Source organism: Bidens hawaiensis, unplaced genomic scaffold, assembly GCF_021521415.1.
Source record: "Bidens hawaiensis isolate Kalapana, Puna unplaced genomic scaffold, B.hawaiensis_p1.1 tig00005663_1, whole genome shotgun sequence".
NCBI lineage: Eukaryota > Viridiplantae > Streptophyta > Magnoliopsida > Asterales > Asteraceae > Bidens > Bidens hawaiensis.
This window is the reverse complement of record NW_027491369.1, coordinates 1,217,052-1,361,230: the sequence shown is the minus strand read 5'-3', so window position 1 is coordinate 1,361,230 and position 144,179 is coordinate 1,217,052. Positions and strand designations below refer to the sequence as shown.

At 37.3% G+C, this 144,179-nt stretch overlaps 8 protein-coding genes, 1 long non-coding RNA gene, 1 other non-coding gene and 2 pseudogenes across 13 annotated transcripts; 4 read left to right on the top strand and 8 right to left on the bottom strand.

Moving 5' to 3' along the window:
• Positions 1–27,621: 27,621 nt before the first annotated feature.
• On the bottom strand, positions 27,622–33,053 carry LOC143630466 (uncharacterized). 3 transcript variants are annotated; one of them, XM_077099472.1, is made up of 8 exons: positions 32,855–33,053; positions 30,773–31,464; positions 29,223–30,326; positions 28,933–29,133; positions 28,684–28,857; positions 28,406–28,600; positions 28,183–28,296; positions 27,622–28,064 (listed from the first exon to the last, which is right to left on the bottom strand). In XM_077099472.1, exons 2-8 carry the CDS (start codon positions 31,394–31,396, stop codon positions 27,738–27,740), a joined length of 2,739 nt encoding a protein of 912 aa, XP_076955587.1. In that variant the 5' UTR covers positions 31,397–31,464; positions 32,855–33,053; the 3' UTR covers positions 27,622–27,737. The 3 variants fall into 3 exon arrangements, with proteins under 3 accessions (XP_076955587.1, XP_076955585.1, XP_076955586.1); XM_077099470.1 differs by having other exon boundaries at positions 27,622–28,070; positions 32,855–33,052; XM_077099471.1 differs by lacking the exon at positions 32,855–33,053 and having other exon boundaries at positions 27,622–28,070; positions 30,773–31,619.
• Positions 33,054–49,679: 16,626 nt separating this feature from the next.
• LOC143630411 (uncharacterized) lies at positions 49,680–52,147 on the top strand. Its single transcript, XM_077099434.1, has 4 exons — positions 49,680–50,136; positions 50,949–51,380; positions 51,488–51,761; positions 51,880–52,147. The coding sequence occupies exons 1-4, from the start codon at positions 49,729–49,731 to the stop codon at positions 52,029–52,031; spliced, it is 1,266 nt and encodes a 421-aa protein (XP_076955549.1). The 5' UTR covers positions 49,680–49,728; the 3' UTR covers positions 52,032–52,147.
• A 1,970-nt stretch (positions 52,148–54,117) lies between these two features.
• Positions 54,118–56,527, bottom strand: LOC143630433 (subtilisin-like protease pseudogene; annotated as a pseudogene).
• A 2,504-nt stretch (positions 56,528–59,031) lies between these two features.
• LOC143630431 (subtilisin-like protease pseudogene) lies at positions 59,032–60,906 on the bottom strand (annotated as a pseudogene).
• Positions 60,907–64,894: 3,988 nt separating this feature from the next.
• On the bottom strand, positions 64,895–66,563 carry LOC143630410 (uncharacterized). 2 transcript variants are annotated; one of them, XR_013153158.1, is made up of 5 exons: positions 66,509–66,563; positions 66,310–66,453; positions 65,924–65,971; positions 65,191–65,315; positions 64,895–65,043 (listed from the first exon to the last, which is right to left on the bottom strand). It is a non-coding gene; the product is annotated as an uncharacterized LOC143630410 (long non-coding RNA). The 2 variants fall into 2 exon arrangements; XR_013153159.1 differs by lacking the exon at positions 65,924–65,971.
• A 355-nt stretch (positions 66,564–66,918) lies between these two features.
• Positions 66,919–68,667, bottom strand: LOC143630409 (pentatricopeptide repeat-containing protein At1g33350). Its single transcript, XM_077099432.1, has one exon. The coding sequence runs from the start codon at positions 68,656–68,658 to the stop codon at positions 67,030–67,032; it is 1,629 nt and encodes a 542-aa protein (XP_076955547.1). The 5' UTR covers positions 68,659–68,667; the 3' UTR covers positions 66,919–67,029.
• Positions 68,668–70,585: 1,918 nt separating this feature from the next.
• Positions 70,586–70,704, bottom strand: LOC143630470 (U5 spliceosomal RNA). Its single transcript, XR_013153171.1, has one exon. It is a non-coding gene; the product is annotated as a U5 spliceosomal RNA (small nuclear RNA).
• A 769-nt stretch (positions 70,705–71,473) lies between these two features.
• On the bottom strand, positions 71,474–73,794 carry LOC143630430 (lysine histidine transporter 2-like). Its single transcript, XM_077099445.1, has 8 exons — positions 73,613–73,794; positions 72,829–73,212; positions 72,355–72,748; positions 72,160–72,265; positions 71,934–71,996; positions 71,748–71,816; positions 71,628–71,683; positions 71,474–71,548 (listed from the first exon to the last, which is right to left on the bottom strand). Exons 1-8 carry the CDS (start codon positions 73,792–73,794, stop codon positions 71,474–71,476), a joined length of 1,329 nt encoding a protein of 442 aa, XP_076955560.1.
• Positions 73,795–76,239: 2,445 nt separating this feature from the next.
• On the bottom strand, positions 76,240–76,870 carry LOC143630408 (glyceraldehyde-3-phosphate dehydrogenase, cytosolic-like). The gene is made up of 3 exons (XM_077099431.1): positions 76,764–76,870; positions 76,514–76,687; positions 76,240–76,424 (listed from the first exon to the last, which is right to left on the bottom strand). The coding sequence occupies exons 1-3, from the start codon at positions 76,859–76,861 to the stop codon at positions 76,376–76,378; spliced, it is 321 nt and encodes a 106-aa protein (XP_076955546.1). The 5' UTR covers positions 76,862–76,870; the 3' UTR covers positions 76,240–76,375.
• A 15,097-nt stretch (positions 76,871–91,967) lies between these two features.
• Positions 91,968–93,873, top strand: LOC143630407 (mitotic spindle checkpoint protein MAD2-like). The gene is made up of 7 exons (XM_077099430.1): positions 91,968–92,054; positions 92,150–92,165; positions 92,637–92,767; positions 92,860–92,980; positions 93,064–93,167; positions 93,254–93,375; positions 93,725–93,873. The coding sequence occupies exons 1-7, from the start codon at positions 91,982–91,984 to the stop codon at positions 93,782–93,784; spliced, it is 627 nt and encodes a 208-aa protein (XP_076955545.1). The 5' UTR covers positions 91,968–91,981; the 3' UTR covers positions 93,785–93,873.
• An 18,314-nt stretch (positions 93,874–112,187) lies between these two features.
• On the top strand, positions 112,188–114,112 carry LOC143630405 (uncharacterized). Its single transcript, XM_077099429.1, has 2 exons — positions 112,188–112,244; positions 113,012–114,112. The coding sequence occupies exon 2, from the start codon at positions 113,021–113,023 to the stop codon at positions 113,957–113,959; it is 939 nt and encodes a 312-aa protein (XP_076955544.1). The 5' UTR covers positions 112,188–112,244; positions 113,012–113,020; the 3' UTR covers positions 113,960–114,112.
• Positions 114,113–127,941: 13,829 nt separating this feature from the next.
• LOC143630404 (putative carboxylesterase 16) lies at positions 127,942–131,070 on the top strand. The gene is made up of 2 exons (XM_077099428.1): positions 127,942–128,620; positions 130,083–131,070. Exons 1-2 carry the CDS (start codon positions 127,956–127,958, stop codon positions 130,612–130,614), a joined length of 1,197 nt encoding a protein of 398 aa, XP_076955543.1. The 5' UTR covers positions 127,942–127,955; the 3' UTR covers positions 130,615–131,070.
• Positions 131,071–144,179: the final 13,109 nt, after the last annotated feature.

Genomic DNA, 144,179 nt, shown 5'->3' with positions numbered 1-144,179 from the left:
ATCATCGCCACCTCATTGCCATGTCAACCATTACCTTTCTTAATCATGACAAGTCATCCATTAACCTATATTTAAACCATAACATTCCTTAATTTTTTACCCTATTCAACTTTTTCTCTCGTTCACCTATTAATATATTCCGGCGAATATCAGTCAAGCTTTGTATCAATTTTCCGGTAAGTTTGTATTTTATAATAAAGTTCCTACCGTTTATCTATTTATTTCCGGCAACCTTATTATTTTTTCCGGTTATTGTTTCTTCTGACCTTTTTATGTTTATTCTCATTGTTACCTAATTTTATTAAATTCCGTTTATGTTGTAAATCATAAACGGGCCTGAAGGTGATATGTGAACGTTTTACGTTTTTCCGGTAAGTATTTCCGGTTAGATTTTTCGTTAAGTTTTTCCGGTTATGTATTATACCTATAACAATGGTTGATTTACATTATTTCAGGCTATTTACCCTTTTAATTTGCTGATTTTAGTTTGTTAATCAAAATCATATATTCTATTGTTTCGTTTTTTAGGTTAGTATTTCCGGTAAGTTTTTTGGTAACTTTTTCCCTATATGAATATTAATATTCTTTTTTATTATTTCAGCTAACATTTTTCGGTTACATTTTCCGGTGAGTGTCACGGCTTATACAGTTGATAACGATTCAACTATAAGCGAATCAGGTTGTTACAACGGCTTGTAACAAACTATGACACCGAATGCCACGTGGCAAAGGTTGTTATGACACAAATTCAAAGGTAGACACATGTTACACGAATCTATTTAACACGAATCAGATTAAGTAGCGAACTGATGAAATGAATCAATGATAACCTTTAGCGAATTGATGAAATATGTTAACGAATCAAGTTCAAATTAACGAATCAAACTTGAATATTCATATCTTCAAATCTTCAAAGAAGATTTCCAGAAATCTGGAAATGAAGAACATGAACCCAGAAATTTTCCGGTTATACAATCTTTTTTCCTGTAACATCTTTGAATTTCGTTTTTCCGTTAACACTATTTAAATTTTCCGGTTATTAGTTAATTAGAATTAAAATAATCAATAATATCAATATTAATATTCTTTTATATTATTTCAGGTAATTGCCGACTCATATAATTTAATTTCACGGAATGATTACGAGTTTATAGTATGTATAGATTTTAATTTCAATGTTGATGTATATGTATATTTTATTTTGTTAATTTGTTAATATTCATGTATATTCATCTTCTTGTGTTTATAAAAAATAAAATACGATTGTATATCGGAGATCCAAGATAAGTTTATCTATATTTTTTTCCGTCGTGTTTTAATGTAACATTAGGAATTATCTCATTAATACCATTTATTTTGTTTGACTTTCCTTAATGTTTTAAATAACTTCATTAACATAAATATTGTAATTTAATTATCCCATTAAAACATTTTATATTCTTTGATTTTCCTTAATTTATAAACAAACATATTTTAAAGTTAATTTGAATTATTTGAATTATCTCATTAATAACATTTATTTTGTTTGACTTATTTGAATTATTTGAATTATCTCATTAATAACATTTATTTTGTTTGACTTTCCTTAATTTTATAGTCAACGTTAATATAAATGAATTATTTTTATAATAACAATAATATAATTTAAATGTTATATTCTTAGTTCAAATAAGGAAATATGTAAATTATTACACGAATTAAGGTAATTCGTTGAATATTAAATAATGTAATTTTTATCATAAATTTACATAACAATAATATATCAACGTGAATATCTTAATTTAGTATTCAAAAAATTAAAATTAAACAAGATTGTAGAGTGTTAATTTGGTATTTGAAAATTTTCCTATTTTCAAATTAAACTTAATTTGAACTTTTTTTTACCATCAATTAAATAAGTTAATTTTGTATATTTTTGGTACAAGTTAATTTGAAAATAAGTATCCATATGTTACATAATAGGAAACTATATGATTTGTATTTATATTATAATTTTACAATATATTATAATTTACGGATTTATTTATCATTTTCAAATTTGAATTATTGACCAATTATATTAAGTTTACTAAAATATTAACTTTATAAAAATAGTTTTGCCATTTTGGTATATGATTTAATGATTTTTTAAATAATTAATGATTTTACTCTAATTTTGGTAACAATGTGTACAAGATTATAATTTTAATAATTAATAACTAATAATTTAATAATAATTAATTATTTGATTCTAATTTTGGTATATGTTTATATATTATAATTTCACACACGGGTTGATTTTAACTTTGACCATATTTTTAAAAACCTGATTTTAATAAATTAACCATTTGACTCAGTTTCACTCAAATTCTGTTAAATTTGGACATAATTTTAACTTTAAATATTTATTCTCATTTCTATTTATATTATTTTTTACATAAATAAATTAAATATTTTATACAATATAATCGATACATTTCATGTATTTCTCATCACTTTATACCATTACAACCTCCATTGTTTTTCTCCATCCAAGTTAATCTAAATTTTAACTTATATTTTTTTTAATACAATCTACTCCCGTTTACATCTAGCATAATTACAGTTTTCTTAGTTTAGTAACCTTGACCAGTCAATTTTAAGTTACAATTTTGTTAATATTTACAAACCAAAATTCAAAATTATCTTATAACCTATTTCAATTTTAAATTCAATATTATAATCTTTACAAAACAAAAACATATCGGAAATAAAATCTTATGAATCATTTTATATGTTATTATTATAATATGTATGTTTATTTAAACTTTTATAATTGTTTATAACATATAAATCCATTTTGTTTATAACATATAAAATGTATTAGAGTTGTACTTTTAATTTCAAATGATGCAATTATCATTTAATTAATATTCATGATGTAATACCTTATAATTCATCTAAAATAATCCGTTCTTATTAATATAATATTTACAAATCATTTAAAGTTAAAACATATATGTATATTTTATGTTTTTTATAATTCCCACTCATATGTTACGCAGGTCACTCGCTAGGTTATTTAATTCAAAATTCAAAAGTGGGTTTATTTTCAAGATGGTAATTTAGTAACTATATATATATATATATAATCCAATTTAACCTTTGTTAGAAATAATTTGAATTTGTAGTAGCCAAACAAGTCCAAGAGTCTCACAGTACAAAGTTGATTATTCATTTCAAATTTCATATTGTTTGAAGGAGATGAAGGTTGTGGGTTATAGTTTACTTTTAATTGGTAGTTTTGTACCATATTGTTCTTTTGCATTATTAGATTATAAATATGCTTTGGTATATTGTTAGTTCAAATACTAGCTGGATTATTATGGACTTGGAACTATGAACCGGGTTTGGAAAAATTAAGAATATTTTTTACAGGTTCTTATGTTATTGGTTATATATATTCAACAGTGTGTAACACGGACTCTAATCTAGATATCAAAAATAAGGATTAAATCAATAATAATTGTCTTAAATATATTAAACTTTCATTTGTTCATTTTTGTTTTACCAAAACTATTGTTATATTAAATACAATTACTTAAAAAGTATCATTTATTTATAAGTACAACATTTTCATTTCATTAAATTAATATGATGTTATATATATATATATTATGTTACATCGTGTACACGGGTACTATCTTAAATCAATATTGAAATCCAATTATCTGTTTTTTTTATGATATTTGGATCACCTGAAGATTGCTAATGTTAGAAAAGAAATGCCACATTTGGATTTGGAAAGTGAAGTTAGTGAGAAAGTAAAATGGTTGTTAGAGTTTGAGAACTATGAATCAAATTTTGATGATCTTCCAAACTTTTTGGAATTTGAAGATGAAATTTAAGGTAACACTAATTCAATAAGTTAGTTATGTAGTTGATTACTCTAAATTTTTTTACTTCCATTGTTTACTTTGTGTTTTCTGTTTAAGTTATTAGTTTAGTTCATAACTAGAAACTTCCAAAAATGTACAATAAACTTCCATAATCGTTTATTTTGATTTTGATGACCAGCTTGTTGCGTTTTTTTTTTAAAGCATATGAATATCTAAGATTATGATTATAAAGTTATGTTAAATTCTATGATTTTTTAAATGTTTTCTTATGAAATTTTATGATTGTCTATATTATATGGTAATTATTACATTCACACATTTTGTTATTAGTTTTACATAATCTTTTAGATATTAATGTTAACATAAACCCATTATGACATACATTAACATTTTAGTTTAATACTTAATCAGGTTGCATGGATTGTTTTGTTTTTCAGGTTCTATAGCAAAATGTTTTTGTTTTTGGACGAAAATTTTTTAAGTTTATGATGGGATAATACGGTTTGATATTTTCATGACTCTGCTAATATAGACAAGTTGTGTAACTATTAACTTTTTATGTAGACAATGCTATTCTCTATATCTCCAATATAGAGATATATGATATCTTTTTTGTTGTAAATTTTATAATATCTTATGGTTGTTTATATACACTTTCTTACATATCAAATTTCAACCCGTGTGTAACACGGGTACTATCCTAGTATAGAATATTACATTTGGTCTAGATCTAGTAAGACTAGTGGTAGAAATAACGATGAGTATAAACCAAACGATCTTTGAACTAGAGGTTCTAAGGTGTTAGGTAAAACATTTGTATTCAAAGGATAAGCATTGGAGTCATGTGGTTGTCAAAAAATGTAATTTAAAAAGAGTTAAAGAATGTGTGAGTTACCTTTATAAATAATTATAATAATAATAATAATAATAATAATTGGATTAAAATAATCACACCTTTAATGTGTTGGCCAATAATAATCTCACCTGAGTTATTTCCCTCTGGCAGTCCCATATTTTCCATGTTTTTTGTTTTATGATCCCCCGTTAAAAATAATTAACGGGGTTAATTTTTGGCCGATGTGGCTTGATGAGTTGGTATTTGAAAATCTTACATGGCTTTTTTTTTTCTTTTTAGGCATTTAAAAATCCTACTTACTTCACATTAACCTTGTCGGACCTCCACCGACGAAAACCCAATGAAGTCACCGGAGGTTTTCCGTCACCATTTTCAGCTCGGTTTTGTCGTCACGAGTCTTTGTAATTATCGTCTGTAATTTATTATTATTTTAATGTTATAAGGGTATTTATGTAAATGTGAACCCATTCGATATGTAAGGCTCATTAGTTAAGGATGTTTAATGAATGAGCCCATTCGCTATTATGTATAGTTCATTCGTTAATGATGTTTAACGAATGAACCTTAATCGTTATATGTAATTGTCCATTCGTTAAGGATGTTTAACGGATGGACCTCAGTCGTTATGTAATTGATCCATTCATCATGGAATGTTGACGAATTAGGTATAGAGAATGAGTCATTCGCTATACCATAAGTTAACTTATGTAAATGATGACGAATGGAGGCCATTCGTTACGGGATGTGTAATGAATGGCATCCCATCGTCTATATATGGAATGTTTGCCTTGTTTAATATAAGTACTCATTAAAGTATACCGATACTCTATCCAATTGCTCTCTCAATCACTTTACTTATATTATTGATTAATTACCTAACCTAAATTATATCATATAACTAGATCTATAATCTAATCAATATACTATGAATCTGTATTGATTGGATCCGGTGTTTCAACAAGTTATATCAGAGCACCAGGGTTAGATTGCTTGTGGTATAAGGTAATTCGGTATGAATTGATAGAGAATCCAGTTATTAACTGTTAATTTTGGGATTTAAGTTTAATTTTATTGAATTTATTTGAATTAACATGTTGATATGTTAACTGAAGTTTGTTTTGGGTTAAATTGTGATCGGATTGGATTGTGTAAGGATTTTGAGGATTGAATTGAGTTATCAAGTATGTTTGAGATGGTTGTGGATTGAATTTGAACTGTGTACGGAACAGGGGATTTTGTTCTCTGGTATATTGGATTTTGGTGATTGGTGGATCGATTTGAGGTTTACGGAATAGGCTAAGGGTATTCGAGAGATGATTACGAGTATTTTGAGCCTTTGATTGGTTGATTTGGTGCAATATTGACGTAGTAATCCATTGGTATAATTTGTTGTTTTGCAAATTTGGATCTGGAAAGTTTCCAGAAATATGGAAATAAACTGTAAAATTCGTCATTTTCGGTTTAACTTATATTTATATTTGTATCAAAAACCCGACCCGTTTTGATCTTTCTGATCCGTCTTTATTAATGAATATTGAGTTTAACTTATATTTGTTTGTTTACACCTTGTTTGACCAACTTAAACCATCCACATGCATGAAACTTCTTAAAAGAAACACCATGGCCAACCCTTCACTCTTTCCCTATATAAACAAGGCCAATGCATCCCATTTGGGTTTGCTCATTCACCTCAAACTCTCCCCAATCTATATCTAAGTATTATCTTCAAACTTTCTCTCAATCCAAGTGTTCATCTTCAACCTCTTGTTATTTTGACTACTTAAGGTCAAACTAAAGCAAATATTTGTTTCTAACTAAGTCATATTACTTAAAGCTTGATGTTGCAACATATATATAATATACACCCCTTGTTTCCTTCGGATTTCATTTCTCCGGTCACGGTCGGTTGAAGTATCGTGCTACAAGGAAAGGCTACATGGAGGACTATTATAGTCCTTGATATATACTTTAACTTATGTTTTAATTTATGCAAGTTTACTATTGTTGTTTAGTTTCTAATTACTATTAGTTTCCAAATCATTTTTAATAGTTCAATGGTATTGGGTATGTGGCCACAATTCTCGGTTTCATCCCGAGTCAAGAGCCGAACCAAAACCGAACTTTTGTTTAAATATTTTATTGTTAACATATTGTATGAAAGACTTGGGTATTATTATTTTTAAGCTTATTTTAATGAGTTCTATGGTATCGGGTATGTGGCAACCATCCTCGGTTTATTTCCGAGTCAGGGACCGAACCGAAACCGAACTCTTGTTTAAAAACTTTATTTTAACATGTTGTATGTAAACTTGAGTATTATCATTTCTAAGTTATTTTAATAAAGTTCCATGGTATTGGGTATGTGGTAACCATCCTCGGTTTTATTCTGAGTCAAGGACCGAACCAAGACCGAACTAAACCGTGTTCACTCGCTTAAGACACACTACTGTGTTTTAGCCATCGAATCTCATATTTTCTCCAAAACAATTTTATAAACTTATTTTATATTGTTTTCTCAACACTTGGTATGTTGGATCTAACTTGATCTTATAACAAGTTTGGACCGGCAAAACCAAACATCCGCTTAACGGACGCCGAGGTTCTTCTTAATAGATCTACACACTTGGTTAAGCTTCTTTTTATTTCATTGAATTATCTCATAACATTTTGGAATATTGGCCTCGAGCTTGATCAATTATCAAGAATCGAACCGACGAATCCGAACACTCGTAAAGTCTCGTTTTTGTATCAATTTAACTTTACCATATTGCAATTAGACCCAAATAATTACTTAACAAAGGTTAAGTAAAAACTAATGAATAGAATACCGAGACCCAATTTCGAGTAAACTTGCTTGTCAAAAACCATTACTTTAATTCTTATGCATTTACATTTTAACCTTCAAACTTTAATTATATATTTTACTTGTCAAGTTAGTTTACTTTAAAGCTTTTAAAACCATCCACTAACTCAAGACCCGTTTTCATCTAGGTCTTGCCCGTTGAACTTACCCTTCCCCCGTTTTATCGCAAACTATCCTTCAAGTTACTTATTTAACGTGAGTACACTTCATCCCCCGTTTTCACTTTTATACTTTGGGGGCAACATGCATACTTACCCAAAACAAGAACGATTTATAATACTCTATCTTCAAACCACAATCTCTAGGGTGTATGATACTTAGAATACTTGCTCTATTGTGTGTTATATGTTTCATATGCTTTACGTTCACGAGTGTTTATTTTTATGTTGTTGTGGTACGCAATAAGTTTGATCATATGCACCCCTAACTACTTAGCCTTGTGAAAGTAGCGTAGGGCATCATGATCCGAGTATGTCGGTTGTTACCGATTAGAAAGGATCCTCATTTACATATGATTTATATACCACGATTGATGCTTTTATTTATAGTCTCATATACGTTTGTGGATTTCACTCACATTATATATACTCAAAACTATGAAATTGCTCACCAACATACGTGTTGACAAATATTATTTTATGCATTGTTGCAGGTTTAATTATTACTTGACTTGGAGTTTGAAGACGTCATTCTATTTGATACCGCTAGGTTATTAGAAGAATGAACAATATTTATTTCTTGTATTTTGTGTTTATTTGTATGAACGAGATGTGCTACTTTTGTGATTGAATGAAATTAATGAGTTGATTAAATATTGTCACTTTAATAGTGTCTTGTGTTTATGGGCAATCCGTTGCACCCCGGCATGTTCCGTCGCCTTTGGTCAGGGTGTGACATAAAAGATTTGCAGATGCACTATCATTCGTTATGTTAATCTTGTACATTCCTTACACGTGATCTTCATTCGTTATCAGTTTCTAACTGACTCGTGACATGTGTGAAGTTTGTTACAATAGAATAACAAACTCATTCATCATCCATTCGTTACTTATTTGTGTTGCTCATTCGCCACTATATCTAATTCATTATTGAGAATTTATCATTCTTTCTCACTGATTCGTCACTCATTCGTCAACCATTAGTCCACTCATTCGTCTAGTCCTTCGTTACTGATGTGTGATAAGTGTGTATAATATTAAAAACCAAGTTTTACCGAATTTACCTAAAAAACCACACACAATCGGCAAGTGTACCGGACGCAATGTAGCTAGCAAGTAAGAACGGATATCGAACCTTGGACACTATGGGTAAACTCTTATTATTAAACCTAAAAGATTACTAATCTAGATTTTCTTTTGATTTTTTAGATTTTTTAGATTAATAATTATACTAATAATACTTAACTAATTAATAATTAAGCTAAAAATAAGACTTTATAAAAAAATCGGGTTTTAAACAAATATGAGAAACGACTACCTAGGTAATGGAATCTCACTAGTTAAATTAATAGTTAACGGATTTGACTTGGTTGAAAAACAATATCTTAAAAATATGACATTAAAGACCACTAAAATACGCTAGATCGCCTCCCAGCCACACCAACGACACCCTAGAACTCTAATGACATGTGAAGTTCAATTGTTAAAGGTTTGGATCACCTCCCGGTCTCACCTTGCCTAATAATATTATGGTACCCCAAAACCCAAATCACCTCCCGGTCTCTTCGAATACAATATATAATAATATAAAGAGGGTATATCTAATTAACTTGAACACAACTTGTATCACAATAATCTTAAGGGACCTAGGATAACTCACTCCCGTGCAATTATTACCCAAACCCGCAAAAGATAAAGATAACACAACACTAAATCACCTCGCGGTCTCTCTAGTGAAAGAACAATAAAATCTAATAAACTTTTATAAATTACTCCTACGGTTATTTCGACCATAAACCGCAAACAAGTTTAAAACACAAAGTAGACAACCTAATTATGCGTCTAACAATCACCAAAAACTATTAAACACAAGTGGAATAAATATTAAAGTAATAAACTAGATTTAATCACTCAACAATATTGTGAACAAACCAATTAAAAACTTTACCATAATACCAAATCAACCAAAAATCAATAGTAGTTCGTCAAACCATTAAATCTAACATAGTTCTTAACCAAAACCTAGGTAATTTAAAGTATTTAGTTACTTATAACAAAGTGCGAAATAAAAATAATATATAAGTTATGATTCATTAAAAGAGTAATAAAAAAAATATGTATGCCTTACTTTGTCTGCCAACGAATCACACACCCAAAACAACTCTTGTGTCCCTTTTCAAAAGTAGCTGCAAACCATAAATATATGTCTTCAACTTCAGCCGACCAAAATCAAAAATCACACCCTCTCTGTTAACTTTTTTGTGCGCACAGTACCCACTAAAAATAATAATAATAATAATAATAATAATAATCTTCGCTGCTCTCTTTCTTGACTTTCTCGACCAAACAAAAACCAAAAACCCAAATAATATCTTTCTTGTTCTGGCTTCACGTGCACGTCACCACACAAAAAACCAGAACAAGAAAGAAGGGATGTTCACTAGATTTAGTGATTTTGCTAAATGGGAACCACGTTTTCGAGCACATCTTGGTTCTGTGCATCCTAATTGTTCTCGATGTCTTGATGATTTTTAGACGGTTCCAATGATTGGAAGTGAAACTACGGGTTTTACTCCAAAAGCTTTTCTCAATACTCGCAAGAGTAAAAGAAAGCTTTAGAAATTGAGACTAAATCATACTACTTTGACTATGGCATTACCCGATAATATCTTTCATCAAGTATGGAGTATTAAGATATGCGCATCATTGTTTAAACACATCAAGATGAGAAGTATGGGAAGTACGGAAGAAAGCAAGAAAGTGATATTGAAGTTTCAATTTAGAAACTTTAATTTATTGAAATGTGAAACTGTAGAAGGGATGTTCACTAGATTTAATCATTTAATAGCTGAAATGAACAAATTAAAGATGGAACCAAGTGAATCAGATAAGATTGATACAGTAAAGAATGCTTTACCGAGTTCATATTCAACATTTCTCATGGTGCTTAAAGAAAACAATTACTTCAAGAATGAAAATCTAACATCAATGGAATTCATGAAAAAGATTAAAGATAGAGAGTATGACCTAAAATGTCAAAAGTCATCAAAAGAAAATCAAGACCCGACATTGTATGGTGGTTGCTTGCCTTTGAGTAGTTCTGCTGCTCCAATCACTGCATTTCTTACTCAAACTTCACATGAGGGGTCATCTTCTTATAGTGGTCCTAAATTACGCTTCATGGCTTCTGGGTTAATGATAATTCTGGGGATCAACCACTTCAAATAATTTCACTGCATCACCAAATGTGAATATGAAGGAAGCTTAACAGAATTTTGCTTTTCTTTGTGTGTTTATGACATCTTATGAAAATTTGGTGGGGAGTAAGATTGCTACAAGTGAGTTGACTGATGAAGACTATGATCAAATCGATCCAGATGATTTGGAGGTAATGGATCTGAAATGGAATATGGCCATGATTGTTAGAAAGGTGAAGAATTTTATGCAACGAACCGGCAAAGACTAACCATCTCTGAACAAATGAGTTGGTTTTGATAAATTGAAGGTAAAATGTTATAAATGTCAAGAGTTTGGCCATTTCGCCAAAGAGTGTGATAAGCCAAAGAAGGAATATAAAGGACCTCAAAATCAAGAAAGAAATTCTGGGAAGAAAGGTAATGATTCTTCTGAAAAACCTTCTGGAGGTAGTCCTTCTAAAGCTTCAGGATCACAAGCTCTTCTCACGGTTGAAGGAACGGACTGGACTCAGTGATTGTTGTGTAATGAGAATCAAGTAAGTTTGGCTATGTTCAAGCAGATTGAAAGTTTTCAATATGCTAGTGGGAGCAATTTATCTTCTGACAATGATTCAGAATCTGATTCAGATGATTCTTGCAATATGCAACCAACTTCTTTTGTTTGCATGGTTAAGATTGACGAGGTTAGTTCTTCTTCTGTTAAATTACCTGATAATATGCCTTGTTCTGTATGTGAAATTGTTAATACTAGAATTGATTTGCTTAAAGAGCATAATGATTTATTGATGAAAGAAATTGCTTCAATCAAGGATACATATAGACAATCACTAGAATCACAAATGAGGTTTAGGGAGAACATAGAAGTTTTGTCTATAAGTAACCATGATGTGAAAGTTGAATTGTCAGCAAAAATAACCATTAATGATCAACAATTTCAAGAGATTCCTAAACATAGAACTAAGATAACTGAACTTGAAAATGAGGTTCTTGATTTGAAAAGTAAATTAGGGAAGTTTCGAAATTCTTCATTTTTGTTAAATGAAATCATTGAAGTGTCTGGCAAACAAAAGGTTTCAAAGAAAGGTGTGGGCTTTGTTGAAGTTCCTCCACCATTTCAAAATGATTATTCCCAAAATCCGTTTGCGGGAAAGGAATAAATTGTTATTGAACCAGTCATTAATGATGAAAAACCCAAACTGATTAAAAATGATAACATCAGTGTTAAGACTCCAATTCAAAAACCTCATATTCAAAGTAACAAGGACTTTATTGAGAATGTGCTCATTGAAAATGTAACTGAACCTGAAGTTATACACAAAAATCAGAACATTCCACGTTCAAATCACATTTTGTGTGAACCTCATGAATTTGAGGAGGCTGTGTATGGTTCAAATGCATCTAAAGTGAAAAAGGAAAATTTTGTTAAGGTTAAGGCAAAAAAATCAGAAAAACCAAAGATTTCTGATGAGGATTTGATGCGTTTTATCAGTCATGTTCCTCTTAAGCCAACCACTAGTCGAGTGTTTAAATTGAAAGGCATCAGCAAAGTGTTCACTGGGAAAGACATTCCGCTTAATCTTATCAAGCCTGAATTGATTGAAAACATCTTTCAAAATGAAACTTCAAGATACATGATCTTGAACATGAGCTTGTTAATTCCAAAACATCAAATACAACAGATCCCTTGATAAAAGTCAAACAATTATTAAAATCTGCTAAGAAAGTTCAATTTGTTAAATCAAATGGAACTGACACTTTACAGAGTTTTTCAAATTGTTCAACTTGATTTTTACATGAAAATGAAGTCTGTTACATTTGATTATTTGGACAAAGGTCCCATTCCTGGTGTTTTTCATCAATCTTCTATTGCACAAGTTTCTACCAAACCACAACGTGAGCGCGTTGACATGAGAACATGTTTGCTGTGTGGTGAACAAGGTCATGTTGTCAGAAACTGTGGAGTGAAGAAATCACAGAATCTCCATCCATTTATCAAGGAACAAATCAAACCCGTTCAGGTGATTAAGGAAATTCTGAAACGGCCTGTGTCATGTGATGACGAAACTCACATAATGTTCTCAAATGTGAATCCTCGCAAAGTGATTCATGTTAGTGAGAATTTGAGTAATTTAAGATCCAAATTTGTTCCTGTGGAACCAATTTGCAATAATGTGAACACGGATGTAGTTCAAGTTGCATATTTGAGACGAAAGTCGAAAAGACCTGTGACTTATTCACAAGCAGCTAAACCGCATTTGGATTCACTCAACATTAAAACTTCAATTGAAACTAAAGAGGTGCCCAAGACTGAGGCATGGGCTGCCTTTTTGAACTAATCATTTTTCATCTGTGTGCAGAGTTCATCCAAGACTATATATGGTAAAAACTGGATTATGGATAGTGGATGCTCTCGTCATATTACCGGCAATATCAAACTTTTAACAAATGTCAAGAACATTCAAGGAGGGTGTGTCGTGTTTGCGGGTAATTTGGGTGGAATGATCACAAAAGAAGGTGATATTTCAAATGGTCAGATTACATTTGAGAAGGTTAATTATTGTGATAAAGTGGATCACAATCTTTTGAGCATGTTTCAAATTTGTGATAAGAAGTACACACTCTATTTAATGACAAGGAGTGCATTATACTTAAACCAGGTTTTGTTATTCCTGAAGATATGGTAGTTATGCGGTCTCCTAGATCAAACGATATTTATGTGTTAAATATGAATTCTAAAGTAACCATTTTTGTTGAAACGTGTTTTGTCTCAAAAAGGAACTGACTCGATTCTGTGGCACAGACTTATGGGTCATATATATTCATGTCAGAAAAATGAATTATCTTATGGAAAATGACTTGGCTGATGGGATTTCCTTGAAACACTTCAAACTGACCGATCATTGTGTTGCATGCAAAAAGGGTAAACAGAAGAAGAAGTCTCACCCATCTAAGTTAATTAACTCCATTGATACTCCTTTGGAACGACTTCATATGGATTTGTTTGGTCCTGTGAATCGTGCGAGTAATGATGGAGATTGGTATTGTTTAGTTGTTACCGATGACTATTCAAGATATTCTTGGGTGTTATTTATGAGTTCAAAAGATCAGACACCAGTTCTTATTCAAAACCTAATCACAAAAACCGAATCACTGTATAAACACAAGGTGAGATGAATTCAGAGGGATAATGGTACGGAGTTTAAAAATACTGTGTTGGATTTATTTTGCATTCAGAAAGGAATTCATCGAGAATACAGTGCTCCATATGTACCTCAACAGGATGGTGTTGCTGAAAGAAAGAATTGAACACTGATTGAAGCTGCATGAACAATGTTGGCAGATTCTAAGCTTCTTGTTCAATTCTGGAATGAAGCTGTGAATACTGCTTGCTACACGCTTAATCGTGTTCTGACTGTGAAGAAGTTACAAAAGACAAGTTATGAGCTTCTGAACAAAAGAAATCCTAAGTTAAATTATTTGGAACCATTTGGGTTTCCTTGTACTATGTTGAAGAAAGATGCGGGAAAATTCAAAGCAATCGAAGAAAGATGCGGGAAAATTCGAAAAACCATTTGGGTGCCTCGAGTTGCTGCACACAGGTTCAATGGATCCAGCAACATTTGCGGGACTACGGTTTGAAGTTTCTTACTACTCCAATATTTATTGATAACTCTGCTGCTATTAGTATCACCAAAAATCCTTTGCATCACTCTAAAACAAAACATATTGATATTCGACATCATTACATTCGCGACTTTTTTGAAAAGAAGTTAATTGATATTGAAAAGGTGCACACAGATTTTCAACGAGCTGACCTGTTTACCAAGGCATTTGACAAAACTCGCTTTAATTTCTTGCTTGGTTTAAACGGTTTAAAAACACTTGCTGATATCCTTAAGCTCAGATAATCATTTTTATCTTTGTTGTGTTTATTTTAATTTGCTTATTTTTCTGTTTTGGGTTTTGGGGGAGACAATGAAAAATACAAAAATATTGTGATTTCTGTTGTGACAACTGTATGTACAGAGAAAAACCAAAAACATTAAAAATTTGGAAAAATACAAAAATATTGCGATTTCTTTCTGTATAGAGAAAAATCAAAAACATTCAAATATTTCAAAAATATTAACATTATTTTTGCACTCTTTCGCTTAAAATTATGCCAGTTACTCAAATTTAAAAGACATATACTTGTATATGTTTGGTCCTGATATTTACTTGTAGATGTTCGGGATAGTCATTTACCTGAAAATGGAAAGTACTTGGGGCGCTTGTTGTGTGCTTTTATTCTCTCGCTGAAAATTATGTCGGTTATTTAAGTTTGCGGAACATGTTTACATGTTTGGTCCTGTTATCTACGTGTGGATTTAAAGGATAGCCATTTATCTATAGACTGAAAGTGACTGGGGCGACTGAATTTATATGCTCCTCAAAATGAGTTTTGAAGAAAAAAAATGATAGTACATTGATCATCTGGTCCCATATCCAGAAAGAAATAAGCTTTAAAAGTTGTGTGCTTAATTGTATTGGTGCATTGATAGGTCTTAAACAAGCTGTTAAGGTAAATTATGTGATATAAACTTAAAGAACTGTCAAATTGAAAGAGGTGTTAGTCTCTTCCAAAAATCTCGGTAATGATAGCAGAAATGTAATAGCCTGTCATACCCAAGCCTTATGATTGTCTGATCACCAAAAACAAAAGTTCAAAAATAAAATGCATCTGGTTTATGGACACTGTGAGTCTTTATGCGGCTTAATCATCTGGTATTCATAAGCATGAATATTTCAAAAAGCTTTTAGAGCAAACCCAAAGTCATTAAACTTGATCACTGTGTACATCGTACAAACAAATTACTGACTTGATCAAAAATCCGTCGTTACTCATACATTGTTCCTCCCTTGCGTGCATCTCAATACCAGTAAGAAACGGACCCTAGGGGATACAATGTATGTAAGCCCACAGATGAACTCGTGCATATTCATACACAGTAAAGGAAGCTTGGTGTATCATGTGTTGATGTGTGTAGATAAAAATCTTAATTTTGATCAGCATCATTAATGGTTTAAGTCAAGTTGGGTGATATGGTAAAAGTCAAATTAAGCCTGAACCGAGATTAGTAGCTGATAGTTTCTGATATTCTGTGCCCTAATTGAATATTAAATCATATCACGAAAATACTCGAATGTTTGTTATAAGATTTAAGTGGACAACAATATCAATGACCGACTTAACGCCAGTTATAATAGCGCTGAAGTATAAAACTGCGACGGAAGGGCAATTTTGTCAATATGAGTCTCTGTTTAACTCACAAAAATATGTACTGCTTTCGTAGATTAATTTTCATATTTGCTTTTGTTTATAAACCTTTTATTTCGAAAATATTCAAAAAGACAAAAATATTTTTTTTCTATTTTTGTTTTCAGATTTATTTTCGATTTTCGAGCTAAAGGGTACAATTTTAAAAAATAACAAAAAAAAATTCTCTTTTATTTAATTCATTTAAATTATTTGTTTTTAAGTTATGTGTTTTTAACGTAAAACACGTTTAAGGTGTTGCATCTTACTCCGAATGGTAAGAATTTTAAGTTAAAGTTCATCGGGACACGGGTTTCGATGCATTATTTAATTCTTATAATCTAAAATGAAAAGGGTTTTATTTTTAAATTAAATGGATATTCGCTATTAGAATTCATAACGAATAGTGTTCATTCGCTATCAATTTGGATAACGAATGAGGGTCATTTTTGTATTTATTTGGATAACGAATTAGTTCATTCGTTTCCGCTACACTGATAACGAATAACCCCATTCGTCATCATTATTGTTAACGAATGAAGAACGAATCTGTATTGATTCGCTATTTATTGTTCACAGCGATAACGATGAAACAACGAATAAGGCCATTCGTTAAATTTGAATTAATGAAGGAGCTCATTCGTTGTCTGGGAAAGTGTGCGAGGTTTGTCGTATATAATGAACAGGAGTGGAACGAAAGGTCTCATTTGTTCACATAGATATTGGCATTTCCCTACCAAACCTCTTGCCAATTTTCCTCAAATTTCGAACATCAGTTAATCAAGTTTTGAACATCATTTCAGATTCCTAAAGACCTAAATTCCTTGAACTATCCCTTTCAAAATTCCAACCCTAAATTCAATTCCTTCCCAAAATCATGTTGTGGTTGTGATTCGAAGCAATTGGAGGAGCGGTAGGCCCAGTAATAGCTTTGATAGTGGCAGTTGCTGTGTATTTTGGATGGTGGCAGTTAATGGTGTAGTTGGGTGGTGATGATGTTGGTGGTAGTTGACGGATGAATTCCAGTATATATATTGAAGAAACACTAACCGAACCCCGGGCAAGTTACTGGTAACCTGGGGGTTGGAGAGATGTTTCCCACGAGGGGTTAGACCCTTGGAAGATGGTTCTTCTGATAACCTGCAAAACAGACACCGTGAGCTCGTCACTGAGAAGGGGGGGTTCCTCCTTGTGACCACCCTCCGGCGTGAGAATCAGACTAGATTGCTCTTTAAATATAAAAGTATATTAAGAGATTGCTAGAGCAGATATCAGGTATAATATGATGATAATGTAGTAAGATATGATAAGATGAGATGATCATACCATTTGTGGTATTTATAGCCGAAGGTAGGTTTCCAAGGGGTTTAGCCGGCCCAACACGCTACCAACTGTAACCTATGCACGTGCCCTGCCTGTGAGTGGTGGATAGGTAGCGGCTGACACAGAGCAGGCGTGTCGTGCACTCTTCCTCTTCTGCCAACTACAGGCTAGGCACGTGGTATGGCAGGAGTTGGTGGGTAGGCGGCGGCTATTGGTCACAGTGCTGTGGCGTGCTGTCTGCCATGCTGCTGTCAGTGAGCTGTCGCATCTCTGATCAGATCTTTTGCCCATACCTCGTCAGGTACAGTAAAAGATCCTTCAGTATACGGACTGGCTTATTTGGGCGGGAGTATTCCCCCTCCCGCCTCTGTGCGGGATTGCTCCCGGCTTGGCTCATTCCTTCAGGTGACACTGAACGATTGAGAGCTAAGTGCCTTGTGCGTGTAGCCATGCTGCGCGGGTGGCCTTCCCTCATGGCTTGTATCCGAGGCTGCGGGAACAGGCGGAGTCCTTCACCATGGGAGGCATTTCCTGCGGGACCAGCTTGCATACTGCGCGTAAGGACGTCACTTCTCTGAGCATGGTTGGTCCTGCGGATCCAGTTGGTCTCTGCGCAGACGTCCCTGTTTAAGGTGAGTCTTGCGGGTCCAACTGGGCTCTGCTGGGACCTACCTCTTCAAGTCCCCCCAGTCCAATGTTCTTCTCATGAGTGTTTAATGAAGTGAGGTGAACTTTTGGACTTGAGCAAAGGGTTTTGAAAAGGGTTTTGTAAGGTTTTCCATGGGGATTCTTTCCGCGGAAGTCCTTGTCACTTGCAGAAATGCCCGAGTTTCCTGCTTGGTCTTTGGGTATGATGCGGGTAGGTCTGTAACCTCCTCGCAAGTCAGGAGCATTGAGTCCCAGTTGTATGTATTTTCCATGAGGTTTTGGTAGTTTTGAACATAGTGATCAATTATGTTAAGACCACCAATTCCACCCTGGAGCTTCAAACAACGTAGTCCTCGATGTTCCCGCTATGCGGGGATGCCATTTCCGTTTCCGCAAGCATTGCCCAGAAGATCCTTCTTGGTTTCAATTCCCAGCGGAGCGCTAGGTATGTGAAGGGTTTTGCCTTAACACTGTACCTGCGCTCGTCTTACGGTTACTTTACTGTCAAGGTATTCCTGGCGTCAATTCCCTGCGGGTGCTAGGTATGTGAAGGGTTTTGCCTTAACACTGTACCCGCATCCGTCTTACGGTTACTTGTTTGCCGAGGTACTTGGCTTCAATTCCCTGCGGGTGCTAGGTATGTGAAGGGTTTTGCCTTAATACTGTACCCGCATCCGTCTTATGGTTACTTGTTCGCCAAGGTTTTCTTGGCTTCAATTCCCTGCGGGTGCTAGGTATGTGAAGGGTTTTGCCTTTACACTGTACCCGCAGCCGGCTTACGGTTACTTGTTTGCCAAGGTTTATTTGGCTTCAATTCCCTGCGGGTGCTAGGTATGTGAAGGGTTTTGCCTTTACACTGTACCCGCATCCGTCTTACGGTTACTTGCTTGCCAAGGGGTAAGGGGTATTTTCCCGCTTACTTTTTAATACTTTCGAATTTTGAATTTTGAAATTCGAAGAGTTGGTGAAAAGATAAACCTCTGAAACGTCGTGCGACGGTTTCTTCTGACTGCGTCAGGACGTGCAGGAAGTTATGGTGACGTGACAGAACATGGTCATTCCAGTCGCTTTTTCAGGCGCGTGGGAGCGATTTTTCGGGCGCGTGGCCGCGAAATTACTGGCACACGTCCTTTCAATAGCTGTTGCCAGCTTGCTTTTTGCCACGTGTCATAGTTTCATTGCACATTTGATTTCTCTCTCCTCCGCATTAAATTCACCGCATTAATTGCGATTACTATATAAAGGGGGAGAGGGTTATTTGCAATTCACACTTTCCACTTTCATCTCTTCTTCTCAAGTAATTTCCGGCGAATTTTTCTGTTTAGTAAAGCATTACCCTGAAATCTCTTTTCGTCTTTCTTCCACCATGTCTTCTCATGATGCTGATGACCAGAAGACTGCTGGCGAATGCCAGTGCTCTCTTCCTGTCGATCTGTACCAGTATATCACCAGGAAGTTCATGCTCGAGTCTCTCGAGCCTGAGTTTCCTGAACCCCACCATACTGTGTACGATGCCCCTAGTGGCAAGATCGGGGTTTATGCTGCATTCTTTGTCTACGGGAACCTTAGGTTTCCGTTGACAAAGTTTGTGTACCGTGTCCTGGAGAGGCACGGTGTGCACCTGACAGAGGTGCACCCCATGGCCATTGCCAAGGTCCGGCACTTTGAGTGGGTGTGCCGGATACTGGGCCTTGAGCCCCTCGTTGATCGCCTGATGACCTTCTATACATGGAGGTGCATCCAAGGGTGGTACACTCTTACAACCCGTATCAAGGGTTTAAAGATTTGTACCACCGAGCGGAGTCTTCGCTCCTGGAGAAGAGAGTTCTTCTTCATATCCGCTCGCGCCATCCCCATTGCCATGAAGTTCAAGAATGGCCAGGCGCTTCCGAACCTTCCCGCCCTCAACTACGAGGAGGCGGAATGGTTCTCGAAGATTTCCCGGGTCCAGTCCCCGGTTTTCCGTTTTCCGGAGTCGGCGATGGTGATGCTGGGGATGAGCCGGGTGTGGAAGGCGGCGAATGCGGATAAGGTTCCGATCGTCCTTGAATATGGTTCGAACTCTGTCCCTTATGGTACGTCTTGTTTCATTTTGTTGACTTGGATTTTTACTAACTTTCTTGATTTCAGAGGGGAACGATCTTCAGTCGCTCCTGAACCCGCGGGAGGAAGATGGTCCTGCGCGGATGGGTACTCGTGCTCTGGACGAGAACGAGTTGCCCATCTTAGAGCAGACCGCGGGTCGGTTCGTGGAGGTTTACCCGCCAGGCCAAGAGATCCTGAGCCACCGACGGCCAGGTAAGCCTATCTTCTACCCTGAACCTCTCAATGCTGTGCCTGCTGCTGGAGTTCATGACATTTCTTCTTCTGAGGAATCCGCAGAAGGTCCTCCACTGGTGCGGAAGAAAAAGGCTGCCGTCGGGAAGGGCAAGGAGAAGGTGGCCTCTACGGCCGACCCGGTAGTCCTATCTGACTCGGAGTCAGATAATGCAGAGGTGGCGGGGAAGCCCGGTGGTGAGGAGACCACCGCTCCGGAGGCTGCAGGTGTTACCTCCGGGGAGGCAGCGACGACGACGGTTACCGGTGTCAAGAGGCCGGCTCCATCGGGTTCGCCCCCGCTCGTCCGTGCGTTCAAGCTCAAGAAACCCCGTGAGTACCCCCATAGTTCTTGTCTAAATTTGTTGTTTCAAATAAATTTTTCTAACACTTTTGCTTGTGCAGGTGTGGATGTTGACGCATTCCAGGGTGGAGTTGGAGCAAGTGTTCCCCCGCCAATGATGGTAGGCTTGGTCAGCCTTCCCGAGGCGTCGACCCAGGCGTCTGCTTCCGCTGGTTCCAGCCTTCCTGAGGCTGTTCCAGCTGAGAAGGTGTCTCCGCCGGCCGTGAGTGCAATTTTTACAGCATCTTTCACGGAGCCGGCGGTTACTGTTGCTGAGGAGGCGGTGCCAACAACGGCTGCCACTATACCTGCGCCACCGGCACCGACGGCCGGACCATCAGGTACACGCCGGGCTTTCCGCCGATCTATGCCACCTTCCCGTCTGCCTGACCTGTTGGATGGATTTCCTTTAGGTTCAGGTGATGGGTTTGGCGGCTATCGGCCTGTTATTGACCCTACAGGTACGTAGGGTTCTTTTTTTTTTTTTTTTTTTTTTTTTTTTTTTTTTTTTTTTTCCTTATATATTTTTATCATCTTTTCCTAAATGCCTTTGTTTTTTTTTTTTTTTTTTTGCAGTGTCGGATTCCAATGAAGTGTATGTTCCAAGATGGAACATACGCCGAGGAACAACCCTTCGCACCCCTGTGGAGTGCGTGGACTGGGCTCGCCACGCTGCTCCTCCTGGTGCGTTGGGGGAAGCCATGGCTAGCTACCAAGAGGGTAGGCTAACCAATGAGCTTCGGGTTCTCCAGGCCCGGACGCAGCCCCGCGTCGAGTTGCTTTGTCGTGAAAACGACAAGTTAAAAGCAGCTCGCGCCAAAGATGTATCTGAAGCGCGGGCTCTTCGGGAGGAGAACCGGCAGTTGGCCGCTGCCGCAGCCGAGAAGGAGAAGGCATTCAAGGCCCTCGAGGTTGAAGTCCAGGCGCGACTCGAGGCCCGCTCCAAGGCTGCCCAAGCTGTGAATGAACAGCTTCGGCTGGCCAAGGAGACTGCGCGAAACTCAACTGAGAGGGCTGCCAAAGCTGAAGCTGTTGCTGAGCCACTTCGCGAAGAGAATGAGCAGCTTAAATGCAAATTAAAGGCTCTTCAGCATGCTCATGATGCCTTGGCAATGGAAGACGCCAAGAAGCTGCAAGAGATTCTTGACCAGAGGGGGGTGCTTGACCAAACCGAGCGGAAGCTTAAGGGCGTCGAAGAGGCTGCCGCAAAGGAAGTATTACTTGCCAATCTGAACCAAAGCGAAGCCGAACGCGCCCGTGACGAAGTGCAAGCTACCCTCCAATGGCTACTTCGAGAAGCGTTGCCTCAGGTATCCTCTTTTTTTCTCTCTTTTCTACTTGTAATTAGAAAATGTTCTAACTTGTAATTTTCTTTTGTAGGTTGTGCGTCGGGTCCTTTCAGAGACCTCTTACGACGATGCAATGAGCGCAGCCCTCAACGCTTCTCATGAGGATGGGGAGAAGACTGGTTTCCTGCTTGGTCTAGGGTTTGCTGAGAGAGGCTTTCCGCCCTCCAACTTCCCTTTATTCAATGTTAATACTGAAGCTGCTTATGACCATGCTGTGAACCAGTACGCTGCCTTCCCGCATCCAGTGGTGGAGAAGGTGAATGAAGCTGCTGCTGCTGATGATGGGCTAAACATCCTTAAGGCTTTCCTTGGGCAGCCACGCTCAGACGGTGCTGGTCCAAGCGGAGGTGGCCCTGAAGCCTGATCCTGAAGATCTCTTCCCACCGTTAGGATAGACTTAGCTTTGTATAGATTTCTTTTAGGCGGGTAGTTACCCGGCCACTGTTGTAATACATCATTGAAATATTAACCTTTTTGCGTATAAGACTGTTATTTCCTTCTTTGGGTTCCTTGCTTTATAAACTTATGACTTGCATACTTAGTTTAAATTAGCAATTTTCCAAGTGTTCAGAATAAGAACCTTTGAACGTGGTTGATAGTGGGTTAAAGTTTCGCTTCCTCCTTCGTGATTGTGCGGGTAGAACCGTCACTTGCACTTGGTAGGATGGCTAAACTTTAACTTTTATCTAACCTGCGTGCTGGTTTTTCTTACTTTTTTAGGATAAGTTAACCTTTGAACGTGGTTGATAATAGGTGTGAAGTTTTGCTTCCTCTTTCGTGATTGTGCGGGTAGAACCGTCACTTGCACTTCGTAGGATGGCAAGACTTTACCCTTATCTGACCTGCGTGTAGGTTTCTCATCTTTCGAGGATAAGTTAACCTTTGAACGTGGTTGATAATAGGTGTGAAGTTTTGCTTCCTCTTTCGTGATTGTGCGGGTAGAACCGTCACTTGCACTTAGTAGGATGGCAAGACTTTACCCTTATCTGACCTGCGTGTAGGTTTTTCTCATCTTTTTAAGAATTTTGTTTTGAACCGTTCGACGTGCGGTTGTTGGTGCAGTTCCCTCGAATGATTCATGCGGGATAGACCGGCACTTTCATTTAATGGGATGAACTCCTTCAACTGACCTGCGTGAAGGTTTGCCACGTTATTGGGTTCGTGCGGGTAAGACCGCCTTCCCACGCAACGACTTCATGTGATATGAATGTCGTCCAGTGTTGGATAGTTTTAACCGTTCGACGCGCGGTTGTTGACAGGTTATTATTCAGTTTCCTTAATGATTCATGCGGATAGACCGGCACTTTCATTTTTGGGTGCTGAATTTTTTCCCCTTCAACTGACCTGCGTGAAGGTTTGTTACGTTATTGGGTTCGTGCGGGTAGGACCGCCTTCCCATGCAATGACTTCACGTAATTATGCGGTGAAAACCGGCATAATAGTGTCCAGAAAAGTATAAATGTAAAATCATCATCTTCGATGTTCTAGAGAGAATCATTTCCATTAGAAGTGGCTCTTGGCCTTTTCTTTACAAATTGGAATTGATTTACATGCAAACTGTGTAAATGAGCTCCCTTCCATGTTGTTGGGATGGGAGCGCCATCGAGCCGACACGCACCTGTTTCGGGATCTCGTTCTTTACGCAGCATGTAGTCTATTGAAGCTGATTTTTTATTCGTGTTTACCCCAGCCGTGGTTCCACACGCACCTGCCTGCCTGCTTAGCTTTTATTTCGCCACGAGGTGCGCGAGCGTCCCATCTCTGACGAATGTTTCGACCATGTCTTTTACGTCTATGCATTCTTCAGTGTTGTGGCCTTTTGTTCTGTGATAGTCACAGTACTTGCTCCGATCGGCATCGTGACGATGTCGGATTTCTGGAGGCTTTGGCCATGGGAGCTCTTCATTAGCAAATATGTCAGTGACGCTTTTGGTAAGTGGCGTCCATCTGGGGTTCCGGTGCGGCTTTACATTATCCCTTTCACCCAATCGGTGTTGTAAGCCGGATGAGGTGTCAAAGTTTACCCTTGACTGCCAAATGCCTTGCTTCCGTTTTTTGTTTAATCGGGCGGTGAGGACGTTGTCCTCTCTCGTCCTCTGGGTGTAAAGGTTTGTGTTCTGCGGGAGGTCTCTACCCAGTTGCTTCTCCGTTTCCGCATAGCGTTTGGCTGCTGTCATGATGCCATCCCATGTGGATGGCATTCCATCTTTACCCGTTAGGGTGCGGATAAGCTCTGGGTCTTGCGCGCCCTGGATGAAGGCTGCGCGAACAAGATCCTCGCTGATATTGCCCAAACTTAACTTCTTTGAGTTGAAGCGAGTGATGAAGTTTGGCAGAGATTCATCTTCTTCCCGTGTGCATTTGAGGATTGTCCATTGCTCCTCGGTATACTTTCGCTGCTGGCTGAAGTGTTGGCTAAACTTCTGCTGGAAGTCTGCCCAGTCGTAAATGTGGTTAACCGGTAAACGATCAAACCAAGCCCTAGCAGCCCCCACCAGCGTCATTTGGAACATGTAACACCACGTGGGTTCCGTCCAATTGCTAACGGTTGCCCCCGCTATGAACCTGTTCAAATGATCGTCTGGATCAGATAGGCCGTCATATGTGCCTATGTTAGGCATTTGTTTAGCACTTTTCGGGGCAATTGCTTCAGCAATGTCCCTTGCAAATTTGGACGTTCCTGCATTTGTAACGTTTGGTCTGAACGTTTTAGAGAAGTCTCGTGGACTTCCATCTATGCTTTTTGGTTTGAAGGCTTGTCCAAAATGCCTTTTTGGTTGGGTTTTCGTTTCTTTACGCTTCCCTTTTGCCTTATGACGAGGGTTCGCGTCGGAGTCGGATTCCTCCGAGTCATCCTCCCAGTATTCGAATTCGTCGGCCTGTTGCACGGAACGCAAGCGTTCGTTCAACTCAGCCTGGAATTCCTTTTGTCGTGCCTCCGCCCATGCCTTGACTTCGTCGAGAGTCTGGCGGGGGAGTCTTCGTTTTTCAAACTGGGTATCGGTGGATCCCAGTAGGCGGTCATTTACTGCACTTGCCCCTGCTTTAGTAAGTGGGGTAGTGTTCGTAAAATTTACTTCACTTGCTCCGGCTTCGGTAGCCGGAGTAGTGTTTGTAAAAACTGTGTTGCCGGTATTCCCCCCAATAGCTGGGGTTGTGGTTACCGGAATTTCTCTAACCATCTTTTGTATAAAGTTTTGAAAAAACTGGAGAAAATTGTAGTTCTAGCTTTATGCACGGATGGCGCCAATGAAGAAACACTAACCGAACCCCGGGCAAGTTACTGGTAACCTGGGGGTTGGAGAGATGTTTCCCACGAGGGGTTAGACCCTTGGAAGATGGTTCTTCTGATAACCTGCAAAACAGACACCGTGAGCTCGTCACTGAGAAGGGGGGGGTTCCTCCTTGTGACCACCCTCCGGCGTGAGAATCAGACTAGATTGCTCTTTAAATATAAAAGTATATTAAGAGATTGCTAGAGCAGATATCAGGTATAATATGATGATAATGTAGTAAGATATGATAAGATGAGATGATCATACCATTTGTGGTATTTATAGCCGAAGGTAGGTTTCCAAGGGGTTTAGCCGGCCCAACACGCTACCAACTGTAACCTATGCACGTGCCCTGCCTGTGAGTGGTGGATAGGTAGCGGCTGACACAGAGCAGGCGTGTCGTGCACTCTTCCTCTTCTGCCAACTACAGGCTAGGCACGTGGTATGGCAGGAGTTGGTGGGTAGGCGGCGGCTATTGGTCACAGTGCTGTGGCGTGCTGTCTGCCATGCTGCTGTCAGTGAGCTGTCGCATCTCTGATCAGATCTTTTGCCCATACCTCGTCAGGTACAGTAAAAGATCCTTCAGTATACGGACTGGCTTATTTGGGCGGGAGTATTCCCCCTCCCGCCTCTGTGCGGGATTGCTCCCGGCTTGGCTCATTCCTTCAGGTGACACTGAACGATTGAGAGCTAAGTGCCTTGTGCGTGTAGCCATGCTGCGCGGGTGGCCTTCCCTCATGGCTTGTATCCGAGGCTGCGGGAACAGGCGGAGTCCTTCACCATGGGAGGCATTTCCTGCGGGACCAGCTTGCATACTGCGCGTAAGGACGTCACTTCTCTGAGCATGGTTGGTCCTGCGGATCCAGTTGGTCTCTGCGCAGACGTCCCTGTTTAAGGTGAGTCTTGCGGGTCCAACTGGGCTCTGCTGGGACCTACCTCTTCATATATATATATATATATATATATATATATATATATATAGAGAGAGAGAGAGAGAGAGAGAGAGTATTTTAATTATTAAAATGTTTTTTAATACATAAGTGAAATTGACTAATTTACCCTCTTGTGCGAAGCACATGACCGGATTTAACGAGAAAAATTAACTGAGTTAAGGTTAAATGACAAACATTTTTGAGTTGTGAACGTAAAGGATAAAACCTGTCAATTTTAAAGATAAAGCACAATAAATAAAATCTTATACAAACATAGAGGACAATTTATGTAATTATAAGTCAACATTACTTGTGTGTAAGGTCATATGTACTAGGCGGCAAAAAAGGGCGACAAGGGGCGAAAGGGGGCAAGAACACCGCCCCCGTGGGCAACAAAAGGGGCGACAAGGGCGGGGGCAGGGGGTATTTGTCGCCTGGTTATGTTTTGTTTTTAATATTATTATATTAGTATGTGTGTGTGGGTGATATTTATATATTAGGCTACAACACCATTACACCCATAAAACAAAAACTTTAGGGCTCACGTAAACATAAATTATTAAAGGTATTTAAATAATTGATGATTAGATAAATAATATCTAAATTAAAACCAAACAAGATTTAGAAAATATTTATACATAGAAGTTTCATTTCTCATGCAACGATATTCTTTTTACATTTGATCTTTTAAATTTGGGGTTTTTTATAAATGTTTATTTTTTTTTTCTAATTATTCAAATGAAACCTAAAGGTTCATTCTATAATTTACTTCACATAAAGAGCTAATATAAAAATTTATTATTATAATAATCTATCTCTTACTTTCTGTTAAAAGCTTGAAGCTTTCCAAGTCTTTGTCATTGTAAAAAAATAATAAAAAAAGAGAGACATGGCACATCAACCAATCCAAGCCTTCAACTACAGGCGTCTCTTCTTCAGGCAGTTGACTCCCACACGACAGTGATGTCAGGCGGCTCCAGCTGGCCACGGGCAGGGTAGCTCAGGCGCGTTAGAGATAGTCTTAACAATTCTAAAGTAACAATTTTTATGTATTATATATACCGTTCCTCTTGGCTCTTGCTATGCGCCTATGCATTTGTCTCTTTTGACAGAAAAATCAACCCAACTTATGTTTTAAAGCCCACAATAGAAATCTTTTAAAATTACTAGTTGTAAAAAACATTTGTATATCACATGATATGCAAGAAAATTATCTCACAATTCAAACATATATGGTGCTATAGAACAAAAACAAGATAAAAGTAGGTATCAATAACTACATTCAAAAAAGCAAGAAAACAGGTAAAGCCGAACCGAACTGTGCCTATTCACTATCTTTCCATACTTCTCGAAGGAGCTGATATCTCATAATACTCCTTCCGCCCTTCGGGACTGATTGAAACCCATTTGAACTTGAGGAAACCCGAGAACTATCAGTGAGGATTGAGGTCAAAGGCGAGTCCAGCTCATCAAGTTCATCATCACTAGTGTAGGATTTCTTTAAAACTGATGAACTTCTTGAAAATGATTGGGACCCGCCAACACCGATTATGGCTGCAAGTGAATATGCTGACGGAGGTTTGTATGTTGACGGTGGTGCGATACATGGAAAGGTTATAAGAGACCCTTCAGAAGCTTCCATTTCATTATCCTGCATCTTAAATGTATACAAGTTACTTAGAAGACAATAGTGTTCAAAACAAAGTAGAAAAGCCCGACCCGACCCAGCCCGGCGCACTATTGCCCATTTGGGCTGTAAAGATACCAACCTCCGCATCAAGGGCCTCAATAAGCGAGTTGGGAATCGGGTTTGGGGAAAACTCGTCCGGGACAAAACTGCAAACGACCCTCCTGATCAATGAAGTAGAAAATGTCGGGCAAAACTAAGACGAAACAAAACAAAAATATAAATAAAACTTGGATCAGATAATGAGTATGAAAAGCATGAACAAATATAATATCAATGGAGACTGATTATTTTATTTAGTTTACCTCTTTTCTTGTGGACTTGTCTGCTAGCATTTCAGAAGGAAGCATCATGAGGTCACTCAAAGCATGGAGTAATTTAAAAGCTTTAAAAGATGCATCAAATTCTTTCTTGTTGTCACTAACATCATCAGCATCTTCATGAATGTCGTTATCCTCGATACCAAACAGATCTGTTAGCCATCTAGACCAAGTCCCAATCTGGTAACACGGATATAGAATGCATAGTTAAGTTTATAAATATTTTGCAAATATACTTGAAAAAAATGTTTAATGATTAATACGGTATTTTTCAATTGAGCACCAGCTCCAAAGCCTGATTTTCCAGCTGGAATGGGAAGAACCCTAAGATCACCAATAGGATCTGATAACGGGTCGGTTGGCATATCTTCAACTGATTCACGAAGAACAGCGTTAAACATTGCAACATCTAGTCTATCCACCAGTTGCTCCATAACCTACAACCAAAATAAAATGCAAAATTCAATATTTTGATGAATCTTTTTCATTTAAGCAATAACAAAATAATATACCAATCTTGGAAGCACGGGTAAGCAACCACATTCATGCCCTCCAGCTCGGGTAGGACATAGTCTTTCACAAGCATCTCTGAAAGCTTTTTTCCAAAGTTCAATAGAAAATTTGTTACCTTGTTGATTACCCAATCCGTTTTTACTTCCAGATGATTTCTTTGAATTTATTGCAGCCGTTGATTGCATGTGTGGAGTAAGAGTCTACAGAAAGTCAACCCAGAGTCAACAAAAAGGAGCTATATAAATTATAACATGTAAAACATTAAAGAAGGTGTTTTTAAGAGTTTAACCTGCCACCACACAGACTCGATGATTCTTGAAAACATCCAAGCTTCAACCTTTTCTAATGCAATTAAGAAAGTTTGCGGGTCTCGCCAGTTATCAGGAACTTTCTTTGAACCGTATTTGTGTTTCCCAGTGGATGATTCTCCAACAGTTTGTTTGATAATCGCCCTCAACATAACCGAATTCGATAACCAGAAAGTCAACCTCGGAACATCATTTCCACATGATTTTGAAACCAAAACAAGTCCAGAACTAATAGCTTTAGCTGCATTTACTCTTCTTTCTTGATCATTTTCTTTGCACGCATGTAAATAAAATCTTGAAAGACGTCTAGCTGGTGCATGAACTTTGTTTGTTGAACTCCCATGCTCAGCGACTATTGAATAAAGTCCAGCTTCTAAGGCTGCAGTTTCCCTAAGTTCTTCTTCAAGCATCTTTATTCTAGAACTTTCATCACTTTTACCATTTAAAGACTCACTTTTTGAAGCACCGATTTCAACCGAGTCATTATTGGTTTGAATAATTTTATCTTTATCCACTCTGTTTGGGCTAGTTCCTGAAAACGCACCTGCCTTTGGTAACTGAACAGATTTTAAATGCTTAAGTTTGTTATTGGACACCTGTCCTCCAGGCGGTTTTCTGTTAGACACAAGTGTGTTGCTTCTTAACTTATCTTGTTTTCTAGAAGCTAAAAATTTACCAACAAGATTGTCTTCTGAAATTTGTTTTTTCTCTTCTTGGGTTCTTTCTTCCTTCTCACTTTCAGAGTTTGAAATTTCATCATGAAAAGGTTCCACATTTATTGGAGATTTATTAACAGAATTAGTTACAACAGGTTGTGGTTTGCTTTTTACATCTTCTTGAAGCACATTGATCTTGTTTTGAGGCTCCATGGTACTTATTTGAGGCTTGGGCCCTGTTGACTTAATGTGAGACCCCATGGTAGAGTAAGACGACTGAAGAAAGGGGGCAGGGTTAGTATGGTCTTTTCGAACTGATGTCATGCTTCTTTCAGGAGGTTTTGAAGAATTGGAATGTGAAGGTTCTGTTCTCGGTGGAAGAGCAGGTGGTTGTACATTCTTACCTTGTTTTGTGCCATCCCCGGAATCCTGCATGCAAACTTAATTATTTACGGAATCCTGCAACAATCTAGCTTTGATGAATAATCAAGTAGAGGTGGAGTTTTCGACCCATGTGTAAACGAGTCAGAATAAGTAATGGTTAAAATGGGTAAACTAAAAGAATTGTCTATAATGGGAACCGGTGGCGGTTTAGCGGGCCAAACAGGTGAAAGTCACCCAAAGCATATTCAAAATCAAAAATATCTATATTATCATTGTTAATAGTGTACCCTTTCAGTTATAATAAAACACTAATTATTATTAAAAAATCATGTCAAAAAAGACAAAGTCTACGCAGGCCAGCCAGCCATATATTGGCCTGCACTAAAATTAACCCCTTTTGACAACCCGCCCATTTGACCACCTCTAACATCAAGCATATACAATAAGAAACAGCAACTCATGAACACAAAAAATAAAGTTCGTCATGGTACCTTACGATTTGAATATGACGATTGTGTATAATCATCTTCATCATCGTCTGTAAAAGAAGCTATCCCAAGATCATTATCATTCTCTTCATTTGTCACTTCTGATGCAGATTCTTGACCATATTTATCCAATGAAGATTGCTTTGATAAGCTACTCATGGATGAATTAGTCTCATCTTTATCATTTGACTGTATATTAAGATACAAAACCGGCTGTGCAGCAGATTTAGAACTCTTTTTCCAGCTGATGGGTACACTAAGACTCAACACATTCTCAATGATTCCATATTCACCAAGATTAAGTAAAGCTGACCCTAATAGTTGATCTTTATTTGGCTTATCTTTTCGCGGCTCATACAGATGGAACTCTAAATAATTTTTTTGAAACTTTTCGCGATCCTTTTTATCTCTACGTAAGGTTAATGGAAGTATGAAAGATTTGTTGAATTCGACTGTTGAGTCTATCACATTAGGGGAAAGAAAACCAGATGTCTGTTCACCATTTTCCCATAAAAGTGCTAAAGATTGACTTGTTGGTAACCAAGGCTTAATCTCTTGTACATGAACAAGATAATTTACTTGAACTGAACCGTCTTTCCGGTGTTTGGATCTCAAACCAAGAACCATGGTTTCAAGATGTTCCTATAAATAGTTGAATACTCTTGTCAGGGATATTGTTCCAAATTACAACGCATCTGCAATAACAAGACTTTAATCAATACCGCATGTATCAACAATTCAGAATCATACAAACAAATTTGAACATTAGGTGTACTGTACGTAGGGCTGTAAACAAAGCGAACAGAAAAAGGCCTTGTTCATGTTCATCCGTTAAGCTTCTAGCAAACAAACGAATGGTTCACGACAACTAAGCGAACGGAATTTCTTTTTCGTGTCCGTTCGTTAAGGAAATGAACTTGTACGTGAACAGTTCAGGAACACAAAGAAACAAACACAAATTAACGAAAACAATGTTTTATTTGATTTGGCTAACCGAAAATGGTCAGTCTCAACGGTTCGGTCCAGCTGCCAAGTTTGTTTTGTTTTTGTTAACACTCATATTCATATGATAATCTTATATATAAATTAATCACATAATATTCATATATATTTTTTTGTTTTATAGTTAATAATTTTGCTTAAATATTGGAAAAGTCATTAAGAACCTTTAATGAACAAACATTAATGGACGTACATGAACACAATTGATAGAACAGGGCCTCTGTTCGTGTTTGTTCGTTTAGTTAATAGAACGAAACTTCTTGTTCATGTGCTTTCATTTATCGAACAAACGAACTTCCAGCAGAATAGGTCATGATCAGTTCGCCGTACGTCTGTTCATTTACAGCCCTAGTGTACATGTACATTTCATTTAGGCAAATTTACAAACACTTGGTACACATTTTTCTAAGCACATGGATCTTTATACGATACTCACAAATTCATCAAATTGGAAGAACATAAAGCCCAATATAGAGAAAAAGGAGAATTTTTTCGTTTAATCATTAGGTAAATTTAACTTCTGAACATTTTAGCAAAATCCACATGAAATCTGCATACAATCTTGCTTAAATTAAGCAATGCAAAGCCGAACAGATGAACTTGATTTGAGGTCGAAAGGAGTCAAAGATTGAGATACACATGCAGCATAATCAAAACACAACACAAGACACATCAAATCCACACTCATAATTGTGATCGATCCATCTAAATCACCAACTGAAAGATAAACTGGTCAAACAACAAGAAGACATTAATAACTGCATGTATCAGAATCACACAAAACAGATTTGAAAATTAAGCGTACATTTCATTCAGACATTTTTACAAACACCTGGTGTGCATCCAAAAGACAAAGTTATCATTTCTTCAATTAAGGAACATGGATCTTTATATTAATCAGCAAAGTGTAACAAACATAAAGCCCAAATAATAATAAAGATAAAAAGGTTAAATCTTGCGTTATATAATAATGTAAATTTAACTAAATCAAGCATCAGAAATAATAATAATAATAATAATAATAATAATAATAATAATAAGGTCTCAGCAGCAAGATAGATTAATGATGAGTTGAAAAAGTACCAAATGTGATTTGGGTATGATGGGTTGTTGCAATAAGAAACTGTTATGCAATTTGAATCATGTTTCGAAAGTTTTATGAATCTGATATCATATGTGCTTTGCTTTAGCTTGGTGTTTGGTTCAAATAGATGAAGATGCAAAGAAGAGAGAGAGAGAAAGATGAAAGTCTTGTACTACTTTCAAAACCGCTTTCTTTCTGCAGCTCCATCAAAATCAACAGTAAAAGTAAATTTAACTATTATTTCTGCCGGTAATACCGTAACTTAATACCATTCTTTGAACTAGTATTAAGCCCCTAGCGCGTTGGGGTGGGGGTAGGGGTGCACAAATCGGTTTTTTTAAAAAAACCGGTTCGGTTATTAACCGGACCGGTTTTTTTGGCCCGGAAAAAAACGGTTCGTTTAATAACCGGACCGGTTAATAACCGGTTTTTGTATGTCAAAACCCTAACCGGTCTAACCGGTTAGGACCGGTTTAGAAACCGGTTAATAAACCGGTTTTTTTATTAACCGGTTTTTTAATAACCGGTTTTTAGGTTAACCGGTTTTTTTTTTTTTTTTTTTTTTTAAATGACCATTATTTTTTCACAGTATAAACAAACCGGTAACTACAAGGCAAAACGGACTGACTCCATTCTTTGCTTTAGTTGTTAGGGTTCTTTGCTTGGAAGATTAAAAACACATAACTTTCATTTATAGCTTTTACATTAAAAATACAAACATTAAATCGTTATCGCATATTCGTAACTCAAAAATACAAACATTAAAGAATGCTTAGACACGATTACATGAACAACTTGCTGTTTCTTACTCATTATTTGCCTCCATGTTTGCTGTTTCTTTAACTAATTTTCTTCGCTACCCGATCCCGAGCTATTCCTTAGGTAATCGTCGTACGCGGCTTCTTCATCGGTCATTGGTTGAGTGTGTCCTTGATTGACCTCGTCTTCATACAAGCCCGCCTCATACTCCATTTCCCCCTCGAGCGAGCGTTGATGTTGTGCCCTATCTAAAGAGTCCAAGTAATCCTTGTAGCAAATCGACATCTCTATAGCTGGTGGAGTGAGTCGAGTCCTCCTAATCGATATAACCCTGCCAGAAACAGAAAAAGCAGACTCCGAAGCTACCGTGAAAGCTTGGACCGTTAGTAAATCTTTGGCCATGGCGGCGAGGATCGGAAACTCATCCTCCTTACCTCTCCACCAAGCCAGCAAATCAAGACTTCTAAATTCATCCGGAGTCATGTGTTTCACAAAGTTGGTACCACCATACCTTCCAAGTTCACTGCTTGGGGTGTTTACCTTTTGACGTTTACCGGCGTCTTCCCAAATCATGTAGTACATCCCCATTTCAAGGTCGGTTTGGGATTGAGATTGGGCAACAGCTCTTAACGAGTCATGAATTTGGGAAGACGACCCGTATTTTGTAAGGTAAACATCATACATGTTTGACAATGTGGTGTTGAAAGCATTCTTTAAAGTTTGGCTATAATAGGGGTTTTGATCGTCGTTTAACTCTAGCTCATCACAAATTTTTTATATTAAAGCTTCAACACCACCAACATTGATGCAAGGGTTTAACGCAGCAGCACATGTCAAAACAGCGGGTAGTTCTTGAAAATATTTTCTAAATTTTTCTTTCATTTTTACACCCATATCAAAATAAGGTGCACCCCTACAATGAAGTTCACTCAACTTTGTGCACATGACAGCAATTTTTGGTAAAGCAATGGGGCTTGTTGGATAGTAAACCCCGGATAAACTAGTTGTGCAAGATTTAAAAATTTGAAGGACCTCCGTAACGATCTCAATCAATAACCAGTTTCTAGGATCGTACGGTGCACATTTACCCCTACTTGACATAATTTGATGAAACGCAATTAATGATTCTTTTTGTTGGATGGCTTTCTCAAACATATCACAAGTCGAGTTCCATCTTGTTGGACAATCCCAATTTGGCCCCAACCATTGACAATTAGCTTCTACACAAAATTTTTTGTATCTTGAAAATGTTTTATTGTTGCTAAAAACATCTCGTAACATTTTTTTAAAATTGTTTCTTTGCGTTTCGATCACGTTTAACCCATCTTGTACGGCCAAGTTGATAATATGTGCAATGCATCGGCTATGAAAAAACGCTCCATCACAAATAGGTTTATACTTTAATTTTAAATGGCCAACCGCGGCCGTATTGTTGGACGCGTTATCAAACGAAATTGAAAAGATTTTATGTTCAATCTTGTATTGTCGAATGACTTTATCCAAGAGTTTAAAAATATTTCTACCCGTGTGCGGGTAATCAAACAATTGAAATGCAACGGTTCGTTTCGTGTGTTGATGGGTCGGGGGCGTTGGACCCATATGTTGCGGCTTGTTAATACGTGGAAAATAGAACAAAAAATAAAACACGATATATAATAACTAAATCGCCTTATGACCGAAAGTTGAATGTGGAATATAGACGTAAGAACGTTGAACAACACATGTGTGTTACAGCGTATAAATTTGCAAAATTTAGACTATAAAGTTAAATGAAAATTTTGTAAAAGATGAAAAGTATTAAAGAACAAAGTTGAAAGTAGAAAATTGTTGGACTAAAAATGAAACGTACTTTGTGACAAACTTGTAAAAAATAAAGGTATAAGGACTTAAGATAAAATATGAAAAGTATAGAATGAAAAATAAAAGAGAAAATTACAAAAAAAAAACCATAATGCATAATGTAAGACTCATTATGCCCTAAAACCTTTCCAATTGTTATATATATAATATGTATAAATAATGATCTTGACATTTTCTTCTAATCACATGGGTTATTATCTAATGTTGTATTTAAAGAGGTTTTTAAAGATTTATGAATTGTAAAATTTTGTTTATTATTATTTATATCTTATAAATTCATAAGTTATGTTATTATGTATATTATTAAAGTTAACTTTTTTGTTGTATTTTTTGAATCACCCGTATATTACACGGGCTCTATCTTAGGAAGTTATAAAGTGTTTCGACACGTTAAAGTTAAAGGTTCTGAGTGGATAGGTCAAAAGTTACAACTTTGTAACTTATAACTTATGATTTATATAAGTCATAAGGAGGCTAAATAAGGAATCCCAAATACTCCCATAATATTTCTTTTAACCCAAGCCCACAGAGAAACCTGTCATATGAAGGTCTAGTGCGATAGAATCTAATTGGGGTTAGATTCAAATCATTCAATATGTGAAATTGCGTTTACCCACTTAAATTTTTACTTCCTCTCTAATACTTGAGTTAAAGATCATTTGCATCGCAAGTCCATATAATAATAAATAACCTTGGTTACTAAATTGATTTAATACTTGGTTGATCTGAAATAATGTTTTAAATTCAGACGGATTTAATGTTAGGTTTTAATAACCATGTTGTGTTTGAACCAGTGTTTTAAAAACCGTGTTGAACCGGTTAAACCGGATTTCACACATTAGGCTGGTATTTTGAGTCTGGTATTTTTGACCGGTTTGCTAAACATCGTAACGGCGGTTTTTGTCTAAAATACCTGTTTTTACAGGTAAACCGGTTTTAAGCTCGAAGATTTTTTATATATATGGCCCATATTTTTTCAAAATTACCTTTAACCCAACAATTAACATTCAAACGTGTAAACTTTATGACTAATTTTTTAAAATTGACTTCTTTTACATTATCTTTTTAATATGGATTAACTTTTAGATCATTTTTTGTTACATGAATCATTTAGTTTTGGGTTATTTTTGGATTAAAGTTACATTTATAGAAAATTATAAGGTAAACTATTCAACCGGTTGAACCTCTCGGTATAACCCGGATCAACCGGTTGTACTATTTTTTAACCCAATCCGGTACAAGTAAAATACCGGTTTTTAAAACGTTGGTTTGAACATTATTTATAGACCTTTATTAAAACATATTTTAGTCAAATATTGTATTTTTAGAACATAAAGTACGTCGTATAAATTTCTAGGTTGATATATTCTGAATAATAATATGATAAATCATGATTCAAAAATAACATCTTTTAGTGAAAGAAAATGAAAGGTGAGCCAAAATAACAATTATTACTTCTATGTAATGATTGTAGATTAGACCACCCAGTAATGGATGCGTATGTGTACCGTGAAGGACGAAAATGTAGGGATACACCGCCCCCCCCTCATTACGTTAAAGTTAAATTTGCAAGTGTTGTATATACAACGCTGAGAATGGCACAAAATTCAAGGTGACCGTTGCAAAAATGACCGTTGGAAAATTAAAAAAAAAATTATTTCCTATATATTAAACATTTTCATCCCCAATCAAACCTCATTAAATTTATAAAAATTCTCTTTCAACTCTATAAAAATTCCTTTACACCAAATTCACTATATATGGATCCTCCATCTATATATAAACAGTTTTTCGGGCCCGACCAACAAGCCGAGGACGTGGAGGAGGAACGGGCGGTTACGAGTGCGATTATGCTCGCGACACAGTATATGAGTTCCGTTACGGGTGCGATTAGCTCTCCACCCCCGTTTCAACAAGAACATATATCGAACGAGATCGTGCCGAAGCCAACAACCGGTTGATGGCGGATTACTTCTGCGACACGCCGAGATACAAGAACCCGAAGACCTTTAGGCGTCGTTTTCGGATGTCTAAAAATTTATTTATGCGCATCACCAATGATTTGGAGCGTGAATTTGATTACTTTAAGCAAAAGCCTGACGCTCGAGGGGCGCTAGGATTCACGGCTATTCAGAAGGTTACGTCAGCCGTGCGCGTGCTCGCTTACGGAAACACGACCGACATCAACGACGAGTATTTAAAGATGGCCGAAAAACAACTCGGGACACCTTGGAGTATTTTTGTTACGGTACGTTTTGTTTTTTTTTTAAATAGTTTATCACTTGTTTACTGTGATCATTTATTTTATAAAAATTTTGTAAAATATAGGAATATTTAAACTATATGGACCACATTATCTGAGAGAGCCCAACGTTAACGATCTACAACGTCTTTACGAGGCACATACAAGGGTACATGGTTTCCCCCGCATGATAGGAAGTGTAGATTGCATGCATTGGGAATGAGCTAATTGTCCAACTGCATGGCGAGGTCAATTCACACGAGGTGACCAAAAGGGACCAACGGTCAGCCTTCAAGCGATCGCTTCATACGACCTTTGGATTTGGTCGGCATTATTTGGTGTTCCCGGTTCCAACAATGACATAACCGTCTTAGAGCAGTCTCCTGTGATGGAGAGTTACATATCTGGGACCGTTCATGTCGCTTCGTTTTGGGCTAACGATAACTTCTACGATCATGGGTACTATCTGGGTGATGGAATATATCCAGAGTTCGCGATAATTGTTAAAACATTCAGAGACCCGATGGATGAAAAAAGACAGTATTTTAAGAAAGTGCAAGAGTCTGCGAGAAAGGATATCGAGAGGTGTTTTGGTGTTCTTCAACAACGATGGCATTATGTTAAAAATCCTTGTCGTCTATGGTCTTTAGAAAGAATGAGATGTGCTATGTATGCGTGTGTCATAATGCATAACATGATCATCGAGGACGAGGGAAGAGCAATATGTCCAACTTTCATACCGGACCCGGATCCACCACGGACTCCGGCAAGTATGGAGCAACGACTCGAAAACTCGGATTCCGTGCGGTCAAGAGAGATACATAACGCACTAAAGGAGGATTTGGTCCAACATCTTTGGATGTATCGGCCTCTGCCTGGTGAAAACGATGAGGAGGACGAGGACGACGACGATGATGAAGACAACGACGACGATAAAAACGACGATGAGGACGATGAGGAGGACGAGAACGACGACGAAGAGGGCGAAGACGACGACGACGACAACGACGAATAGTTTTTTTATTTTTTCTTGTAATATTTATTTAATAAAATATTATTGTTATTTGATTATTCTTATTAAAAATTAAAAAAAAAAACAAAAAGTGTAAAAGTGACTGGGCGCCATGTGGCGCATAACCCCTGGATGTGGAGATTTATGACTACAGCCTGTTTTTGTACAAAACCATAACTCTGACTGGGCGCCACGTGGCGCATAACCCCTGAATGTGGAGCTTTACGACTACACATGGTCTTAGAAAAAAGCAATCATGATTCAAAAACTAATAAAAAAAAGAGCTTTGGAGGTTTATTTTGTGATTGACTGGGTATTACATGTTATTTATCATACAGGTTATGGCTTGATAAAAAATTGTTAAAACATAAAATCAATAGTAATTAGTAGTTAATACAAGAAATATGTATAAAATTAAAAGTTAGCAATTACTCCTCCATAACACCAAAAATATATTTAAATTTTATAGTTTGTTTTTAGTAAAAAAAATGTAGCACTACAAAAATAAATGACAACGGTCATGCTGATATTGAAAAGTTAACAGGAAGATTGAGTGTTATGGAGGTTGATGGGCACCACTCCACCTTCGTCTAAGCCATTAGCCATCCTTTCTATCATAACACATTCTTGGTGCCACCTATCTCTCCCCTCTCTCACCAATCTATTCATGCCCAAAATAGCTTCATTTATAAGGTTCACCTTTATTTCAACCAATCATTTTTTTCTTTTAATAACTTGTAACCTCTCTTCATAACGATTGTTTTTTAGTTTAGTTAATTAAAGTTCACTACGTACACGTACGTGACAGAGTGTACGTACGTGACAGAGACGTGAAGATTTGACTAATATCTCCTTAACACTTAGTTTGAGTAATGATGAAAGTGTTTTTTTATGTGTAAGATGATATAGCACATTCTTGAGTAAATGACAAACAATATATTATAGGTAGTTTAACAAACTATATTGTTTTTGTACATAAATGCATGAATAAAGGTAACTAAATTTCGTTCTATGCAACGTCAAGGTTAGCATATATGATTTATTTATTATTTACTTTATTAAAAAACATATTGAAGAAAAGCATAATAAAATCATTGATAGACCCAGGGGCGGACCTACATAGTAGCCGTCGGGGTCCCGGGACACCAATGTTTTTTAAAATTTATTTAGAAGCGATATAGAAAATTTTTGAAGGACCCCATATAAATTAACACTTGGACCCCATATCAATATTACCATTCTAGTCTGGTGGAAACCCCCTTCCAATACCACACGAATGACCCGAGTTCGAGCCTTGCTCTTTCCCGTTTTTTTATGTATTTCGTTTTTTTTATTATGTTTCTCGTATCGACTCTTGAACCGACCCGAAAAGTTTGAAAACCGACAAAAATAGGACCCCATTGTCAAAAAATCTTGGGTCCGCCACTGGATAGACCGACCTTAGAAAAACATTATTGTGGAGTTGTTGACAAAAGTTCAAAGAAAATTGTTGAAGCATCCACATCGTCGAGCTAGAAATTTGTGGTGTTCATTATCCCGTCCTATGTCACAATGTGCGGTGTTCAGTTAGAAATATTATAAGTTCCAAAAACACGTATTCTAAGTTTAGTCTACATCCAAAAATATCACGATTATTATAGTTTAGTTTTTAAAATAATAAAACTTGTGACCATTCGTAGTGGATAGTTATGGGGCAGCTTTATGGCTCATAACTCTGGGAAAAACCGCCCCCCTCTAAGTTATGGGGGGTTTTTTTTTGCAAGTTATACACAAAACGCGATAATGGCACCAAAATCGAAAAAAAACTCGTTACTTTTTACCTTTAAGAATTAAAAATAAAAAACAAATAAACAAAGTTATGGAGAGTTATGACTACACTTGTTTTTTATAAAAAGTCATAAGACCATATGTAGTCATAAAGCTCCACTACCAGCGGTCATGCGTCACGTGGCGCCCAGTCACTATTAATTTTTTTTTTATTTTTTATTAAAATAATCAAATAATAATAATATTTATTAGATATGCTTCTATACACCTGTTTTTTGATATGCTCAAAAGCCAATCTTATCTTCATTTTCTTTACTTATTTGGCTATTCACTTGATTAACTTTACCAACTCATCTTCAAAACAAACTAACTCTTTACCAACTCATCTTCAAAACAAACCAACTCTTGACTAAAACAAAACTAACATCTTCAAAACAAGATCCTCCGTCAACGGGTCACACTCTTCCACTATTTAAACCCACACACTTTCACCCCCAAATTCAAACCCAAACACACTCTCACTCTCACTCTCACACACAAAACCCTAATTTCTCTGTTCTTCAAATCCATCACAATCCATTCAAAACCCACTACTAATTCACTCAATTACACTCAATGTTTTCTTCCAATTGCTCAATTTCACCCCAATTTGGTCCAATTAAGTCGTCCCCCGGCTGTAATTGAAGCTCCAGCGAGTTTTCTGGTGACCGAGTAAATCAATCATCGCCGGAAAAGTCGCCGTCAATGGCTACACCACCACCTCCTCCTCCTCCTCCATAACTAACTAACGGCTCTTTTTTTGATATTTGCGCCATTCCTGCGCGTTTTGTATTCAACGCACAAAAAAAATTTAACATAATGCAGGGGGGGCGGTGTACCCCCCGCGTTTTCACCCACAACGCAGGCCACATGGTCTAAGCTCCACGTGGCGCATAACGCCTAGGGGTGGGGCTTTATGACTACGCATGGTCTTTTAAATGTTTCTTATCGAGTGAAAAATAAGAATTTTTTTTCTTCATAAAACATAAAATATTTAATGGGATTACTAGACTGGCATGATCGATATATGTATAGGTCCGCTCCACGCACAATAATGATCCACACACAATAATGAAATAAAATACCTTTTAGGCATTAAAAGTTCAATATAATCAAAATAAAACTCTATTTACGGATATTTAGATGTCAGGATATTTATAATGACTGGAGGTTGTCTAGTCGTGTTGCGCCGGTGTTTTATCTTGTTGGCTTTATAGCTATTAAAGAGTTACTAAAGTTCATTGACAATAGTGTGAATTAAATTAAAGTTCTGGGGTGTTATGAAAAACCTATAACTTGTTTAAAAACATGTTAATGTAAGGTTTAAACCAACATCAAACAATTGTAACACAATAGCTTGGTGCCACACCAAATACATTTCTTATTTAAACATTTATTTGCGCGTGTTTATAAATATGGTATACTAAGTAACTGATGAGTAAAAAAGGAAAAAGAGAGAGGATGTCTAGTAATATTTACATGTTGATCAACCAAAAAATTGTAGCATGTGATAATTTGATTATCAGACCCCGCCCAGGGGGGAGGGGGGCAGATGGGCTACGGCTTTGGGGCCAACCTTTCTAAAAAGCCCAAAATTTTTTTCCCTTTTTATTAAAATTTATATATGTTTATATTATACATTCAGTTGATGTACATCAAATTTCCTTAGTTCTGTGGAAAAAACCAGTGTTGCAAAAATCGCTAGTCGCTAATCGGGCGGTGAGGTGGGGACTAGCGATTAATCGGGATTAGTCGAGATTAATCGGGATTAATCGGATCGGACTTTAATGCATAATTTTCAGTTTTATGCATACACGCGCACATTTTTAAATGTAATTTCCAGTTTTATACATACACAAAACATATTTTGGCTGGAATCTCGCTTGAATCCGTTAGTTTTTGTTAAAGTCTCACGCGGAACCACTGGTTTTGGTCGGAATCTCGCCGAAAACCGCTGATTTTGGTCGGAATCTTGACTGAAACCGCCAATTTTGGCTGGATTTGACCGGAAACCGCCGATTTTGGCCGGATTTGACCATTGACCGATTAATTCGCCGACTAGCCCAAAATTAATCAGTGAAGTGGAGACTAGCGATTAATCAGGGATTAATCGTTGACTAGTCGGGATTTTTGCAACACTGGAAAAAACCATTGAAAGAAAAAGAAAATGCAAATGTCACAACTTCAAGTCTTGAAAACGACACAACATATTTTCTTATGTGTCTTATTCTTCTTTGCTATCTTTAAAAGACTGTCCAACAAAAATCAATAATTGATTAAATATTAAACTAAATCTAAAAAAGACACAAAAATCTGTATCACTTATTTCGCATTTTTATTAGTTGTCCCAGACTCAAACATTCCAAGAATTCTCCAAGTCTACCTTGATTGGCATATGTGAGATCATATATAAAATAAATTACAAATACAAAAAACAATATACGCATATTCTGACACTTTTTATATCTTCCATGGATTAAATCATGATTGAGCATGTTTTTAACATCTAACATCTCAAAAGAGATGATATTATAAATAAATAAATAATGTATTATCCGCTTAAATGCATGAAAGAAAATAAAAAGCACGGATATCATTAAATTTTAAATGAATAAAAAGAATATTTTAGGAATACGTTCAATTCAAAGAATAGCCTAAACGGGATCTGGCAAAACATTTGTCACAAGTCACAACGTTGTCGTTCTCGTGAGCCCCATAACTCTACTATATTTAAACTTTAAAGTAAGATAACTTTACCAAAATCACACTTTTTAATGAGTGATTAAATAAAAATGATAGATTTAGAAATTATGAAATCCAATAAAATCAACACTAAAATTGGGTCATATCGGATAGTAGGGTGTATATGGTTACATTTTACAATTGGATTACCTCTAGTAACTGAACTTTAGTCCTTTATGCATGGCTAGGGCTGGCTCGTAGCATGTGCTGGTCAGACCATTGCACAATACCCAAAAATTTTACGGGCTCAATATAAATATTCAATTTCGCGATGTACCTAAATAAATAATATCTAAACGCGAGTAAATTGAAATTGTATCTGGCTCAGCTAGTTATTTGTGTCGTTTGTAAATTGTAAGTGGAAGCACTCAAGTTCGAAACCTGGTGCTTACTCTTATCTTTCCGTTTCACATAAATATTTTATTTTTTTTTATTTTAGTGGCCCATATTGCTCTATACTGATATAGTTGATGACTTTGACACCGTATTACTATTTATGTATGTCATGTTAATTTTTTTATTTATATAAAGGTTTTTTCTAATATATTTTATATATAGTTTTATGAAACAATCGGCATAACTAAATTTAAAACACAACTAAAAAACGTAAAATCAAAGCGTATTTGGTTTTGGATATTTTATAAAGAATTAAATGTATTTGTATTTTAGCCAAAATACATTGATTAGAGGCTATCTTTTGGTTTTTCATTTTTCTTTTTTTTTCTTTTACTATTTAGGGGCCTATTTTTTACACACGCAGAGCCCTCGAGATCCCCCTCATTCTTAGAGACGGTCTTGCATTTATTTATTGATCGTTAAAAAAATGGTCAAGGGACCATTGATAGACAAAAATAAAAAATTATTTATGGATAGTTGATTGTTTGTAGTGGACTGCTCTATCTAGAGGTGCACAAAAAATCCGTATTCGGAACTGGACCCGAAAAAATACTTGAAACTGGTATTTTTTATACTTGGGTATTTTATACCCGAAACCGGAACCGACTCTACCCGTAGGGTATGGATAGGGTATGCATTTTGAGGTCAATACCTGTACCCAGAACCGTACCCGATTTATACCCGTAAATACCCGGACCCGATCATACCCTATACCCGATACCCGATATCAATTTTCTAATACCCAAAGTAATACATGAGTTTTTATAGTATATTTTTATGTTTACTTCACAACTTTTATGTTTAAATTTTTGTAAAATGTATATTACTAAGTAAATAATTTGTAATTAAGTGGATTTATAGTTTTTGTAATATAGTTTAACTATTTTTATACATTAATAAGCAGATTTAAATTTTAAAACAAATTAAAAATGTTTAAAAAAATTACAAATTCAAAACTGGGTATTAATACCCGGTCGTACCCGGACACATACCCTGTTTCAATACCCGAACCCGATCATACCCTACCCGGGTACATAGGGTTGAGTTTTTCTCCTCAATACCCTACCTGAACCCTACCCGATTTTCTCTCAATACCCGATTTTCCAATACCTGATCATACATGAAAACGGTCCATACCCGAACCCGGATATTAGAAAAAACCGATTTGTGCACCTCTAACTCTATCCATTAGATCAATGGGTTATGGGCCAATAGCCATGTGGATCTATCATCTATGATTAGTTTATTCTAGCCAGTGTCGCCATATTTAGCGAAAATGGATTGTTTTTTATCGCCTAACAAAATATTCCTCTAACCGTTTTTATGAATATTTTGCTAGGAAGGAAAGCATATGCATCTTGGTTCTATAATCTATGACCTAAAGTCATCGAGCTCTCACTCAGACAAGGCAATGACTCATAAGAATCACTAGGTTTGGAACCTAGCCAAGTCTACCATCAAGGGCTGTTGGGAAAGTTCATGGTGGATTTAGAACTCGATGGCCTAGAAGTACTCGTGATGGTTCGATTGAATTTATTAGTCTTCAAACCGTAATTAATTGCGTCATTTCCAGTGTGAGATATCAGATTATCATCTACATTAGAGGTGCACAAAAAACCCGAACCCGGAACCAGACCCGAAATAAAAACCCATAACCAGTTTTTTTAATACTCGGGTTTTTTATACTCAAACCCGACCTTACCCGTAAGGTACGGATAGGTTGTGCATTTTTGGCACTAAAACCCGAACCGGACCCGATTTGTACCCGGTAATACCCGAAAACCCGAACTGGTTCCTTACCCGGAACCGGGTTTTTCCAATACCCGAAACCAGGTATTTCAAATACCCGATGTATACCTGAAAAATACTTTAAAAGTACTCGTAAAATACCCCTAAAAAGTGCAAGCCTTTTAAAAAATCCAATCTATGCTCGAAAAATACCCGAAAAAAACCCGCAAAACCCGTAAATAGGGTTTTTTCAATACCCGATAATAAGGTATTCAAATATCCGGTTTTAGAATACCCGGATCTATACCCGACCCGGACCCGATGCATAGGGTATGGTTTTTAGAGACAATTCCCGACCCAAACCCGACCCGAATATTACAAATACCCAGTCATACCCGTACCCGGTCATACCCAAACCCGGATATTTAAAAAACCCGATTTATGCACCTCTAATCTACATGGCTGATGATACACTTGAGTAAGGGCTAGAATTACTGGGCCAAGCCCAATGCAATATGAAGTTTCCAAACATGCATAAAATACAAGGTAGAGGTGAAAAAAAGCATGAATCCGGAATCGGACCCGATAAAAATACCTGGAACCGGATACCCGTACCTGACCCTACCTGTAGGGTACGGATAATGTATGCATTTTAGTACCAAAACTCGTACCGGAACCGGACCCGATTTGTACCCGGTAATACCCGAAAACCCGAACTGGTTCCATACCTGAACCAGGTTTTACAAATACCCGGAACCAGGTTTTTTAAATACCTAATATTACGCGAAAAATACCCGGAAAAATAATCCTAAAAGGTGCAATCCCTTAAATATCCGATATATATCCGAAAAATACCTGAAAAAAAAGCCCCAAAAACCAGAAAATAGGTTTTTTTTCAATACCGGGAAATAGGTTATTCAAATACCCGGTTCTATACCCGACTCGAAACCGATACATAGGGTATGCTTTTTCGACACAATAGTCGGACCCGAACCCGACCCAGGTTTTGTTAATACCTGATTTTCCAGTACTCGGTCAAACCCGAATCCGATTTCATACCTGAACCCGAGTATTTAAAAACCCGATTTGTACACCTCTAATACAAGGAATATAATATGTTTTATCAAGGAAGATGGTGTGGTGGTAAGATGTGTAAAGTGTTTGGATCATGTAAGTTGCATTGATTGGTGGTTTATGGGAGTACGATAGTTTGCCATTAATAAGGATATATGAATAACTGAATAGTATTTTTTTTTTAAATTTTAACGGCCAACGAATTGTTCGGAAAGGCTGCCGGCTAAATTTATCACTTCGGGATACACTCACCGTTTGATATGGGGATAACACTTGCCTAATGTCAACACTTGTGAACACTCGCTCGAAGGCATGACAGTGCGGTAAGATAAAACCCGTTTAGTTCAAAGATCAAACTAATGAATGTCACCAACTCGTCTGGTCTATCATCATCACTCGGTGTCACCTAAACTAAATAATGAGAACATGAATCAAAACTGAATCACATGAAACACAAAATCTTTTCCTTATCACTTAACCACCGGCTCATTGAAAATAATTGAATAGTTTTAATAGCTAACAAATTTAGGTGAAGAATTTGAGACTATCTAAAATATTTTAGGGGAAAATTCTGTACATAGTCATTTTTAAGAGAGAGAATTTGAAAATAGTCCAAAAAGTTTTGGATTCCTAAAATAGTCCTCCGAAATCTATCTCTCACGTGAGATTGGGATTCGTGACATGAGTTTTTGTTGTCCTATCACACACTGACACGTGTCACTTCAAAGACCATGTTTCAGAAAAATTTGTCTCGGCCGATGGTTTTCAAGTCAAAATAATTTTCTGAAAAACCATTGTTTTGGAATGAAATTTGTCCGTCACGTGAGGTTTCAAAGTCATCGTTATCCGCGTTTTTTTGAAATTCATCTCCTCGGACGCATTCCAAATTAATTTCGTCTACTACGTGAAATTTCAAAAAAGATGAAAAAAAAACAATACTTTTTCAGTGAACTTAGTTTTGTTAGATGATTTTCAAAAAAAATTAAAAAAACGATAACTTTCCAACGAATTTAATCTTCTTAGATGATTTTTATAAAAATTTTAAAAATATGGCAAGTGTTAAGAATGTGGTGGGTGGTGGTGGATGATGGCGGTGGGTGGTAGTGGTGGTGGTGGATGATGGCGGTGCGTGGTGGTGGTTGATGATGGCGGTGGGCGGTGGTGGTTGATGATGGCGGTGGGTGGTGGTGATGGTGGTGGATGATGGCGGTGGTGGTTGATGATGGCGGTGTGCGGTTGGTGGTGGTGGTGGTGGATGATGACGGTGGGTGGTGGTGGTTACGATGGCGGTAGGTGGCGAATGATGGTCATGGGTGGATAAATTTACTTTTTCTAATATCTATTCTTTTTATGCAAAAACAGATAAGTTTCATCAAAAAACCATCGAATTAAAATAATTTGTAACAAAATCTATCTTTTTGTGACAACACGTCTTTATATGCAAAAATAGACGAAATTCATTTGGAATGCGTCCGAGAATATGAATTTCAAAAAAACACGAAAATCATCTTTTTTGAAACCTCATGTGACGGACAAATTTCATTCAAAAACAATGGTTTTTCGGAAAATTATTTTGACTTGAAAACTATTGGCTGAGACAAATTTTTCTAAAACCTTATCTTTGAAGTGACACGTGTCAGTGTATGATAGGACAACCAAAACTCACGTCGCGAATCCCAATCTCACGTGGAATATAGATTTCGAAGGACTGTTTTGAGAATCTAAAACTTTTTGGATTATTTTCAAATTCTCTCTCTTAAAATAGACTATCTATAGAATTTTTCCACATTTTAGGAAACCTAAATATAATCCTGAAAAATAGCTCCAGGTCCCCCGGTTAGGCTACCTTTTTAGTGAAAGACCATTATGCCCATACTAAAAAGGGTAAAATAAAATAAGAAGGGAGCATTTCGGGAAAAGAAATACAAACTAGATATCGTGAATAAGCATTTTGTTTGGCATATCCCGAACATCATAAGCATTATCTTCACCACTATTAAAGAAATCAAATAATTACTTTTAATTTATATAATTTATATTTTTTCAATCGCAAATTTGAATACTGACGAGGTCACTGACCCACCCGCTCATCTTCATTTCCCGAATATCAAAGACCACCCCCAAGAGAAAACACACGATAAGTAATAAAGCCCTAGGCCAAAACCCCTATATTTTATAGGAGGATACTTTATATTTTAAAGCTATAATTATTTTAACCTTAATATTAATAATAACAATAATGATAATAATAATAATAACAACTATTATTATTCATTATAATTTTTTATTATGCACACCAGTATACGACACCAAAAACAAATGTGATGATACAACTCCGTATGTAAGAAGCATACAAAAAGTATATAATAATTAATCTTAGAGGTAGATGATTTAAATCATGTAATGTGCAAATATAGATAGTCAATCAAAATAGATTTAGTGTTTATAGAAAATAAAAATCAAATTCATGATTGATATGATAAGAAGGTATTTCTTTCTGATGAATTAAACAAAAGTCTGATATGATAAACGGTATTTCTTAATCGTGAAATAAGTCATTTAAATAAATTAATTTTAATTTTTATCATTTATATGAAAAGTCTTCCGAGTTTTAGTCCTTTGTAAATAACATCGATCCATACTCCCCGTAAAATAACACCCATATAATCCAATGTAATTTTCATAGAAAGGATTAAAATTGAAAGCTCATACTATAATTATATTAATAATATAATTATAATCTAAAAATATGATATTTTTAATATAATATGATATTAAAAATATGATATTTTTTTAAGTAAAATATATTTTGCTTAAAACCGTTAATAAGTTTTAGCTCAAATGAATTAGAGGGGTGTGAAGATTTAGGCCGGAGGCTGAAATGTTTAAAAGATTTCCGATCTCAGTAAGGTTTTTACTACAGAGTCCCTTCAGCCGACAGATTTTTCTCGAAAATTATGTATGAGATCATATTTTACCATTAAATTACCCAATAATCGGAATTTTATTCGTTGACCGTTAAAAGAAAAAATAAATAAAAATTAAGCCTCAAGATCCGTGGAAACAAAAGTAACGAGATTCGCATTTGAAGAATAAGATTCAACGTAGGAAGTTGAAGCAATCTCTTGTATGTATCTTTAAAACAATCCCACAATTCAAACTCTGCAAATGACTTCTTCCATTTACATTCACATACAACCCAAATCCCAAATCATATTATATCCCCATAATAAAACCATTAATTTCCAAATCAAATGTCAGATCACTCAATCAAGACACCTCTACTTCCAAATCAAGAAACCCAACAACAAGAAACAAATCTTCATAAAACCCTTGAAAGATTCCAACTTTATCTAACCGTACTGGGTTTCGATCAATCTTCCGTCTTGCGATTTGGGGTTTCGTGGGTTACGTTTTTGGTGATCGGTGTTGCGTTTCCCGTGGCCATACTTTCGTTGCACGCCAACTGTTCGACGTATTGCCTCTACGAAATTGAAGGGTTTGAGCTTGTCATTGTTGTGTCACATGCTTCTCTGGCTGCTGTTGCTCTACTTTGTCTTTCGCATAATTTGAGGAAGTATGGGGTTCGTGGGTTTCTTTTTGTTGATCAGTGTAATGGTCATGTTGAAAGGTTTTCGAAGGAGTATGTTCAGAAGATCTCTGTAAGTCATGCTTTGTTTACTGATAATATTATGACCTCATGGATTCAATATTTATATCGAGATTGTTGATCACCAAGTTTGGATGTCATAAAAGTACTGTATAGTAGAGTAAAAAATGCAACAAATTTATGTCTTTGGTCCTGATATTGGTACGTCACTGACAAGAGTGTAAACGAACCGAACGTTCAAGGAACTGTTCGTGAACTTCGGTGGGAAGTTCGTTTATTTATTAAACGAACAAGCACGAACAAAGTTATTTTGTATATTTAATTAAACAAACGAACATGGACACAAATATATGCTTAATTAAATGTTCGTATTTGTTTAAAGTTAAATGAACGAACACAAACATGCCCTTGTTTGTGTTCGTTAGGGTTCGCTTACAGGCCTTCCCAAAAGTGTACACAAACTTGTTTGTTAGATCATATGACCCGCATGACTTGTATGATGTCATACGGTCGTTGTTTCTTTGTTGGCGGCTTTCATACGACCTGTATACTTTTTTCGCCATATCATACTACCGTATGATACTTAAGACAACCCGTTTGACCACTTTTCGCAGTACCATATGACCGTATGGTTATACAAGCTGTATGACACATCAATGGTGTTGGATAATTAAATAGTCATAAAACTGTCTATAGAATAGAAATGTGTTGTCTTTTTTAAGGAATGAAGGTAGTATGTTTGTTAATCATCATCATCGTACTCAGTATATCCCACCAATAGCAAAGCTATGGTAGGGTCTGAGGAGGGTAAGATGTAGAAATCTTGTTAATAGTATGTTTGTTAATGATACTTTTTAATGTCAGGAATCTATACGCCTTTTTGTATTATGGGTTCTGCCATGTCTTGCTTTGAAGATTGGACTTGAATCAATTCGTATTATCTATATGCACCGAGCATCATGGTGGAAGTCTTTTGGCATTCTTGCAGCGTTAACTTTTTCTTGGGCATATCTGAACTTTATCTATTTATCTTCATGTCTCGTGTTCCATTTGGTTTGTAATCTGCAAATTATCCATTTTGATGATTATGGAAGACTCTTGGAAGCAGAAACCGATGTTTTGGTATCAATAGAAGAACATGATCGGTTACGTCATGATCTTTCAAAAATAAGTCATAGGTTCAGAATTTATCTCCTTCTTGTGTTTGCTGTTGTCACATCCAGCCAATTCGCAATGCTGTTTCAAGTCACGGAGATTAGTAGCAAAGTAACTTTCATTAATGGCGGTGATTTTGCTGTAAGTTTCATTAATGGCGGTGATTTTGCTGTAACTTTCATTAATGACGTTTATCTGATTCTTGTGATTATTTAGCATCACATATTTTGAATATATGTGTTTGGCAGGTGTCATCAATTGCACAAGTGGTGGGATTGATTCTGTGTTTAAATGCTGCTGCGAAGATTTCTCACCGAGCTCAAGGCGTCGCCGGAATAGCAACTAGATGTCATGCTTTAGCATCGTGTGGTTCAGATGACGAGTCACATGCAAGACTTAATAATAGATTGATAAATGACGGGTGTTCAGAAAGCGATTTAGAGGCGATGAATTATATCTCACTTCATAATAGCACACAGCTTGATTCTTATTTGTCTTCTTATCTCAGAAGACAAGCATTTGGTAAGCAAATCATAAACCCTGGATGGATTACTTTGTATGGTTAACTTTTTATGTCAAAGTTTTGACTTTTTAGTCGTAAAGTTTAGACCTTTGATGAATGATGTTAAACTTTTTGCAGTGATGTATCTTGAAAATAATCCTGGAGGGATTACCTTATACGGTTGGACTGTGGATCGAAGTTTGATGAACACAATCTTCTTCATCGAGCTGTCTTTGGTTTTGTTTGTGTTGGGCCGGACAACCGTGTTTACATATCAGAGTTTACCATGATGTTTTTGTAGACCTCGGATTGATTATCCTCGCAACTTAGATCCAAGTTTCATGATTTTGTCATTCCAGTTTTGTGAGTAGCATTAGCATAGTTAGTTAGTTATTTAGTTTTGTTGGGATGGCAAATTTGAATATGTTTGTGCTTCCAATATTTGTTTTCGATTCGTTTTTGAGACGTGATGATGGGTCTCTGGATCCTATGTGAGGTTGCGTTGGCCAGTATTGTACATATAAGCTACTGTTAAGAAATGAAATGATACAAATGTGAAGTTCAATTTGTTAGTAGAGACTAGAGAGTAGTGATATGTAAGTATGCATAATAACTAGAAGCAATTGATTAACTTTGAGCATGACAGGTAGTCAATTTTGATTTTTGGTATGGGTCTCATCAATCATCATTGTATATAATTTTGTCCTAACGCGTGTTACCATTGAGTCAATTGTTATTAAAACTTTGAAGTATCCGTTTCATGTATGATGTATGGATGTTACAATAAATTAATGTTTGAAACTGATGAGATGTGTGATTGTGATTTCTTTAGATTTTCAGTTTTGTGACTTTAAACTCACTAATAATTCTTTTGGATCATGGAATAACACTTTCATATTAAAGTATTTTGATAGTAATTTAATTCTTCGATAATAAACTAACGAAACCAAGAACGAGTATGCAAATTTTGTTGTGACAAACGTACCGTAGATTAAACTGAAAATTGTCATTATTTAGGCCGGAAACCAACAAAACGACTGCTACAACTTCATGAAAAGATTATAAAAGTTGTGGTTATAACCGTGAGCAAGTTGGATAGTTATATCGGTAGTTCAAGCGTTTACAGACGATGAAGTTACATCTGCTTCAAGTTGTCACTGTTTTAAGTTGTCATTGTTGCAAGTTGACACTACTAGTTAAGTTGTTATTAATGCACAATTGCTATCTAGAGTTGAGAACTTGAGATGCCATGATGATCAGTTTTCACTAATACTTCGTTCAACTATCACAATTTTTCTTGTAACTATTCACTAGTCAAGTAAATCTGAGGCAATTTATGGTGTATAACTAACAAGAAAAATTAATTTTTCAATGATAATAATCTTGTACAAGTGTTTATCCCACACATCCTAGCTTTTAATAATGTTAATACTTATTCCTCTCCGATTTTAAGCAAATTCAAATAACTGGAATGGCCATGTCAAATTAGTTCTAGCTTTAACATGTTTTAATAACTTCCTTTTTCTTTTATTTACGTGATACTTTCATGTTTAACTTAAAAATTAGTAACTACTGACCCGTAAAAATATTATTTTATAAAAGGATTTATAACAATGCTAGTTCCGAAACCTGGTTTGAGTCAAACCAATTCCAACCCGAATCAAACTGACAATTTCTATAACCGTTTCTGCTCTTGTCACCGAAACCGATTCATAATCTGACCCAATTCTACTCAAACCAGTTTCGAAACAGTTTTATACCCGAATCGGTTACAAACCGATCCATACTGAATTGTATAGAGCTCAGACACTTTCCACCAAAACTGGTTTTGATCAAAGTTGACAACACCGATTCTGTTTACAACCCGAACCGGTTCGGGCCCACCAAAATCCCTTTTCAGAAATATTCAAATTTACACTCGACCCGGTCCGCTTGACTCAATTCGGTTGTGAGGTTTAACTTCCTGGAATGCAATGCAATGCAGGTATTAAATTCATATGGATTTTGAATTGCAAAGAAAAAATTACAATTAATCTTGAGAATGTAATGATGGGTTTTGTTTAGTTTTGTGATTTTGGGGATCAAATTTGACATTTGTACATTGTATTTAATATATGCATACCAACTGCTCGATGAAATGCCTCTGTGAGATTATAAGTTTTTGATTCTATATTTGTTTGCATAAATCTAATTTAGTAACATCACAAGGCGTAGGATCATGATCATTCAATTAGTTTTCACTAGTTCATTAGTTATAGGCGAACGAACAAAAACTACATTTTTCGGTTTTCTTGTTTACATTTTTACTTGTTCATTCTCCGTCAACCGAAAGTATGAATACACCGTTTCTGGTTCTGATTTTGAAATTTCAACGTATAAAATATTCGAAACAAATGAAAACAGTTATCTTTCTTCCGATCGTATTACTTATTTATATATAAAAGCATATACAGACGTTCATGGTATACAAGATGCTGGCACTACAATATCTGGATCTTCATTCAAACTTGAATGAAAATGGAGTTCTAACGGTATACTTACCACTTTCATCTACCCACGTCATATGCCCTTGCCCGTACAGACCTTTCTCCTTATCGTTAACATCTCGACTAAACGTCACCTCGTATGTTCTCTTTTGGTGCAACTCTGTGAAGCTCATGACAACCTCTGCTTTTTGAACCACAAACTTAATACTTACACCCTTTGGCACAGAAATGTCCTTGATGTTGTAACCCGAGTATGGCAAACGAACATTACTCACACCCTCGTCATTATGAACCACAACCTTGATACTTACACCATCTGGTACAGAGACGTCCTTGATGCTGTAACCCGACTCTGGCATACCAACATTAGTCACTGTCCTTGAGTATGTTTTGCGATCACCTCTTTTAAGAGACACCGCAAAAGAAGGATAATTGAGCTGGGCCTCTGGGATGGTCTTTGAGAAATTAGCTTTCTTTCTAATGATGGTTTCAATTTGTTTGGGTGTATAGCTTAACCCACAAAGATAAGGAATATAGTCCTCGGGTTGGATGTCAAATACAAAGCCTGGCTCATGGGCTTTTGGTGGGTTTACGTGACCCGATCCGATGGCGAATACGTCTGCTAGAAGACCTCTTTCGTCTATGATGGGCTCTCCTTTTCGGTTTACTTGAATGGCAGTGGTCATTATTGCAGACTTGATGGCTGCAGGAGACCATTTTGGATGCGCGCTTTTAAGCAACGCGCTTATGCCTGCAAGGTGAGGACAAGACATTGACGTGCCTTCTATAACGTTAAATGTTGCTTTGGTTCCCATCTTGTTGTCCACCGAAAGATGCCATGCTGCAAGAATGCTCATACCAGGTCCAGTAACGTCTGGCTTTAGGATTCCAGGACTTGCACGGTTAGGCCCTCTTGAAGAGAAAGAAGTCATCTGCGGATCTGATTTCAACCCAACCACAGTTCCACCACAACGGATAGTTGCAACAGGAGAAGAAGTTGAGTTCATATACTTCTTAATCTCAACCCCTTCTTTGTAACCAACATTTGATGCAAGAATAACATGAGGTTCTGCTATTATACTCTCACCATAAACAATGTCTTTAGTCATAATCATGGAAACTCCCCCTGCATCCTTAACTACCGTTCCGTTGGAAACAGTATCCCACTTATCCCCATGATCACACAACACTACCTTCCCCTTGGCATCAATGTGGTCCAGCGACAATTTTTTGCACCATGCTTCATAAACAAGAGGCTGAAGCTTCTGGTCGCAATCCTTTGGTTGGTACAAGGATTCACCGTGAAGTTTCTTCTTGTTTCCAAGAACAACTGTTGTCCTGAACCTTCTATCAATTGTACTGGCCCCAACTGTAAGGATCCATGGTGCCTCATTTGATAACGATGCACTCTTTGGCCCATCATTTGCAGCTGAACAACTCATGAAGATCCATTTCTGCATGGCACTGAATGCGCCAATTGCTATACTATCATTATGAAAGGACGAGGAATTCAGACCAAGCGAAAGAGACATCACATTAACACCGTCTTCAATAGCGGCATCCATGCCCGCCAAGATGACATCGCCTGTACAAGACTTGTACGTACATACTTTATACATGGCTACGTGCGCTAATGGTGCCATCCCATTGGCAGTGCCATTCCCCAATCCGAAAACGTTTGCGTTGTCTACAAAATTCCCTGCTGCGATACTTGAAGTGTGTGTCCCGTGGCCGTCTTCATCTATCGGCAAAGTTTCCCTCACAAAGTTTCTTATTCCGATGAGTTTGTTATTACACCCCGCCACTTCACATTTACCCTTCCATGTTGCTGGTGGAGGAGGGACCCCATGGTCATCAAAAGAAGGATGCCCAGGAGTAATTCCAGTGTCGAAAAGGCCAATTATGATTCCCTTTCCATGGTTTGAGTCTTTCCACAAACCTGAGTTTTGGCGCAAGCCCAGAAAGTCAGGTGAACGGGTTGTGTGTAACTGATACACACTTTGAGGCCTGACTGATAAAACTCCACCCAAACGCTCCATCATCTCTGCTTGATCTGCTGTCATTTTAGCAGCAAATCCTGTAATCACGTGACGGTATGTGTAAACCATCTCTGGTTTCTTGTTTGATCGCGCAGCTGCTTTTGACAAAAATGAGTGATACCATTCTTCAATGTTGAGGACCTGGACTTCAGGTGAACTTAAGTGAACAATGTAAGTTTTGAGGTCAGTGGCTTTGGTGGGAAGTACATTGAAATAGGTGGTGCAAGTGAGAAGTAACACTAGACCAATCGTTGGCGACATTTTGTATCTCAGATCTCTCAATGGTGACTTTGTATGTGTCAAATGACTCAAATGCATGATCTATATATCGTTAAGGTGAGAGGGAGTTTAGTTTGTACTTTCCATCAACTGAATACGACTAACGAACAACATCACTAATTTTATAGTTACTTACAAACACATAATAGTGGTATATTATGCTCTCACTCAGTTGTCTGTAATTAGGAAAGTAGTTTTCATGTTGCCTTCTGTTCTTCATTTCTACACGTTTCCCTTACTCTCAAAGAAAATCTAATTAAACTCATTGAAAATGACTTGCTTTTCATAGTGCTATATCTTGCCTTTTAGACAAGGAAGATTAATTTATCACCAACACATTTCTTTTTGTTTTTAGGTATGCAACATTTAAGCAATTTATCATTAACTGAATTTGGAAGAATTATAGTCAGTGAAGTATAATCCAATGGCCAATACACGAAATATCTTCTTCGTTATCCAATTTTTTTGTGATGACCCTATGTGTTATTACATTATTGAATAGACTAAATCCGCCGCTAGAGTTTACTCAGAAACTGACTTGAATCAGTGACAAACTAAAAGATGGCCACCACGTGCTCATTGCGAAATAGAGAGGCTTCATTTTGGTCATCTGTGGTTGCATTGCATACGATCTGTTTTGTCACTGATTAGAAGACATATGTTGCTGGATTTTGATGATTAATTAAATGAATGGTAAGATAGCTCACAGAATCCTCAATAATGGTTTTATCTTATTATTCTAAGTAATTCATTTATGAATGCCAATCAGATAAAAAGAATACAAATTAATACATTAAGGAAAGTAAGAGTTTATATTTTTTAACCGGATGTCTGAATTACTTCATGATTTTCTAACACGATTGGGATGCTTTCCAATCATATATCAAACCGATTACATGCTATCGGGTTTGTGTAAGACGGGTCTTGTTTAATCGGGTTTCAGTAATCAGGTATATGATTGGTAAAAACAACACCCCTAATGCAGATTAACTATGTAAAATCAGTTATTTTGATAGAATAACTTTGTTTACTTTATGGTTACCATAGAATATTTAGTACATTTATGGCGTCTGACATTTCGAAGACGGGCCTGATAATGAAAAGCTTATATATGGATTAACAAAATATAAGAAAAGAAGCATTCATGTAGCTGTCATGAAGCAATTGATTTTGTTAATGTTTCCAAATTTTCAAGAATGGATTTTTGAAAATGAAGCTCATATAAGGTCGTGTCTACATAATGACTCTATTAGAAAGTAAGAACTAATTTACTAAAATATATAGATATAAAAGTTTGAAACTATAGTACCTGAGAAACCCGGGCCCCGGTGGTAAAAAAAATTACAAATACAAAGGAATAAACATTAAGAGGAACAATTCAAAGACACCACAATCAATTAAAAAGACATACAGTACATGTATATTAATATTGGCAAGTGAAACTAATAATGTTAGACATAGTAGAAAAGGAATTAAAGTTTATCTATATCTATAGTATTCTTGTATCAAATAAACAAATAAACGAGCTGGATCAAGCTTTAGAAAAACTGAAAAAGAGCTTGAAACTAGCCGAGCACGAGCTCAAACTAATTCGGTTGTGAGGTTTAACTTCCTGGAATGCAATGCAATGCAGGTATTAAATTCATATGGATTTTGAACAACTTTACAATTGATCTTGTGAATATAATGATGGCTATTTCTTAGTTTTGTGATCAAATTTTGCATTTCTTCATTGTATTTAATGCATGCATACCAAATGCTTGATGAAATGCCTCTATGAGATTATAAATTTATTTTCTCCTGTTTTGGATTCTAACTTTGTTTGCGTCAAGCTAATTTCGATCATCATCATCATCATCCAGTCAGTTTTCACTAGTTTTGGTTATCATGTAAACATTTTTACTTGTTCATTCTACTTAACTTTAGAAACTTTTATAACAATAAGTCAATAAACATATAAATTATTCGAAACTTATGAAAACGGTGACTCTTCTTCCTATCGTATTACTTATTCATATATAAAAGCATATATAGACGTTCATGGTATACAAGATGCTGGCACTAGGATCTTCATTCAAACTTGAATGAAAATGGAGTTCTAACTGTACACTTCCCAGATTCATCTACCCACGTCATGTGCCCTTGCCCGTACGGACCTCTCTCCCTATCATTAACATCTCGACTAAATGTCACCTCGTATGTTCTCTTTTGGTGCAACTCTGTGAAGCTCATGACATCCTCTACTTTTTGAACCACAAACTTAATACTTACACCCTTTGCCACAGAAATGTCCTTGATGCTGTAACCCGAGTCCGGCAAACCAACATAATTGACACCCTCATCATTATGAACCACAACCTTCATACTTACACCCTCTGGCACAGAAATGTCGCTGATGCTGTAACGCGAGTATGGCAAACCAACATTAGTTACTGCCTTGAGTATGTTTTGTGATCACCTCTTTTCAGAGTTACCGCAAAAGAAGGCTAATTGAGCTGGGCCTCCGGGATGGTCTTTGAGCAATTAACTTTCTTTCTAACGATGGTTTCAATTTTTTTGGGCGTATAGCCTAACCCACAAAGATAAGGAATGTAGTCCTCGGGTTGGATGTCAAATACGAGGCCTGGCTCATGGGCTTTTGGTGGGTTTACGTGACCCGATCCGATGGCGAATACGTCTGCTAGAAGACCTCTTTCGTCTATGATGGGCTCTCCTTTTCGGTTTACTTGAATGGCAGTGGTCATTATTGCAGACTTGATGGCTGCAGGAGACCATTTTGGATGCGCGTTTTTCAGCAATGCGCTTATGCCTGCAAGGTGAGGACAAGACATTGACGTGCCTTTTATAACGTTAAATGTTGCTTTGGTTCCCGTCTGGTTGTCTACCGAATGATGCCATGCTGCAAGAATGTCCATACCAGGTCCCGTAACGTCTGGCTTTAGGATTCCAGGACTTGCACGGTTAGGCCCTCTTGAAGAGAAAAAAGTCATCTGTGGATCTGATTTCAACCCAACCACAGTTCCACCACAACGGATAGTTGCAACAGGAGAAGAAGTTGAGTTCAAATACTTCTTAATCTCAACCCCTTCTTTAAAACCAACATTTGACGCGAGTATAGCATGAGGTTCTGCTATTATACTCTGACCATAAACATTGCCATTAGCCATTATCATGGCAACCCCCCCTGCATCCTTAACTACTGTTCCATTGGAAGTAGTATCAAAATCTTCCCCATGATCACACAACACTACCTTCCCCTTGACATCAATGCGGTCCAGTGATGCTTTAGTGCACCATGCTCCGTAAACAAGAGGCCGAAGCTTCCGGTTGGAATCCTTTGGTTGGTACAAGGATTCACCGTGAAATTTCTTCTTGTTTCCAAGAACAACTGTTGTCCTGAACCTTCTATCAATTGTACTGGCCCCAACTGTAAGGATCCATGGGGCCTCATTGACTAATGATGCACTCTTCGGCCCATAATTACCTGCTGAACAACTCACGAAGATACCTTTCTGCATGGCACTGAAGGCGCCAATTGCTAGACTATCACTATGAAAGGACGAGGAATTCGGAGCAAGCGAAAGAGACATAACATTAACTCCGTCTTCAGTTGCTGCATCCAAGCCTGCTAAGATGGTATCGTCCGTAAAAATCTTGTTGTACGAACCTACTTTATACATGGCCACGTGTGCTAGTGGTGCCATCCCACTAGCAGTGCCATTCCCCAACCCGAAAACGTTTGCATTGTCTACAAAGTTCCCTGCAGCGGTACTTGAAGTGTGTGTCCCGTGGCCGTCATTATCTATCGGCGAAAGTCCCCTCATAAAGTTTCTTATTCCGATGAGTTTGTTATTACACCCCGCCACTTCACATTTACCCTTAAATGTTGATGGAGGACGGGGAACCCCGTGGTCATCAAAAGAAGGATGCCCGGGAGTAATTCCAGTGTCCAAAACACCAATTATGATTCCCTTTCCATGGTTTGAGTCTTTCCATAAACCTGAGTTTTGGCGCAAGCCCAGAATGTAAGGTGTACGTGTTGTCTGTAACTGATACACACTTTGAGGCCTTACGGATAAAACTCCACTCAAACGCCCCATCATCTCTGCTTGATCTGCTGTCATTTTAGAAGCAAATCCTGTAATCACGTGATGGTATGTGTAAACCATCTCTGGTTTCTCGTTTGATCGTGCAGCTACTTTTGACAAAAACGAGTTATACCATTCTTCAATGTTGAGGACGTGGACTTCAGGTAAACTTAAGTGAACAATGTAAGTTTTGAGGTCAGTGGCTTTGGTGGGAAACACATTGAAAAAGGCTGTGCAAGTGAGAACTAACACAAAACCAATTGTTGGTGACATTTTGTATCTCTGGTTACTTACGATTTTGTGGATATATGTCAAGGGCTACTCCTAATGTTTATCTATATATCACTGAGGGATACATACATAGAAGAGAGGGGGGTTTAGTTTGTAATCACCATCGAGTGATATGTCATTATTCTTTAGGAATAAACTTCTAACAAGCAACTTCACTTTTATCGCTACTTATGAACACATAATATAGTATATTATGCTCTCACCTAACTGGCTAGAATTAGAAAGTAATTTTCATATTGCTATGTTTGCCTTCGTTTCTACACGTTTCCCTTAAGGCTTAAACCCACTGAAAGTTAGTTTTCATAGTGGTATATCTTTCTTTTAAGACAAGGAAAATTAATTTATCACCAACACATTTTTTATTTATATAGGATTTTCCGTAATTCCTTAGTTAATTAGCAAGTTGTCGTCATTCTCTTTTTGGTGTTCAGTAAGCTATTACTTTCTTGGCCAGCTCTGCAGAATCTTGGCCAGTTAGAATTGCATGTAGTCTTTGCTATTACTGAAGGTTTTAGCCGTCTACAAGTTTGTTTATAATAAAACGAAAGGGCCTAAAAACTTGTTAATTTTGGTTCATTAGGAGATAATTATAATTAGTTTTTCTATACAGTCTGCTTCTTTTTTAATGTAGAAATTTGTTGAGCTGGTGTGGGCCCTGGGCTCATTCTTTTGCAGGTGCATTGCTATTTATAGAATTGGCATAACATTCCTGCTTCAAGTCTTGGATAACGAGGTATGCAATTATTAAGCAATTTATCATTAATTGAATTTGGAAGGATTATATATATATTCTTCCTCTCGATGTAAAAATCAGTGGCATATAATCAACTGGTCAATACAAGAAATATCTTTGTGAGCCAAAATTTTGTGACGAATGACGACCCCTATGTGTTGGTACATTATACATTAGTGAGTAAAATAAATCCGCCACTAGATTTTAATCACAAACCGACTCGAATTAGTGGCAAACTAAAAGGTGGCCACCACGTGCTCATTGTGGTCTTCGTGTGTGGTTATATTTTTGGCCCTGACGTAAAGATTCTCTGAATTAACGAACAAAGTAATTATTGGTTATGTTATATGTTGAGATATGAATTACAATGTAATGCTATTCTAATATGGTTACTCAGTGATAAAAGTCAACGAAAGTCAATGGTAATAGTCAACAGCGGTCAAGTGTAGCTGTTCTCAAGTTTGTTCCATTAGTGACACATTGTTACAATTCTGTAATCTTTTATACTCTCGTTTTGTAATCGTTTGAAGGATTCGAGTAATCGTTTGCAATAATAGTTGATTTTGTTCTTTTAATTTGATTGTTCATTCTATTTTGATTCAATTCCGTGATTTACAATAACAGCTTATGGCCTGCTTTGTCACTGGTTAGAAAAATAAGTTGCTGGATTTTGATGATTAATTAAACGAATGGTAATTTTTTAGATGTGTATGTTGAGAAAATGGACTTAATGTCTAAAAGAGGTAAAAATGGGTAAGAGGTTGAGATGTCATTTTGGTGAACCAAACACCTTTAAATCTTAGAGGTAGCCATGATTAATACTTAGAGCTAACCTCTTAATGATCATTGATCAATCAAAACGTCTAAATAGTATTTAATATTAAAATATAATAAATAAAATAAAATTTAGGATATCTGCTTTAGCTTCCTTGAATGCAGGTATTAAATTTAGGATATCAGTTTAGTTTTTTCAATTTATGATTAATCCAAAACTTTTGATAATCTACATCAGAAAATTAAATAATATATATCATATGAATATATATTACTAGCTTTTAGCCCGCGTATTACGCGGATTACTTTTAGTTTTTTTCACTAAATTATTGTGAATATGTCTTTCATATATGATGTGATTAGGAAGTTGCATGTTTGTTTTAACTATTAGTTGTGGCTAATATTTTCTTGTTTAAGATATGATGATTTTTCAGCTTAGTAAATGAATGTATATAGTATGTTATCCATATTAAATTATAAGTTTCTATTTTCGATTCAATATGCAAGTTAAACTAAATACTTCTTACTTCTGCACTACCGATTCTATTGTGGTTTTTTCTAAAAGAGGTTGATATGCAGAAGTTTTGTCTTAGAGCATTCGCATTCAATCCATCAAAATATGCGAGTGGAGTTTTTATAATACAAGGAGTGGTTTATAGTGTTATGAGTGGGGGAGAGAGAAATGCAATTTGTATATTTGAAAAGTTATTGTTGATCTCTTATAATTTTTTAATATATTTTAAAAGTGGTTGTGAGTGAAAGAGAAAGAAATAGTAATTGTAAAGATATAAAAATATTACTTAATTGAAAATGAGAGAAAATATAGTGATTTTTGGTGTAATTTTAAATTTGGAGATAACATTCACCAGACACCATGAGCTTTGGTAGTTGCAACTTTTGGTGCATTGCCTTATCAACTTAGAGTTCTATGTAGTAAATGAAGCAAAGTGCATAAGTTTTAATAGGGCCTGTAATAACATCAAATAAAAATAACTTAACTTACATGCCGTGCAAGACACTCTATAACGATGACGGAACTACACAAATCCTATTGCAAATTCCATACAAATGTTAAATAAAATCTAGCTATTCTAATTAAATAAAATAATTAGGGACACTCTTCAAGAGCCTATATTATGTTGTCTTAAATGTTTAACTTGTTGAGAATGGTTGTTAGAATTCGGTTTTCAATGGGTAGTTTCTCCAAAGCAGCCTGCCATACAAAATTATCTAGACAAATACAATTTAGAAACCAAAATGAATATATAATATACTTAGAAATGACTTTGGGTCATCACGGCAAATTATATAGAAAAGCCTTCACAAACCTGTCTGATCATTTATTTACGTGCCACAAACCTCCTTACACTTTTACATTATCATTCATTTATACATGTAATTCACATAACCAACTTATTCATTTTCATAAAACAGACACATTCACAACCTCCTTACAGTTATTTATTTTAACAACAAAGACGTACACATGTACATCAATGGAGGTACTGTCACTATCTCAATGACTTATCATAGGAATTGGTATTCTATAACTATAAAATAGAATACCAACAAATAAAAAGGTAAAGGCTTTGGAATTCATTCATCCGCCAACCGAATCAAGAGGACTTGAGGCCAAAAAATATCAACCAACTATTAGTCTCTATGTCATCCACAAATGTAAAAGAATTTCAATCTAATATCATTAACCATTATCATTATATAACTTTTTATGTAATCATATTTAACCTAAATTATCTATGAAAAGTGTTTCTAGCAAGTAGCAACCATATCCAACCAACCAGACTATTTATGACCCATATCAAAATGTTACTCGTTTTAACATATTACCCAACCTGTGTGACCCATCCATTTCACCACCCTTAGCCCTTAGGGTTAACAATTTCATATTTTTATAATGCATTTAAAGATTTTAGACACTTTAAGGATAAATACCATCCGCTGCTAATTGTTAGAAGTGATTGAGCAAGTCTTAAAATTCAATAAACTATACTAAAAAAAATGTTTTTAAATAAAAATAATAAATTTCTAGAGAATTATAGATTTACTACAAAAAGAACAAAAATAGTAACAAACCATGAACTTCTTGGTAAAACTCGAACGAGCGTTCTTTTAGAAATAGTGAACAACAAATCAAGGGTTGTCGCGAAATACCATGTTTCTCTGCAAACAAAGTGGAACCAGTTTAGAGCATTAAAAAATAAGCTGATGAATTTATAAATCGTTCGGCAAAACAATAATATTTATAGAATTAAATACTTCAGCTAAAAGGAATTGCTTACCCCACTTATTGATTATCAACACGACCTGATCAAGCAAAACAACAATATTTAAACCCAAAATCTGGCAAAACAACTGCAAATACCAAATAGACGGTTCTCAATTTAAATAGCCTGCCTCCAAGACGGATTTAGAGTGATCGGTGCTCGACACTGCTGTTGGACAACGGCAATGCTGTGTGTGGTTAGGGTTTCACGATTGAAGGAAGGAGAGGTTATCAAACAGAGATTTGAGCTGAATCTTCATCTAGAAATATATCTACCACTTGTATTTTTGTAATTATTTACCTGCCCATCAAAGCTAATTTGCACACCCTATAAAATAATAATGTCCAAATGAATATTTAAGTTATTAATTTTTCATCTTTTGTGAAATTCTGTTGAACGAATTATTAGCCATTAGTCACTTCAAACATTTATTATTGTTTAAGGAACACATTTGTAAAACATTAGTGTTCATACCAATTGTTGCACAGTTTCGTCTCAGATTCTTGCAACTGTTGAGGCGTAATTCACATCGTCAAGTTTGTCGCGACCCCTAACGTTTGCGTACAGTGGAATGTAATCATCAAATCCCAGAAGCATAGCTGCATGTGACGAAATTTATGGCTTAGTAACTAATATTTGATGTTTGATCATGTTAAAATATACATGTAACCGAGAATAGGAAAGTATTAATATACAAATTTCCCTTTTGTATCATATCAAACTTTAAATCAGTTTAATTCAATAATACCTTATTTTTCCCCAAAAACAAATTTTTAAAGTCTTTACATAATCCACATCATCACATAGATATTTAAATAAGTATTATTTAGAATATGTACATAAGCTAATAATAATGCAATCTATTTGAGAACATGACCAAAAGGAGTGTATTATATGTCATAACACTTGGAATTGAACTCTTTTTAAATTCATTAAACAACTTTCTGGCTTCGCAAATCTTCTCTTTTTTGCACAATCAATGTGTAAGCATACTCGATATTGCGTTGACGATGAATCTATCACCCACCCAGTAGCCTTTCTCAATCCCATGACTACATTCGAGAGTTCTAAACCTGTAAAATCTGGTTTTTCAAATTGTAAACCAAAGCAGTTCAATCCTAAACCGCCCTAAACCGGTCGATTTAGATCAGTTTAAGAATTTCGAGGCACCCCTATTAGAAAACAAAGTGAGTTTGCTTGTTTGTACCTTCTATTTCGATGACTTAATTGAGAGATCTCAGAAACACGTGCAAATCTTTGAAGCCGCATAATAATATAACATAACCAAATTAATCAAGACAAATCGATCAAAGATATGTTACGATATTCGAGTATTCGTTACGACACCTATCGATTAGGTTATATTCAATAATGTTGATGATTTTTGTTATTAATTATTAAATTGCAATTCGGCTATCTTTTGATTGCAATTCCTACTTAAGTTACTTTTCAATTCTCTAACTTGATGAGGTGCATCAAAATCAAGGACATTATAAACAATAAGTTCAAACAGAAATCAAACAACATGTATAAATAACTATGCTTCATAAAATTCAGCGAATTTAGAACCAACAAAACGGATCGAAAAGTTACCGTAAGGATTCAAGAAGATGAAATTTTAGCTATGAGAAGTGAGTATGCTGAATACGAACCGACGCTGCTGAGCCACCAGATATCGCCTGCAACCACGACACCATCGAGAAACCGTGAATCCAATTGTGAAGATGAATACAGATCCTAATTAGGGTTTATGTATGATTAAATAAATCATGGTGTTTAAAGTCAAACAAACCTTAAAATCAGATGATGATTTGTAATTAGAATGACGTTGATGAAGAATCAGATGAGAGGAACCATGGCTGTGCTGAAGAGATAGGTAGGGTTTGCGTAGGATTTTATGGTAGGCAATTTTATAGATAGTTAGATTTGACATATATTATTTAATTATATGATGATAAAAAAGCAATAATGCATGTTATGTTATATATTATAATCCTAGATATAAGTATGTATATATAACTTGTAAATATAACTTCAAGTTAAGCTACAGCTGCAGCTTCAGACTCACATTTACACTCCTAATTCCTTTCCTAAGTAACAATGTAACATCAATTCTCATTTCACAGTCAAAACTTTTACAGTATCTTGTAGAATCATCTTCCTTTATATAGTAAATAAACGAACAAACAGATCGATACTTAGCCGCTGATCAATATACCTTCAAGTTTATTAGCTCAAATCTAGCATCTACCCTTTGTATTTTGATTCAATATCAATAAAAGAAGTTAACTTATGTAACTTGAGACCGCATTTTTAAATGTATACTCGACCTCTATGTGACACCCGCTGATAATCATGATCATGATGATGGAAGATGCTTTCATCAGATAATCCAAATATACTTTCCAATATCAAATTTATATCTTCGATTTTGAAATGCGAATCATCAGCAGAATAAAACTGATGAACTTGATTATCAACTTCAATCCAACTGCAGCCCGGTATCTTGTGAGCCTTCTTCTCCTTCAATGTTTTCCTTACTGCTCTTGCCTTATCCCATTCACCTATTGCTCCATAAATATTAGCCAACATCGTCCCGTACCCACCGTTGTCTGGATCAATTTCAATCAGTTTCTTGACTGCAATTTCAGCCAAGTCCATTCGCCCGTAAATCTTGCAACCATTCAACAAAGAGCCCCATACAGCTTCATCGGGTGGGAATTTCATTGTTTTAATCACTTCCATTGCTTCTTCAAACTTACCAGCCCGACCAAGAAGATCAATAAAACACCCGATATGATGAATATCAGGCTCGATTCCATAGTTGTTAGCCATAGATGCGAAAAAGAAACGACCCTTTTCAACTAATCCACCATGGGCACACGCGTTTAATAATCCTACAAATGTAACATTATCTGGTGTTACATCATGCTGAATCATTTCCTCGAATATTGCTATTGCTGTCTCGCTTTGTCCATGTAGAGCGAAAGAGTTAATAACGGAGTTCCATGAAGTTAAGTTTCTCTTCGGCGTTTCATCAAACACCTTCCGAGCATCTTCCAAGCTCCCACATTTTCCATACATGTCAACTAAACCGTTAGCCATACGAGAATTCGGACCAAGCGCGTTTCTAAGAATATACCCGTGGGTCGATTTCCCAAGCTGCAACATGCCCGTGTGGCCAAATGCCGAAAGCGAGCACAAAACCGTAACATGATTCGGTTTCAACCCATTAACAACCATCCTCCTTAAAAGCCGAATCGCTTCCGAAAACATCCCGTTATGCGTACACCCCGCAATTATCGAATTCCAAGACGGGGTATCTTTATCCGGCATTCGTTCAAACAACTCAACAGCGTTCTCCATCTCCCCAGCTCTTGTATACCCCGAAACCATCGCGGTCCACGACACCACATTTCTGTCAGACATTTCATCAAACAGTTGGCGTGCAACACCAATATCCGACGAAACCCTCGAGTAGGCATCTAACAAAGCAGTTTGCACAACTGGGTATTGCTCATAACCCGTTTTAACAATCTGGGTATGCACCATTTTAGTCCCGTTCGATCCCAAAACCTCTGGGCAAGATTTCAAGACATGTGGGTAAATAAAGTGAGTAACTTTAGGCCGTTTGTTTTGAACCATATGACGGTATAAAAGGAGAGATGAATGATGATCTGGGTGAGAAGAATAAGCGGTGATCATGGCGGTGTAGAGGTAAACATTGGGTGATAGAAGAGAGTTAAAGATTGAACGAGCGTAATCAAGATTAGATAGTGAGAGTACACAGCAGCGGACGAGTTTGAAGGTGAAGAACTGGTGCTGTGAATGACCAGTGATGATTAGATACGATTGAAGCTGCTTAAGTTGATTAAGGTGGTTGATTTTGTCGAGTATGCTCAGGATGTGTGTCGTTAGATTGGATGCTGATGCTGTTGCCATTAGTTCTGTTATAAACAGCCTCTTCAAGACTTCAACTTAGCATCCAAAATATGTAGTTTCAAAAACACGATTTGACACGTTATAAAAATATCATTTTTTATAAAAACACCCGAAATCCACCCAATAACCTAAAAACATCCAAAACCATTGTCGCATTGTCACCCAAAAACAAATTTAATTATGTTATGAATCACCAACGATTTTTGTATGACACAATTTGTCAAACCAATTATATAAGTTTGTCTCCTAAATAGTGCTTCTAAATAGTGTTTTGGTATTATACATACCATGTATCTATAATGAATAATTTGCATCTAGTAAATTCACATTCTCACCTTTTATTTATTCTCTTGCTTCTTTATTATATTCAATTTCAAATATTACTTTAATAATCTTGTTATAATTAAGGCTAATATTATAACAAATTAATATATTTTTGTATCCAAGACCCAACACTTTTACCTTACCCCACCGGCCACTGCATGTAAAAAGTAATGTTTTTTCAGTTCTTTTGAAAAAACCTTATTTGAAATATACTTGGTAAAAACTAGTCATGCAATGGAAAAAAACGAGTAACATAAACAATCATCTTAAAAACACCATATAAAAATGCTTATTGGGGATGCTCTTGTATTCTTAGTTTCATATCTAAAGCTGAGTTAAAACATCCACAATAAGCCAACTTTAGATGATGTTTTTTATTCGTCAAAGTGGCACTTGTCCAACCAATCATAACGTTTCTTTCTTTTGCCTTACTCACATTCACTTTAAAACATCATTTCTCTCATCACTCTTCTCTCTCCTGGTCACCCTCACATACTAGTTTTTTATGAAGAACTAAGGCCAAGTGTAGTGGGATGAGCTACATTCGGGGCGATTTTTGGCACGTGACGTCACGTCAGCGTAGGGGTTGTTTTCATTTTAAGGTGTATTGGTTTGCAGCCCAATATTTCCCCTATATCATATATATATATATATATATGAGAAGGTTAACGTACAAATGAAATTAATGTGCTAAACGTAAGAATCAAACAGAGTAATTATATATACAAGTAGAGTAATTATGTAATTACACTATAGAGTAATTATATAATTACTCTATATAATTACTCTACTTGATTCTCATGTTTAGCACATTAATTTCATTTGTATTTGATCCAAACCCTATATATATATCACACTAATAAAATATTAACGCCAAACCAAACAACGACGACAAATGCATGTCTCCCCCCCCCCAAAAAAAAAAACCAAGGCTACATGTGGGTGGGCTCCCAATATCGCCCCACTATACATGGTCTAATCATCACCCTCTCTCATCCACATCACCTCCTTTCTTTTCAAAAACACTTCTAAAAACATCTATTTTATTTTCAAAAACGCTTCTAAAAACATCTATTTTATTTTCAAAAACGCTTCTAAAAACATCTATTGTGGATGCTTTTATGTTTGTGAGTAATATTTGAAGCTCATTTATAATGTATTTAATTATTCTAGTTATATATTTTTATAACTATTTACATATATATTTCTAATTGTAGTTTTATATATTTATTGTTTTTTGGCATAGTTTTATACATAAAAATAGTTATTATATAAGCATATTATAATAAAGCTCATACTATATTAGTTATTATATAAGCATATTATAATAAAGCTCATACTATATTGTAGCTCGGGCTCGTTTTCTAAGTGAAAAACTATAAGCCCAAACGTGCTTAAACACCACATGATTCGAGTTTGGCCCTAGCTAATCTCCAGTAGCTATTATATTTAATATCATCGAACATTCTTTAGTTTTTAACGCCTAATATACTAAGTTTTAACAACAAAATTTAATTTACATAGTATTTTTTCAATAATAATAACGACTAAGTTTTATTAAGCAATTTTAAATAAAACTAAATTTAAAACTATGTTTGTTGGAGTCCTTTCAAAAGAAAGGAGCTCTCCAAATATAAGCGTATGCTATTTTAACACAACAAACACATGGTATTCTTTAGTAAAAGGCGAAAGAATAGTTCACTTTGTGCTCATTGAATAGCTGCGTGCCCTTCAACTCTGCAGCTGGGTTGCTTATATACACATATCCTCTCTATTTAACTCTTTTAACAAACCGATGTGAGACAACTCATAAGCTCTTTTTCTTCAATTCCTAAGGACTTATATTTGGATGTTATTTTACTTCAGTTTTCAAGTTATAAATTCAAGTTTGCTAATTATTGATGATGACAGGATGAAAGAACTTAAAAGCTACATAGAAGATTAGCAATTTTGTAACTTATAACTTCACTTTGAATCACGAGTCCAGTAGTCACTTGTTCGAACCAAAGCAGTCTGGTATTCACCAGTTTGATCTATCAAAAACAAATGTTGACTAACCTTGTTAATACAACTTGTTTTTTTGATACTGTTATCTTCAAATTTTGTTATTGAAAGCCACATAAGTGATTAAGTGGTAAGCTAGAGTCATCATTTAGTGGATTGTGTCTTTCGTTATAGTACTGTTTGCGACACCTCAACGATTCATACATGAGAAAACGCACACAATCAACAAACGCGAGAATAAAATATAAAAATGTTGCACACTAAAAGGTTATCTTAAAAGGTACATACAATACAAGTCAAGTTTAGTGTATATTGGTTCAGCAACTACAAATCACATAACGCCCGTGTCGAACTCCAAAACCATCTTGCGGGCGGGCCTTTCACACGTGACTTTTATTTCTTTATTTATTAACGAAGGCTATTAAACCAGTCTTTTCTCATAACCCTTGCAAAGAGAAGCCGGCTTGTTGATGCACAGGGTCACATTTTATTGAACAAAAACAACATACATACTTCTTGGATTTTTGTGAACAAACTTCATCTTCTTCTTCGTCATCGTCATCTGTATATGAAGTTTCAAAGTAGAAAACGGAACTTTTTAAGAGAAAATTTTGTAGCTGCCAGCTTGCTTAATGAGTGACCTTAGTGCTCCAATGGGTGCTAAAACCATCAATAGGACACCAAATACTATGCAAAACTGAAACATTACAAATACAAATTAGCAACTCATAGAACAAAAGATTTATCAACTTATGACTTACCCAATTTGCGCACCAACTTAAGCTCCACTTTCTTGGCCTTTTGACTATCAACCAAATAACACAAGGAAGCTGCAAGTAATGAAATTAAATCTTAACAAACTATATTAAATGATTTCTTAACATTTACTCCAACATATTCAAAAAAAAAAAGACTTACGTAATAGCTTGTTGGTGCGAGTGCAAAACCTCCAAAGAAACCAAGAAGACCACCAAAGAAAGGGATTGTGATTCCAACAAAAGCGGTGAAAACTGCAAACATCCCAACATATGAATCAAAACAAAGTTACTGCTCATTAACGGATCAAATTGGTAATATATGAAATGGAAACGAGTCGAATGTGTCAAAAGAGTTCAAATACCATATTATTAGTGAAATAATAATAATAATAATAATAAGAGATCAAAGTCTTACCAACAAATGATGTACGGACAGTGAATCGAAGGGGAGCACTCGGTTTGAATTTCCTTGATTTCACCAAGTAGGTTTCAATCATGTCATACACTGGCATCGAAAAAATCTGTTTTTTTTTCGGATCAGTCCAAGAAAGAAAAGAATGTGAAATAAAATACCAAAACACATAAAATGCATAATGTTTAGTCATAATACCTGATAGCCACCAATGATATGAATGATGACAAAGATGTTAGCCACAGCAATAAGCCATGGTGGATGATCCAGAGTGATGAGGATGTTGTCATCAACTTTGTTGCCAAAAATATAGTATCCAATAATCGCAACGGGGAAATAGCAAATAGCAACCACAATATAGGCACAAAAACAACCTTGCCACATCGGTCCCTTGGATGGCTTTTCGGGAGTCGAAGGGATGGTTGCTTGGATTTCCAAGACCACATTGTGACCGGCATATGCAAAAGCCACATTACCCAAAGCACTAAACATGTCAAACATTTGACCGACATGCGTTTTTGCCCTCAAACTATACGACACATCTGCATCAGCTCCTCTCTTCCAAGAAGCTATCCAAGCAATAAATGAATAACTGCAATCCCATTAAACAGTTAGTTACCATATGAATAATAAAATGGGATAAATTGATTATTTATGGTTATATTAATATACCTCAATGACATGACAGCAGCAGCCACAGAGACAATAGTGATGGAGTTAAAGTTTGGTAAATGAGCAAGCGCAAACTGAACAGACGAGAACATCAAAATGTAGTAAGTTGTTCTCATCGGTGTACAGCTGGGACAGAGCAACTGCTGGACCTTTTCTATAGATTTGCCTCCGGTAACCATGTAAACAATACAAGTACCAACTTCCACCACAAGCTGTTGAGGAACAACCAGAAAAAGGCCAAGCTTTTCACCAAACGCGTGTTGACCTAGCTCGTGGTACCGGTCAAACCGCTTTCCAGGAACCATTTCATGCATCTGCACCATTTGCGATAACGTGTACAATGTAATTATCCAAGACATAGTTAGCATCGTTACTCCAAAGCCCCTGCATCATATCAAATCACATAAACAAACAAACATACAAATAGGGCGTATTCGTGTTCGTTCGTTTAACTTTAACTGAACAACTGCTCGAACAGGAACTACTAAACGAGCGACATTTTCTTGTTTGTGTCCGTTTGTTAAGAAAACGAGTGTGTTCATGTCCGTGTATTAATAGTATAAATAAACATAATTGAATATAGATGAACAGGCATAACTGAGGGAATATGCACCAATTAAAACTAAAAATCAATTGGGCTTAAAAAATTAAATTAAATGAATATATTAACGAAGAAAGTAAATTTACTTAAGGAAAAGTAATCTAAATGAACAAAAGATTTGGCCATGTTCATTCGTTTATTAAATAAATGGATTTGAGAAAGAAACGGGATGGGGTAACGTACCATCCAAGTTCGGATAGGGCAAAGGGGAGACTAAGGACACCGGCTCCAACCATGGCGGTGACATTGTGAAAGGCTGCGTAGTACCACTTGGCTTTTCTGGACCCAGTGACCGGAAGCCATTCATCGATGGCTATTTCCTCAGCTGTTCGTGTATCGAACTTTGAAACACCACCGGACTCCATGAGACCAACCGACAGAGTTGTTGTCTACTTATTATTATTACTTGAATGTGGGAAAATGAACAAGCTTTGAGAATAAATAGAAGTGGGTTGCAATGTTTGGTTGACACATGTATGTGTCATTAGAAGTTGTAGGAAATTCTGTGGAAATACAAGTTTGGCGGCAATGCTGCTATTTCTCTCTATAACTGTAATTTGAATCAACCATGACCACAACTGACAATTTCCATATTTGGAAACATTTTTTTATCTAATTTATTACTTACTTATCTATTCAACAGCTCATTGTTATATTTGAGTAATAAATTGTCATTTTCGTCATATGGTGGTCACTTTTGTCATTTTCGTTAAAGAAGATTTTTTTAACCATTTCCATACTTGTGGACCTGTTTTCTTTGTCCATTTAGTCAATTCACCAACGGGTTTTACCATTAGTTTATATTTATGTTTTTTTACCCTTATGAAAGGTCATTTTGGTCAATGAAACTACGAGGACTGAAATGGCTGATAAAATCCTTTTAGACAAAATTGGCAAAAGTGGCCAAATCACGTGTCCACAAATGGAAATGACACTTTACTTTGGTGTAATTAATTATTAATATAAATAGTTACTTCTATGCCCCTCTTTACTTTTGGTTAATCATTTAAAAAATCACTTATGTGAAAAAAGCTATTAGGAGTTTGAATTTACATTAACATGTGAACAAACATTATATACTTTTGTGCATGACTTTGTAAACAGGATAGGAAGTTTTAGTTTGTATTCAAACTTAAGTCATCTGAGTATTTATTTAGAACTTGTTGGTATTTTGATTCTTAATAATGTTTGATGTAATCATGTTCCATTAACGCGTGTCACACCAAGAGTAAAGTGTACATTACTACGCAAGTTGTAACTTTGGTGTAAATAGCTAAACATGTGACGGGCTATTTTCATGCATAAACTCTTAAAATGGTTATTAACAAATTTAAAGAGCATTCATATAAATATACTTCGGTGATCGTGTTTAGCTGATTATTAGAAAAGGGGGTTAGGCTCAAACCAACCCGATAAGTTTCTATAGATGCTTAAATGTTAAAACACTTACTTAACTATGCCCCGTTACACTCTTATTTGTCTATTTAGAATCATTACCCATCCTAATTATTGTGGCTAAACATGAACATCTTGAATATATATTAATTTGTTATTTCATGGTATGCTTAGTTCCTAGAAGTAAGAGATTTTATTTTATATTTTTGGGTAAATTTCTTGGACTTCCATTTTCATATTGAGGTGCCCTTATAATATTTTGATATTGAGGTGCCTTGTTAGCAATGGCGAAACTTGGACAAAGATGTCGAGTGGGCAGGACGAAAATACGTATTATAAAAACCGTAAATGAAGGGAGCCGGGATCAAATTTTCGATTGAAAACAAGTAATTTAAACTACTGCACAAAAAAACGGAGGAGGTCGGGGCCACCCATGGCGCCCCAGCTATCCTTCGCCACTGCTTATTAGATATGCTATTTTGGGTACTTCCTTTCGTCCTTCACTTACAATGGTTTAAAAAGTATTATATAGTTAAATAGAAGAGAGACGGGCTGAGAATAACTTATATACTTCCAAATCTAATATATTTATAACTTTATAATTATAAACATCTATTAGCAACTATCTAAAGCATACCATGTAACAAAACAGAAAAGATAAGAGTTCATTTGCGGGACCCTGATCGTTTATATGAATTCAATGACAATGTTATTAGATATTTATACGAGACCCCTAGTACTCTCCGTGGTAGTATCGTTTATATGAATTCAATGACAATGTTACAACATTGAATTAGGGATGGCAATGAAACCTGAACCCGATGGGAATACCCGAAACCCGATATAAATGGGACGGGTAAAACCCATCCCACTAGGGTTTGGGTTTAGTTTTGGAATTTTTCATGGGTTTGGGATTTCTATAATACCCAGTTACCCGACCCAATTACCCGATAACATTAACCTATTTACCCGATTATATACCCGGCATAACTTATATTATTATTATTATTAAAATTATTAAATATTGTTGCTAAGTGGACACTCAGCAGCAAAAAAAATAATAATAAAATCAAACAACATACATAAACTTACATTAAAATTGTTTAACCAAACCCAATGGGCTTTTGATTAGGCATACCCGACGGGTTTGGGACGGGTTTGGGATGAGTTTTACTAATCGGGTATGGGTTTGGGATTGCCTAAACCCGTCCCAAACCCGACACGTTGCCATCCCTACATTGAATATCGTTTATATATGAATACACTACCTATTCGATATCAGCTTGCCTAAAGCTTGAATATAAGTACTCAACCAACTGTGATGTGTCCTAAATCAGATTGTTTCTTCAATCATATGTTGGAATAATGAAATAACCAAAAATATGCATACTCAAGCAACCTCAGATATGAAATATCCAATGCAAAACATTTATTACGTCCATACAATTAACCAGCTACTTTTAACAACTGAATCTCTCAAGACTTGGCAATAGTGTTCTCAAAACATTTAACAGATAACAAAAAAAGCAAACGAAACCAGACACGGAAGATTTAGGATTGCACCGATGCGATGTGGCAAAGCAGATCAATAACACGCGAGCTGCAGCGAAAAAGAATAACATTCATGAGATCATGCATTTTATAAACGTGGAAAGATAATAACATGGACAATGTGATCACGACAAGTACCTGTATCCCCATTCGTTGTCATACCACGACACAAGCTTCACAAAGTTGTCATTCAAAGCAATTCCAGCTTTAGCATCAAAGATGCTTGACCTGCTGTCACCAACGAAATCTGTGGAAACAAGATCATCTTCTGTGTATCCCAAAATACCCTTGAGCTTTCCCTCTGATTCCTCCCTGAAGTTACACAAGACTCGAGTTACTTAGTGTTCAATATAATCAACCCCGGTCAAAATATCTTTCTAGTACTTACTTGATTGCAGCTTTGATTTGTTCATAGGTAGCCTTCTTTTCAAGCCTAACAGTTAAGTCAACAACCGAAACATCCACAGTCGGTACACGGAAGGCCATTCCGGTTAATTTGCCTATGCAAGTAAAAAAAATGACTTAATGAGAATATTACTTTTTTTAAATACCATTCACAAATCAAAGTATGCTTCGATTCCAAATTATCAGAAATTCATAATGACTTAATGAGAATATTACTTTTTTAATTTCAGACATTATACACATTTAATTAAAAAAAATCGAAACATGTTTTCTTAATTTAATTTCCAAAAAACATTAAACACTTTCATTTTCAATTTCCTGTTCCATACTGGCCAAAACTTTGTTTTTTTTTTATTTTGGATTCTTTTAACCGTTTCACATCCTTTGTGCTAGACTAATCTGTATTCACAATTGGGCTTGTATATTAACTAGGTTCATTTATTAACTTTGGAACTAATTGATGTTTAATATAAAAACTATGGACCTCTCGGGTTTTGTTGGGCCTTGTGCGGCTGCATAGCCCGCACAGGCCCAAATCCGGCCCTGCCTGACGACCATTATACCAACATTCACAATTGTTATCATTGTCCAAAGCCAATTCAACCTCAAGAATTGATTTGCATGTGACTTTAACATCTTAAACATGTTTAGGAGTTTGGAGTTTTAAGCAGTGGCAGAGCCACATGTTTACCAGCCCGGTCTTTTTTGGTTGTATATATAATCTATAGTATTGAATTAACGAGCGAACCCATTCTTTATTAGCGAGCGAACCCCATGTCATTTCAAAATAAAAAGTTCAAACCCATGGATTATGAAAATTTTAGTTAAATTCTTTTTTAGAAATGAATATCTTTTTTATAAAGTATAAAAAGTTTTAAAAACTATAAAAAAATGCTAACAAACATCATAAATGAACAAATAATAATTCATATATAAATTATAAAGAAAATGGTCAAAGTTATTTATAGAATGGATCAATAACCCAACTCAATTAACCTTCTAAAACATGATACCTAATTATAAACTAGACATGAATATGCGTAATCGGATGGGTGATGATTTAAGTAATCGGATGGGTGACGATTATATGGATGATGCTTTAATTTGTTATATTGAAAATGAGTTGTTTTTTAAAGTCACGATTGAATATGTTATAAATCGTTTTCGAAACATGAAAACGCGTATGGAACAATTATAATATGTCATATCTTTTTTATTTAATATGACTTTGTATTTTATTAAATGTTGACGATGTACTTTTGTTATAATAATGATATTGCGTTTATTTATCTGACCAAATGATCGACCTTACCTGACCCGATGCATCCGGGTCCGAAAATTTTGACGTATGAGATAAATCGAGCACCGAAAAATCCCGAACTCATAGGATAAAATTTCTGGCTCCTCCACTGGTTTTATTATTTGGTTTTTTCTTATATGCAGTCTTTGTTTTGTCAACGTCTTAAACTTTCAATCAATCTATTTAACAATAACAATGTTAACAAAGATTAAGGGCATATATAGATCTCAATGCATTGTGTCAGTGAGTGCTTGGACTTTGGTCATTACCATTGTGTTATTCATACACCATTTATAGAGTGTATATAGGGTTTAAATGTGTATTAAAAGGGTGTGTGAATAACCAAAAAGGGTGTATGAATAACCATTGCCTTGATAAGGCCTAATAAATATATAAAGAAAGATAAGAACCTATTCATCTTAAACTAGCTATGGGTAGTAACTAGTAAGGTATCAACTACACAGGAAGCAAGTGTATGGTACTTAATTCAAGTTTATGGTGAGACATAAATTTTATTTTGATTTTTTAAAATATGGTTGGCCAGAAGGAAGTAAGGTGTTGTTTGGCAATTGCTGAACCATTAAGCTCTGAACCAGTAAGTGCTGTTTGGTTGAACGTCTGAATGATAGTGCAGAATGACTATTTTACCCCTCTTAATATTTTGAGTTAAATAAAAAATATCTGTTTGATCAGAGTTCTGAGTAACCATACTGAATGATGAATAATTATATAAGAAAAATACAAAATACCATAGAACATCAAGATTATACATAAATCCTTCGAAATCTATGAAAACATACTAAAATCCATATACAATTTTAATTTTAATCAGTTGAAATTAGTTGTGTGGTAAGTGCTATCCGGGCTATATATGGCTAATGTTTTACAATCTCAAAGAGTCAAATCCATTTGTTCTTGCATGTAGCTCTTCCTTGCAGAACCTGAAACCAAATAGTAGAAGAATAAAAAGAAGACTTATTCAACGTAACATCTCCACTTTATTTAAACACAAACGAGTCAAAGATTTGTTCAACTATTGTACAATTAGCATGACCCTTAATTTCTTTAAATAAAAAAGAAGACTTATTCAACGTATACCACTAGTTTTAACATTAAGTAACGGATCTAAATCCCGTTTAAACCATACTATAATAGTTAAGTCATTCTCACCTAAAGACTGTGTAAGATAAACTTTACAAATGTAACGGGCCAAAACGACCCGTTTACTAATCTTGCTTTCTTCCTTAAATTAAAAACAACAAAAGTAGAATTATCAAGGTTTCCAAAACTATAAAGAACACATCAAATGGATATTTCATTGATCGCCTATGATTTTTTATATAACATGATAAATTTTTGTTTCGTCACCGACTGCACAGTTGTAGAAATTCAAGTTATCTCCCATTTACGGAGAGAATTTGTTATATGACTAATTTTGTTGTGCAGCGCATTCTGCGCAGCTGCGTTCATCGACTGATTTGACCCACTAAATGACCTTACTTTTCTCTGTTCTAAACTTCTACAGAAACTAGACTCCTCAAGGTTTCCAACCATATAAAGAACACTCTAAACGGACACTCGGTTGATTTTATATGATTTTTAACAAAGTCAGTACATAAGCTGTCAAAAAGCTGCGAAAATTATAATTGAAGCTCAACGGTTCAGAGGTGTCTGAACTGTTAAGATGTTTTATTTTTACAAACCAAACACATACATATCTGACCGATTCAGACCTTAACATCTGAATGGGCTCCATTCAGAGCTAAACAAACATGCCCTAAGACAATACAAAAATAAAATATTAATGATTTAATGTATATGTTATCTTGAGCTAAACAAACAGTGTTCGGAGCTCCGATGTTAGAAAGGAAAACAAGCGTTCCTTTACTACTTGGTGTAATTTCAAGTTCATTGGATCTTTTTTTACTTTTTATATGTAAACATCATCTCGAATCCTATATACCGATAATAACTATATAAATGTAAACATCAACACTATATAATTTTTGTCAATGGCAATCACTAGCATAGTACCAAGTTAGTTAGAAAGTTATGTTGAACAAGATTTTTATCGCGCGTTGCAGCAGATACATAAACTCATGTGAGACTAACCAACGCTGACACGTTAACTCAATCCAAGTAATTTCATTCTCAGCTCATTGATTCAATTATGCAAATTACATAGAATGCAACGAATTACATAGGAAAAGGTTGCAGCAACTACGTGGAAATGCAATTACCATGATTAGATGTTGAAATAAAAACTCCAAAATGCCCCTGACGTAAATATGCGTATATGAAAGTTAAAGAACCACACTCAATGCTAACATGGGCTTCGTTTCCGGAAATGGAGACCGATAAACTAAATCAACTAACATGGGCTCACAATCTAGTTATTTAACAAAATCAACTACTCACAAAATTAAAGAATTAAAATATCTATTTTTTCATAGAAATTCAAATTTTGACAGCAATTATAAAACACGAGGGCAACCAAATGCTACTCTGGTTCAACCGTATCCGACAAAGATTATCATATGGACGTAGAATCGCCATCATTGGAGACAGGCAATAGTGAAATGTCTTTTGCCAGCGAATCACTCTCGTACAAATCTTCAAACACAGTATCCAGCCATATCAACTCTACTTTTGGGAATCGTAGAGATATTGATAAAATCTTTGAAAAATGAGGGTCAAATTGAGTCTCTCTCTATAGTGAGTCATTTTAGTAATTTTCCCTTTTATGGAATTATGGGTAACATCAAGCCAAACTCTGAAGCCATGTGATAGGAAATCGTTATTCAGCAAAAACAGGAGTAGTGGAGCAGTTTAATAACTGTTAGTTATGATTAGTATTTATAACATGCTTTGCATTTATTTTGGGATGTCGATGTTTATGTTAATTAAATTTAGGGTTTGTTAACCTTGTAAACTGGAGATCACCCATCTCAAATCGGGCCACTATCCATTTTAATTTCAGTATTCAAGTTCTTAATTTTGAGGTTCTATCATTTGGTTCTATTGCCGGGAAATAGAATGACGGCTGCAACCCGGAATCTTGCAGATCAATTAGCAACCATTGCAGCACAATTAGACGCCATTCTTGCATCTCTAAGGGTCGATGTTTATGTTAATTAAAATTAGGGTTTGTTAACCTTGTAAACTGGAGATCACCCATCTCGAATCGGGCCACTATCCATTTTAATTTCAGTATTCAAGTTCTTAATTTTGAGGTTCTATCATATGGTTCCATTGCCGGGAATTTGAATGATGCGTACAACCCGAAATCTAGCAGATCAATTAGCAACCATTGCGGCACAGTTAGATGTTATTCTTGCATCTTTGAGGGACGGTGTTGAAGAAATAAAAGTTAAGGTGAGCGGAGATGGCGAAGAATCAGGTGGTGATTTGAAGAAAAAATTGGCGGAGGAACTGCAGGGGTCCGAGCATGACCCTCTTCATGTACCACTGCTAGATATGGTCACTGAAGAAACCCTTGATGACAACACTAGCGTAGACGGTGATAGATCTGAGCATGTTTTAGATGCTCGATTGAAGACCGAAGATCGATCTAAGCATGTTTTGGATGTTCAATCGAAGTTCGAAGATCAGTCTAAGCATGTCTTTGGTGGTCAATTGAAGATCAGAGATGATATTATAGAAGACGCTGTTCAAGTGAAGATAAAATATGTTGTTCAATTAAAGATGGAAGATGACATTCAATTAAAGTTTGGAGATGGTATTCAAAAACACCGTGAATTGAAAAGTGAGGATGAAGATGGGGTAGTGATGCAAATCCAGCCCTATCCATGTGTTGACAAACAACCATTTAGGTTTTTTGATCTTTATTATATCTTTGGTAAGATGAATCAATCCCAGATTCACCTAAGTTCCCATCCAACCAAGATGAAATTTGCACAGGTTCAAGTCCTAGTAACGCCTTTAGTTTTCCTATGGATTACTAAAGATTGGAAAATTTGTCTACAACTTCATTCGGTTAGAGACGTTTGTTGGGTCCAAGAAATCGGCGAAGCTACAACAGAATGGCTTATTGCTTGGCACAACAGTCAACAATTATTGGATTGTCGACTTGAGGACAAGTCGATTTTCCGAGCCGGAAGTATTGATAGGAAACCGTTATTCAACAAAAAAAGGAGTAGTGGAGTAGTTTAATAACTGTTAGTTAGGATTAGTATTTATAACATGTTCTGCATTTATTTTGGGATGTCGATGTTTATGTTAATTAAATTTAGGTTTTGTTAACCTTGTAAACTGGAGATCACCCATATCGAATCGGGCCACTATCCATTTTAATTTCAGTATTCAAGTTCTTAATTTTGAGGTTCTATCATTTGGTTCCATTGACGGGAAATCGAATTGTCTCACCCCCATCTTAGGCCTAGAAGCGTGACCCAACAGTTGGTACCGTATTTGTAAATAAATCAGAGTTGCGTTAATTTGCGGAAGACTTATAAAACTTTAAGGATCAAAAAATAACTTTTATATATATATTCAAAACGGAATTATAAAACATCCGTTTAGAATTGTTAACAAAAGATTACTTGTTTATGTTTACAAACCACCATATTAATTTATTACAAAACAAATCCGAGCCATCGGATATTTATAGCACTTCGTCACTTCCAAGTGCTATCATTGTTCACCTGCAAAATGTAAGAAAATACGTCAGCAACGAATGCTAGTGAACACGCTGACGCAAAATAACTTCTTTTACTTTATTACCCCTCGAGACTACGCCTGACTCGGCCCAACGTGGCTTAGGAATAACAAAGTCAAATAACACATTATAAACTAGAGCCTCTACTCTAGGTCACCTCAGAAAACACTGCAGCGTTCGACTTAGTTAAGTACCCGTAAATATACACATAAGGTCGTACTCCCTGCAGGAGAGCGTCCTACGACCAAGGGTGGTGCGATCATGCCCATACATCGCATAGTACCACCTATGTAAGGATCCAGACATACGTATACCACAGCCTGAGGGCTAGGTTTATGTCATAGTTATAATGGTTTTAGGAACACATAGTTCCTTGTAAACAATTTCATATAACAAGTTTGACTCATTTGAAAACAAGTTTGAAAGTTTGGGGGCGTATTCACCTTATCTCTTTATGATCGGATTCATTCACCGTCCAAGGGTCTTTCCCTTCTTTATCTCGCACCTATAGTACGAGTATAAACATTTGTTAGTCGGATACACGATCCGGCTTAAGACCTTTAGTCTTATCTCAATCCTCGATGAACCTTTAGTTCATTTTCTTTTACTTGAAAACCTTTAGTTTAAAAGTAAATTATAAACCTTTAGATTATAATAAAAACCCGACCGTTTCTTCTTCTCTAAGAAACGTAATCTTTTTCTTTTATTATTTAAGAATATTCTTTATTCATTAAATAATATTTTCAAAACAAAGAATATATACATATATACTTACACACACACACACACACACACACACACACACATATATATATATATATATATATATATATATATATATATATGTATCCACAATATTCAATATTCATACTTTCATTCATTTCTTTGTTGTGTTTTCTTTTCTTTTCTTTTATCGAGGTATCGAGTATAACCTCGACTTAAGGCTTAAGCCTTTAATATAATATTGAATTATATTGAATTCGTTATTACGCCAAACCTTAGTGGCGTATAGAAATCCTAGGGACTTGAGCGGCACTCCGACGCCGCTTTACTTTTCTCGACACGCAAATCGAGAAACACCAAATCTTCAACACTCGTTGACACGTACTTCGAGAACAAACACCATCTTGGTTGAATGTGGCTGGAGAGTTGGCACACACTTCGAGGAAACGTTTGACACGGAATTCGAGGAATCAGGGTACGCCTATCGATGTTTGTCGTGGCACGTTTTACGAGGATTTTTAGAGAGAGAGTGATACTTGTAGAGAGAGGTTAGAGAGCTGATTTGGAATGAGATCCCATGGCCGCTATTTATAGGCAATTTCTGGAACCCCATCGTGGTACGCGATGGGTCCTTGAGCAGACTTATCGCGCACCGCGATATAGGTATGCTGACGTACAGCGTAGACCGACACGTGGCAGGCGCCGCTCCACGTGGCAACACGTGGCAGCAGTGTTGCCATGTGGTGACACGTGGCAGCACCTAGTTCCACAGTGTGCCACGTGGCACACGTGTCACAACGTGTCAGAAGCTCCATCGCGGTACGCGATGGGCTTCTCCTTTTGTCCATCGCGTAGCGCGATTGGACAAGAAATCAGATTTTTCATTTTTAACCCTCAAGTTTAGAATTTGACAATTTTAGTCCCTAGACTTTGAAAAGTTGATACTTTGAACTCGAAATTTTCACGTTGTTACACGAATGACGGCTGCAACCCGGAATCTTGCAGATCAATTAGCAACCATTGCAGCACAATTAGACGCCATTCTTGCATCTCTAAGGGTCGATGTTTATGTTAATTAAAATTAGGGTTTGTTAACCTTGTAAACTGGAGATCACCCATCTCGAATCGGGCCACTATCCATTTTAATTTCAGTATTCAAGTTCTTAATTTTGAGGTTCTATCATTTGGTTCCATTGCCGGGAATTTGAATGATGCGTACAACCCGAAATCTAGCAGATCAATTAGCAACCATTGCGGCACAGCTAGATGTTATTCTTGCATCTTTGAGGGACGATGTTGAAGAAATCAAAGTTCGCGTGAGCGGAGATGGCGAAGAATCAGGTGGTGCTTTGAAGAAAAAATTGGCGGGAGGAACAGGGAGTGTCCGAGCATGACCCTCTTCATGTACCACTGCTAGATATGGTCACTGAAGAAACCCTTGATGACAACACTAGCGTAGACGGTGATAGATCTGAGCATGTTTTAGATGCTCGATTGAAGACCGAAGATCGTTCTAAGCATGTTTTGGATGTTCAATCGAAGTTCGAAGATCAGTCTAAGCATGTCTTTGGTGGTCAATTGAAGATCAGGGATGATATTATAGAAGACGCTGTTGCTTGGCACAACAGTCAACAATTATTGGATTGTCTACTTGAGGACAAGTCGATTTTCCGAGCCGGAAGTATTGATAGGAAATCGTGATGTGGGCCCAAGTATTGAAGACCGGGCTATTATGTTTCCGGAGACCCAAGATCGCGCAACAAAGGGTGGCCCACGAAAACGGGCATAACTTGGCCCACGAAGCTCCGTTTCAGACCCATTACCAGTCAAATCGAAGCTTGAGACGAGGAGCACATTGTGGCAAACGGCCAACGATGGTTTGGGCCCCTGTCTGAAAGCCCAAAAACGACTCCTAAATAAAGTTATGGGCCATTTTATGTTTTTTGTCAGTTTTTATGTTTTTTTGTCAGTTTTTATGTTTTTGTTTTTGGGTTTGTGTTTGGCCCATGGCCCATTTTAGGCCCATTTCGTATTTGAAACTCTATTTATATTATGTTGATGTAATCTGAAGAGATAGACTTGATTATTAATAAATTTGAATTTTCTCTTCATTTTCCCTAGACCTTTGGGTGGGATTTGGGGGTTACTTGAAGTTCATCACGGGAATTCGTAGAATCAACGTGATTTGATCTTCGTTATAATTTTACCGCTGCATCAGTTGGTATCAGAGCCGAATTCCTGGCTCAATATGGCTCCAAGGAGACAACAGAGACCGCTCGATGAGGTTTACGAACGAGAGTTGGAACAACGATTTATGGCGCGGGTGGAGCAACGATTGGATCAAGTGGTCGATCAATTCACTGATCGAATGGCTGACTTGATGAATCGTAGAAGACAGGTCCCTGAAAATAGGGAGGGGCGTGACTTCGATAATCCATTTTTTGGTCATGATGGTTCGTCTTCCGAAGAGGGGTACGAGAGGGGACCAAGGCAAGAACCTGGTGATGGCAACCGACATTGGGATGCTGGGATCCGAACTGATATCCCAGAATTTGATGGGACTAGTTTGGATCCGGAAGGGTTCATTGATTGGTTGGTTATTGTAGAAGAGGTGTTTGAGTTCCGAGAGGTCCCTGAAAAAAAGCGGGTCTCTTTGATCGCTACCAAGCTACGTGGGAGGCCGTCAGCATGGTGGCAACAGTTGAAGATAACACGAAATAGACTCGGGAAGTCACGGATCGTGACATGGGCTAAGATGAGAAAGTGTTTGCGGGACACTTTTTTACCTCACAACTTTCAACGGTTGATGTATCAACGTTTGCAGAATCTGAAACAGGGATCCAGGTCGGTTGATGAATATACGACCGAGTTTTATCATTTGATTTCTCATAATGATATTCAAGAAACCGACGAACAACTCGTTGCTCAGTATATTGGAGGTTTAAGGGTTCAGATCATGGACTCTGTAAATCTTTTTGATCCGTTAACGATCGCCGAGACGTACCAAAGGGCCTTGGCTTTTGAAAAACAAAACCGTTGGGTGGGCGGTTCGTATTCACCAGCCCCTGCTGGAGGAAATTCGGGGTCGGGTAGTGGAGGACCTCGTGTCGTGCCTAGTCAACAGAGGTCGGGGGCCAACAACACTGGGTCGACTTCTAAAGGGGCTAGTAGTAGCGGGGTGAAGTGTTTCAAATGTGGTGAGACGGGTCATCGGCAAGTTGACTGTAAACAGGCGGGTAAGAGGCATTTGCTTGTTGAATCCGAAGATGAACAATATGAAGAATATGAAAGGGCCCCAGAGTATGATGAAGAACCCGAGTACGAGGAGGAGTTTGTGACCGGTGATGTGGGGGTGAATTTAGTGGTTAGGCGTTCTTGCTATACACCAAAGGCTGATGGAGACGGTTGGCTTAAACATAATATCTTCCACTCCACATGTATCATTTTGGGGAAGGTTTGCACATTTGTTATCGATTCTAGAAGTTGTGACAATCTAATTTCTGAAGAGGCAGTCCAAAAGTTGGCCTTGAAGACGGAGAGTCACCACAAGCCTTACAAGCTTTAGTGGCTTAAAAAGGGGGGAGAGGTAACAGTATCTAAAAAGGCCCTTGTTTCTTTTTCTATCGGGACCACATATAAAGATGATGTTGTGTGTGATGTGGTTCCTATGGATGCGTGTCACTTGTTGTTGGGTAGACCTTGGGAGTATGACCGAAGTATAGAACATGACGGACGGTCAAATTCTTATAGCTTCATGTTTGGTGGGGTAAAGATAACGCTTGTTCCTAGCAAGCCCAAACAGCTAGTCACAAAGCAGTCGGGTAACCTATTGACCATTAGTCAGTTTGAAGATGAGTTGGTGGATGCATACAATGTGTTTGTTTTAATAGGGAAGCCAGTGGCCGAGGAAGTTGAGGTTCCTGAAGCTATGATTCCTTTACTTGAGGAATTTTCTGATGTTTTCCCTGATGAGTTGCCTGATGGGCTGCCACCTTTGCGTGACATCCAACATCATATTGATTTGGAGCCTGGTTCACAATTGCCCAATAGGCCACATTACAGGATGAGCCCGAGAGAGCATGAAGAGTTGCGTAGACAGGTTGAGGAGTTGATTTCTAAGGGTCATGTTCGTAAAAGTATGAGCCCTTGTGTTATTCCTGCTTTGTTAACTCCAAAGAAGGATGGTACCTGGCGGATGTGTGTTGATAGTCGAGCCATCAACAAGATTACTGTGAGGTACAGGTTTCCTATTCCTCGACTTGATGATTTACTTGACCAGATTAGTGGTGCCACTGTTTTCACAAAGTTGGATTTGAAGAGTGGTTATTACCAGATTCGTCTTAGACCTGGGGATGAGTGGAAAACAGCCTTCAAGACTCGTGAGGGGTTGTATGAGTGGTTGGTGATGCCTTTTGGTTTATCAAACGCGCCTAGTACTTTTATGCATGTGATGAATCAGTTGCTCATGCCTTTTATTAGGAAGTTTGTGGTGGTATATTTTGATGACATTCTTATTTATAGTGCTTCTTTCAGTGAGCATGTCGTGCATGTCCAGGAGGTTTTGGCCTTGCTTCGCAGAGACAATTTCTATGCAGCAACAAAGAAATGTGTGTTCATGACCCCTAAAGTTTTGTTCTTAGGGTATGTTATTTCAGGTGATGGGATACAAGTGGATGAATCTAAAGTTGCAGCTGTTCAAAGCTGGCCAACTCCTACCACCATTACTGAAGTCCGAAGTTTTCATGGACTTGCTTCTTTTTACAGGCGGTTCATTCCACACTTCAGTTCCATTATGGCCCCAATGACAGATTGCATGAAGGGAAAGACGTTTGTATGGACAGAGGGAGCAGAGTTAGCTTTTCAGGTTATCAAGGAAAAACTCACTACCGCACAAATTCTGGTATTGCCTAACTTTTCACTAGTTTTTGAACTTCATACTGATGCCTCGAAGGTTGGGATTGGCGGGGTCCTCAGTCAAGGGGGTCGACCAATTGCTTATTTTAGTGAGAAGTTAACAGGGGCAAAGTTGAGATATAGTACTTATGACCTAAAGTTTTATGCAGTGGTCCAAGCTGTAAAGCATTGGCGTCACTATTTGTTTCATAAAGAGTTTGTTTTATTCACTGATCATGATTCTCTAAGGCATATTCGCACGCAAGACAAGATATCTCATAAGCACGGGCGTTGGTTAGCTTTTCTTGAAAAGTTTACTTTTATGGTCAAACACAAGACTGGTGTTTCAAACCGTGTTGCTGATGCCTTGAGCAGGAGGGGGAATCTGCTTGTTGCTGTGAGGATCAATGTGTTGGGGTTGGATGTGATTCGTGAGCAGTTAACCACTGACCTGTATTTTTCAGTTGTATTGCAGGATGTGCAAGCGGGTCAGAAGTTAGACTTTCTTTTGCATGATGGGTTTTTGTTCAAAGGGAATCAGCTATGTATTCCTGACTCCAGTCTTCGGTTGAAAATTATTCAGGAGTTACATGGGGAGGGTCATGTTGGTCGTGACCGTACTTTACATTTGGTGCAGTCTTCCTACTTTTGGCCTACTATGAGGAAAGAGGTAGATCGTTATGTTAAAAGGTGTCGAATTTACCAAGTTTCAAAGGGCACTGCTACTAATGCGGGTCTCTATATGCCTTTACCATTCCCTTCAAAGCCTTGGACTGACATTAGTATGGATTTTGTGTTGGAGTTACCTCGGACTCAGAGGGGTAACGATTCGATCTTTGTTGTTGTTGATCGGTTCTCCAAGATGGTGCACTTTATTCCTTGCAAGAAGACGACAGATGCAGTTAATGTGGCTCAGTTATTCTTCCGGGATGTTTATCGTTTGCATGGTTTGCGATCTTCTATTGTTTCTGACCGAGATACTCATTTCTTGAGTCATTTTTGGCGTAGCCTATGGAAAATGGTGAACACTCAACTTAACTTCAGTAGTGCCTATCACCCTCAAACGGATGGGCAAACGGAAGTTGTTAATCGGTCCCTTGGTAATCTTTTACGATGTCTTGTGGGTGATCATGTGAAGTCTTGGGATCAAAAGTTATGTCAAGCTGAGTTTGCTCATAATCATGCTGCCAATCGAAGTACCGGGTTTAGTCCTTTTCAGGTGGTTTATTCTACTCAGCCACGGGGACCCCTTGACCTGATGTCACCCTATGTTCCTGGTTCTGTACCCAAAAAGGTGAAGGATTTTGTTGAAGGGCTACATGATATTCACAAAGATGTGCATGACAACCTGGTTCGAGCCAATTCAAAGTACAAGCAAGCTGCTGATCAAAGACATGTTGAATTTGAAGAAGGTGATTTGGTCTGGGCTGTTTTGACAAAAGATCGTTTTTCTGTTGGGGACTACAATAAGTTATCGGCTAAGAAGATTGGACCCGTGGAAATTGTGGAGAAAATAAACTCAAATGCTTATCGTTTAAAACTACCGAGTCACGTTCGTTGTTCTAATGTGTTTAATGTGAAGCGTTTACTACCTTATTACGGGGACACTTCTGAGGATGAAGATGATGCGGATTCGAGGTCGAATTTTTTCTATCCAGGGGGAATGATGTGGGCCCAAGTATTGAAGACCGGGCTATTATGTTTCTGGAGGCCCAAGATCGCGCAACAAAGGGTGGCCCACGAAAACGGGCATAACTTGGCCCACGAAGCTCCGTTTCAGACCCATTACCAGTCAAATCGAAGCTTGAGACGAGGAGCACATTGTGGCAAACGGCCTATGGCGGTTTGGGCCCCTGTCTGAAGCCAAAAAATGACTCCTAAATAAAGTTATGGGCCATTTTATGTTTTTTGTCAGTTTTTATGTTTTTGTTTTTGGGTTTGTGTTTGGCCCATGGCCCATTTTAGGCCCATTTCGTATTTGAAACTCTATTTATATTATGTTGATGTAATCTAAAGAGATAGACTTGATTATTAATAAATTTGATTTTTCTTTACTTTTTCTCTAGACCTTTGAGTGGGATTTGGGGGTTACTTGAAGTTCATCACGGGAATTCGTAGAATCAACGTGATTTGATCTTCGTTATCATTTTACCGCTGCATCAAACTGTTATTTAACAAAAATAGGAGTAGTGGAGCAGTTTAATAACTGTTATTTAGGATTAGTATTTATAACATGTTCTGCATTTATTTTGGGATGTCGATGTTTATGTTAATTAAATTTAGGGTTTGTTAACCTTGTAAACTAGTTATCACCCATCTCGAATCGGGCCACTATCCATTTTAATTTCAGTATTCAAGTTCTTAATTTTGAGGTTCTATAATTTGGTTCCATTGCCGGGAAATCGAATGACGGCTGCAACCCGGAATATTGCAGATCAATTAGCAACCATTGCAGCACAATTAGACGCCATTCTTGCATCTCTAAGGGTCGATGTTTATGTTAATTAAAATTAGGGTTCGTTAACCTTGTAAACTGGTGATCACCCATCTCGAATCGCGCCACTATCCATTTTAATTTCAGTATTCAAGTTCTTAATTTTGAGGTTCTATCACCATGTCAAACTCTGAAGTCAGTGTGAGACTAGTTAAGACAACATAGTCTGGTCAGAGTAAAATAGCAAAGTGTTCAAATTAGGGAGCGCGATAGTGGTGGCCTAAGAACAAAAAAATCGTCGTTTTAATAATAAATACCGATTATTTAAAGGTTTATTGGATTTTAATAATCCCTATTGAACGGTATTGACCGATAATAATCTTTATTCATTTTGTCGTCAATAGTGGTCCCAAATTTAAAAAGTTGCCCCCCCCAATGGTTTCCCGTTAAAAAAGACTTAACGACGTTATACTTTTTTTCTAAATTTCAAGCTAATGTTTTAGGGTTTTTGATCGGAAAGAGAATACAAGTCAACTGATATAAAACTTAATTCAAAACGATGCTCAAAAACGATGAAACAATGCTTCAATTCGGGTGTTTGAACTTAAAATTAACAAAAATCAAGTTGTTGGATCAATTTCGAGCTAAATTTTACATCAATTAAATCATATTCACCTTCCGATCAAAAGCCCTAAAACATTAGCTTGAAATTCGAAAAAAAGTATAATGTCGTTAAGTCCTATTTAACGACGGACCATTAAGGGCCAACTTTTTTAAATTTGAGACCGCCAGTAATGATAAGATAAATATAGATTATTATAAGCCAATATCATTAAATAAATATTATTAAAATCCAATAAACCTTATCCAAACAATTATCAAATAATTATATTTTATATCTTCACTTTATTAATAAGACAAGATAAAGAAAATGAAGAAATGGGGTTTGATTTGATGAATAACTTTGGTCTTTGAATCTCAATCGGTAGGGCCCACTTTATTAAACCGTTAAGCCCGCAGCAACTCTTTTTATTATTTTCTAATAATTTCTTAGCCGTTACACTCCTTTTCGTTTATCCTTCAAAACCCCAGACCTATTTCTATTTCTATTTCTATTTCTATTTCTAATTGATTGATAGTGCACACAACCTCTCGATTTGTACTGCAGCAGAAATGGCTTCAAAAACTGCCACCAAAGACATCATCACTCTCCGTGGATCCACCGCCATCGTCAGCGAGTTTTTCGGTAACTTACTCCTTCTCTCTGTTTCTTCGTTAAATCGTTGAACTGTTTGAAGGCTTTGATGCTAACGGTTTTTTATTTATGCAATCTTATTTCAGGTTACACGGCAAACAGGTAACAACTCTGTTTTAGGTAGGGGTGTGCACGGTTCGGTTTCAGTCTTTTCGGTTCTGACATTTTTAGCTTGAAAATATTGGGCCGAATTTGTTTGTTTGTTTTTTTTTGCTCAAAATAATGAATTTAGGTCTAAATCATTTTGTTAATTTATAATTAACTGATTATTATACATTTGGGATAAGTTATATGAGTTACATATTTATTAAATTCATATATATTTCTTAAAATACAAATCAAAAATATGTTCGGTTTCGGTTCTTTTAATCTTTATTACATGCAAAACCAAAACCGAATCGTAAATTCAGTTTTTACAAAAACATAAAACCAAACCGTCAGTTTTTGTTTCGGTTGGTATTTTCAGTTTTTTTTCGGTTTCGGATTGGTTTTTCGGTTTCATGCACACCCCTGGTTTTAGGGTTTGACCGGAAACGTTAATATTAATTGGGGGAATTTTGATGATGTAAGTAGTATTCTGTACAATCGTGGCGTTTATCCTGCCGAAAGCTTTGGGAGAGTGAAAAAATATGGATTGCCATTGCTGCTTTCAGAAGATGAAGGTGTTAAGACCTTCATTGCAAATTTGAACACTCAGCTGTCTGGTAAACTTTCAACATTGCTGATAAAAATGTTACTGGAATGTAGGTAATGTTTTTGTTGTATTTTGCTTATGTGATTGGCTTATTGTATAAAGAATGGCTGGAAGCTGGGAAGTTACAAAGGATTGTGCTTGTGATTATGAGCAAGGCCACCAATGAAGTACTTGAAAGGTGGAATTTTAGTATAGAGACTGATAAAGAAGTTGTTGAAACAGGGTAATAAGATATTGTTAAGAACCTTTTTAATATCACAAGATCTATTGTTATTATATATTGATTTGTTGTTTGTTGATTTATAGAGTTTTAAGAGAGAAGAGTGATAAGGAAATCATGAGGGAGATTCAAGCTATCATGAGACAAATTGCATCCAGCATCACATACCTGCCATGCCTTGATGAACCCTGTAAGGATTAATTATCAGTCTTTTTTGCTGTTGATCTTGTTGAGTTGTTGTATTGAGCTTTTTTGTTAATTTTGGACCATTTGCAGGTATTTTTGATGTGTTGGCATATACTGATATGGATGTTGCAGTGCCTTTCACTTGGACAGAGAGTGATCCGAAACTGATAGCAAATCCCCAAATGGTGAAATTGCATTCTTTCGATACCAAGGTAACATTGATATTCCATTCGGTTTATCTTATGAGTTGTTTTTTAATAGAACAATTTGAAGTTGTTTATGCAAACTGCTTCTATAAGTTGTTTTAAATAAAACGATTTAAAGTAATCATTCTAAGGTCAGGTGCATATAAGAATAAGAAGTTTTAATCACGTCATCGTGGAACATAGTTGTGTCTCGATATAGGGGGTTTGTACAAGCTTGTATACTGCATTATATATAATCAGCTTGAATTTTGGAAGTTTTCAGTTATTAATACTGGTTATGTGTCACCACATGTTGAATTTTTCAGTTATGTATGCACTGCAAATGTAACAAGACATTGTTGTTTTCATGATGCAGATACACAAGGTTGACACTTTGGTGTCTTACAAGAATGATGATGAATGGGATGAGAAGTAAAATACGAGTTTACCTTCAAAACCTTTGTTACTGCTGGTCCTCAAAAACTCGCAAATGTGAATCATTTTGATAACTTTTTCTGTAAGCTGGCTTAAGAGGAGTGAAATATGAATCTGAAAATTTGTGTTCTCTTTCCTTTCATGAAAAGTATATTAAGTGATTTAAGGGCAGCCTCTGCAATGAAAAGCAATAAATGGGATATAAAAAGTGCCATCAAATTATTTGTTATTCATGAAATTCATAATAACTTGATATATTAAGTGATTTAAGGGCAGCCTCTGCAATGAAAAGCAATAAATGGGATATAAAAAGTGCCATCAAATTATTTGTTATTCATGAAATTCATAATAACTTGCAATATACTTTTTGGCATGTTAAGATGTTAGCTAATACCATAGTAAAATAATGCTCATTCACATCAATGTTTCGGTAGCTATTAAATTCTCTCATGCAAATTCATCCTCTGTGTGGCAAAAAGTCACGGAAAATTATCTTCTGGGTAGAATATATGTCTTAAGGTTTGAAATTTGATATTTGAAACAGGGTTGAGTTATATAATAAGAAAGATTAGTTTTCCCATGAAGGATAAGAAATAATCTTGTCAATTCATTTTAAAATTGAATGGTTGAGATTAGATTAAAGAGATCATTAAGTGTAAAACAAGGGTAAGGGCATAATAGGGATAACACATTTGTTGACTTTCTCTCTCCACATGCAAAGCACATGTCAAATTCCCCCATCATTTTAAAACGTCTATAACTTTTTTTTACGACATTTTTTTTCAAAACAATTTCACCATAAAAACGAGTGTTTTATATTAGTACCATATTGCTTTATAAAAAAAAATTGTGGGTTTTTACAAAGTGTGTTTTACCATAATTGTGTTTTACAAAATTGTGTTATACAATTGTGTTTTATTTTTTCATAGTGTTTTTTTGCATTGTGTTTTTTACATTGTGTTATTTAATTGTGTTTTCATTGTGTTTTTGTCATTGTGTTTTATTTTCGTAGTGTTTTTTTCATTGTGTTTTTTACATTGTGTCTTTTTCATAGTGGTTTATTTTCCGGCAAAATTTTCGAAGACCTTTCCGGCAAGATGGTGGCGGTGGGCGGTGGTGGTTGTAGGAGATAAGTGAAAATTTAAGTGAGTTTTAATTAAGTGGGTTTTTGAAATTAAATTAAGTGGGTTTTTAATATAAAGGTATTAGACAAAAATACCCTCCTTCCTAGCTTTTTTAGAAAAATCAAAATTCTTATTTGATCCTTTCTCATTTGAAACAAGCAAACTTTGATCGTCAACCATAAAAGTTGAAAGTCAACAACATCGTTTACAACAAATCCACCCACAAATGATTTTGTTACCTTCATCAACATGAAGAGTATGGTTTCCTAGAGGCAATTCTTTGTGTGTAATCTCCCAGTTTGACTGAAATAACCCTACCGCCATAATTGTTATTACTTATTCTGGTCACCTGCAAATATATACAAAACTTACGCCATGGAATTAAGTGCATCTGTGACATCAAAGAATATTGAGAAAATTTGTAAGGAAAAAGAAATAATTACATTTGAGAACATTTTCTATTCTTTTTGGGTTAAAACCGAAATGAACAAGTAGAAACACAGAATTGAATATTGAGCATCCAAACTACATAAATGAATAGTTTAAGGCTTCTATCAATTGGTCGGCTTGGCCAAAATTTTAACAACTAGCGTGTAAATATGACTACGTTAATAGTGATAATAATATAACTTTATGAGTAAAATAATGTAAGAGGCTCGTGCACAAAACTTACAATTTGAGTTACTTTTGACTCGTGTAATATGTTCTATTTTTTGCCAACTTATTTAACTTGACATATCAAACATAGGCACATAGCCCATATTAACCACAAGAAAATGAGATAATACAAGATGCAGCAAGTGATAATTAGTTCTAATTAACATCAAACTTTAAGGAGAATGCATTAGGTGCTAGAAAAATTTGTTACCGCTCAATGCAAATATGCAATGTTGGTGTCCTCTACATCTGCATTAAAGCAAAAGGTTCAATTTTTCCCTCGATTATTCATGTTATACAGTTCTTGCCGATAGTTACGAAAGGAACTTTAGGTGTGTAGTCAGTGGCGGATCCAAGAATTTTCGATAGGGTGGGCATAAATGGATCGGGTAAAAACTGGGTCGGGTCGAAGAGAACAAGATTTGGCCGATATTTATGGTGGCCCAAAGCTAAAAAAAACTTTGGGGACTCTTCCGAATCCATTAAGAGTTTTTATGCATTTGTTAATACCGAGATGAAACTTTTTTCTTTTTAAGAAATTGTTAAGTTTTCCATAATGAAAATCTATAATATATATAAACGAATACATAAAAATCCTACGTGTCGTGATGAGGTCGCTCCCCTTTTTTTGGAGTCACCAGATTTGCTTGATTTTTAAATGAAGGCTTCTCATCCATTTGACCCGAATTCATGGGTATGGGTCTTACCAAACCCAGATATTCCTTAAATGGGTTAAAACATCTCATTAAATTAAAAATTATTCTCACCAAATTATTGATGTAAAAATCATATAAAATAGAATATAATAAAAATTAATATCTTATTTATTTTAAAAAAGAAATATATATTATTTAATTAAAAACCAATTTCATAGTAAAAAAAATAAACGGGTTTTGGATCTCATCAAACCATAAGTATATTATTAACTTTCATAAATATTATTTATAACTAAAAAACCAATTTTATAGTAAAAAAAATAAGCGGGTCTTGGGTTTCATCAAAACCATATAGCTTTTAAACCGTATTATAACATCTCATTTATTTGTGAAACAATTTATCATCAAATCATAAGTATATTATTAACTTTCATACAATAAAAAAATATAATTCAAAAAATAAATAAATAAATAAATATTATAACAAACAATATAAAACAACCCCCGTAATACAAGGGATAAAAACTAGTTGAATATAAAAATCAATTTAAAGAAAACAACACAATCTGTATAATTATATAAAAGGATAAAAAATAAACACCTTATTCACCAATTGTCAAAATTCTTATTTTGTAGAATAAAAAGCTAAAAAAGGGTTTATATGAGCTCCACTTCTTGCCGTTCTACAAGAAAGAGCTCGACTTCTTTCTGAAATAATTTTGTAATAAGAAACTATTAAATCATAAAAGATATCATAATTGTTAATATTACTTAATAAGAATATCAATTCATAACAAATGTTCAATCTTTTCAAATCTAAACATGAGGATATGTGTTTAACCAATTTTAATGTAGCATACAATAATTATTTTAACTATTTCTAGATTAAAAGTTATAAAGTTGTATGAACAACATTTATAAATAAATGATAAAATCAAGAGTCTTTCAACATAACAAGATGTATCATTTATAATTCTTGTATGTTACTTTCAATTGTTTAAACACAATATTTCATCAAAAGATAACCAAGAATTAGTCATTATTTTAACATAAAATAATCATATATTAATTCCAACCATCAAAAGTTGTCAAGTTTCATCATGGGTTAAGTTGATATAAAGAGTTTTAGCTCATGATAATTATAAAAGATACACCAAAATAGAAGAATATAGCATTCATGTTTAATATTAAGATAATCTAACCAAGCTAGATAATTATGATGATGCTAAGACTTCTTCTTGATGTTGTATGAAGGATTCAAGAGCTTCTCTTTCTTTAATTCTATGGATTATGAGAGTGGAAATGAGAGTGTTTTTCTCCAAAATTGTGCACACCAAATGAGCAACATGCATGGTCTTTTTATAGGCTCACTTGTGCACAAGGCATGACCCATGCTTAGTAGGGCATGACCCATGTTGGTCCCCATGTAGTACACCACGTGCTCCCTGGTTGTACTCTTTGGCATATTTCTAGGCACGGGGCATGTTTGGGTGACGCATGGCCTGTGCTAGTCCCTCAAGCATTAAATGCGCATGTTACTGATTTGTACTTTCTTGGCAGCTTGATTGGCATGGGGCATGCCTGGGTGAGGCATGACCCGGTGTGTCTTCAAAAAGGGGACAGCCAACAGTGTACTTTATTTTGTCATCTTCTGAGAAGGCGTGGGGCATGTCTGACTGAGGCACAGCCTCATGCTTAGCTGATGTGTCTTCAGATGAAAATGGGGCATGCCTGGCTGAGGCTTGGCCCATGCTTAGCTGAAAGATTCTCATTTTTCTTGATTTTTTCTTTGTTTTTCTTCATGTTTGGTTTTCTAAGCTCATTTTTCCTACAAAAACAAATAGAGGCTTATTAGAACCGATTCCCAATAATATTATCATGAAAATAACATGAATCGAGTATAAAATGATGTAATAAAGATGTATAAATAATTATACATCAAACATCTCAACACTTAAACCTTGCTTGTCCTCAAGCAAACTTAAATATAAAAATTATCCAAATTGTAAAAGATTACGAGACCGTAGCTATAAGACCCCCAAAACGTTAAGGTGGTCTCGAAGAAAGACACACGGACAACCCAACAATCGGAGATCGTATGAATATATGTAGTGACATAGGAAAACATGGCTTGTATTTTTAAGTTTCTTTTTATGCAAAATTACACGTTCTCACAATGTTCACTCACATTTGTCTTTATATCTTATCATACATGTAATGTTGTATGTATATGAGCACTCTTGTCAAAATGCAACTTGTGAAAAATAAGCTTGTCGAGGGATCTAATCTCCACCAACTAATGTGAAATGTTGCATAAACGGAGAGGTAATATAAGTTGGTTTTTTGGTTTTCTGTTGTGAAGGTGTGGGTATGATTGGTAACTTAGAGTTATTTTATTTTGAAATATGTGTATGTACAATCCTGAATCGGGAGCTTTTTGATTATCTTCAATGTCTTGAGTTCACAATTTCTTGCTCTCTTTATCACCTATTTTGTGGTGATTTACTTGAAACCATTTTTTCTTTTTCTTTTCTTTTTTTTTATATAAAATTTGTTGACCGAAATATGAAGATTAATTCTTGACTAGCATTGGTCATCCTTGAGACTTGACTTGAACTGGAAATAAAAATGGGAGTTGGCTAAATTTGAAAGGGTTGTTATGTGGGAAGTTTTGAAGTGAAGTGGAGGATGGGGTTATATATGGTGTTTGAGGGAAGGGTTAAGTTTGGCTATATATTACCTCCATTTTTATGCAACATTTCGTTATGATCTCGAAAAGCATTCCCAAGACAAGTTCTAAATCACACGAAAAAAATGACTCACTCAATCCGCCAAACGTAAGCGATGATATATTGTAGTAAGGCTTGAAGCTTTGCTCACGGAAACGAAGGGATTGGGTTTACACACCACATTTTGCATAAAGTTTGTCTCGAAAAAATACAAACCATATTTTCGGTTTTCACATTAAGTTAAAGTTGATTCGGTGGTTGGTTTGAACGAGCGTTTTTCGAAATACAACCTTAACCTTTGGTTTTGTCAAAAATTTATTAAAAGGCTTAACGATCTTTTGTTTATTTATTATTAATATTCTTCTTTTTTTATGTTTGACACAAAAATTAAAATTTGGAGAGATTTTTCAAAAATATTTTATTGGACAAAACAAAGTTTAAGTAACCCCCCCCCCCCCCCCACACACACACACTTGAATCTCACATTGCCCTCAATGTGAAAAGATATATAAAATGCAATACAAAATGTAGGGAAAAGATGAAAAGTAACTCCCCTATATGCCGGCGGCCAAGGGTGGCGCCCAAAATCCACACTTCTCTTCCAGGTAAATGTTTCAACGAAAGAAGCAACAACCATCCAAACAAAAAAAAAACATAAAAAAATCATAAAAATAAGATAATATAACGTCTAGACTGGGCACGGAACAACTAGTACCCAAAATATGCTGAAAAATAGTCTAGACATTTCCCGAGAAAGATTTTTTTTTAAGCAAAAACTATGTGCAAGTGCCAAGTTTTTGGTTAAGGGTCCTGGCTAGACCCGAGACTTTCTTTCAAGGGTTCTTGGAATGGAGGAGCATTACCTCCGAGACGGTTCCAGTTTGTCCTTCAATGTAGAGTTTTAAACGATGACCATTGACTTTAAATAACTGGCCGTCTCTATTTTCGATTTCCACGGTCCCGTAATAAAAAAACCTTCTTTACCAAGTATGGGCCAGACCAACGAGATTTAAGTTTTCCGGGAAATAAACGCAACCTAGAGTTGTAAAGCAAAACACGATCACCCGTTTTGAAATCTTTGTTTTCTTTCAAACTTTTATCATGTAACAACTTAGTGTGTTCCTTGTATATTGTGGAATTCGCATAAGCTTGATTTCTCAATTCCTCTAGCTCATGAATTTGCATGAACCGAGTCTCGCTCGCATCGACTAAGTCGAGATTAACGGCTTTCAACGCCCAGTAAGCTCGGTGCTCCAATTCCACAGGAAGATGACAAGCTTTTCCATAAATCAACCTAAATGGTGTGGTACCGATAGGAGTTTTATGAGCGGTCCGCAAAGCCCATAATGCGTCATCTAACTTTTCAGACCAAATCTTACGATTTTGTTCGACTGTTTTCTCAAGAACTCGCTTAATGCCCCGGTTAGTGACTTCAACTTGCCCACTAGTTTTCGGGTGGTATGGTGTTGAAAATCTGTGGTGGACACCATAACGAGATAATGTCTTTTCCATCTGGGCATTGCAGAAATGTGTTCCACGGTCACTAATGAGTGCTTTCGGGACACCAAAGCGCGAGAACAATTTTTTTAGGAATTTAACAACCACCCTAGCATCGTTGGTGGGTAAAGCTTGAGTTTCTACCCATTTTGAAACATAATCGACTGCAACTAGGATGTACCGATTTCCAAACGAAGTCGGGAATAGTCCCATAAAGTCAATCCCCCAAACATCGAAAACTTCACAAACTTGTATGCCCTTTTGAGGCATTTCATCTCGTGCAGAAATGTTGCTTGCCCGTTGGCATGCATCACAAGATTTTACAAGGTCATGAGCATCTCGAAAGATGGCAGGCCAGAAGAAACCGACATTAAAAACTTTCTTCGCGGTGGATGTGACCCCATGATGTCCTCCCGTGGGTCCTTCATGACAATGTTGGAGGATTTTGGTTGCTTCATCTCCGAACACACATCGACGAACGACTTGATCGGCTCCGATTCTGAACAGTGTGGATCCTCCCAAAAATAATGTTTGACATCGGAAAAGAATTTTATTCTTTGTTGATGTGTCAATCCTTTAATCATGACCCCACTTGCGAGATAGTTGGCAATGTCAGCAAACCATGGACATTCCTCTTCGTTTGTTTGGATATACATAAGAAGTTCGTGGGGGAAGTTGTCATTTATATGGCCCCCCACTAATTCTTGTGAAGCTGGGCATTCCAAACGGGAGAGGTGGTCGGCTGCTACATTCTCGGCGCCTTTCTTATCTTTAATTTCAATATCGAATTCTTGAAGAAGCAGAATCCATCGGATTAATCGAGGTTTAGCATCTTGTTTGCTAAAAAGATATTTAATGGCAGCATGGTCTGTGTAGACAATGGTCTTGGAAAGGATAAGATAAGAACGGAACTTATCAAATGCAAATACTACCGCCAACAGCTCCTTCTCAGTGGTGGTGTAGTTTTCTTGAGCATCATTGAGATTCTTGCTGGCGTAGTAAATAGAATGAAAGTGTTTATCCTTTCTTTGACCCAACACTGCCCCAACTGCAAAATCACTTGCATCGCACATAGGTTCAAACGGGAGTGTCTAGTCGGGAGCTACCATGATTGGGGCATCAACAAGCTTATCCTTTAAAAATTGGAATGCTTTTAGACATATCTCGGAGAACACGAAGGGAGCATCTTTTTCTAGAAGTTGGGTCATTGGCCGTGCTATTTTTGAAAAGTGTTTTATGAAGCGGCGATAAAAACCAGTATGGCCAAGAAAAATTCGAATGGATTTGACAGATGTGGGTGGCGGGAGCTTTGAAATGGTCTCGATTTTTGCTTTATCGACCTCAAGTCCTGCCTAGGATATCTTGTGTCCCAAGACAATGCCCTCTTTGACCATGAAGTGATATTTTTCCCAGTTCAAAACAAGATTGGCTTCTTCACATCTTGTTAACATTTTTCTCAAATTTTCAAGACAATGATCAAAAGAATTTCCAAAAACAGAGAAATCATCCATGAATACCTCCATAGAGTCCTCGATCATGTCATGAAAAATAGCCACCATACAACGTTGAAAAGTGGCTAGGGCATTACATAGTCCAAAGGGCATTCGCCGGTAGGCAAATGTGCCATAAGGACATGTGAATGTCGTTTTCTCCTGATCTTCAGGGGAGATAGGAATTTGGAAGTATCCAGAAAAACCATCAATAAAACAATAATATATCTTCCCTGATAAACGCTCAAGCATCTGATCAATGAAAGGAAAGGGGAAGTGATCTTTTCTTGTGGCGTCGTTCAGTTTGCGATAATCAATGCAAACTCTCCATCATGTGACGGTTCTCATAGGAATTAATTCATTCTTATAATTTGTTACAACCGTCATACCACCCTTTTTTGGTACCACCTGTACTGGGCTTACCCAAGGGGAATCGGAGATTGGGTATATCAATCCAGCATCGAGCAACTTAATGACTTCTTTCTTTACAACGTCTTGCATGTTTGGATTGAGACGTCTTTGATGCTGCACGACTGGTTTGAAGTCCTCTTCCATCAGGATTTTGTGAGTGCAAAATGATGGACTGATTCTTTTGATGTCCATGATTTTCCAAGCAATTGCTTTCTTATGGAGTTTGAGAACTTCGAGCAATCTTTTCTTTTCCTCATTTGATAAACAGGAAGAGATGATAACGGGTAACTGAGATTCGCCATCGAGAAATGCGTACTCGAGATGGGAGGGAAGTTCCTTAAGTTCAAGAACTGGTGGGTCTTCAACTGAAGGTTTCGCCTTTGGTTCCAATTTGCGGTCAACGGTCTCGTACGTCTCTTGATGCTCACTTGCCTCCTGATCCTCAGTGGATTTCTCCTCATGGAGGATGGCGTATGCCTTTTTCTCAATCAGTTGAGTGTTGCATGCTTCCTTTTCAATGGTTTCACGAAGGTGACAACTCACTATAGACTCACACACGTCAATATAATAAACTGAATCATCAGTGTGTTGCGGGTGTTTCATGGATCTGCCTATATCAAATGTTACCTCCTCATCTTCAACCCTTAGTGTGAGTTTGCCCGTGCAAACATCAATGAGAGCACTAGCGGTGCCTAGAAATGGTCTTCCTAAGATGAGGGGTACAGATTTGTCCTCGTCCATATCGAGGATTACAAAGTCTACCGGAAAAACAAATTTATCAATTTTGACTAACATGTTTTCAACTACGCCCCTAGGATACTTCACTTATCGATCGGCTAGCTGGATGCTCATGCAGGTTGATTTTGGTTCTCCTAGTCCTAATTTAGAAAAAACCACATAAGGCATCAAGTTAATGCTAGCTCCGAGATCAGCCAGGGCATTGTTGACAAATAAAACTCCTATCAAGGAAGGGATGGTAAAACTCCCTGGATCGGTCTTCTTTATCGGTAGCTTGTTTTTAAGGATAGCAGAGCATTCTTCATTCAGAGTTACATGTGATAACTCTTCCAACTTTCTCTTGTTTGTCAACACATCTTTCAGGAACTTTGCATATTTTGGCATTTGTGAGATGGCCTCGATGAAAGGAAGATTGATGTGCAACTGTTTGAAGAGCTCAAGGAATTTTCCATACTGGGCCTCCATCTTTTCTTTCTTAAGACGGTTTGGGTAAGGAATGGGTGGGACATATGGTTTTACTGGTTCTCTGACTTGTGCAGTACTTGCTGGGACTTGCCGATCATGCACCTTGTCAGGAATCTCAGTCTCATCATCAACTGGCTGTGATGGGGATACCACATCTTGAGTGGTCTTGCCACTTCTTAATGTTATGGCATTTGCCTAAGCATTTGGGTTTGTTACCGTGTTGCTTGGAAGACCACCGGGTTGTCTTTCAGAAAGCAACTGGGCTAGTTGACCCACTTGATTTTCGATGTTTTGTAAAGATGCCTTATGATTCCTTAACTCCGCCCTCATTCTTCTGGAACCTTTCTTCGGTCAATTTGTTTGAAGTTTCAGTACTGGCTAAGAGTCGTGTTAAAAGAATCTCCACAGTATCCCCAGTGCTTGGGTTTTGACTGGTGCTTGGCCCTTGGCTGTGGTATTGAGGTTTTGGTTGGGATGGATGAGTTTGGTTAAAAGGACGTTTGTCAAACCCAGGCGGTGTTTGATTGTTTGCTCCATCCTTCCAGCTGAAATTAGGATGATTCCTCCAACCAAGGTTATATGTGTTCCCAAAGGTGTTATTTTGTCGGCTCACGTAATCAACATCTTCAACCATCATGCTTTGCTGGCAATATTTCGCTTTGTGTTCACCCCACAAGTGTCACACTTGGTCTTGGCTTTCACCAACTCTGTTTGTAGTTGCTCAAATTTCTTTGAGAGTGCTTCGAGTTGTTCTGTGACAAGAGTGTTAGAGTCAACATGGTGCATACCCTTGTGTGATGGGGTTGATCGTGGTGGGTTGTACGTGAAGCTTTTCTTGGCTGCTTTCTCTAGAACCTCGAATGCTTCGTTGGGAGATTTGGTTCCGAGATCTCCACCGGCGATTTGATCAATTGCCTGCTTGTTTTGGCTGGATTGGGCATCGAAGAATGTTTGAACTTGGAGCCATTTGTTCAACCCATGGTGTGGGAATCTTCTTAGCAAGCCCTTGTATCTCTCCCAAGCTGCGTGCAACGACTCGTTTTCGTCGGTTCTGAATGCGGTGATGCTGGCTTGGTACTTTTGCGGTTTTGTCTGGTGGAAAGTATTTCAGGAGGAACTGCTCTACCATCTGGTCTCAATTGGTAATGGTGCCAGATGGGAGTGACTCTAGCAAATCCAAGGCATGGCTTCGAAGGGATAAGGGAAAAAGCTTGAGCTTGATTTGGTCCTCAGAGCAGCTTTCGATTTTGAAAGTACCGCATATTCGTAAGAATCGAGAGATATGAGACAAGGGATCTTCATCGAGAAGCCCATGGAATTGAACAGAATTTTCCACCATATGAATGATGCTGGATTTGATTTCAAAGTTGACAGTGATTTCCGTTGGTGCTACGCCACTTCCATAACCTTCGAGGGTCGGCTTGCCGTATTGGTTCATGTTAGGTTCGTTTTCTGGGTTATTGGGTGCCGCCATGTTTTGTTCTGTTATGGTTTCTTCGGTTGTTTCGTCTGCAAACGCCTCGTTTTCTATTGTCTCAGCTACTACACGTGAACGGTTGCGTAACATTTGGTGAAGGTGACGTTCGGGTTCCGAAAGTGGTGAAACAAGCTTAGGTGCGAGCGTAGTGGACATTCATTACTTAAGAAAATAAATAAAGAAACTAGAAAGGTAAAAGTGAACTACAAGTAAAGCGGAAATAAATAATTTAAATTTTTTTTCATAATTAGACTAAAACTAAATAAACTAATTACTTTTTTTAGACTAAAACTAGATAAACTAAAATGAACAAAATTTAATTTATTTTTTTTTAAATTATAAACAACGGTGAAAATAAAAACTTAGATTAGTAGATAAACTAAAATGAACAAAATTTAATTTAATTTTTTTTTAAATTATAAACAACGGTGAAAATAAAAACTTAGATTGGTATTAGATTTTTACCGTGTCCCCGGAAACGGCGCCAAAAACTTGATATAGTGTGAGATATATATATATTTATTAAAGATTTATCACACTTTGTCGGGTTTTAAAAATGGTTTTCACCTAGACTTAACCACACACAAAAGGCAAGTGTACCCGTCGTGTGGTAATATAGTAACGGCGAGAACCGGGTATCAATCCATGGACACGTAAATTTTAATATCAAACCTTTGCAAATATAATAACCGTGAGAAATGAGCTTAATTGATTTGTTTTAAGATTAATTTTTTAGAAAAACTCGTAACAATAAATTAAAGCAAGTAACACGATAATGGAGATAAACAAAAATTAAGAAGCTATCACCTTAACTTAGAATCCACTTGACTCCTAATGATGGTAAACTTAAATATATGATAAATTCACTATTTTGTTTTAAAAAGAATAGTTTCTAGTTATAGATAACCATCAAAATGTTTTTTTTTTGGAAAACTTAGTACGAATTATACAAACTAATCACCTCAAATCATACTATAATGTAAGTGAACCTTTATGTAGAAATTTAAAGATATAGATTATCATTCAATTACGAAACTCAAATCTAACAACCGGTCGGAAAGATTACATGAACAACACATAATCCACCTATGGTTGATTAAATTAGACTAAGTTCAAGTATTCCTTTGATTTATGAATTTTCAACCCAAGTGTAATATTAAATAGTTGTGTTAACAAATTATTTATAATATTACATAACAAGAATATCAATTCATAACAAATGTTCAATCTTTTCAAATCTAAACATGAGGATACGTGTTTAACCAGTTTTCATGTAGCATACAATAATTATTTTAACTATTTCTAGATTAAAAGTTATAAAGTTGTATGAACAACATTTATAAATAAATGATAAACTCAAGAGTCTTTCAAAATAACAAGATGTGCCATTTATAATTCTTGTATGTTACTTTCAATTGTTTAAACACAATATTTCATCAAAAGATAACCAAGAACTAGTCATTATTTTAACATAAAATTATCATATATTAATTGCAACCATCAAAAGTTGTCAAGTTTCATCATGGGTTAAAGTGATATAAAGAGTTTTAGCTCATGATAATTATAAAAGATACACCAAAATAGAAGAATATAGCATTCATGTTTAATATTAAGATAATCTAACCAAGCTAGATAATTATGATGATGCTAAGACTTCTTCTTGATGTTGTATGAAGGATTCAAGAGCTTCTCTTTCTTTAATTCTATGGATTATGAGAGTGGAAATGAGAGTGTTTTTCTCCAAAATTGTGCACACCAAATGAGCAACATGCATGGTCTTTATATAGTCTCACTTGTGCACAAGGCATGACCCATGCTTAGTAGGGCATGACCCATGTTGGTCCCCATGTAGTACACCACGTGCTCCCTGGTTGTACTCTTTGGCATATTTCTAGGCACGGGGCATGTTTGGGTGAGGCATGGCCTGTGCTGGTCCCTCAAGCATTAAATGCCCATGCTACTGATTTGTACTTTCTTGACAGCTTGATTGGCATGGGGCATGCCTGGGTGAGGCATGACCCGGTGTGTCTTCAAAAAGGGGGACAGCCAACAGTGTACTTTATTTTGTCATCTTCTGAGCAGGCGTGGGGCATGTCTGCCTGAAACACAGCCTCATGCTTAGCTGATGTGTCTTCAGATAGAAATGGGGCATGCCTGGCTGAGGCTTGGTTCATGCTTAGCTGACAGATTCTCATTTTTCTTGATTTTTTCTTTGTTTTTCTTCATGCTTGGTTTTCTAAGCTCATTTTTCCTACAAAAACAAATAGAGGCTTATTAGAACCGATTCTCAATAATATTATCATGAAAATAACATGAATTGAGTATAAAATGATGCAATAAAGATGTATAAATAATTATACATCAATTGTATATTCAAATTAAAGTACCATAAATTTTGAAACAATAAATGATAACAAAATACTACGTATAATATTTAATTACCCCCTGGTTGCTTGTCATACTTCCTTCTTGGAAAAACAACTTTCATATTAACCCTTGAAATCATATAATTACCAAATCAGCACAAAAGTAAGAATTTAATATTATTTTTTTTACAAGTTGCGTTTTCTTTTTATGATTTCGAGTTTAGGGTTTTGGGTTTCTGTTTTAGGGTTTAGGGTTCGGGTTTAGGGTTTTTGGGTTCGGTTTCGGGTTTCGGGTTTAAGATTTCGGTTTTAAGGTTTAGGGTTCGGTTTCGGGTTTAGGTTTAGAGTTCGGTTTCGGGTTAAGGGTTCGGTTTCGGGTTTCGGGTTTAGGGTTCGGTTTCGAGTTTAGGGTTTAGGTTTTAGGGTTTAGGGTTTAGGGTTTTGGGTTTAGGGTTTTGGGTTTTGGGTTTAGGGTTTTGGGATTTGGGTTTTGGGTTTTTGGTTTATTTTGTAAAAGATAAAGTGGTAAAATAAGGATATTATAAATGCATATACTATTAAAATTAAAAAAAGATATTATAAATATTTATAATATTAATATTAAAAATATTAATATTAAAAAAATAAATTATTAGTAATACTTGATAGTTTTTAATTTGATATATGTAGTGGAGGTTATCAAATGAAAGTAATGTTGTAGGGACTAATATGTATATAGATAATGTTAAGAGCTAATTGTAATTTATGTAATAAGTTCAGGGGGGAGTATATTTAGTAAAAATGGAGTACGGGGGGTACGTTTAGCAGCACCCTTAATTATTTATAGAATAATTATCACACCCCCATTTTGGGCCTAAGTGTGTGATCACTAGTTGGTATCATGTTTGTAAATAAATCAGAGTAGCGGGTAAATGCGGAAGACTTAATAAAACATAAGGATCTTTCTTAAAAATATTTACATTACAAATGACGAGACAAAAGTCTCGTTTAGTATTTACTTGCTTATATGTTTTACAAAAAGTTTATATTTTAATATTTAAACAAAATTATCCGAGCCATCGGATTCTTGAGCTTCTTCGTTTCCACAAGCTCTAATCTTGATTACCTGCAGAATGTTATAAAATACGTCAGCAATGAATGCTGGTGAATATGCTGACGCTAAAAATATTTTCTTTACTTAATCACCCCTAGAGACCACGTAAGCCTCGGCCCATCTTGGCTTAGAAATAATCAAGTTAAAAAATCATTATAAACTCGAGTCTTTACACTAGGTCACCTCAGCAAAACACCGCAGCGTTTCGACGTACTTAGGTACCATAAATATACACAAGGTCATTCTCACTCGAACATACTTTGGTTCGGCCCATCGTGGCTGGAGGTCGTGACCAGGCGTGGTGCGATGTGCCCACCGCATACCACATATGTAAGGATCCAGACAAACGTATACCACAGCCTGAGGGCTAGGTTTATACTCTTATTTACAATGTTTTTAGAGACATGTAGCCTCATGTAAATTTTTACACATAACACATTTTGTTTGTTTGAAAACAATTTTATAAAAGTGGGGCGTATTCACCTTTTATAATGGGATCGGCTTCCAACACCGTCCTTGAGTTCTTTCCTTTGCTATCTCGCACTTATAGTACGAGTATAACTTTTGTTAGTCGGATACACGATCCGACTTAAGACCTTTAGTCTTATTTATCTCGATAAACCTTTAGTTCAATATCTCATTTTACTTTAAAACCTTTAGTTAAAAAGTAATATTTATAAATCTTTAGTTTATTTATAAAACCCGACGTTTTTTCTTCTTTAAGAAACACATTCCTTTCTTTATTATTTAAGTATACTCATTATACTTAAATAATATATTTTATAACAACGAATATTTATATACATATATATACTCATATATATATATTTATTTATCTTTCTTTATTTTCTTTGTTATTTATTTCTTTGTTTATCGAGAATAATATCGACTTGGGGTATTAAGCCTTTATAATAATTTATTATTATTTTGGTTGGGCATTATGTCTATCTTGCTTGGCTTAGAAATACCCTAAATACTTGGGCAGCACTTCGACGCCGTTTGCTTTTCAATGCTTTATTTGATCAACACTTCACTTCGGCACGCAAATCGAGACACTCTTCTACGTCGGCACGCTTTACGAGGTATCTTGTCGGAACGCCACTCCAATACCATCTTCTTACTTAACATTATCGGGAGGTGGCACGATTATCTAGGTATAGCACGAATTACGAGAAATCGGGTACGCAAAACGAGGTGGATCCATGGCACGAACTTCGAGGTTTAGAGAGAGAGTAGTGAGAGAGTAATGTGTGTGTTTTGAGGTGTGAATGGTTCAAACCCATAGCTGCCTATTTATAGGCTGAAATTGGACCCCATCGCGCTACGCGATGGGTTCCTTGGCAAGCCCATCGCGTAGCGCGATGTAGGCTTGTCGATTCACAGGGTAGACCTGCCACGTTGTGACACGTGGCAGGCGCCGCGGCACATGGTGACACGTGGCGGCAGACGTTGCCACCGTGTGCCACGTGGCACACGTGTCCCATGTGTCAGACAACCCTATCGCGGTACGCGATGGGTGTCTCCTCTGACCCATCGCGTATCGCGATAAGTCAGTAAAAATCAGAATTTACATTTTAGTCCTTCTAGTTTGAAAATTGGCAGAATTAGTCCCTTGACTTTGAAAATTGACATTTTTGGCCCGAAATTTACGTGATGTTACAATAATAGCCTTCCATCAATGCTTTCATCAATAAAGCATTTATTTCTTGTTTGTTTTAAAGTTACGAGTCTATTACTTTTTTGTAATAATTTATTTCTCCTTTCTTCTTCCATCTTCGATACCTGCAACTACAACTCTCACCCTTCATTGGAAAAATGCCATTCATATTCTGCACATTATGTTCTTTTCATCACTATTTGGGCATTGAGATTGGAGTTTTGAAGGATGGACATTCGAGCTTATACAGAAAGATTAGGCTATTAACTACACTAAGAACATGAGCTGGACGGTGGGCATTTGCCCACCCTCAATAAGCTCTGTATCCACCCGTGTGATTTAGAGTTTTCTTTTCATTTTTTTTTGTTTTCAAATTTTTGATTGTTATTAATTGAATGTCAACTATATATTAGTTACAAGACGAACTTTAGGCGTTAAGTGGTTTAAAGAATATGAGTTGAATGTATACAAGGTAGGAGTGTTTATGGTGCAAATTTGATAGGCTTTGATAAAAATTATGGTTGATTTGTTAACTACATTTTTGAAAACAAAACAAAACAAACAAACTAAACCAACCGACTTAATTGGTTGGTTAATTGATAGGATATCCCAAACATGCTCTAAAAGTATGATTTTAAATTCCAAATTGAAATCAAACCATGTGTGTGTTAAACTGATTACACTAGATGAGTAACCACTCAATTGTTTTCATTAATCACACACGAATACACGATATACGTTTTGTTTCGTGTTTGTGCCTATTATTGAATATTGAGTATCTTCAATTGCAATATGCTAATGTTAATTCACTTAACATGATATGTATATAATTTTTTTCTAAACATTTTGAGAAATAATCTAGTGAGGGTACTCCATTCCTCACTCGTATTACCTTTTACTTTAAACATGACTGAAAATAGGTTTTCACTTATTATACTATATATAAAGAGAAACATAATGCTACAGTGTTTTTAGTGGATGCTTAATAAGTGGCTATCACAATTCCCTTTTTTTTATTATTCCTAATATTACTTTAGTATTTATCAATTTGAGACTATAGTTTAGCACAAAACGGAAGTTGGTCTAGTGGTCTTGCTATGATTTTGTAAACCATAGATTCCGAGCTTGAAACTCTTCTTGGCCGGTTTTAAAGTTTTTTTAAAAATATTGTTTAAAAGTTTATGTATTATATATTCCATACTATTTTTTTTAAGATATGTGTATTTATCTTATGCTCCATGCTAAAGCAAGCAACAGAGAAATAAGATGATTTGGTGGTAAAGTAGTGTTCAATTTCTATTGTTAGTTTTAAAAGAAACTGACGCAACGCGTCGAGGGCAATCTCGAGCTATATATTATAGCAAACGTAACTACTACAGCTGGACAATGAGAGTTGTCAAATTTTAATTTAATTTTTGTTGTTTGCCGTTAGTTAATTATTGTTTTCTTATGGCTTTAGTTTAATTCATTTTTATTTATCTTTGCATAATTATTCTTTTTCTTTGGTTTTAGTTTACTTTTTACCACAAACCGAACACATGTCAAGATATTTGTGTTATACTAGGATTTTATTTTTTTGTTGAGTTTTCTTTTTCAGTTTTCTTTTTCGGTTTTCTTTGAAACATAAATAAGGTATGCCTTTATTTTTTTTTATTTTGGTATATATCACAACTTTATTTTTTAGGTGGTTTTTCTCTTTCGATTGCTATACTAAGTTTCAGGTAGCGTATCGACATTGTAATTTATTGAGTAAATATCGTTCAAATTCCCGCCGCAACACGCAGTGATAAGTTACAAGTTTAGAGTAACAGGAACTCTTTATAGAGAGAGGTAAACTATATCATTTTTCATGTAATTGTATGTAAATGTATGAGTGTGTCAATAATAAAATATAATAAATGTTTATAAATAAAATATATATATATATATATAATACATGACAATTTTACCCCTCCCTGATTTTAAGGTGACATCATCCATGAGTCTTTGTTTCTGGTTGTTCATTTTCACACATTTGATGATAAACCCTAGCTAGCTATCCAATGGGTTTTAGAAATTGAAGACTGCAAACCACAAATTGATCAGCAGCAGCTACCGACTGGTACCAATTATCTTTCTATCCTATATATATTTATTATATTTGATTAGATTAGGGTTCTTGTTTGTATCTTCATAATAATTTCATTCAAGCAACCAATTGCAAACTTCATACGCCCAAATTGATACAACTTCTTTTATAATAAAATCAGTTCATTGCGTATAGTGTATATAGTATTCTCTGTTGCTTCTTCTCAATAAATTCAAAAGCTTTCTTCTTTATGCATCCTCATTTCTTCAAAGCCCACCCTTTTATTCGGTGTAGGCAAAAATCGATATTTCGGTTTTTGAGATTTTGAAAATCATTCGTTTTCGGTCTTTCTGATTTGGGTTCAGTTCGGTTTTGCCATCTGGGCTTGAAAATCTGGCCCGGAAAAAGGTTGGCAAAAGATTTGGACTTTAGTTTTTTGCTGGTTAATAATACTTGATTATTATGCATTTGAGCTAAAATATTTTGGTTTAAAGTATATACTATTAAGTGATTATAAATTAATTAAAATCCAAAATGAAAAATGTAAAGTTCGGTTCAGATTTTTCGATTTTAATTACACGCAAAGCTGAAAACGAACCAAAAGTTCGGCCTATACAGAAACGTACAATCAAACCGTCGTTTTGGTTTTTTCGTTTTCATTCACTTCTATTATAGAAAGACTAGATATTTATTAAGACAATATAAAATCTGTAATAATATTTGATAAACTATTTGTGTGTTTTTCTATTTAATCTCATTAATATCTCATCAAGTTACTGATCTGTGTATGGTTCTTGTAGACTTCCAAAATGACAAATGCCTACATTACTAGAATCCATTATTTCCACAATAAAGCAACAACATTATATCTTCCTCAAAGAAACAAGTTTCAGCTCAATCTTATCAGACCATTTCCAACTTGCGCGTCGTTAACATCTTCTCTAATCCACAAACCTCAGTGGAAGACTTTGGCTTTGACTTTGACTAGTCAACTGAGCCCGTCAGATGCACCAGCCCAACGCTCCGAAGAGTGGTTCGCCCTTAGAAAAGACCGCTTAACAACTAGCACCTTCAGCACGGCTCTCGGCTTATGGAAAGGCAAACGCAGGTATGAACTTTGGTGTGAAAAAGTCTTCCCGACAGATACAAAATCAACGGTTTCATCTGTTACCAAGCACGCAATGGAATGGGGCGTTCTTAACGAGTCAATCGCCATAGAAAAATATAAGAAAATCACGGGTCGTGAAGTAAATTCATTGGGATTTGCGACCCATTCAGAGGATAAATTTGATTGGATCGGGGCATCCCCAGATGGGCTTCTTGGTAATTTCACAAACCCCGGGATTCTTGAAGTGAAATGCCCGTTTAATAAAGGAAAACCCGAATCAGCTAAGCCATGGACCACTATGCCCTTTTACTACATGCCTCAGATTCAGGGTCAAATGGAAGTCATGGACCGAGATTGGGTCGATTTGTATTGTTGGACCGAAAATGGAAGTACTATATTTCGTGTATCTCGAGATGAAGAATATTGGAAGTTAATTCATGGCGTGCTACGGGAATTTTGGTTTGAAAATGTTGTCCCCGCTCGAGAAGCTTTGTTGATGGGGAGTGAGGTGGAAGCTAGGAAATATGAACCGGCATCGATACATAAACTTACTGGATTAATAATCCACAAGAGTATAAAGTTGGCCAGTGAGTCAAAGCTTTTGTGTAGAGAAGTTTCAGGGCATGTTGAATTTTTGTGAGTATACACAAAATTTAGTTTTGTTTTGTATCCACATTTGTAATAACTTTATATTCTTTTAATGTAGTTTTTGAAACATCAACCTCAAGAAGATGGCATTTTTGGTAGTTAAATAGTGTTTAATGTTTATAAAAAACATTGAGATTGTCACTTCTTAAATTAAAACACAACAATAAATGGCTTACACTTCATTACTACAGGGCCACATAAGTAAAAAGGCAAATGTGCGGTTTGATAGAATGGTGTCTCGTTAGGAAAGTTTTGAACAAGTTAAGAAGTTTCATTCACGAACAAGTTCGTATCCTTGATGAATTGAATGATGAACAGAAGTTTTGTTCTGTTAGGTGTTAGTGAAAGTATATTTTAGTTCCTGATAATGGCTTACAGACAAATATGCATAAGTTGTGTAGGTGATTGGGTGCTGTATTCTATAGCCTTATAGTCATAATCTCTTAGTTGTCGAATATTTGGTCAGGTGGGCTGGCAACATGAAACAAATGTATGATAAATATATTATTTTGAGATAAGAGAAACATACACGTGCACTCATTGACGAATGGTCTTTTACTAGCTAGGCTGGAAATATTGAAGATGATGAAATGAAGCGGACATTTAATATGGGGATCGCGATGGTTCTTGTTGCTAGCAAAGAGGATGATGGAAGGATACTCAACGAATGCAAAACAGCATACCGTATTGGTGAAGTGAAGTGGTGACTGGTGATGGCATAAGTTGTCAGTAATCAATGCTTTAATAAGTTGGTTATCATGATCTTGACACCGAGGTACGTGGTTTGCTAACATAAACTTATGTTTGTGACTTTGTTCTGCGCTATAATTTCCACTAGTGGAAATGTTCTGTTTTGGAAATTTTGTGGCATAACTGCATAAGAGTTGTACTTTGCATGTGTATTTAGCTGCCAAACCAAACACATTGCTTTATACTTTTGAAATGATAATTTAATATTTAAAATGCTTAAATATGTCATACACTCATATTGTCACATATCCCTTTATAAAGGTGAAAGCCATTGTAATGGTTAAAAATTGATTTTAATAGCTGAAGAAACAATAATTGACCCCGGGCAGATTACGGATAACCTGGGGGTTAAATAGATGTTTCTCACGAGGGGTTAGATCCGGCAAAGATGGTTCTTCTGATAACCTGCAAAACAGACACCGTGAGCTCGTCACTAAGAAGGGGGGGGGGGTACCTCCTTGTGACCACCCTCCGGCGTGAGAATCAGACTAGATTGCTCTTGAATATAAGTGTATATTAAGAGATTGCTAGAGCAGATATCAGGTATAAGATGTAAGATACAAGATAAGATAAGATGATCATACCATTTGGGGTATTTATAGCCGAAGGTAGGTTTCCAAGAGGGTATAGCCGGTTGAATAGTATTCCTGTTCTACCAACTGTGGCCTACGCACGTGCCATGCTGGTAGTTGGTGGGTAGGCAGCGGCTGACAGTGACCAGGCCTGCTGTGTACTATTCCTTTTCCACCAACTGCAGGCTATGCACGTGGTATGACAGGAGTTGGTGAGTAGGTAGCGGCTAATAGTGACATACAGTACAAGAGCATGCTGCTCGCCATACTGTTGTCAATGGGCTGTCGTATCTCTGGTCAGATCTTTTGCCCATACCTCGTCAGGTACAGTACAAAAGATCTTCCAGTATCGTACGGACTGGCTCATTTGGGCGGGAGTATTCCCCCTCCCGCCTTTGTGCGGGATTGTTCCCGGCTTTGCTCATTCCTTCAGGTGACTACTGAATTATTGAGAGCTAAGTGCCTTGTGCGTGTAGCCTTGCTGCGCGGGTGGCCTTCCCTGATGGCTTGTATCCGCAGCTGCGGGAACAGGCGGAGTACTTCACCATTGGGAGGCATTTCCTGCGGGAACAGCTTGCGTACTGCGCGTAAGGACGTCACGTCTCTGAGCATGGTGGGTCCTGCGGATCCAGTTGGTTTCTGCGCAGACGTCTCTCTTCAAGGTGAGTCCTGTGGGTCCAACTGGGCTCTGCTGGGACCTACCTCTTCAAGTCCCCCCAGTCCAATGTTCTTCTCATGAGTGTTTAATAAGTGAGGTGAACTTTTGGACTTTAAGCAAAGGGTTTTTGAAAAGGGTTTAGTTTTAAGGTTTTCCATGGGGATTCTTACCGCGGAAGTCCTTATGTCACTTGCAGAAATTCCCGACTTTCCTGCTTGATCTTTGGGTATGATGCGGGTAGGTCTGTAACCTCCTCGCAAGTCAGGAGCGTTGAGTCACTTGTGTGGATTCTCCATGAGGTTTTGGTAGTTTTGAACATAGTGATCAATTATGTTAAAACCACCAATTCCATCTTGAAGCTTCAAACAATGTAGTTCTCGACGTTCCCACTATGCGGGGATGTTATTCCCGTTTCCGCAAGCATTGCCCAGAAGATCCTTCTTGGTTTCAATTCCCTGCGGAGCGCTAGGTATGTGAAGGGTTTTGCCTTGACACTGTACCCGCACTCGTCTTACGGTTACTTTACTTCCAAGGTATTCCTGGCGTCAATTCCCTGCGGGTGCTAAGTATGTGAAGGGTTTTGCCTTAACACTGTACCCGCACCCGTCTTATAGTTACTTGGTTGCCAAGGTAAGGGGTATTTTCCCGCTTACTTTTGAATCTTTTTGAAATTTTGAAATTCGAAGAGTTGATGAAAGGATAAGAACAGTCCAAACTGTTGAAACGTCGTCCGACAGTTTCTTCTGACTGTCAGGACGTGCAGGAAGTTATGGCGACGTGACAGTATATGGTCATTCCAGGCGCTTTTTCAGGAGCGTGGGCGCGAATTTTCGGGCGCGTGGCCGCGAAATTACTGGCACGCGTCCTTTCAACAGCTGTTGCCAGCTTGCTTTTTGCCACGTGTCATAGTTTCATTGCACCTGCGATTTCTCTCTCTTCCGCATTAAATTCATCGCATTAATTGCGATTAGTATATAAAGGGGGAGAGAGTCCTTTGTAATCCACACTTTCACTTTTCTCTTCATCTTAAAACGATTTCCGGCGAATACTCACCTTTTCAGTCGAGCATTCTCTTGAAATCTCTCTTTTTCATACCTGCAAGATGTCTTCTCACGATCTTGAGGCTACAGCCCAGGAGGCTGGGGTGTACGCCGAGCACCCGTCATCCACGTCCGACAAGGATGACAAGAGTACTGCTGGCGAGTGCCAGTGTGCTCTGCCTGTCGATCTATATCAGTACATCGTCAGGAAGTTCATGCTCGAGTCTCTGGAGCCTGAGTTTCCTGAACCTCATCAGACGGTGTATGATGCCCCCAGAGGCAAGATCGGGGTATATGCCGCATTCTTTGTCTATGGGAATCTTAGGTTCCCTTTGACAAAGTTTGTGTACCGTGTCCTGGAGAGGCACGGTGTACACCTGACCGAGGTGCACCCGATGGCGATCGCGAAGATTCGCCACTTCAAGTGGGTGTGCCGGATTCTGGGCATTGAGCCCTTCGTCGACCGCCTGATGACCTTCTACTCTTGGAGGTGCATCCAGGGGTGGTATACTCTGATAACCCGGATCAAGGGTTTGAAGATTTGCGCAACCGAGCGCAGTCTTCGTTCATGGAAGCGGGAGTTCTTTTTTATCTCCGCTCGCGTCATCCCCCTTGCCATGAAGTTCAAGAATGGGCAAGCACTCCCCAGCCTTCACGCCTCCAACTACCAGGAGGCGGAATGGTTCTCAAAGATATCCCGAGTCCAATCTCCGGTTTACCGCTTTGCGGAGTCCGGGATGGTGATGCTCGGGATGCGCCGGGTGTGGAAGGATGCGGAGGCGCAGAAGATCCCGATCGTCCTTGAATACGGTTTGAACTCTGTTCCTTACGGTATGCTCTGTTTACTTTGTTTATATAGGTTTGTCTTCTAACTGTTTTTCTTTTATTTCAGAGGGGAACGACTTGCAGTCGCTCCTGTATCCGCGGGAGGCTGATAGTCCCGCTCGGATGGGTACTCGTGCTCTAGATGAGAACGAGTTGCCCATCCTTGAACAGACGGCGGATCGGTTCGTGGAGGTCTACCCGCCAGGCCACGAGATCCTGAGCGCCAGGCGGCCAGGTAAGGCGTTATTCAACCCTCGACTCCTCAATGCTGAAACCTCTGCTGGAATTCCTCTAATCTTGTGTTCTGATGAGGAATCCGCAGATGGTCCTCCGTTGGTGCGGAAGAAGAAGGCCGCCGGCGGGAAGGGGAAGGCGAAGGTGGCCTCCACTGCCGATCCGGCGCCTCGGTCTGATTCAGAGACCGAGAGCGAGGAGGTGGCGGGGAACCCCGGTGGTGATAAGACCACTGCTCCGGAGGCTGCGACGACTGTCACCTCCGGAGAGCCCAGGATGACAACGGTGAGCGGCGTGAAGAGGCCGGCTCCATCGGGTTCATCCCCGCCTGTCCGCACTTTTAGGCTCAAGAAAACCCGTAAGTACAAACTTTATTTTTAACTTCATAGCTTTCCATCTTTAATACTTATCTTCTTTGTGCAGGCGTGGATGCTACCGCATTCCAGGGTGGAGCGGGGAGGAGTACCTCCGGACCCATGACGGTAGGCTTGGTCAGCTTACCTGATGCGACGACCCAGGCGGCTGCGCCTGCTTCCGTTGGTTCAGTTGCTCACCCAGTTGAGCCAACTGTTCCAACAGCGATGACATCACCGCCGGCTGTCAGTGCCATATTTACCGCATCTTTCACTGAGCCGGCGGTTACTTTTTCTGCGGACTCCGCCGCGGCGACCACGGTTGTGAGTTCATCTACGGTGAGTTCACCTCCGTTGGTCTCTACTACCGCGGCGGCCTTCACCATGCCTCCTCCGTCATCGGCAACGACGGCCGATCCTTCAGGTATGCATGGGGCTTCTCGACAACCTCTGCCTCCTTCCCATCTACCTGATCTCTTGGACGGATTTCCCTTGGGTTCAGGTGATGGGTTTGGCGGCTATCGGCCTGTTGTTGACCCTACAGGTGCGTAGGGTTCTTTTGGCCTCTTTTTTTTTTTTTTATATATCATCTTTTCCTAACTGCTTTTTGTTTTTTGCAGTGTCGGATTCCAATGAAGTGTATGTTCCACGATGGAACATCCGCCGAGGAACAACCCTTCGCACACCTGTGGAGTGCGTGGAGTGGGCTCGTCACGCAGCTCCCAGTGGTGCGTTGGGGGAAGCCATGGCTAGCTACCAGGAGGGTAGGCTAACCAATGAGCTTCGGGTTCTCCTGGCCCGGATGCAGCCGCGCGTCGAGCTGCTTTGTCGTGAAAACGACAAGTTAAAAGCAGCTCGTATCCAAGAAGTGGCTCAGGCGCGGGCTGTCCGGGAGGAGAATAGGAGGCTCTCCGCGGCTACTGCGGAGAAGGAGAAGGCGTTCAAGGCCCTTGAAGTTGAAGTTCAGGCCCGTCTCGAGGCCCGTTCCAAGGCTGCCCAAGCTGTTAACGAACAGCTTCGGCTGGCTAAGGAAACTGCTCGGAACGCAACTGAAAGGGCCACCAAGGCTGAAGCTGTTGCTGAGCCTCTACACCTCGAGAATGAGGAACTTAAAGCTAAATTAGAGGCGCTCCAACAGGCTCATGATGCCTTGGCGATGGAAGACGCGAAGAAGCTCCAAGAGATCCTGGACCAGAGGGGGGTGCTTGACCAGACTGAGCGGAAGCTAAAGGGCGTTGAAGAGGCTGCAGCTAAAGAAGTGTTGCTTGCCAACCTCAACAAAAGTGAAGCCGAACGCGCCCGTACCCAAGCTCAAGCTGCCCTCCAGGAAGCTCTGGTTACCAAGGAATGGCTTCTTCGAGAAGCGTTGTCTCAGGTAAGCTTAACTTCATAATGTCTTTACGCTTTTCTTTGTAAATAGAAAAGGTTTTGATACTTGTATTTTTTCTTGTAGGTTGTGCATCGAGTCTTCACGGACACATCATACGACGATGCCATGAGCGCAACCCTCAACTCTTCTCATGAGGATGGGGAAAAGGCCGGCTTCCTGCTTGGTCTAGGGTTCGTTGAGAAAGGCATCCCGCCTTCCAACTTCCCTTTGTACGATGTGGATACTGAAGCTGTTTATGACCAAGCAGTGAACCAGTATGCCGCCTTCCCGCATCCGGTGGTGGAGAAGGTGAACGAAGTTGCTGCTGCTGATGATGGGCTAGCTATCCTTAAAGCTTTCCTTGAACCGCCACGCTCTACTGATGGTGCGGGTCCAAGTGGAAGTGGTCCTGAAGCTTGATCCTGAAGATCCCTTTCCACCATTAGCGTAGATTTTTATTTTTGTATAGCTTCTTTTGTATGCGGGTATGTACCCAGCAATCTTTGTAATATTTGAATTTCGATGGAATAAAGATTATTTGCCAATCCCTTGCCTTGTTTATTTCACGCATATTCTGATTTAACTTAGCAATTTTTTTAGTACTTAGATAATTTAACTTTTCCACGTGGTAGATAATAAGTTAAAGTTTTGCGTCCTCTTTCATGATTGTGCGGATAAGACTGTCACTTGCACTTAGTAGGATGGCTAAACTTTACCTATATCTGACCTGCGTGGAAGTTTTCCTCATCTTTTCCTTTGAAATTTTCTAAGTGTTTAGAATAAGTTAACCTTTGAACGTGGTAGATAATAGGTGAAGTTTTGCTTCCTCGTTCGTGATTGTGCGGGTAAGACCGTCACTTGCACTTAGTAGGATGGCTAAACTTTACCTATATCTGACCTGCGTGGAGGTTTTCCTCATCCTTTTGTTCGAAATTTTCTAAAGTATTTTGAATAAGTTAACCGCTCGACGCGCGGTTGTCAATAGGTTCGGTTTCCTCTCATGATTTGTGCGGTTAGGACCGGCACTTTCATTTAGTGGGATGACCAAAGGTTACCTATGACTGACCTGCGTATAGGTTTACCGTTTTTTGGGTTTATGCGGGTTTTGCCGCCTTCCCCACGCAACGACTTTCTACATAACTATGCGGTGAGTACCAGCATCAGTGTTGAATAAATTAACCGTTCGACGCGCGGTTGTTAGTAGGTTAAGTGTGCAGTTTCCTCTATCATGATTCGTGCGGATAGACCGGCACTTTCATTTAGTGGGATGACTGAACTTTACCTTTAACTGACCTGCGTGAAGGTTTGCCGTTTTTTGGGTTTATGCGGGTTTGGCCGCCTTCCCCACGCAACGACTTTCCACGTAATTATGCGGTGAAAACCGGCATATTCGTGTGGAAAGTTCATAAGTATAAATGTAAAATCATCAGCATCGATGTTCTAAGGAGAATCATTTCCATTAGAAGTGGCTCTGGGCCTTTTCTTTACAAATTTGGAATTGATCTACATGCAAACTGTGTAATTGAGCTCCCTTCCATGTTGGGATGGGAATGCCATCGAGCCGATATGCACCTGGTTCGGGATCTCGTTGTTTACGCAGTATGTAGTCTCCGGCATTGAAGCTGCAATTTTATTCTTGTTTTCCCCAGCTGGGGTTCTACACGCATCAGCCTGCTCAGCGTTCGTTACGCAACGAGGTGTGCGAGCGTCCCATCTCTGACAAATGCTTCGACGATGTCCTTTACGTCTGTGCATTCTTCAGTGTTGTGGCCTTTTGTCCTGTGAAAGTCACAGTATTTGCTCTGATCAGCATTGTGACGATGTCGGATTATTGGAGCCTTTGGCCATGGGAGCTCCTCAGTGGCGAATATCTCGGTGACGCTTTTGGTGAGTGGCGTCCATCTGGAGTTCTGGTTCGACTGTACGTTATCCCTTCCGCCTAACCGATGTTGCAAGCCGGATGAGGTGTCAAAGTTTACCCTTGACTGCCAAATGCCTAGCTTCCGCTTTTTGTTTAGTCGGGCGGTAAGGACGTTGTCTTCTCTTGTTTTCTGGGTGTAGAGGTTTGTGCTCTGGGGGAGGTCTCTACCCAGTTGCTTCTCCGTTTCCGCAAAGCGTTTAGCTGCTGTCATGATGGCGTCCCATGTGGATGGCATGCCATCCTTACCCGTTAAGGTGCGGATGAGCTCTGGGTCGTTCGCGCCCTGGATGAAAGCAGCGCGAACAAGATCTTCGCTAATATTACCCAGACTTAGCTTCTTTGAGTTGAAGCGAGTGATGAAGTCTGGCAAAGATTCATCTTCCTCTCGAATGCATTTGAGGATTGTCCATTGCTCTTCGGTATACTTTCTCTGTTGGCTGAAGTGTTGGCTAAATTTCTGCTGGAAGTCTTCCCAATCGTAGATGTGGTGGACCGGTAGACGATCGAACCACGCTCTAGCTGCCCCAACAAGCGTCATTTGGAACATGTAACACCACGTATGTTCCGTCCAACTACTGACGGTTGCCCCCGCTATGAACCTGTTCAAATGATCGTCTGGATCAGATATACCATCGTAAGTGCCGATGTTGGATATCTGTTTGGCACTTTTCGGGACGATTGCTTCCGCAATGTCCCTTGCAAATTTGGACGTTCCCGCCTTTGCAGCATTTGGTGTAAATGTTTTGGAGAAGTCATGTGGGTTTCCACCTGCGTTTTTTGGTTTGAAGGTTTCTCCAAAACGCCTTCTCTGTTGGGAGTCCATTTCCTTACGCTTCCCTTTCGCCCTATGACGAGGTTTTGCGTTACTATCGGATTCCTCCGAATCATTGTCCCAGTACTCTCCGAATTCCTCAGGCTGTTGGAGTGAACGTAAGCGTTCATCCAACTCGGCTTGGAATTCTTTTTGACGTGCTTCCGCCCACGCTTTAACTTCATCGAGTGTTTGGCGGGGGAGCCTCGTTCGTTGTCTCTCTAACTGGGTATCGGTGAATCCCAGTGAGCGATTATTTACTGCACTTGCCCCAGCTTGGGTAACTGGGGTAGTGTTCGTAAAATTTACTGCACTTGCCCCGGCTTGGGTAACTGGGGTAGTGTTCGTAAAAACTGTGTAGTCGCCGGTATTCCCCTGAGTAGCTGGGGTTGTGGTTACCGGAGTTTCTTTAACCATCTTTCCAGAAGTTTGAAAAAACTGAAAGGAAATGAAGTTCTAGCTTTTATGCACGGATGGCGCCAATGAAAAAACACTAATTGACCCCGGGCAGATTACGGATAACCTGGGGGTTAAATAGATGTTTCCCACGAGGGGTTAGATCCGGCAAAGATGGTTCTTCTGATAACCTGCAAAACAGACACCGTGAGCTCGTCACTAAGAAGGGGGGGTACCTCCTTGTGACCACCCTCCGGCGTGAGAATCAGACTAGATTGCTCTTGAATATAAGTTTATATTAAGAGATTGCTAGAGCAGATATCAGGTATAAGATGTAAGATACAAGATAAGATAAGATGATCATACCATTTGGGGTATTTATAGCCGAATGTAGGTTTCCAAGAGGGTATAGCCGGTTGAATAGTATTCCTGTTCTACCAACTGTGGCCTACGCACGTGCCATGCTGGTAGTTGGTGGGTAGGCAGCGGCTGACAGTGACCAGGCCTGCTGTGTACTATTCCTTTTCCACCAACTGCAGGCTATGCACGTGGTATGACAGGAGTTGGTGAGTAGGTAGCGGCTAATAGTGACATACAGTACAAGAGCATCCTGCTCGTCATACTGTTGTCAATGGGCTGTCGTATCTCTGGTCAAATCTTTTGCCCATACCTCGTCAGGTACAGTACAAAAGATCTTCCAGTATCGTACGGACTGGCTCATTTGGGCGGGAGTATTCCCCCTCCCGCCTTTGTGCGGGATTGTTCCCGGCTTTGCTCATTCCTTCAGGTGACTACTGAATTATTGAGAGCTAAGTGCCTTGTGCGTGTAGCCTTGCTGCGCGGGTGGCCTTCCCTGATGGCTTGTATCCGCAGCTGCGGGAACAGGCGGAGTACTTCACCATTGGGAGGCATTTCCTGCGGGAACAGCTTGCGTACTGCGCGTAAGGACGTCACATCTCTGAGCATGGTGGGTCCTGCGGATCCAGTTGGTTTCTGCGCAGACGTCTCTCTTCAAGGTGAGTCCTGTGGGTCCAACTGGGCTCTGCTGGGACCTACCTCTTCAATAGCCATTTCAAAGGCCGTTAAACTAAAAAACAAAACTTGTGTCGTGTGCACCAAAGTTTTAGTCAAAAGTAAGTGAAAATGATCAATTGATTTGCCTATTATATAGTTGTCTCTCACATTATATTTTAGACGACATAACTTGTAAATTATGAACATCTTTCGTTTGTAAATTATCAAAAGTAAGTCAAAAGTAAATTATGAACATCTGTCGTTTGTAAATGATTTTTTTTTTTTAAATTTAGTGATAAAATAAAATAGTTTTGATTTTTTTTCTTGTTGAAGAAAGTGAGTAATATACAACCCTACTATGATTTTTTTAGCACATGTTATTTTATTTATATAAAAACATGTGTAATTAAATAACGTATCTTATGAAAACTCTTTATGAATGAGGTTAGTCTTATGAACGAAGATTAAACTACTTTCAAAATCCTTCACATATACACGAATACTTTTGTAATGTCCTTCAAATTAGACCAGAAAGGCATGAACTATTTTTAAAATTGTTTCAATTGAATACCCTAACTATCTTTATTTAGATTAGTTGATTGTGATGTTGGCGGGTAGCCAACTAAACCAATAAATAGATCAGTAGTTGGAGTTTTTTTTATATTATATATTCATTTATTTTTCATTTTAAAATCTCTTTATTAAAACCTCCATGATTATTATGATTATTTAGTTACATACTTCATAATTCATTATTTTGTTAAGTTTTTCACTCTTCGAAAACACCCTTGATCGCTCTAACATACAGACCTACCATACAAACGGTTCATTAATGTTGGTTATTACAAGAGAAAACTGACTCAAAAACCTGTTACAATAACTCTTATTGATCTCTCATCTAAAACCTCTAATCAAGCCTTAACTTGGTGACCAAGACATTACCATAATAAGCATATTACAATTAGAAAACTAAACCAACTTATCAACTTAAGTCCTTCCATTTTCACCAACTTATAACACATGGTATGAAATTACCAACATTAACCAATTCGATTTCAAGATAACATTATTTAACATTAGTTGGTGTTAAAGAAAACACAAGATCAATAAATAATAGTGCACCATATGAATATCAATATAGTAGTCAATTAATTTCCATGCAAGGACATAGTAGTAAGTAGTACCAATCTAATTCTTACGTAATAAAAGTCAATCGTCTAGAATAATCATAAATTCATAATAATAAGCAAGCAACGCATACACATATTGAAAATAATAATAATAATAATAATAATAATAATAATAATAATAATAAGAGTTAATGGCCATTTTCGTCCATGTGGTTTGCTACTTTCGTCACTTCAATCCAAAAATTTTAATTTTGTAAATTTAGTCATCATAGTTTTAGATATTAGCCAATTACGTCCCATTCGTCTAACGGCATCCAGCTATGCCGTTAGTTTAAGGGTATTTTTGTCTTTCTCCTTTTAATTTTGAGTTAATGGTCATCTTAGTCCCTGTGGTTTGATATTTTTGCCAATTCAGCCCAAAGTTTGAAAATTTGTCAATTTAATGTTAAGTTTAATTCAGTTTTTTTATTTTTATTTTTTTTGTTTATAACCCTGAAGAGCATAATTCAAGCCCAAAACCATCGAGCAACCTCAAATACTGGTATGCATTTACTATGTTGACAACAGTAATCATACCCCCTCCCCCTTATATTTAGTTTCTAGACATTTCCTAAATTTTCTCCATGGTGGAATTCAATGGTAAAGTGGTCAAGGTAATCCCCTAAAACCGAATTGTACCGAAAAAAACTAAAAATCGTTTTGTTGATTAATGTCTAATAGTTGATTACGACCCAGATTTTCTTTATGATAGGTTAATCTCTAAACCATAACTATTATGCATTCATCAAAGAAACGATTTTTAGTTTTTTCCGTACAATTCGGTTTCACGGAATTGCTTTGACCACTTTACCATTGAATTCCACCATGGGGGAGAGTTTAGGAACTGTCTAGAAACTAAATACGAGAGGAGGGGGTATGATTACTGTTGTCGACCGAGTAAATGCAGACCTGTTTTGGGCTTGGATAATGCTCTCTAGGGTTATAGACAAAAAAAACTGACTTAAATTGACAAAATTTCAAACTTTGGACTGAATTGGCAAAAGTATCAAACCACAGGGACGAAAATGACCAATAACTCAAAATAAATAGGAGAAAGACAAAATTACCCTAAAACTAACGACATAGCTGGATGCCGTTAGACGGATAGGACGTAATTGGCTAATATTTAAAACTATGAGGACTAAATTGATAAAAATACAAATTTTGGACTGAAATGACGAAAGTGGCAAACCACAGAGAAGAAAATGGCCATTAACTCTAATAATAATAATAATAGAGAAAATTCCCTAAATAGCCCTTTTGATGAGAGAGAACCCCAAAATAGCCCGTAAGATTTCGTTTTCCAAAAATAGCCCTCGAAATCCAACTTCCACGTGACATTGGGATTTTTCCCGTGAATTTTCCTGGACCAATCAAAAACTGCCATTTGTCATGCCCTCCCACCTACCACGCAAGTTTTCATCCCAAATCCATGTTAAACGTTACTTTTCCCATCAAATCTAACCCGATAAAAACCAACTTTAACGTGATGTTTCAAGCTGTTTCCGTCTCCAACGTGAGTTTTTAAAAAAGATGGTTTTTGTGTTTTTTTGAAATTCATCTCCAAAGATATATTCATCATCTTCTTCATCCAACTCCAAGCATTTCATCCTCCCCATAATGCTACCGGACATCACCACCACCACAACCACCCACCACCACCATGAAACTTGAGCCAAACCATGTTCCACCGCCACCATCGTTGCCATTAACAACAATATCGTGGATGTCTGTGGCGGCGATGGCGGTGACGGTGACCGGAATAATGGTTTTGACAGCTATTTCTGGGTATTCACCGGCTGCACTTTCGCCACTAAGCATGACACAATCGATTCCATCGAGAACCGCGTTTGCCACATCGGTGGCTTCAGCACGAGTGGGCCGGGGTGATTTGATCATTGACTCGAGCATTTGGGTTGCAGTCACCACAGGCTTTCCAGCTAGATTACACTTGTAGATCATCATTTTTTGGGCCAAAAAGATCTTTTCAACTGAAATTTCCATTCCTAGATCACCACGAGCAACCATGAACGAATCGGTCTCACGCAAGATCTCATCAAAGTTTACTACTCCTTCCTAGTTCTCAACCTTCACAATTCAAATCCATTTAAAATATGTTAAAAGTATTGTTTTTTAAAAATACTTCTAGCTGGAATAGATATGCTTCACAATTCCGATAACCTTCATCAGCGGCGGTGGAACATGGTTCGGTTTAAGTTTCATGGTGGTGGTGGGTGGTTGTGGTGGTGGTGTCTGGTAGCATTAGAGGGTGGATGAAATGCTTGGAGTTGGATGAAGAAGATGAAGAAGATAATGAATATGATTTTTTTAAAAAGACTAAATTCAAATGAAATTCATCTTTTTAGATGAATTTCAAAAAAACTTAAAAAAACATAATTTTGAAAACTCACGTCGGAGACGGAAACAACTTGAAACATCATGTTAAAGTTGATTTTCATCATGTTAGATTTGATGTGAAAAGTAACGTTTAAGACGGATTTGGGATCAAAACTTGCGTGGTAGGTGGGAATGCTTGACACATGGCAGATTTAGATTGGTCCACGAAAACTCACGGGGAAAATCCCAATATCACGTGAAAGTTGGATTTCAAGGGCTATTTAAAAAAAAATGAAATCTCACGAGCTATTTTGGATCTTACTCTCATCAAAAGAGCTATTTAGGGAATTTTCTCATAATAATAATAATAATCCTATTCTATTCAAATTTAATATCGAAGGTTCTAAACATGACCCCCAATTTTGAATAGAACAAGTCTCCCTTAAAACCCTTAAAACAACTAATCACCAAAATGCATTTACATTCTTCTTCATCTTCTTCAATTCAGTTCACCTTCTAAATAATAATACAATAATAATATGCCTTCAGTATCTGTAAAACTCTACAGTCTTATTTACAAATTCATCTTAAACCGCCAATTACAAACCCTCACTCAAAACCCCAACACCAACAACAAGCAATTCGGCATCGTCTCACGCGCCGATGAATCCGTCACACCTGCAAACCCTAGCTTCCACGACGGCGTTGCCACCAAAGACATCCACATCGACCCCTTAACCTCTCTTTCCTTACGGATCTTTCTACCCGAATCCGTACTTACCGGCTCAAAAGCTTTGAACTTTAACCCGAATCAGAATCACGGTGATGGTGTTTACGGTGGGTATTCGCCGGAACTGGGTGTTAATAATAATAATACACGGAAGCTGCCGGTGGTTTTGCAGTTTCATGGAGGTGGGTTTGTGATGGGAAGTGGGGTTTCGGTGGCCAATGATTTGTTTTGTAGGCGGGTTGCAAAGGCGTGCGATGCGATTGTGGTGGCTGTCGGGTACCGCCTGGCACCCGAGAGTAAGTTTCCGGCTGCGTTTGAGGACGCTCTTGAGGCGTTGAATTGGTTGGCCAAGCAGTCCAATTTGGCCCAGTGTCGTCTTTCGGGACGCGTGGGGTTGAGACGCAGACTGATTGTTGATGGGTTTGGGTCCGAGATGATCGAGCCGTGGATCGCTGCTCATGCTGATCTTTCAAGGTGATTGCTTTTGTAATTCGTATGTTTTTATTTTTAGTCTTATTTAAGTTACATACATACATACCTTTGCACATGAATTTAGTCCAATTCGGATAGCTTAAGCAACTAGTAAACGACCTTGAGCTCGAGCTCTAACCACTCACGAGCCTAAACGAGCTTTTTTATTTAATAGTATATTTATATAATGTCTATTATTATTAAGGTTAGCGACTTCTAGGGGAAGGTACCTAGTTAGCTTAGCTTTGTATTTAGGGTCTAGTTGGCTAGCCCGACTCCTTGTTGTTTATGTATATATTTTGTTTGATGATGCCTTTTGCTTCTTATACCCTATTCTTAGTAGGTTACATATTCCTTGCTATTTGGTAGTTTGCTATCTATATATTGCTAAGTGCCTTTGCTTGTAGGATGTATGTTTACTCTGTTTACCTGTATGTAGCTTTATGAGTCGGGGGGTCTCTCTGGAAGCAGCCTCTCTATTCTCACGGATAGAGGAAAGACTTGCCTACATCCCACCCTCCCCTGACCTTACCGATAGCGTGCTAAGCGGTGGGATATACAGGGCTTGATTGATTGATTGATCTATTATTATTAAGTATCTTGTTAATAAAATGATCAATAAATGACATAAGATATTGCAAATATTTTGACATATTAGTATGGCCCATAGTAATAAAAAACGGTGCGCCCAGCCGCCTAGGCGACTTTTTAGGGCGAGGCGCAATTACAACGCTTAGGTTGACTAAAGTCGACATTTTAGGATTATAAACGGCAGGTGCATAATTTTTTTATTTTTTTTATTTACCTTTATTTTATGTGATTAATACTTGAACAACTTACCCAAAATATAAGGGATTAACATAATTAACTGTTAGTCTCTATCTGTTTAATGGACGACAATAAGCTTATTATTATCACATATCAGAAGCAATATATTTATATATTCTTTTAATTTTTGTTTTAGATTATGAGGTTATTAACATTCTGTGTTGTTATAATTTTTGTTTTCGATTATGAAGTTAGTTATATTCTGTTTTGTTAATTTAGTCCACCTTGTTAATGGTTTTTTCTTTTGTTTTTTGTTTTGGATTATGAGTTTAGTAAAATTCTGGTTTGTTTTAATTTTTGTTTTCGATTATGAGGTTAGTAATATATTGTTTTGTTAATTTAGTCAACCTTGTTAATGGCTTTCTGTTTTGTTTTTTGTTTTCGATTATGAGGTTAGTAAAATTCTGTTTTGTTTTATTTTTTTGTTTTCGATTATTAGGTTAGTAATAGACAGTATTGGTATTTAAATGAGGTATTGTTTGCCATTATAATTTTCTTTGTGAATTTTTTTTATTTAAGTGCGCTTTTTTTGTCCAAGGCCCACGCTTTTTTGCGCCTAGAGCCTAGCGCCTGCAACATGCATGTTCGCCTTTTGTGCGCCTATCGCATTTAATAACTATGGTATGGCCATTAATAGGTGTGTGCTTCTTGGATCAAGCTCGGGAGCGAATATTGCAAATTATGTGACACAAAAGGCAGTGGAAGCCGGGAACCGTTTGGACCCGATAAGAGTAGTGGGTCAAGTACTTATGTACCCTTTTGTAATTGGGAACACTCCGACAAAATCGGAGATCAAGTTGGCGAACTCTTATCTTTATGACAGAAGCATGGCGGTTTTAGCATGGAAACTTTTCTTACCGAATGATCAGTTCAATCTGGACCATCCAGCTGCCAACCCTCTAATGGCGAAAATACCCTTAAGACAAATGCCACCTACTTTAACAGTAGTGGCTGAACACGACTTTATGCGGGACCGTGCAATTGCGTATTCACAGGAGCTTAGAAAGGTTAATGTAGACGCCCCTGTTTATGATTATAAAGATGCGATACATGAGTTTGCGACTTTTGAGATGTTTCTTAAGACGCCAAAAGCTCAGGCGTGTGTTGAAGATATTGCAATTTGGGTGAAGAAGTATATATCAGTTAGAGGCCTTGAGTTCTCTTATTAAAAAGGGTAGAATTGGAAATTCAAGTGTTGCAGACCGGAGTTTTGAGTTTGTTTGGCCTGCTGAAAAGTTTCTTCTGCAAGGTACATAATGGAAAAGATATTTGATTGGTTGTGCGCTGTTATTGAGTAAAATAACATGTCCAAATAAACGAAGGTTATTTTGCTTGATGGTACACAAGCCAGACAAATATCGTTCTGTGTATATATCCCACGAGTGATGAGTTAGCTTATTTGAACGTTTTATGTTACAGGTTACGAACATGATTCTATTGATTTTTTTGTTTGTTTATTGTTAATAATGTGTAATAGTGTATAGTAAATCCATGGTTTTTTTTCTTTACTGTTCTCATACACCATATATTCTTGGCATGTAAACATTATGGTTTTGTATTTTTGTTTAATTATGCATTTTTCATATCCAATTACAAATGCTCAGGATGCACGCACCAGAATGATGGACCTGTATTTTGTCGTTTGAGTCAGGTTTGAGTTTTAGGATTGGTAGAGGTTTGATAATCTTGACCCGTTTACAAGTTCTATTTCCAACTGTTATGTAATGGATTTGATAACGTAACGGCTTGGATGGGCTAAAGCTTGTATAAAAGATATTATATACTCGTATGGTAAATAATATTCAGTCTAGGGTGTTGTAAAACACATATTAACCCAGTTCTCTTTAACTTTGTCCCGTCATAAACTCTTTTCTTGACGGCAAGAGAGTTGAGGTGCCCAGGCTCTGATCTGACCAGTTAGCTTAAAATCGGTTTTGATGGAATCTGATTTCGGCCGTTGAAACTGATCCAATCTTGTATGGTTTTGATCCAGTTTGGGCTGAATCGGGTCTGACTCGATCCGAATTGGTTTCCAAACCAAATTGGTTTGGCCCAGAAACTGGATTGTGCACAAGGTACACATCCCATCGCATTGTTTTCTTTTCTTTGATGGTGAGCAGGGGCGGATCTACTGTAGTAACGGGTGGTTCCGCGAGTTTCGAAATTATAGTGTATTTATATATAGAAAATAATAAAGGAACCACCCTATAAATTATACATGAACCACCTTAAAAACATATAAAGTGCTTGCCCGGCTGGTAGTTTGTGGGTTTTGTAACCCGGAGGTCGCAGGTTCTATTCCCGTTTTTTTTTTTTTTTTTTTTTTTGTTACCCTAACTGATGTTAGGGTTTTTTATAACAAACATAAGCAACGCCTCTCTTCGCAAACAGGCAACAGCAGACCAGTTTACACTTCAGCCACTGACCACCGTCCACCGCCGGCGCCAGCAGCCTCCCTCAGCCACTCCCGCTGCCCCGCACAACCCCTGACCAACCGCAACGCCGTCCCTATCAATCTATCAGCCACTCAGCCTGTCTTTAATCCCCGTCCTCCTGCCACTGCCTACTCTTACTCGGAGTCTCGAATCCTCCCACTTTGAAGGTAATAATTCATTGTTAAATGTTAATTGTTCATAATTGTTAAGTGTTAACTACTTAATTGTTAAGCTATTTGTTAAATTTAGTTTTAGTTTGTTAGATTATTGGTTTTAATTTGTTAGTTTGTTAGTTTTTGTTAGTTTCTTAGTTTTAAATTTGTTAGTTTGAAATGTTGATTTGTAGGTATTTTGAATATGAAGAAATATTATCAAAGTGAACCATCGAACCTTGGATCGTCATCTTCAAGTAGTAAACCATTAAAATAAATTTGGATGATCTATCATGGGATCCTTCCGAAAGGCAACCAATTTCATCTTATCACCCAAGTCAAAAAGATGAAATTAGACGGGCATATCTACTTAGAGGTCCATGTCAACCAACCGGGCATGATTGCCCTCTAACAAATTTTAGTGGTAAATTAAGACGCTTTAATGAGGAATGGTACACTAGTGAATTTGGAAATTGGTTGGAATATAGTGTCAAAGCGGATAAAGTGTATTGTTTGCATTGTTACTTGTTTAAGGAAAGTGGACAAAATGATGCATTTCTAAGTGAAGGATTGCGATGTTGGAATAGGTGTCGGGAGAAATTTAGCAATCATGTTGGAAAAATCAATAGTTTTCACAACAAAGCACGTAAAAAGGGGAAAGACTTACTTAACCAAGCTCAGTCTATACCTGTGGCCATTGATAAGGGAACAGATCTACATAAAAAACAATATAGAATCCGATTACATGCTTCGGCTAGACTTACCAAAGCATTGTTGAATGGTTCATTAGCTTTTCGTAGTCATGATGAGTCTGAAGAATCTCTTTACAGGGGAAATTTTATTAAGTTCTTAAAAGTGTTTGGAGAACTAAGTGAAGAAATTGGTAAGGTTATATTGGGTAATGCTCCCGGGAATAATCAAATGACGTCTCCATCAATCCAGAAAGAACTTTGTAATTGTTTTGCAGAAGAAGTATTAAAGAGGATATTTGAAGACTTGATGTTGATGTCTTTTCCATATTAGTTGATGAATCGAGAGATATTTCTAAAAAAGAACAAATGGCCGTGGTTTTAAGATATGTTGATAAATTAGGATTTGTGAATGAGCGATTTATTGGCCTTGTTTATGTTATGGAAACAACCGCGTTATCTCTTAAAGCTGCAATTGATGACCTATTTGCTCGCCACAACTTGAGTATTGGTAGGGTAAAAGGCCAAGGATATGACGGTGCAAGCAACATGTCCGGTGAGTTTAATGGTTTGAAAGCTTTAATTTTGAAAGAAAATTCTTCGGCATATTAAGCTAGTTAAGTTAACTGATGAAGGCCTAAAAAGGTATCGACTTGAAGGTTTTGACTCACTTTTGGAAGATGTCACATCCTTTTGTGAAAAATATGAAATTGAAGTGGTTGATATGGAAGCCGAGTATGTTGACCCGAGATTTAAAAGAAGGAAGACCGGTATCACCAATCGTCATCATTATGTGGTTAATAATTTCAACACGGTTCTCGATATGCAAATTCAAGATCTTGGAAGCCGCTTTAATGAGGTAACCACTAAATTGCTTACTAATATGAGTTCTTTGAGCCCGTCTTGTAATTTTAGTGCCTTTAGTAAAATAAACTTGATAAACTTGGCCGAGATGTATCCATGTGATTTTGATTTTGATGAAAAGGATAAGCTTGTATATGAACTTGGCCACTACATTTCTAACGTGAAAGAAGATAAGCGGTTTGCCAACTTGAGTGGCTTAGGTGATCTTGCTAAAATGATGGTGAAAACAAGATTACACATTGATTATCCGTTAGTGTATCGTTTAATAAAGTTATCATTGGTTTTGCCGGTTACAACGGCAAGTGTTGAAAGATGTTTTTCTTCAATGAAGAATGTGAAAACGGATTTGCGTAATAGGATGGGTGATGAATACATGAACGATTCTTGCATTTGTTACATTGAAAGGGAATTCCTCCAACAAGTTTCGGTTGAAGAAGTAATGCAACGATTTCATAAGATGAAGACTCGTAGGGAACTATAAGCATTTTTTTTAATTCATAAAAACTATTGTATTGATATTATGTGTTTTTTAATTTCTAATGACGGTGTCTCTTTTATTATTTTATCGTATTTTTATTATGTAATGAACTTTTCCTGAAACATCGAACCGACCCGAACCTCAAACCGACCCGGAATTTTATATACCCGACTCGGTGAAATTGTAACATATAAAAGTAGTGCACCACCCAAAAAAGTTCCTGGATCCGCCACTGATGATGAGGTGATGGCATGATGGTTGCTATGTTAATAAATGCCGCATATTGAACAATAAACTCAAGAGTCAAGTTACTTGTTTATTAGTAAAATTCACCGCGTACAAACAAACATACTTCAATTTTTGTTGATTATTATTATTATTATTATTATTATTATTATTATTATTATTATTATTATTATTATTATCATCATGAATTGAGGTGCACAAATCGGGTTTTCTAAATACCCGGTTCGGGTATAGAATCGGGTTCGGGTATGACCGGGTATTGGTAATAGTCGGGTAGGGTTCGGGTCGGGTATTGTCTCTAAAAATCATATCCTATGCATCGGGTTCGGGTAGGGTATAGAACCGGGTATTCTAAAACCGGGTATTTGAATACCCTATTATCGGGTATTGAAAAAACTCTATTTACGGGTTTTTTCGGGTTTTTTTCCGGTATTTTTTTATATAGATTGGATTTTTTTAAAGTTTACACTTTTTAGGGGTATTATTCGGGTATTTTTAAGGTATTTTTCGGGTATACATCGGGTATTTGAAATACCCGGTTTCGGGTATTGGAAAACCTCGGTTCCGGGTTCGGGTATTACCGGGTACAAATCGGGTTTTCGGGTATTACCGGGTACAAATCGGATCCGGTTCGGGTTCGGGTTTTAGTGCCAAAATGCATACCCTATCCGTACCCTACGGGTAGGGTCGGGTTCGGGTATTAAAATCCCGGGTATTAGAAAAACCGATTCCGGGTATTTATTTCGGATCCGGTTCCGGATTCGAGTTTTTTGTGCACCTCTGAGTAAGGAAAATAGCAATATGTTATTGATTGGGCTGAATGTTTCCTAGTGCGCCATTCTCCAATATAGAAATAAAAAATGGTTACATACACACCTAGCCGACCACACGGGGTATGTGATATTTGGTTTGGTGTATGGGACTACAAAGGTTTTAACTTCAACATGACATAGATGGCCACAGGCTTTGTCCACCACATCTTCAAATTCCCATGTCCTTTTCATGTTTTAATGGGTTGGAAAGTGTGTGTGAACCCTCACACGAATGCCCATCAAAATATACCTTTATATATTTTTGCTTACGAAAACACAAATTTGTTTGTTTACTTCCTATGTGATTTTCATGTCAAGTGTATATCATTTTTTTACAGAGTTGTCTCTTCAGCTACTTTACTTAAATCAAATTTGTTTCAAGAAAAACCGACTTCAATATCTATTTGATTTTGTTTGCGTTAAACCATGTCTTATTTATTATAATGAGTTGCTAACATTTTGGTTTAGGCTATGAAATATACTCTAATCCCAACAAAAAATGACATGACACTTTAAAGATGGATTAAACCACTCTCTACTTGTGTTAAATTTGTTAAAAATGGGCCTTGGAATATGCTTTTAACGGGTTAAAAGACAAATAACAATATATTAAATTAACAATTAATATGAATGAAATGAAGTTAAAATGATTAAACCATTCTCTTTGGGTGAGATGGAGTGAAAGAGAGAAAAATAAGTGATGGTGTGCTTATGTGGAGTTAAGATGGACCAGAGTATACCTCATGACCTTATATTTACATTTACCGGTTCCCCTTCTTAATAGTTCAAACTACAAATTTGCATATTATCATCGACACAAAGAATTGACTTACTCAACAAAATATGCTTTGTCATTGTAGATATGGGAGATGTTGGGCTTATAATGAATATTGGACCTCAAATATCACCAATGCATTTTAAGCATAATATTTGTGGATAAAATATTTCCATAATTAAGTGTGTTCGTGTGAACATCCTAGAAAATTCTAACCTGAACAACAGAAAGCCAGACTCGTGAACTCCTTGAGAGCAAATTAGAAAATGTTGGTGGCATGTATAACTTTATATATTTTTCACAAAGATAAAAAAAAACTCACGGTTTAAAAATCGAAAAGAGGTGTGGCCATCCATCTAGCTAACTGTTGAAACATGTGAAGGTGGGGTTAGGAGCATCAAATACAATTTCTTTTTGCAAACTCTGTGAAAAAATAAAAAAGGTTAAAGAGAGTTTGGTCCAAAGTGACAAAGAAAAAGATTTTTTATGTTTCCAAAAAGCAAAAGCAAAAGCAAAAGCTAAATTAAAGCAGCCCGGAGATAAGATTTGCCTTTTATTTCGTGCTTTAATTACGCATTTGGATCCAATCTTTTTTATTTTACATATTACATATAAAAATGTCGCGAATTACTTCCTAAAAATGAGATGCCAATGTACACAAATTTGGCTACCATCGACAATTTTTCAACTCACACGGGATATCTAGGTACATGATAAACTCATATAAGTAGGGCTGTGCAACGGTTTAAAACCGTGAGAACTGAACCGGAACAGAAAATGACTGAAAATTAGAACCAGAACCGGAACCTCTTATAGTAAACCGGTTCGGTTCCAGAACCGGTAAAGTTGATTCTCGCTAATTGTTTCTGGCTAGAGCCGGTTCCGTTGTATATTTATCAAATGAGTTATCCAAACTTTGCAAATTACAAAACAAGTTTATATAATTGTAAGTCTTCTTTCACCGTAAAATAAATTTAGATTAAAACATGAACATTCATTATATTTTTGATTAAAACCTAGTTATTTAACTTAAATAAATCAGTAGCAACGACAGATTAAAGGAAAATTATATTATTTTATATTAAATTACCTTAATAGCTTAAATCAAAATTGATCATGGTTGCTACTTCTTTAACTCAAAGAAAGAAGATTTGATTTAAATAATTATTGAATGAATGCCGGTTAATAAGTTACTCTATAAAAAATAGGGATTGGTAAATTTAGTTAAAACGTTTTTAATATTCATGTTCTTCGGTTCCAAGTCTAAAACCGTCGGTTTTATCCGGAACCGAACCGCGAATCGTTTAACTCAAATTCAAAGAACCGAGAACCGTTAGGTAACACAGGTTAGCGGTTCTGAGGCACCGGTTCGGTTTCGGTTCCTCAGTTCTGGCGGTTCCGAACCGTTTTTTGCTCACCCCTACATATAAAGGTAGACGGTGGTAGAGTCGAGATGATGACATGACCGGTCTGTACTGAGGGAACACCACATGTCCCAACTCCCAGGTTGGTACTGAGATTTTTGCGTCCCATTTAGAGTAAAATTCGCGATGATTTATAACCTTTGTGTGTGTGTATTAAGTTAATGCGAGTAGGGTTGGTATTATTATAATAAAATATTTATTAATGGAGAGAGATTCCAGTTTTGTTCGCATAAATAAAAGTTTCTAAAAATGTTCACTACGAATACGTTTTTGACGACGTATTAGGCCTCAACGTGTCTTTCACGACCTTTTTGGCTTCCAAACGCATCTTTCACGACCTTAGTCTCCAACGCGCGTCTTTCACGACCTGTTAGTCTCTAACACGTCTTTCACGCCATGTTTGGCATATTAGTTGTTTTTTTTAATATTACATTATTATAACTAATTTTATCCATATTTGGTTTTTCTTTTATAACTTGCAATATATAAATTTATATATAATTTCGAATATGTCGCTGAGACGTGCTTTATTTTTTCTACATATTGTCATAAATTTTCACTCAAAACCAAGTGTCAAATTGATATTGAAATGTTCAATAAATATTTAATAAAATTTGACCAGACTCGTTTTAAGTAAAGTTGTAAGGCCCCGTTACCGGTAGCCCTACTTTGGTGTTGGATTTACTCATAAACGCAGTTCTAAATATCATAGTTAATTAAAACTTTACGCGGAATATAACTTCAACCATAACATATTACAAAACTGTCAAATCTTGTCTTAACGACATTCAAATTTATTTAAACATAAAACATAGTCTTTGAAAACATCATAACATTTTCTTCGAGATGCCAGTATCTTCGATTCCATGCCATGTGTCTTCAATCATGCTAGCTGCCTCAACCTATTTACCTGCGTGCATACTAAAAGTCAGCTACGCTGAGTGAGTTCTAGTTAATCACATAACTTACTTTACATACACATACACGTGCCCGTAGGTACGCATTACATACTTAACCTGTCCATCAATCTTTCATACACATACATATCTAACCTTACGTTATAATGAGCATTCGCCCTACATACCTCGGATATTATTAGGGTCCGGTGCCCTCCATCCTCGGATATTATTAGGGTCCGGTGCCCTCCAACCTCGGATATTATTAGGGTCCGGTGCCCTTCATCCTCGGATATTATTAGGGTCCGGTACCCTTTCTTCCATACCTTTTTAACATACTTTTCCATATACATAATCGTAAGTTTCATACATACATCATTCATTCTTCATCTTACAACATACATATAACATCAACCATTTCCTGGAAATACATGCAATTCCGAAGATCGTTCATGTATCGACAAGAAAGGTTTCATACATACAACATAATACATATATGGCATACACTTATCACTTATGATAAGTGTATTAACTAATCACATCGAGTATGCACACAGCCCCGAAAACATAACAAGGAATGAGGCTAGAAACTCACCTGAAGTCGGTTACGTTCACCGTTAATGGTAATTCCTTTCTTGAACTGTGCACGGCTAACTGTATAATATTTACATGTATCAATTAACTATTCTATCTCATATCGTATTTCTATATTTTTTATAACCCGCAACGAACGGGGGTCCGGGGGCAGCGCCCCTGGCAGCGGGGTCTAGGGGCGGCAGCCCCTAGCAGGGTCCAAGGGGCAAATCCCCTGGCTGGGGTCGAGCTGCCAGGTCAGCTTGGAAAAATTTTATTTTTATTAGCTATCGTATCACATTTTCCATTAACATTTTGAATTGTTATATAACTTGCTACCTAAAAGTTCAAGGGTTTCTTTGTAATTAAATCATTCTTCTTTAAGTCCACGGACCATTCAACAATTCTGTTAAACTTCTAGTTCGTTACTTATTCTTAACGAATTGACTTGTCTTGACGAACTGGTTCTTGTAATGAATTGAACCCTCTAACGAATTGGACCCTTAACGAATCAGTCCATAGCGAACCAGTCTATGTAACGAATTGGACCTTCCAATTCGTTATCATTTAACTATAGCGAATCAAGGGTAATTCGCTATCTTTTCCCTTAACGAACTGAAGCTAGTTCGTTATTTTCCCATGGGCGAATCAGCTAGCGAATTACTTCTAATTCGTTAGTTACTCCTTAGCGAACTAGGGTTAGGTCAAGGAATGTCAGAACATTCTCTGACATTCCTTAACCTCGTACCACTTTTCCGGCGCTGCCTTTCCGGCGTCGTTTTCGCCGGAAAATCAGAAATCTCGCCGGAAAAACGAGATTTCTTCGTTTCTCCACCATTTTTCACCGTTTTTCGTCCCGTTCGATCCAGATTTGAGCTAGGGTGACCCCTAAGCTCATCTTAGGTTCGGTTTATATCCGAATCCACCCGAATCTCGTGACTTAAACGGTTTAACGGTGTCGGCTCGTCGTTTCGCGACTATATCTAACGGGTTTAGCTCATACAATATTAAACTATCATTACCTCGAGTCGGTGCTCGGTTTCCTTCTTGATTTCGGCTAGGGATAAGGAAGAACTAGAGAGAAATCTTAAATGTGTGTTTTGGTGGTGTGGAATATGTGTGAATGAGGATTAAATGGTGATTAATGGTTTATATAATTATGGATCATGGGCTTAAGCTCATGGTCTTTCCTTCTTTCTTTCCTAACCCAAATCTAAAAGATTACATTTTCATATTTATGAATTAAATAATTGAAAAATGATTTAAGGATGGATGAGATGAAAAGGGTATACATTTTCATGATTTAAAATGGTAAAAAAAGAAAAAAAAAAGAACAGAAACTAGAGTTAAGAGATGAAAAGTGGTTTTCAACAACTTAAGATAGAAATTAAATTTATATAACTAAATAAAACAAAAAGAAAATACTGTACGTGTTTGATATGAAAATCTTGGTCAAGAAGCTCACTTCTGCGTCCACCAACCACCATTAATATATGCAATTTAAATCACGCAATCATCAATCATCAATCATCATGCATATTCCTAACCTTGTACGAATTAAAATAACAATTAAAAAAAACAAATAAAGATCTATTAAATATTTTCTTTAAGATAAATATATTTATCAATCATATACTTTAGTCTCATGATCATAGCAGTTATGCCAATATCTTTAAATCTTAATCAAACAAACCAATCTAAATCATTAATAACGCTCAAACAGGAAAACACATCACATCACGTTCTATACGACTATTGAAATACACTTCAAAACTACTTGTGACCGTTTCTTTAAACTAGTTACAATAGGTTTAACTAGTTATCACGACACATATGACTTTACAACGATACATCTAAACGTTATCACGAATCCTTCATACGATAATTACCACATTTATTTAATCTCAACTATCACCTTTTGGTCGCTACTGACAGTCCTATCTTTTAATGTATTTGTTCCCGACGGTCTGTGACTAACATAATCATAATGCCGTTACTTGCATGTCACCAAAGAACTCTTTTGACCGGAAAAGCCACAATTTTTGCCAGAAAACTCAACCTAAACACCACATGAACACCGCCACCACCACCAACTAACTCACCACCAACCAACCATCACCACTTAAGCACCACCAACCGATTCCGACAGTGCTTCTAGGGTTCCGACGACCTCAACAATTAAAGCTTTTACTAAGAAAAGGTTCCTAAAGGTCTAATCCAAAGTTACAAAGATGCCTTGGACAAAAATGTTGAGTTTTCCGATAAAAATGTGAGTTTTCCGGTCAAAACGTTTTCCAGCGACTTACAATTAATGACGCTAGAATTCTGTTAGTCGCAAATATATTAAAAGTGAAGAGGTAGGTCCCAGCAGAGCCCAGTTGGACCCGCAAGACTCACCTTGAAGAGGGACGTCTGCGCAAGGACCAACTGCTTCCGCAGGACCCACCATGCTCAGAGAAGACCTTACGCGCAGTACGCCAGCTGTTCCCGCGGGGAAAGCCTCCCAATGGTGAAGTACCCTGCTTGTTCCCGCAGCTGCGGATACAAGCCATCAGGGAAGGCTACCCGCACTGATAGCAAGGCTACACGCACAAGGCACTAACTCGATACTTCAGTAATGTCACCTGAAGGAATGAGCAAGGCGGGAATACTCCCGCCCAAATGAGCCAGTCCGTATGCTTCTGGAAGATCTTTTGTACTATACCTGCCAAGGTATGGGCAGAATAGACGATCTGACCAAAACAGCCCATGAACCAATCACAGGGTGACAGCTCACCGACAACAGTACGAGGAGGAGCACCCTCTAGTACTGTTTGTCACTATTAGCCGCTGCCTACTCACCAACCCTCACTGTGGGACGTGCGTAGCCTACAGTTGGTGGAACAGTGCATAGCCGGCAGTAAAGGAACAGTATACAGCCGGCCTTGTCACTATCGGCCGCAGCCTATCCACCAACCAGCATGGCTTGTGCGTAGCCCACTGTTGGTAGAACAGGGATACTATTCAGCCGGCTGTACCTTCTTGGAAACCTACCTTCGGCTATAAATACTCCAACACCTTGGAATGGTAAGGACATCATCTGATATCTCATTATCTTATCTTCTCTAGCAATCTCTTAATATACACTTATATTCAGAGCAATCTAGTATGATTCTCACGCCGGAGGGTGGTCACAAGGAGGAACCCCCCTTCTCAGTGACGAGCTTACGGTGTCTGTTTTGCAGGTCACCTGAAGAACAACTTTCTTTGCTGGACCTCATCCTCGTGGGAAACATCTATTTAACCCCCAGATTATCCGTAATCTGCCCGGGGTCACCTAGTGCTTCTTCATTGGCGCCATCCGTGCATAAAAGCTAGAACTAATTCTTAGTTTTTTCAAAATTTCTGAAGAAATGGTTAACGTTACTCCGGTCCCAAAGCCAGTAAGTGACCAAGAAACCCCGGTAACCACAACCCCAGCAACTGGGGGAACACCGGCGGTTATACAAATTTTACGAACACTACCCCGGTTACCCAAGCCGGGACAAGTGCAGTAAACAATATTTCACTGGGGTTCACTGATGCCCAGTTGGAGAAACGGACGAGGGTCCCTCGCCAAACACTCGATCAAGTTAAGGCGTGAGCCGAAGCACTTCAGAAAGAGTTCCAAGCTGAGTTGGATGAACGCTTGCGTTCACTTCAACAGGCTGACGAATTCGGCAGTACTCGCCAACATCTCAACATGAACAGTGAGTGCGAGTACTCGGACGATGAGCGGGAAGAATCCGATACCGACGCAAACCCTCGCCATAAGGCAAAAGGGAAGCGTAAGGAAACGGACTTCCAACCGACAAGGAATTTTGGAGAAACCTTTAAACCAACGAACGCGGGGAGAAACCCACGTGACTTCTCCAAAACCTTTAGACCAACTGCTGCAAATGCAGGAAAGTCCAAGTTTGCAAGGGACATTGCGGAAGCAATCGCCCCGAGAAGTGCCAAACAAATGTCCAACATCGGCACTTATGATGGTCTATCCGACCCAGACGACCACTTGAACAGATTCATTGCGGGGGCAACCGTCAGTAACTGGACGGAACCCACGTGGTGTTATATGTTCCAGATGACTCTGGTTGGAGCGACCAGGGCATGGTTCGATCGTTTACCGGTCCACCACATCTATGATTGGGCGGACTTTCAGAACAAGTTCAGCCAACACTTCAGCCAACAGAGGAAATATACTGAAGAACAGTGGACGATCCTCAACTGCGTTAGAGAGGAGGATGAATCTTTACTAGACTTCATCACTCGCTTCAACTCCAAAAAGCTGAGTCTGGGCAACATAAGTGAAGACCTTGTTCGCGCCGCTTTCATCCAGGGCGCCGAATACCCAGAGCTTATCCGCACATTGACGGGTAAGGAAGGCATGCCATCCACATGGGATGCCATCATGACGGCGGCCAAGCGCTTTGCCGAGACGGAGAAGCAACTGGGAAGGGATCTTCCCCAGAGTACACACCTCTACACGCAAAGGACTAGAGAAAACAATGTTCGGATCTCCCGGCAGAACAAAAAAGAGGAAGCTAGGTATTTGGCAGTCAAGGGTAAACTTTGACACCTCATCCAGCTCTCGCCCTCTTGTTGGCGGAAGGGATAACACACACCCTTCAAGCCGAAAACACCGGTGGACGCCACTCACCAAAAGCGTCACGGAGATATTTGCCACCGAAAAACTACCATGGCCAAAAGCTCCAATGATCCGGCAGCGACCTAATGCGGATCAAAGCAAATCCTGTGACTTCCACGGGACAAAAGGTCATAGTACGGAGGAGTGTACATCCTTGAAGGATATTGTTGAAACATTCGTCAAGGATGGAAGACTTACACACCTTGTGGCATCAATCAAGAAAGGAGGAAGGAATGATAACCGGTACAGAGGCAACGGACGAAAGCCCGTTGACATCAGCATCAACATGGTTCATGGCAACATCAGAGGAAGAAAAAGACGAGCGACAGAACCATGCGCGTGGAAGGAAGCTGAGGTGCGCTTCCCGCGAGTGCCAGGAGTACCCAGCAAAGAAGGCCCTATCGTCATCAAAAGCCAGCTGGGGCACTACATTACTTCTCGCACTCTTGCTGACAACGGCGCCTCGTCAACGGTGATGTACAGGCAGTTCTTCGACAAGCTAGATGACGAAGACAAGGAACGCCTGGAAACGGTCTACGCCTCGATGGAAGGGTTCGACGGCAGCAAAAACACCCCCCTGGGTATCCTATCTTTCCCCGTCACTCTTACGGACGGGAATCACTCACGCACAGAAGATGTGGATTTTGTCGTGATGAGGAAGCCACACCACACATACGACATTCTCTTCGGAAGAGACGGGATGGCAAGATTCAACGCCGTGGTATCT

What these genes read in the sequence shown, in the direction of transcription:
- LOC143630466 (XM_077099470.1), bottom strand. Translation starts at nt 31,396, where the DNA reads ATGGTTCTTGGTTTGAGATCCAAACACCGGAAAGACGGTTCAGTTCAA. An exon ending in CGTCATATTCAAATCGTAAG is followed by an intron (nt 30,327 to 30,772) that starts GTACCATGACGA and finishes GTTTGCATGCAG; the next exon opens with GATTCCGGGGATGGCACAAA. An exon ending in ACAAGTCCACAAGAAAAGAG is followed by an intron (nt 28,297 to 28,405) that starts GTAAACTAAATA and finishes GTTTCGTCTTAG; the next exon opens with TTTTGCCCGACATTTTCTAC.
- LOC143630411 (XM_077099434.1), top strand. Translation starts at nt 49,729, where the DNA reads ATGTCAGATCACTCAATCAAGACACCTCTACTTCCAAATCAAGAAACC. An exon ending in AGTATGTTCAGAAGATCTCT is followed by an intron (nt 50,137 to 50,948) that starts GTAAGTCATGCT and finishes TTTTAATGTCAG; the next exon opens with GAATCTATACGCCTTTTTGT. An exon ending in TCTCAGAAGACAAGCATTTG is followed by an intron (nt 51,762 to 51,879) that starts GTAAGCAAATCA and finishes AACTTTTTGCAG; the next exon opens with TGATGTATCTTGAAAATAAT.
- LOC143630409 (XM_077099432.1), bottom strand. Translation starts at nt 68,658, where the DNA reads ATGGCAACAGCATCAGCATCCAATCTAACGACACACATCCTGAGCATA.
- LOC143630430 (XM_077099445.1), bottom strand. Translation starts at nt 73,794, where the DNA reads ATGGAGTCCGGTGGTGTTTCAAAGTTCGATACACGAACAGCTGAGGAA. An exon ending in ATATCATTGGTGGCTATCAG is followed by an intron (nt 72,266 to 72,354) that starts GTATTATGACTA and finishes AAAAAAAAACAG; the next exon opens with ATTTTTTCGATGCCAGTGTA. An exon ending in TAAGTTGGTGCGCAAATTGG is followed by an intron (nt 71,684 to 71,747) that starts GTAAGTCATAAG and finishes GTAATGTTTCAG; the next exon opens with TTTTGCATAGTATTTGGTGT.
- LOC143630408 (XM_077099431.1), bottom strand. Translation starts at nt 76,861, where the DNA reads ATGGCCTTCCGTGTACCGACTGTGGATGTTTCGGTTGTTGACTTAACT. An exon ending in CAAATCAAAGCTGCAATCAA is followed by an intron (nt 76,688 to 76,763) that starts GTAAGTACTAGA and finishes GTGTAACTTCAG; the next exon opens with GGAGGAATCAGAGGGAAAGC. An exon ending in GACAACGAATGGGGATACAG is followed by an intron (nt 76,425 to 76,513) that starts GTACTTGTCGTG and finishes TTTTCGCTGCAG; the next exon opens with CTCGCGTGTTATTGATCTGC.
- LOC143630407 (XM_077099430.1), top strand. Translation starts at nt 91,982, where the DNA reads ATGGCTTCAAAAACTGCCACCAAAGACATCATCACTCTCCGTGGATCC. An exon ending in AAAGAAGTTGTTGAAACAGG is followed by an intron (nt 92,981 to 93,063) that starts GTAATAAGATAT and finishes GTTGATTTATAG; the next exon opens with AGTTTTAAGAGAGAAGAGTG. An exon ending in GCCATGCCTTGATGAACCCT is followed by an intron (nt 93,168 to 93,253) that starts GTAAGGATTAAT and finishes GACCATTTGCAG; the next exon opens with GTATTTTTGATGTGTTGGCA.
- LOC143630405 (XM_077099429.1), top strand. Translation starts at nt 113,021, where the DNA reads ATGACAAATGCCTACATTACTAGAATCCATTATTTCCACAATAAAGCA.
- LOC143630404 (XM_077099428.1), top strand. Translation starts at nt 127,956, where the DNA reads ATGCCTTCAGTATCTGTAAAACTCTACAGTCTTATTTACAAATTCATC. An exon ending in GCTCATGCTGATCTTTCAAG is followed by an intron (nt 128,621 to 130,082) that starts GTGATTGCTTTT and finishes GGCCATTAATAG; the next exon opens with GTGTGTGCTTCTTGGATCAA.